The 109,822-nt window shown below is 51.1% G+C and overlaps 1 protein-coding gene across 2 annotated transcripts; it reads right to left on the bottom strand.

Annotated features, from left to right (window-relative positions):
• Positions 1 to 33,870: 33,870 nt before the first annotated feature.
• Positions 33,871 to 85,129, bottom strand: LOC140404074 (neuronal pentraxin-2-like). 2 transcript variants are annotated; one of them, XM_072492449.1, is made up of 5 exons: positions 84,371 to 85,129; positions 44,134 to 44,359; positions 41,545 to 41,789; positions 40,438 to 40,617; positions 33,871 to 36,807 (listed from the first exon to the last, which is right to left on the bottom strand). In XM_072492449.1, the coding sequence occupies exons 1-5, from the start codon at positions 84,965 to 84,967 to the stop codon at positions 36,574 to 36,576; spliced, it is 1,482 nt and encodes a 493-aa protein (XP_072348550.1). In that variant the 5' UTR covers positions 84,968 to 85,129; the 3' UTR covers positions 33,871 to 36,573. The 2 variants fall into 2 exon arrangements, with proteins under 2 accessions (XP_072348550.1, XP_072348551.1); XM_072492450.1 differs by having other exon boundaries at positions 44,134 to 44,281.
• Between the last annotated feature and the right edge of the window lie 24,693 nt (positions 85,130 to 109,822).

Raw genomic sequence — 109,822 nt, 5'->3', positions numbered from 1 at the left:
GATACTTGTGGAGGGGGGGACTTACCAGGGGTAAGCCATGGGGTACGGGCCTCTGGCACGGAGTCTGTCCCTGTTGCTCAGAAGGAAAGGGGGGAGAGGAGCAGAGCATTAGTAATTGGGGACTCGATAGTCAGGGGCACAGATAGGAGATTTTGTGGGAGCGTGAGAGACTCACGTTTGGTATGTTGCCTTCCAGGTGCAAGGGTACGTGATGTCTCGGATCGTGTTTTCCGGCTCCTTAGGGGGGAGTGGGAGCAGCCCCAAGTCGTGGTCCACATTGGCACTAACGACATAGGTAGGAAAGGGGTCAAGGATGTCAGGCAGGCTTTCAGGGAGCTAGGATGGAAGCTCAAAACTAGAACAAACAGAGTTGTTATCTCTGGGTTGTTGCCCGTGCCACGTGATAGTGAGATGAGGAATAGGGAGAGAGAGCAATTAAACACGTGGCTACAGGGATGGTGCAGGCGGGAGGGATTCAGATTTCTGGATAACTGGGGCTCTTTCTGGGGAAGGTGGGACCTCTACAGACAGGATGGTCTACATCTTAACCTGAGGGGCACAAATATCCTGGGGGGGAGATTTGTTAGTGCTCTTTGGGGGGGTTTAAACTAATGCAGCAGGGGCATGGGAACCTGGATTGTAGTTTTAGGGTAAGGGAGAATGAGAGTATAGAGGTCAGGAGCACAGATTTGACGTCGCAGGAGGGGGCCAGTGTTCAGGTAGGTGGTTTGAAGTGTGTCTACTTCAATGCCAGGAGTATACGAAATAAGGTAGGGGAACTGGCAGCATGGGTTGGTACCTGGGACTTCGATGTTGTGGCCATTTCGGAGACATGGATAGAGCAGGGACAGGAATGGATGTTGCAGGTTCCGGGGTTTAGGTGTTTTAGTAAGCTCAGAGAAGAAGGCAAAAGAGGGGGAGGTGTGGCGCTGCTAGTCAAGAGCAGTATTACGGTGGCGGAGAGGATGCTAGATGGGGACTCATCTTCTGAGGTAGTATGGGCTGAGGTTAGAAACATGAAAGGAGAGGTCACCCTGTTGGGAGTCTTCTATAGGCCTCCAAATAGTTCTCGGGATGTAGAGGAAAGGATGACGAGGATGATCCTGGATAAGAGCGAAAGTAACAGGGTAGTTATTATGGGAGACTTTAACTTTCCAAATATTGACTGGAAAAGATATAGTTCGAGTACATTAGATGGGTACTTTTTTGTACAGTGTGTGCAGGAGGGTTTCCTGAAACAATATGTTGACAGGCCAACAAGAGGCGAGGCCACGTTGGGTTTGGTTTTGGGTAATGAACCAGGCCAGGTGTTGGATTTGGAGGTAGGAGAGCACTTTGGGGACAGTGACCACAATTCGGTGACGTTTACGTTAATGATGGAAAGGGATAAGTATACACCGCAGGACAAGAGTTATAGCTGGGGGAAGGGCAATTATGATGCCATTAGACGTGACTTGGGGGGGATAAGGTGGAGAAGTAGGCTGCAAGTGTTGGGCACACTGGATAAGTGGAGCTTGTTCAAGGATCAGCTACTGCGTGTTCTTGATAAGTATGTACCGGTCAGGCAGGGAGGAAGGCGTCGAGCGAGGGAACCGTGGTTTACCAAAGAAGTGGAATCTCTTGTTAAGAGGAAGAAGGAGGCCTATGTGAAGATGAGGTGTGAAGTTTCAGTTGGGGCGATGGATAGTTACAAGGTAGCGAGGAAGAATCTAAAGAGAGAGCTAAGACGAGCAAGGAGGGGACATGAGAAGTATTTGGCAGGTAGGATCAAGGAAAACCCAAAAGCTTTCTATAGGTATGTCAGGAATAAGCGAATGACTAGGGAAAGAGTAGGACCAGTCAAGGACAGGGATGGGAGGTTGTGTGTGGAGGGATGTAGCAGGATACAGAGGGATATAGATAAGCTGCAGAGCTGGGCTGAGAGGTGGCAAATGGAGTTTAATGTAGAGAAGTGTGAGGTGATTCACTTTGGAAGGAATAACAGGAATGCGGAATATTTGGCTAATGGTAAAGTTCTTGGAAGTGTGGATGAGCAGAGGGATCTCGGTGTCCATGTACATAGATCCCTGAAAGTTGCCACCCAGGTTGATAGGGTTGTGAAGAAGGCCTATGGAGTGTTGGCCTTTATTGGTAGAGGGATTGAGTTCCGGAGTCAGGAGGTCATGTTGCAGCTGTACAGAACTCTGGTCCGGCCGCATTTGGAGTATTGCGTCCAGTTCTGGTCACTGCATTATAGGAAGGACGTGGAGACTTTGGAGCGGGTGCAGAGGAGATTTACCAGGATGTTGCCTGGTATGGAGGGAAAATCTTATGAGGAAAGGCTGATGGACTTGAGGTTGTTTTCGTTGGAGAGAAGAAGGTTAAGAGGAGACTTAATAGAGGCATACAAAATGATCAGGGGGTTAGATAGGGTGGACAGTGAGAGCCTTCTCCCGCGGATGGATATGGCTGGCACGAGGGGATATAGCTTTAAACTGAGGGGTAATCGATATAGGACAGAGGTCAGAGGTAGGTTCTTTACGCAAAGAGTAGTGAGGCCGTGGAATGCCCTACCTGCTTCAGTAGTGAACTCGCCAACATTGAGGGCATTTAAAAGTTTATTGGATAAACATATGGATGATAATGGCATAGTGTAGGTTAGATGGCTTTTGTTTTGGTGCAACATCGTGGGCCGAAGGGCCTGTACTGCGCTGTATCGTTCTATGTTCTATGTTCTATGAGGCAGACGCAAGTCAGGGATTTTATTGGTCAGATTTTAATTAGTTTGATTTTTTTTAAATTCATTTACGGGATGTGGGTGTCGCTGGTTAGGCCCAGCGTTTATTGCCCATCCCTAGTTGCCCTTCAGAAGGTGGGGGTGAGCTGCCTTCTTGAGCCGCTGTCGTCCCTGATGTGTAGGTACACCCACTGTGCTGTTAGGGAGGGTCTTCCAGGATTTTGTCGCAGCGACTGCGAATATATTTCCCAGTCAGGGTGGTGAGTGACTTGGACAGGAACCTCCAGCTGTTGGGGTTCCCAGGTATCTGCTGCTCTTGTCCTTCTAGACGGTAGTGGTCGGGGTTTGGAAGGTGCTGCCGAAGGAGCCTTGGCGAGTTCCTGCAGTGCATCTTGTAGACGGTACACCCGGCTGCCGCTGTGCGTCGGTGGTGGAGGGAGTGAATGTTTGTGGAAGGGGAGCAATCAACAGGCTGCTTTGTCCTGGATGGTGTTGAGCTTCTTGAGTGTTGTTGGAGCGGCGCTCATCCAGGCAAGTGGAGAGTTTTCCATCACACTCCTGACTTGTGCCTTGTAGATGGTTGAGAGGCTTTGGGGGGTCAGGAGGTGAGTTACTTGCCGCAGGATTCCTCGCATTTGACCTGCTCTGGTAGCCACAGTATTTATATGGCTGGGTCCAGTTCAGTTTCTGATCAATAGTAACCCCCCAGGATGTTGATTGTGGGGGATTCAGCGATGGTAATGCCATGGCTCCTTGATGCCACACTCGGTCAAATGCTGCACTGATGTGAGGGGTAGTCACTCTCACCTCACCTCTGGCATTCAGCTCTTTTGTCCATGTTTGAACCAAGGCTGCAATGAGGTCAGGAGCTGAGTGACCCTGGCGGAACCCAAACTGAGCGTCCGTGAGCAGGTTATTGCCGAGTTTGGTATCAAGCTCTCTTGCTTCCCGCAATACCTTATTCAAAATGAAAACTATTATTTTATTTTGATATTGGGAGTGTGTTAAAATCCCTATTCACTCATTATTTATATCATAAATTAGTTTGGAAGTCTGGTACTTAGGAAGATCCGAGTGAATGCTTTCCTTGTGCCTCGGCTTTCCAAGAATTCCTGTACTACTTCATGTTTTTCTACAATTCTGTGGTAGGAACATTGGAATAGAAGGTGACAGAACTGGATGCAGAACTGGCTAGGTCATAGAAGGCAGAGAGTAGCAATGGAAGGATGCTTTTCTAATTGGAGGGCTGTGACCAGTGGTGATCCACAGGGATCAGTGCTGGGACCTTTGCTGTTCATATATATATAAATGATTTGGAGCAAAATGTAACTGGTCTGATTAGTAAGTTTGCAGACGACACAAAGGTTGGTGGAATTGCGGATAGCGATGAGGACTGTCAGAGGAGACAGCAGGATTTAGATTGTTTGGAGACTTGGGCGGAGAGATGGCAGATGGAGTTTAATCCGGACAAATGCGAGGTAATGCATTTTGGAAGGTCTAATGCAGGTAGGAAATATACAGCGAATGGTAGAACCCTCAAGTATTGATAGTCAGAGAGATCTAGGTGTACAGGTCCACAGGTCACTGAAAGGGGCAACACAGGTGGAGAAGGTAGACAAGAAGGCAGACGGCATGCTTGCCTTCATTGGCCGGGGCATTGAGTATAAAAATTGGCAAGTCATGTTGCAGCTGTATAGAACCTTAGTTAGGCCACACTTGGAGTATAATGTTCAATTCTGGTCGCCACACTACCAGAAGGATGTGGAGGCTTTAGAGAGGGTGCAGAAGAGATTTACCAGGATGTTGCCTGGTATGGAGGGCATTAGCTATGAGGAGAGGTTGAATAAACTCGGTTTGTTCTCACTGGAACGATGGAAGTTGAGGGGCGACCTGATAGAGGTCTACAAAATTATGAGGGGCATAGACAGAGTGGATCGTCAGAGGCTTTTTCCCAAGGTAGAGGGGTCAATTACTAGGGGGCATAGGTTTAAGGTGCGAGGGGCAAGGTTTAGAGGGGATCTACGAGGCAAGTTTTTGTACACAGAGGGTAGTGGGTGCCTGGAACTCGCTACCGGAGGTGGTGGTGGAAGCAGGGACGATAGTGACGTTTAAGGGGCATCTTGACAAATACATGAATAGGATGGAAATAGAGGGAAACGGACCCAGGAAGTGCAGAAACTTTTAGTTTGGACAGGCAGCATTGTCGGCGCAGGCTTGGAGGGCCGAAGGGCCTGTTCCTGTGCTGTACTTTTCTTTGTTCTTTGTTCTTTGTTTGTGACCATTCTACCCCTTCAGCCTGATCTACTATTCAGATAGATAATGCCTGATTTACATCTTAACTCACAACTACCATGTCCCTTCATGCCCTTATGTGAGGGCCCTTTCTCTTTATTCCCTCATGTCCTCTTTCTTTTGTTTTGCCATTATCATTTTTGATCCATGGAAGATTGATGGACATGTATAATTAAATCAAGCAGCAGAGAGGAGTGAGGAAATCAGAAGTTATCGGTGAGAACACTCTGTAGTTTGAACAGGAGACGTCAGATGTCAGACTAGAGAGAAAGACGGCAGGGCCTTGGTTTGATTGATTGCCTGGTGGCTAATGGATTGGCCAAAAGGCCACACTCTGCCCAGTAACAGATGGTGATTGGATCTTATCCCCGTGGAATGATTTTCAGAGTCCCAAGCAGCTCTGTTTGACTCCTGGAAGGACAGAGACAAGGTCCTGCTCACTCACTCTCCTCCTTGTTTTCTCCAGAATGGCTGTGAGTTTTGTATTCCTGGAACTGCAGAGAACATGAATGAATGGATCTACAGGGAAACCATTCCAGGCTGCAAAAAAGATCAGGGCCTCTCTCTTTCTCTCTCTCTCTCTCGCTCTCTCCAGAAAGGCTGTGAGTGCTGTATTTCTGAAACTACTGAGACCTGAATGAGTCTAGGGTAAAAACGTTGAACTGAAAACAAGGTTTGAAGAGGAAAACATTGGTAGAAACAACCATGTGAAGCAACGACTCTTTTTAATTTCTCACCCTCGCTCCCCTCTGCGTCTGTCTGTCTTCTGTGTTGTGTCGAGGGTGGGGGCTAGTTAGAGTGGGGAATTGGACAACAGTTAACCAGTTATATTTGCTACATATTTCATTATATATCATAGAATTTACAGTGCAGAAGAAGGCCATTTGGCCCATCGAGCCTGCACCGGCCCTTGGAAAGAGCACCCTACTTGAGCCCACGCCTTCACCTTATCCCCGTAATCCAATAATCCCACCTAACCTTTTTTTTGTTTCTGGACACTAAGGGGCAATTTAGCACGGTCAATCCACCTAACCTGCACATCTTTGGGCTGTGGGAGGAAACCGGAGCACCCGGAGGAAATCCACGCAGACACGGGGAGAACGTGCAGACTCCGCACAGACAGTGACCCAAGCCGGGAATCAAACCCAGGTCTCTGGCGCTGTGAAGCAACAGTGCTAACCACTGTGCTACCGTGCCGCCCTTTGTCATTAATAAAAAGTAATTGTGTTTACATTTACAAACCTGGTGACTGTAATTATTGAGCAGCACCCCCACCCCCCATGCCTTCTCCATTCTGATTTAACCAGAAACTTGGCCATTTCCCAAGTGAGTTTCTGCTATTGATTAGGAAGTAGTGTTTATCATGATGAATAATTCCTCTAATCTCAGTATAGTCCTTAAATCGATCCCTGTGCATTGCAGAAGTGGGTGTTGAACGTATGTTCATTTTAACTGCTGTGCATTACCTCTCAATCAAGAGCAGGGAATATATTGATCAGTGCAGCTGGATAATGGGTTTGTGAATGAGAGAGAGAGAGGGGGGTTTTAATTCTGTTCCTGGATGAAATTGGCTAATATGTCAAGTCGAGTATGAATTAAAACAAAATTCACAGAGGAGTCTTGCTAATGAAGAATGATTTCACTGCAACATCTTCACATTTTATTTCGTTGCTGAATTGAATATTTTTAAACCAGGAGTAAGTTTGTTACTGTACTCAGCTCAGGTCTCCATATTGGAACAGGGATATCCTTGGGGCAAAACGGTAGCACTGTGGTTAGCACAATTGCTTCACAGCTCCGGGGTCCCAGGTTCGATTCCGGCTTGGGTCACTGTCTGTGCGGAGTCTGCACATCCTCCCCGTGTCTGCGTGGGTTTCCTCCGGGTGCTCCGGTTTCCTCCCACAGTCCAAAGATGTGCAGGTTAGGTGGATTGGCCATGCTAAATTGCCCCTTAGTGTCCGAAATTGCCCTTAGTGTTGGGTGGGGTTACTGGGTTATGGGGATGGGGTGGAGCTGTGGGTAGGGTGCTCTTTCCAAGATGGGCCGAATGAGAATGAGAGGGCACTGTAAATTCTACCAATCAAGGCCCTGGCGAAGGTGCAAAGAGAATTGTGAGGGTGGCACCAGAAGTGACACAATCTAAAGACTGGGTTACTTTTTTCCAGAAAAGGGAAGACTGAAGGATCGACCTAGAACATAGAACATAGAACAATACAGCGCAGTACAGGCCCTTCGGCCCACGATGTTGCACCGAAACAAAAGCCATCTAACCTACACTATGCCATTATCATCCATATGTTTATCCAATAAACTTTTAAATGCCCTCAATGTTGGCGAGTTCACTACTGTAGCAGGTAGGGCATTCCACGGCCTCACTACTCTTTGCGTAAAGAACCTACCTCTGACCTCTGTCCTATATCTATTTACCCCTCAGTTTAAAGTTATGTCCCCTCGTGCCAGCCATATCCAACCGCGGGAGAAGGCTCTCACTGTCCACCCTATCCAACCCCCTGATCATTTTGTATGCCTCTATTAAGTCTCCTCTTAACCTTCTTCTCTCCAACGAAAACAACCTCAAGTCCATCAGCCTTTCCTCATAAGATTTACCCTCCATACCAGGCAACATCCTGGTAAATCTCCTCTGCACCCGCTCCAAAGCCTCCACGTCCTTCCTATAATGCGGTGACCAGAACTGTACGCAATACTCCAAATGCGGCCGTACCAGAGTTCTGTACAGCTGCAACATGACCTCCCGACTCCGGAACTCAATCCCTCTACCAATAAAGGCCAACACTCCATAGGCCTTCTTCACAACCCTATCAACCTGGGTGGCAACTTTCAGGGATCTATGTACATGGACACCTAGATCCCTCTGCTCATCCACACTTTCAAGAACTTTACCATTAGCCAAATATTCCGCATTCCTGTTATTCCTTCCAAAGTGAATCACCTCACACTTCTCTACATTAAACTCCATTTGCCACCTCTCAGCCCAGCTCTGCAGCTTATCTATATCCCTCTGTAACCTGCTACATCCTTCCACACTATCGACAACACTACCGACTTTAGTATCGTCTGCAAATTTACTCACCTACCCTTCTGCGCCTTCCTCTAGGTCATTGATAAAAATGACAAACAGCAACGGCCCCAGAACAGATCCTTGTGGTACTCCACTTGTGACTGTACTCCATTCTGAACATTTCCCATCAACCACCATCCTCTGTCTTCTTTCAGCTAGCCAATTTCTGATCCACATCTCTAAATCACCCTCAATCCCCAGCCTCCGTATTTTTTGCAATAGCCTACCGTGGGGAACCTTATCAAACGCTTTGCTGAAATCCATATACACCACATCAACTGCTCTACCCTTGTCTACCTGTTCAGTCACCTTCTCAAAGAACTCAATAAGGTTTGTGAGGCATGACCTACCCTTCACAAAGCCATGCTGACTATCCCTGATCATATTATTCCTATCTAGATGATTATAAATCTTGTCTCTTATAATCCCCTCCAAGACTTTACCCACTACAGACGTGAGGCTCACCGGTCTATAGTTGCCGGGGTTGTCTCTGCTCCCCTTTTTGAACAAAGGGACCACATTTGCTGTCCTCCAGTCCTCTGGCACTATTCCTGTAGCCAATGACGACATAAAAATCAAAGCCAAAGGTCCAGCAATCTCTTCCCTGGCCTCCCAGAGAATCCTAGGATAAATCCCATCAGGTCCCGGGGACTTATCTATTTTCAGCCTGTCCAGAATTGCCAACACCTCTTCCCTACGTACCTCAATGCCATCTATTCTATTAGCCTGGGGCTCAGCATTCTCCTCCACAACATTATCTTTTTCCTGAGTGAATACTGACAAAAAATATTCATTTAGTATCTCGCCTATCTCTTCAGACTCCACACACAACTTCCCATCCCTGTCCTTGACTGGTCCTACTCTTTCCCTAGTCATTCGCTTATTCCTGACATACCTATAGAAAGCTTTTGGGTTTTCCTTGATCCTTCCTGCCAAATACTTCTCATGTACCCTCCTTGCTCGTCTTAGCTCTCTCTTTAGATCCTTCCTCGCTACCTTATAACTATCCATCGCCCCAACCGAAACTTCACACTTCATCTTCACATAGGCCTCCTTCTTCCTCTTAACAAGAGATTCCACTTCCTTGGTAAACCACGGTTCCCTCGCTCAACGCCTTCCTCCCTGTCTGACCGGTACATACTTATCAAGAACACGCAGTAGCTGATCCTTGAACAAGCCCCACTTATCCAGTGTGCCCAACACTTGCAGCCTACTTCTCCACCTTATCCCCCCCAAGTCACGTCTAATGGCATCATAATTGCCCTTCCCCCAGCTATAACTCTTGCCCTGCGGTGTATACTTATCCCTTTCCATCATTAACGTAAACGTCACCAAATTGTGGTCACTGTCCCCAAAGTGCTCTCCTACCTCCAAATCCAACACCTGGCCTGGTTCATTACCCAAAACCAAATCCAACGTGGCCTCGCCTCTTGTTGGCCTGTCAACATATTGTTTCAGGAAACCCTCCTGCACACACTGTACAAAAAACGACCCATCTATTGTACTCGAACTATATCTTTTCCAGTCAATATTTGGAAAGTTAAAGTCTCCCATAATAACTACCCTGTTACTTTCGCTCATATCCAGAATCATCTTCGCCATCCTTTCCTCTACATCCCTAGAACTATTAGGAGGCCTATAGAAAACTCCCAACAGGGTGACCTCTCCTTTCCTGTTTCTAACTTCAGCCCATACTACCTCGGAAGAAGAGTCCCCATCTAGCATCCTCTCCGCCACCGTAATACTGCTCTTGACTAGCAGCGCCACACCTCCCCCTCTTTTGCCTCCTTCTCTGAGCTTACTAAAACACCTAAACCCCGGAACCTGCAACATCCATTCCTGTCCCTGCTCTATCCATGTCTCCGAAATGGCCACAACATCGAAGTCCCAGGTACCAACCCATGCTGCCAGTTCCCCTACCTTGTTTCGTATACTCCTGGCATTGAAGTAGACACACTTCAAACCACCTACCTGAACACTGGCCCCCTCCTGCAACGTCAAATCTGTGCTCCTGACCTCTATACTCTCATTCTCCCTTACCCTAAAACTACAATCCAGGTTCCCATGCCCCTGCTGCATTAGTTTAAACCCCCCCAAAGAGCACTAGCAAATCTCCCCCCCAGGATATTTGTGCCCCTCAGGTTCAGATGTAGACCATCCTGTCTGTAGAGGTCCCACCTTCCCCAGAAAGAGCCCCAGTTATCCAGAAATCTGAATCCCTCCCGCCTGCACCATCCCTGTAGCCAGGTGTTTAAATGCTCTCTCTCCCTATTCCTCATCTCACTATCACGTGGCACGGGCAACAACCCAGAGATAACAACTCTGTTTGTTCTAGTTCTGAGCTTCCATCCTAGCTCCCTGAAAGCCTGCCTGACATCCTTGTCCCCTTTCCTACCTATGTCGTTAGTGCCAATGTGGACCACGACTTGGGGCTGCTCCCCCTCCCCCCTAAGGACCCGGAAAACACGATCCGAGACATCACGTACCCTTGCACCTGGGAGGCAACATACCAAACGTGAGTCTCTCACGCTCCCACAAAATCTCCTATCTGTGCCCCTGACTATAGAGTCCCCAATTACTAATGCTCTGCTCCTCTCCCCCCTTTCCTTCTGAGCAACAGGGACAGACTCCGTGCCAGAGGCCCGTACCCCATGGCTTACCCCTGGTAAGTCCCCCCCCCCACAAGTATCCAAAGCGGTATACTTGTTTCTCAGGGGAACAACCGCAGGGGATCCCTGCACTGACTGCTTTTTCCCAGTCCCTCTTACAGTTACCCACCTATCTCCAATCTTTGGTATAACTAATTCCCTGAAGCTGCTATCTATGACCCCCTCTGCCTCCCGAATGATCCGAAGTTCTTCCAACTCCAGTTCCAGTTCCCTAACTCGGTCTTGGAGGAGCTGGAGATGGCAGCACTTCCTGCAGGTAAAATCAGCAGGGACACTAACTGCATCCCTCACCTCAAACATCCTGCAGGAGGAACATTGCACTCCCTTCCCTGCCATTCCTCTTACTCTCTACCAAGATCTGGCTAACAACTAAATTAAATTTTTATAAAAATAATAATAATATAATAAAATATGGTACTTACCTCAGACCAATGGGTTTTATTATTAGGTTAGAGGAGGAGGGCGGGTGGGAGACACTACACGTGTAGTGTCTCGGGTTTCCTCTCCACCAGAATTTATTGGTGAGGGTCTTCCCAGACGTCCGCGGGTCGACTTCCTGATCCCGCCTAAAAAACTAATTTTAAAAAAAAAGAAAAATTCTCAGCTCCTGCTGAAATAGACTAACCAGCCAGCTCCACTCCCGCCGAAATCGACTGGCCTGCCCCTGCAAAGACAAGTGCTTTTAAAGGTTGACTTACCTCCCAGCAGCCACTTCCGCAATGCTCCCGCTGAAACTGACTCACCAGCTGATTCTCCCGCCGAAATCGACTGGCCTGCCCCTGCAAAGACAAGTGCTTTTAAAGGACAGACTTACCTCCCAGCAACCTGATAGAGGTCTCTAAGATTATGCTGGAGTTTGAAAGGGTAGGGAGATCTCCTGGGGCTGGGGGTAGTGTCCCTGACTCTGAGCCAGAAACTCCAGGTTTGGGTCCCACCTCAGGACTTGATGGCCAAGGAAGGTGCATTCATGACATAGAAACATAGAAACTAGGAGCAGGAGGAGGCCATTCGGCCCTTCGAGCCTGCTCCGCCATTCATCATGATCCTGGCTGATCCTCCAACTCAATAGCCTAATCCTGCTTCCCCCCGATATCCTTCGATCCCATCGCCCTAAGTGCTATATCGAGCTGCTTCTTGAAAACATGCAATGTTTTGGACTCAGCTACTTCCTGTGGTAACGGATTCCACAGGCTCTGGGTGAAGGAATTTCTCCTCATCTCTGTCCTAAACAGTCTACCCCATGTCCTCAGACTGTGCCCCCTGGTTCTGGACACACCCACCATCGGGAACATCCTTCCTGCATCTACCCTGTCCAGTCCTGTTAGAATTTTATAGGTTTCTATGAGAAACCTCTCTCATTCTTCAGAACTCCAGCAAATACAATCTTAACCGATTCAATCTTTCCTCATACGTCAGTCCGGCCGTCGCAGAAGTCTATCTGGTAAACCTTTGCTGCACTCCATCTAGAGCAAGAACATCCTTCCTCAGATAATAGAACATAGAACATAGAAAAATACAGCACAGAACAGGCCCTTCGGCCCACGACGTTGTGCCGAACTTTTGACCTAGATTAAGAACAAATGAATCTACACCCCATCATTCTACCGTAATCCATGTACCTATGGTAAGGAGACAAACTGCACACAATCCTCTAGGCGTGACCTCACCAAGGCCCTGTATATTTGCAGCAAGACATCCCTGCCCCTGTACTCGAATCCTCACACTATGAAATCATTTGGCTTCTTGACATGACCGAACAGGTTGAGTGTCAACCTGAAAAATCCTTCCAACACGCCAATGGCTGGCGGTGAGAGCGGAAGGGACTCCTGGTCAGCCATACTTAATGTGGAGTGGCGCCCCTCAAGCTATAAGCTGCCTGGCGACAGACTAGCGACCTGTTCCAGGAATAACTAGCCCTGGAAACAGACAAAAGTCAGCCTTAGTGCATCACTAAGTGCGGGAAGAGAATTGGAATTGATAGTGTCTACCCTATCCTGAAGAAGGCGTTTCCATTTGTGGGTGAGACCAGAACTAGGGGTTGCAATTATAAAACAGTCACTAATAAATCCAATGGAGGATTCTTTACCCAGAGAGTGGTGAGGATGTGGAACTCGCTCCCCCATAAGTAGCTGAGGTGCATTTAAAGTAGATAAACGCGTGAGGCAGAATGAAATAGAATAATACATCAATAGGGTGAGAGGAGTGGGAGGCGGTTAAACACTGCACAGACCTGAGTGTTTATGTGCTGTGCATGCAATTGTATAATTGGGGGAACTGGCTTGAAGGGGTGAGTCAGAAGAGCTATCCGCCCTGTGCCGCTGATCAAGGCTGGCACTTCAACTGTGATGTGGAGATGCCAGCGTTGGACTGGGGTGAGCACAGTACGAAGTCTTACAACACCAGGTTAAAGTCCAACAGGTTTGTTTCGATGTCACTAGCTTTCGGAGCGCTGCTCCTTCCTCAGGTGAATGAAGAGGTCTGTTCCAGAAACACATATATAGACAGATTCAAAAGTGCCAGACAATGCTTGGAAGCGAGCATTAGCAGGTGATTAAATCTTTACAGATCCAGAGATGGGGTAACCCCAGGTTAAAGAGGTGTGAATTGTGTCAAGCCAGGACAGTTGGTAGGATTTCGCAGGCCAGATGGTGGGGGATGAATGTAATGCGACATGAATCCCAGGTCCCGGTTGAGGCCGCACTCATGTGTGGCTATAAGTTTCTGCTCGGCGATTCTGCGTTGTCGCGCGTCCTGAAGGCCGCCTTGGAGAACGCTTACCCGGAGATCAGAGGCTGAATGCCCTTGACTGCTGAAGTGTTCCCCGACGGGAAGGGAACATTCCTGCCTGGTGATTGTTGCGCGATGTCCGTTCATTCGTTGTCGCAGCGTCTGCATGGTCTCGCCAATGTACCACGCTTCGGGACATCCTTTCCTGCAGCGTATGAGGTAGACAACGTTGGCCGAGTCGCACGAGTATGTACCGCGTACCTGGTGGGTGGTGTTCTCACGTGTAATGGTGGTATCCTTGTCGATGATCTGGCACGTCTTGCAGAGATTGCCATGGCAGGGTTGTGTGGCGTCGTGGTCACTGTTCTGAAGACTGGGTAGTTTGCTGCAAACAATGGTTTATTTGAGGTTGCGCGGTTGTTTGAAGGCAAGTAGTGGGGGTGTGGGGATGACCTTGGCAAGATGTTCATCGTCATCAATGATGTGTTGAAGGCTGTGAGTCACTTCAACTGTGAGTACTGTGGTAAACCACTGTGTTCCTATCTTAAGGGTTGTACGGTAGAACCTGCACTACAGGTTCACCTGGGCCCCTGCATGCTAGCTCCGCCCAGGAGCCGGGTTATAAATATGCGTGGCCTCCAGCTCGCAGCCATTTCACCAGCTGCTGTGGGAGGCCACACTTCAGATGCTAATAAAGCCTCAGTTTGAATTCAACTTCGTCTCCAGCCAAATTGATCGTGCCTCAATTTACTAGTATCTGAAGTGTGGCCTCCTACAGCAGCTGACGAAACACTTCCTTTCCAAGTAGAAAGCGATGCATCGGACTTCGCCCTTGCCGCCACCCTCAACCAGGCAGGCAGGCCCGTGACATTCTTTTCCCGCACCCTCCATGCCTCCGAAATCCGGCACTCATCCGTCAAAAAAGAGGCCCAGGCTATCATTGAAGCTGTGTGGCATTAGAGGCATTACCTGGCCGGCAGGAGATTCACTCTCCTCACTGACCAACGGTCGGTAGCCTTCATGTTCAACGACACACAGCGGGGCAAGATCAAAAATGACAAAATCTTGCGGTGGAGAATCGAGTTCTCCACCTATAATTACGAGATTAAGTATCGCCCTGGCAAACTCAACGAGCCCCCAGACGCCCTATCCCGAGGTACATGTGCCAACGCACAGGTAGACCGACTCCGGACCCTGCACGACAGCCTTTGTCACCCAGGGGTCACACGGTTGTACCACTTCATTAAGGCACGATATTTGCCCTACTCCGTCAAGGAAGTAAGGACGATCACCAAGGACTGCCAGGTCTGTGCGGAGTGCAAGCCGCACTTCTACCGGCCGGACCGCGCGCACCTGGTGAAGGCCTCCCGCCCCTTTGAACGCCTCAGCGTGGATTTCAAAGGTCCCCTCCCCTCCTCCGACCGACACACGTATTTCCTCAGTGTGATCGATGAATACTCCCGTTTTCCCTTCGCCATCCCATGCCCCGACATGACGTCTGCCACCGTCATTAAAGCCCTTAATCTATCTTCACTCTGTTCAGCTTCCCCGCCTACATCCACAGTGACAGGGGATCCTCATTCATGAGTGATGAGCTACGCCAGTCCCTGCTCAGCAGGGGTATCGCCTCCAGCAGAACGACGAGCTACAACCCCCGGGGAAACGGACAGGTAGAAAGGGAGAATGGGACAGTACGGAGGGCTATTCAGCTGGCCCTACGGTCCAGAAATCTTCCGGCCTCCCGCTGGCAAGAGGTCCTCCCTGATGCACTACATTCCATTCGCTCATTACTTTGCACTGCTACTAACAGTACACCGCACAAACATCTTTTTGCCTTCCCCAGGAAGTCCACATCCGGGGTATCACTCCCAACTTGGCTCACAGCTCCGGGAACCGTGCTTCTCCGTAAACATGTGCGGCTCCACAAGGCAGACCCTTTGGTGGAAAGGGTGCACCTGCTCCACGCAAACCCACAGTACGCCTACGTGGCGTTCCCCGACGGCCGCCAGGATACCGTCTCCCTCAGGGACCTGGCACCAGCAGGTTCCGCCCCCACAACACCCCAATCGCCCCCGGCGCCACCCTCCCCTCCCCTGCCGCCCCCATCACCCCCCCTAGGACTGTTCGTCCTCCCCGTGCCCACTCCCGTCGCCCCCGGCGTCATCCTCGCCTCCCCCGCCGCCCCCATCACCCCGCCTAGGACTGTCCGTCCTCCCCCTGCCCACCCACGTTGATGAAGAGGATTTTGGCACGCTCCCAGAGTCAACTTCGACCACGACAGCACCAACATCGCCGGCTCCACTTCGTCGATCCCAGAGGACGATCAAGGCGCCGGACCAGCTGAACCTCTGACCGGCCCACCGGATGACAAGTGACATTTTTTTTTCACTGTTCTGTAAATATTAAAGATTGCGAATTGTATATAGTTATCCACCACCCCCGCCGGACTCAATTTTAACAGGGGGTGAATGTGGTAAACCACTGTGTTCCTATGTTACGGGTTGTACGGTAGAACCTGCACTACAGGTTCACCTGGGCCCCTGCATGCTAGCTCCTCCCAGGAGCCAGGTTATAAATATGCGTGGCCTTCAGCTCACAGCCATTTCGTCAGCTGCTGTAGGAGGCCACACTTCCCCCTCGGTCTGGGTCATTAACACTCCAATGTATAAGAGAAACATGACAATGTAAATGTTTAAAAAGGAATTGTAACGTAAAGAGCGATATGTGTGTAATGTTATCAAAATTGAATGGAAGAAGGTTAAGGGAATGTGCAACTCTGATGGAAATCGCTGGCTTTGAAAGCAGGCCAAGGCAGGCCAGCAGCACGGTTCAATTCCCGTAACAGCCTCCCCGAACAGGCGCCGGAATGTGGTGACTAGGGTCTTTTCAAAGTAACTTCATTTGAAGCCTACTTGCGACAATAAGCGATTTTAATTTAATTTCATTTCAAATGTACAGTCAAGACAATTCGAAATGTTCTGTACTGTTTAGTGTAGATTTTATGAATTCAGCATATTTTTTGAAAAAAAAAGAAAGCCTCAGTTTGAATTCAACTTCGTCTCCAGCCAAATTGATCGTGCCTCAGGTACTTTCAGTTCCTTTCTCACACACAGCTGCACAAGGGTTAGCCAATCCACCCGATTACATCATCAACCATGATGCGCTAAGCGTCAAGAACCACAAAATCATGTGAGACTTTAACTCAGGCTTTAATATACTACATGGGAGGCTTACCTGACACAGACGACCCCAGACAGAATGGGGCCGGTCCCAGAAGAGGTTCTTATACTGACTCCCGGGGGAGTGGCTAAGGCGGAGCTCTCCGTGGCCAGGTCGGGTTACCTACCAGTGACCGAACCTCTGCAGAGTTACAGTACAACACACAGTATTACAGGGCCACGTTACGCACAACTATTATATACTATGTACAATGGTAGGGAGGTACAGTGGTGTATCACCACAAACCATTCGGGTTTAACTGTACCAAAGGGCAACAGGAAAAATAAAGGATCTGCCTTAAAATAAACAAACAAAACCTCTCTCTCTGGAACAAGAGAAAATACAGCGACCAACAGCAGGTCTGACAGTCTCGGAGATATCAGCCATGCATAGTTTCATGCTCAAGATAGGAAAGATTTTTTGATAGGGTAAATGAGTAGAATTTGTTTCCACTGATACGGGAGCCAGTAGCAGAGGACACAGATTGAAGATAACTTGCAAAAGACCCAGAGATGAAGAGGCTTTTGCGGCGAGTCGCTGTGATCTGGAAGGTTCTGCCTGAAGGGGCAGTGGAACCTGTCAAAAGGGAGTTGGATAAATAGTTGAAAAGGAAATATATGCGGGGCTAGGGAGAAAGTGGAACTAATTAGATAGTTCTTTCAAAGAGCTAGTCACGATGGGCTGAATAGTCTCCTGCTATCGTGATGAATGCAGGAATGTCAGATGTATTGTATCGTGTGTATTTGGTGCATTTAGGGTTAAAAGCCTGGGTTAGGGTTTGTGTGACAATGCACTCGTGTTTTTAAAAATCCTAGTTTACAAGACAAGCAGACACTGGTTGCAAGGGATAATTAAAGCATCGTGAAAGTTGGACCAATGATTTTTATTTCTATGAAGAAGGTTGCCTGGATCCCAGGCTGATGCTGAGCCTGTGGTGGTATATAGGCACTCAAAGCTAATGTAGACGATAGGGAGAGGCCGGGACATTCAGAGGGAGATATCAGCGATGCTCGAGCAGATCCATAGCCGCTTGGAGGAGTCCCAGAGACGGGGGGGGCGCAGGAGATGTCACCGGCAATGAGTGGCTCCGAGGCCAACACTGCGAGTGTGGCGACCGCGGTGGAGATCCTGGTGCATGGCGGTGACAGCCACGGCCGCAGGTCTCAGCAGAAGGTCCGGCTCGCTGGGGTATGTGACCCAGTACCAGGCCGACCTTGATGAGGTTCGGCAGGGCATGCCCCGCCCTCAGATGGGCATGACCGAGGCGCGGCAGTGCTTGCCCCAGTCGCTGAGGAGCCTCGCTGGGGGCGTCGACAGTATGGTGCAGACCGTGGGGAACCGACAGTGCTGGCAGGGCCAGATGATGCAGCGGCAACCGACCTTAGCTCGTTTTTTCCAGATTCAGAAATCAATTCAATTTCACAAATTGGCCAAGGGGTGATTTCAGCTCACAATCTCTGGATTTCTAGTCCCGTGATATAAGCACCGCACAGTCCAGAATCCACTATCAGGGGAGCGCCATGCAGTGCTCCAATCACAATCATGCAAACCTTGGCGTCAACAAACTGAACAGGTAAATGAGACCTCGGCCATTCAAGGAACTGCATTTCCAAGACTGTTGCCTCATCGGTGTACTCAGTCGGCAGTCTGAACTGGGCATTCAACACCTGCAGCTGAGCTTGAATCACCCATTTAAAGAGCCAGCCACACATCCAGGAGCTTTACACCAAACTGCTTCCTCTTAGTGCCTCATTATTGATGCAGTCTTACAGTGACTCACATTTACAAGTTGTAGGTGAGAGACAAGCAACAGTGAATAAAATTTACAAATGGACTGAGCTACATTTGTACTGTGACACTGGGCGAGATTCTCCGACGCCCGCCGGGTCGGGGAATCGCCGGGGGCTGGCGTGAATCCCGGCACCGGAGATTCGGCGGGGGCGGGAATCGGGCCGCGCCGGTTGGCGGGCCCCCCCCTCGCGATTCTCCGGCCCGTATGGGCCGAAGTCCCGCTGCTACGATGCCTGTCCCGCCGGCGTGGATTGAACCACCTACCTTACCGGCAGGACAAGGCGGTGCGGGCGGGCTCCGGGGTCCTGGGGGGGGGCGCGGGGCGATCTGGCCCCGGGGGGTGCCCCCACGGTGGCCTGGCCCGCGATCGGGGCCCACCGATACATGGGCGGGCCTGTGCCGTGGGGACACTCTTTGCCTTCCGCCTTCGCCACGGTCTCCACCGCGGCGGAGGCGGAAGAGACTCCCTCCACAGCGCATGCGCAGGGATGCCGTGAGCGGCCGCTAACGCTCCCGCGCATGCGCCGCCTGGAGATATCATTTCCGTGCCAGCTGGTGGGGCACCAAAGGCCTTTTACGCCAGCTGGCGGGGCAGAAATTAGTCCGGCGCGGCCTAGCCCCTTATGGTTGGGGCTGGGCCTCCCAAGATGCGGAGGATTCCGCACCTTTGGGGCGGCGCGATGCCTGACTGATTTGCGCCGTTTTTGGCGCTGGTCGGCGGACATCACGCCGATACAGGAGAATTTCACCCACGATGTCGCTTTCACATCATAAGCTTGTCTTTGTGCTCATACACACGAGGGATGTAAGTGATGGAGAATGGAACATGCTGAAACTGGTGCTGAAGTGTCCAATCAAACACTCCCAGGACTGGGACAGCATGGGGTTAGATACAGAGTAAAGCTCCCTCTACACTCGCCCCATCAAACACTCCCAGGACAGGTACAGCACGGGGTTAGATACAGAGTAAAGCTCCCTCTACACTGTCCCCATCAAACACTCCCAGGACAGGTACAGCACGGGGTTAGATACAGAGTAAAGCTCCCTCTACACTGTCCCCATCAAACACTCCCAGGACAGATACAGCACGGGGTTAGATACAGAGTAAAGCTCCCTCTACTCTGTCCCCTTGAAACACTCCCCGGACAGGTACAGCACGGGGTTAGATACAGAGTAAAGCTCCCTCTACACTGTCCCCATCAAACACTCCCAGGACAGGTACAAGCACGGGGTTAGATACAGAGTAAAGCTCCCTCTACACTGTCCCCATCAAACACTCCCAGGACAGGTACAAGCACGGGGTTAGATACAGAGTAAAGCTCCCTCTACACTGTCCCCATCAAACACTCCCAGGACAGGTACAGCACGGGGTTAGATACAGAGTAAAGCTCCCTCTACACTGTCCCCATCAAACACTCCCAGGACAGGTACAAGCACGGGGTTAGATACAGAGTAAAGCTCCCTCTACACTGTCCCCATCAAACACGCCCAGGACAGGTACAGCACGGGGTTAGATACAGAGTAAAGCTCCCTCTACACTGTCCCCATCAAACACTCCCAGGACAGGTACAGCACGGGGTTAGATACAGAGTAAAGCTCCCTCTACACTGTCCCCTTGAAACACTCCCCGGACAGGTACAGCACGGGGTTAGATACAGAGTAAAGCTCCCTCTACACTGTCCCCATCAAACACTCCCAGGACAGGTACAGCACGGGGTTAGATACAGAGTAAAGCTCCCTCTACACTGTCCCCATCAAACACTCCCAGGACAGGTACAGCACGGGGTTAGATACAGAGTAAAGCTCCCTCTACACTGTCCCCATCAAACACTCCCAGGACAGGTACAGCACGGGGTTAGATACAGAGTAAAGCTCCCTCTACACTGTCCCCATCAAACACTCCCAGGACAGATACAGCACGGGGTTAGATACAGAGTAAAGCTCCCTCTACACTGTCCCCTTGAAACACTCCCCGGGCAGGTACAGCACGGGGTTAGATACAGAGTAAAGCTCCCTCTACACTGTCCCCATCAAACACTCCCAGGACAGGTACAGCACGGAGTTAGATACAGAGTAATGCTCCCTCTACCCTGTCCCCATCAAACACTCCCAGGACAGGTACAGCACGGGGTTAGATACAGAGTAAAGCTCCATCTACACTGTGCCCATCAAACACTCCCAGGACAGGTACAGCACGGAGTTAGATACAGAGTAAAGCTCCCTCTGCACTGTGCCCATCAAACACTCCCAGGACAGGTACAGCACGGGGTTAGATACAGAGTAATGCTCCCTCTACACTGTCCCCATCAAACACTCCCAGGACAGGTACAGCACGGGGTTAGATACAGAGTAAAGCTCCCTCTACACTGTGCCCATCAAACACTCCCAGGACAGGTACAGCACGGAGTTAGATACAGAGTAAAGCTCCCTCTACACTGTCCCCATCAAACACTCCCAGGACAGGTACATCAGGGGGTTAAATACAGAGTTAAGCTCCCTCTACACTGTGCCCATCAAACACTCCCAGGACAGGTACAGCACGGGGTTAGATACAGAGTAAAGCTCCCTCTACACTGTCCCCATCAAACACTCCCAGGACAGGTACAGCATGGAGTTTGATACAGAGTAAAGCTCCCTCTACACTGTCCCCATCAAACACTCCCAGGACAGGTACAGCACGGGGTTAGATACTGAGTAAAGCTCCCTCTGCACTGTGCCCATCAAACACTCCCAGGACAGGTACAGCACGGGGTTAGATACAGAGTAATGCTCCCTCTACCCTGTCCCCATCAAACACTCCCAGGACAGGTACAGCACGGGGTTAGATACAGAGTAAAGCTCCCTCTACACTGTGCCCATCAAACACTCCCAGGACAGGTACAGCACGGAGTTAGATACAGAGTAAAGCTCCCTCTACACTGTCCCCATCAAACACTCCCAGGACAGGTACATCAGGGGGTTAAATACAGAGTAAAGCTCCCTCTACACTGTGCCCATCAAACACTCCCAGGACAGGTACAGCACGGGGTTAGATACAGAGTAAAGCTCCCTCTACACTGTCCCCATCAAACACTCCCAGGACAGGTACAGCATGGAGTTTGATACAGAGTAAAGCTCCCTCTACACTGTCCCCATCAAACACTCCCAGGACAGGTACAGCACGGGGTTAGATACAGAGTAAAGCTCCCTCTACACAGTCCCCATCAAACACTCCCAGGACAGGTACAGCACAGGGTTAGATACAGAGTAAAGCTCCCTCTACACTGTCCCCATCAAACACTCCCAGGACAGGTACATCAGGGGGTTAAATACAGAGTAAAGCTCCCTCTACACTGTGCCCATCAAACACTCCCAGGACAGGTACAGCACGGGGTTAGATACAGAGTAAAGCTCCCTCTACACTGTCCCCATCAAACACTCCCAGGACAGGTACAGCACGGGGTTAGATACAGAGTAAAGTTCCCTCTACACTGTCCCCATCAAACACTCCCAGGACAGGTACGGCACGGGTTACGAGGTGAGATACAGAGTAAAGCTCTGCACTGTCCCAACATTGTGTTGTGACTCTCACCTGTGAAGAGTGACCCTGTGTTACACCAGTTTGATATTTCCTACTTACTGCATCAGCTACTCAATGACCTGTCAGTGAGGCTGGGAATTATTACCAAATATCCATTGGGACACAAAATGTGCACTTCTGCTGTGATAGATGGCATTAGGGGGTGCAGCCAGCCAGGTTTCTGATGGGCTTGGACAGGATAAATGTTGGGAGGATGTTTCCACTCGTGGGAGAGAGTAGGACCAGAGGGCATCGTCTTATTAATTGGTGGAGCAGAGTCAAAGGGCTGAATGGCCTCATCCTGTTCCTATTTCTTGTGGTCTTATGATGTAACAGAAGGAATGTGCGATGGAGGAATCGAGGGACTGATAACTAATTTTAAAATTTTTAAAAAAATAAATTTAGATTACCCAATTCTTTTTTCCCAATTAAGGGGCAATTTAGCGTGGCCAATCCACCTACCCTGCACATCTTTGGGTTGTTGCGAAGAGGGACAGGTGAATTCCTACAAGAACACGATTGGCACTGTCCCGTTCTTCTCCAAGTCCCCAAGCAATCATTGCAGCTTGGGCAGAGTTTGTTTTCCAATCAGCGATCCTGATACTCAACGTGGTGCCTGATGGGGCTCTGAATCGTACGCACACGAGATTCCAGCCTCAATTCCTGCTCTTTGCCAGATTAGCTGATCCCAGTTGGGGTGTTATCATTGTTTTCGGAGTTCAGGCAGGGTAAGGCAGGAATATCCAGCCCGCGTTCCAACTTCAGATCGCGAAGCAATGACCCTGTTGTACGTTGATATTGAGTGTGCCTCGACCATCATACAGACCCGGGCTTCATCCCGGAGACTCTGATAGGGGTAGGGCGGGGGCAGGTTTTGGGGGGGTGGGGGGGGGATTTTAATCTAATCAGCTCAGTAACCGGACAAGACCATAAGACTATCAGATGTAGGAGCAGAAGCAGGCCACTCGGCCCATCGAGTCTGCTCCACCATTCAATGCGATCATGACTGATCTGATAATCCTCGATTCCCTCACTGATTAAAAATCTGTCCATCTCGGCCTTGAACATACTTAACGACCCAGTCTCTACAGCTCTCTGCGGTAAAGAATTCCACAGATTCACTACCCTCTGAGAGAAGAGATTCCTCTTCATCTCTGTTTTAAATGGACGACCCCTGACTCTGAGACTCTGTCCTCTGGTCCTAGTCTCTCCCACCAGAGGAAGCACCCTCTCAGCATCGACCCTGTCAAACCCCCTGAGAATCCGATATGCCTCAATAAGGTCGCCTCTCATTCTAAACTCCAATGAGTACAGACCCAACCTACTCACCCTCTCCTCATTAGAAAATCCCTCCACACCCGGGAAAAACCGAGTGAACCTTCTCCAGACTGCCTCCAATGCCGGTACAGGATCAACTGTTGAGATTAATCGAAGTGGATTCTAGTAGAGTGGAGAGAGAAGTTAGAACTAGTTTGTTATAATAGTGTATAGTTATATAGTTAACTGTATTGTACTTTATATCTTTATAGTTAGTTTAGTATTGAATAAAAGGACTCACAGTTTATTATTTTGTTACTCAATAAATAGTTCATCTTTCAACAAGAAGACTATTGGTCATTTTATCATCCTGGTGGATTCAAGAGTAATATATATATTTTAGATGAGCCATTATTTAAAATATAACATTTAGCACGACCAATCCACCTAACTTGTGTCATGATATACACCAGTATACATGGTGCAGATACACACACTGATGGACATACAACGGGACCAATCAACACACACAACACCGCAGCCAATCACCAGTTAGAGCACACTCACTATATAGACAGGGGGCATCAGAGTTCCCGCTCATTCGGGATGCAGCCTCTCGGAAGGACAGAGCTTACAGCTTACAGCACAGATCTTCACCATGTGCTGAGTGCATAGACTAGTTCGGACAGGCATAGGTCTTTAGTTTAATCTAACATCATGTTAACCCACAGTGAAAGTATGTTCAACAGTTTCTAACTTAATAAAATAGTGTTTGCTCCGGTTTCCTCCCACAGTCCAAAGATGTGCAGGTTGGGTGGATTGGCCATGATAAATTGCCCTTAGTGTCCAAAATTGCCCTTAGTGTTGGGTGGGGTTACTGGGTTATGGGGATAGGGTGGAGGTGTTGACCTTGGGTAGGGTGCTCTTTCCAAGAGCCGGTGCAGACTCGATGGGCCGAATGGCCTCCTTCTGCACTGTAAATTCTATGTTCTAACGCAGGGGGGACAGGGTGTTTGAGAGGGAAAGAAACTATTAATAAAATGAAAGGGCAAAGATCTTTGATGCACGGGGTGACTTACAGTCAATGTCTTTCTGAAGTTCAGGCTTTCATTTTGATACTTCTACCTTCTTGGCTTGAGATGGTTTTCTCCGGCAAAATTGTCTACTTTCTCTGCAAACTCAGTATCATTTCAGGTTCACAGCAAAGGATGTGCCAGGGACTCACTGCTTTCAGAACAATAGAGCAGTTCTTTCACTACATCAAGCAGGAGAGAGAGAGAGCGTTCCTATCACTTCCAAGGTCTAAATACTTCTCCCAAGTTCTCTCAGAAAGCATCAGGCAGGAACCAAGCACTAGCTGTTGTCAGGGAGAACACTAACCCTGGCCAACGTACCGGTTACCAGTTAGCCAATCAAATCAACTCGCTCCAAAGCTGGTTCCTAGGATCCACTCGCTGCCAAGGAATCTGGCGTCTTCTTTCCAAAATACAAAACCTGGGAACACAGTGTCCTGGCAAGCAGGCTGTTTCAACAGTCTTCTACTTAAAGGCACACCCTGTATTATGGGTCTACGGACCAAAAATAATAAAATAAAATCAATGGGAACAAAGGAAATAACAGAAAGGGCTCTTACACACCAGATGGCCCTTGTCTGTGACAGACACTAGGGGGTCAACTATGTAGAGCTGTGGGATGATGCATTGTGTAATTAGATGGATAATACTAGAAAGCTGGATGTATGAGATTGGGCATCAGGACTGTGATGTGTTAGCTTGTGTTTCACTGAAAGTAAAATTTTGAGAACTGGCCAGAGACCATGCCTTCAGCGAGAATTCAACCACTTGATGGCACCTCGTGACAACCAAGCATGTGCAATGTAAACGGGTCAGAAAAGCACTCCTTCCAATTAGTGTGTGTTTAAAAGGACAGAAATGCAAAATGGAAATTGCTCAAAAATTATACGGCAATAAAATGAGACCAGACAAATTGGCGAACGAAATTAGTAACCACCTTCCTGTCCTCATTCAAAGCAGCACCATGTGTTACTGTAACAAATGAGGGAAAATTGACATTGTTTCCTCTTCAGCAAATGTTAAACATCCCAAAGGAATCCAAATGGAATCACTAGTCTGAGGATTGTGTGATCAAGCTAACATTAACTACTGCTAAATGGGCTCTTAGATTATTGAAACGAGAATGGAAGCTTTACTTCTCCACTGCTTTGTGGGCTTTCAGTGATAATGACATCCGTTGATCAATAACGTACCGAAACATTGGATTATACTCACACATATATTCCAGCTTTGATGAAGAGTCACACAGACTCGAAACGTTCGCTCCCTTCTCTCTCCACAGACGCTGTCAGACTTGCTGAGATTGTCCAGTATTTTCTGTTTTTGTTTCAGATTCCAGCATCCGCAGTCATTTGCTTTGATCGGATTGTGCATGGGATTCTTCCGCCCGGTCTGTCGCAAGATTGCCACGGGCGGGAGGCAGTCCATGTAAAGATCCAGTGACCTCGGAGGGGGATTTCTGGTCGCTGGGAGGGCGCGGCGGGAGAAGCCCGCCCCAATATCTCTCCAATTGTATCAGGACTCCCGCTGGTCAGTCAGTGGGCAGCACAGACATCCCACAAGCTCTGGGACGTGACTGCGGTACGGTTGGCAGTTGATGAGAGAGCAGGTGACTGGGAAGGACCAGTTGAGCCGCACGTAGACCATACACCCCCCCCCCACACACACCCCGACCGCGCGGCCAATAAGATGGCACTGGTTGTGCTGGTCCGCATCACCGTCCACCCCAATCCCACAGCCCATCTCCTGGCCATCCCCCACTACTCCCCCAGACCTGGCAGAGGCACCCTGGCCAGCAGCACGAATGTCGGCAAAGTAAGGCGGTGCTGGACACCGTCCGTACGCCCTCTCTCTCTCTCTGCAGCCACCATGGCAGGTTCATGACCATTGAGAGGCACACTTGGAACTCGACCCATCGGAGTCTCGTGGGTGGAACCGCGAATGAGATGCGAACACAGTTGCAATTGTGCGCGGTGCAATGATGCCGTTTTGGAGGGTGGAGCACCGCGAATCAACGTCAAACCGCCGCCTGCCGTGGTTTCGGTGTTAGGAGCTATTCTCCGCCCCACCGCCGTTCCCGTTTTCAGCGTTGGCCAACGGTGAATCCCATCCCTTTACTGTGGCTCAAGGTGTAGATTTTCAGAAGTTAGAACCACATTGAAAAGCCCTGGAAAGGTGAGTCTCCACAATGATTGATGTGTGGGGCAAACAATGGCAGGACTCTGGGGAAGGGGCTGTTGAAAGTAGGAGGCCAAACATCTCAGGGAATATGTTCAACCGCAGTTAGTCACCCGATTAAGCAATTGTGAACCAGAGTTTGTTTCAATTATGTTTCTGCCTCATTTTCTGGAAAAACACTGAACAAGGCTTCATTCCTCAGGAGATCGCAGACAGAATCTTCCCCAACTTTCCTGCGCAGTGTTTTATGATCCATCCCCATTTAAAAGCCTCGCTAACTTTCATTTGCAAACTGGGTCCTCAAATGTTTTAGCCAGAAACTGAGTTTTAAACAGGCAAACATATCTGAAGGTGAGAATTCTCCGGCCATATCCTCCGGTGGGATGATTGGGTCCTGCTGATGGCTGCCCCCATGCGGCGGGTTCCCCGGTGGCGGGGGGCGGGGTGCGCACAACTCTATAGAAATCAGAGGGACCAGGAGATCCTGCCGTCGGCCAATGGAGGGCCACTTCTGCAACCAGTAAACACGCCCAAGGATGGTGGTAGAAATGACCACCCAGTGTGTGATCTTTCAATGAGAAATCGGGTTGAATGTGCCCTGGTTCAGCCGAACCTGCCACTTTGCTCAGCGTCTGGACTCAGCATCACTCAGCATCAGTTCACTGATGGACGCCGTAAAGTGCAGCTGGCAGCTGGCAGAGACCACTGTCAATCTTCATTCGTAACCAGTCCAAAGAGGTGCAGGTTAGGTGGACTGGCCATGCTAAATTTGCCCTTGGTGGAGTTATGGGGAAAGGATGGGGGATTGGGCATGGATAGGGTGCTCTATCGGAGGCCCGATGCAGACTCGATGGGTCGAATGACCTCCTTCTGCACTGTAGGGATTCTATGAACCCAGAGGCTGATTCCCTCCCGGTTCTTGGTGTCGGAGCCAGTGAGAAGGAGTGTCTTAACTGCAGGGACAGTGAGCGTGTCTTAACTGCAGGGACAGTGAGCGTGTCTTAACTGCAGGGACAGTGAGCGTGTCTTAACTGCAGGGACAGTGAGCGTGTCTTAACTGCAGGGACAGTGAGCGTGTCTTAACTGCAGGGACAGTGAGCGTGTCAACTGCAGGGACAGTGAGCGTGTCAACTGCAGGGACAGTGAGCGTGTCTTAACTGCAGGGACAGTGAGCGTGTCAACTGCAGGGACAGTGAGCGTGTCTTAACTGCAGGGACAGTGAGCGTGTCAACTGCATGGACAGTGAGCGTGTCTTAACTGCAGGGACAGTGAGCGTGTCTTAACTGCAGGGACAGTGAGCGTGTCTTAACTGCACGGACTGTGGAAGTGTCTTAACTCCACGGACTGTGAGCGTGTCAACTGCACAGACAGTGAGCGTGTCTTAACTGCATGGACAGTGAGCGTGTCTTAACTGCACGGACAGTGAGCGTGTCTTAACTGCACGGACTGTGGAAGTGTCTTAACTCCGCGGACTGTGGAAGTGTCTTAACTGCATGGACAGTAAGCGTGTCTTAACTGCACGGACAGTGAGCGAGTCTTAACTGCACGGACTGTGGAAGTGTCTTAACTGCACTGACTGTGGGAATGTCTTAGCTAGACGGATTGTGGGAGTGTCTTAACTGCACTGACTGTGGGAATGTCTTAACTGGACGGACTGTGGGAGTGTCTTAACTGTACGGACTGTGGAAGTGTCTTAACTGCACTGACTGTGGGAATGTCTTAACTGGACGGACTGTGGGAGTGTCTTAACTGCATTGACTGTGGGAATGTCTTAACTGGACGGACTGTGGGAATGTCTTAACTGGACGGACTGTGGAAGTGTCTTAACTGCACTGACTGTGGGAATGTCTTAACTGGACGGACTGTGGGAGTGTCTTAACTGCATTGACTGTGGGAATGTCTTAACTGGACGGACTGTGGGAGTGTCTTAACTGTACGGACTGTGGAAGTGTCTTAACTGCACTGACTGTGGGAATGTCTTAACTGGACGGACTGTGGGAGTGTCTTAACTGCATTGACTGTGGGAATGTCTTAACTGGACGGACTGTGGGAATGTCTTAACTGGACGGACTGTGGAAGTGTCTTAACTGCACTGACTGTGGGAATGTCTTAACTGGACGGACTGTGGGAGTGTCTTAACTGCATTGACTGTGGGAATGTCTTAACTGGACGGACTGTGGGAGTGTCTTAACTGTACGAACAGTGGGAATGTCTTAACTGCACGGACCATGAGAGTCTCTTAACTACACGGACCTGTGAGTGTCTTAACTGCATGAACTGTGGAGATGCCTTAACTGCACGGACTGTGAGTGTGCCGTAACTGCATGGACTGTGAGAGTGTCTTAACTGCACGGACCGTGAGAGTGTCTTAACTGCACTGACTGTGGGAATGTCTTAACTGGATGGACTGTGGGAGTGTCTTAACTGTACGAACTGTGGGAATGTCTTAACTGCACGGACCGTGAGAGTCTCTTAACTACACGGACCTGTGAGTGTCTTAACTGCACGGACTGTGAGACTGTCTTAACTGCACGGTTTGTGAGAGTGTCCTAACTGGACTGACTGTGGGAATGTCTTAACTGGTCGGACTGTGGGAGTGTCTTAACTGTACGAACTGTGGGAATGTCTTAACTGCATGGACCGTGAGAGTCTCTTAACTACACGGACCTGTGAGTGTCTGAACTGCACGGACTGTGGGACTGTCTTAACTGCACAGACCGTGAAGGTCTTAACTGAACTGTCCTTGTGAGTGTCTTAACTGCACTGACTGTGGAGATGTCTTAACTGCATGGACTGTGAGAGTGTCTTAACTGCACGGATTGTGAGCATGTCTTAACTGCACGGACTGTGAAAGTGTCTTAACTGCATGGACTGTGGAAGTGTCTTAACTGCACTGACTGTGGGAATGTCTTAACTGGATGGACTGTGGAAGTGTCTTAACTGCATTGACTGTGGGAATGTCTTAACTGGATGGACTGTGGGAGTGTCTTAACTGCATTGACTGTGGGAATGTCTTAACTGGACGGACTGTGGGAGTGTCTTAACTGTATGAACTGTGGGAATGTCTTAACTGGACGGACTGTGGGAGTGTCTTAGCTGTATGAACTGTGGGAATGTCTTAACTGCACGGACCGTGAGAGTCTCTTAACTACACGGACCTGTGAGTGTCTTAACTGCACGGACTGTGGAGATGTCTTAACTGCACGGACTGTGAGAGTGCCTTAACTGCATGGGCTGTGAGAGTGTCTTAACTGCAGGGACCGTGAAGGTCTTAACTACACGGACCTGTGAGTGTCTTAACTGCACGGACTGTGAGAGTGCCTTAACTGCATGGACTGTGAGAGTGTCTTAACTGAACGGACCGTGAAGGTCTTAACTGCATGGACCGTGAGAGTCTCTTAACTACACGGACCTGTGAGTGTCTTAACTGCACGGACTGTGGGACTGTCTTAACTGCACAGACCGTGAAGGTCTTAACTGAACGGTCCTTGTGAGTGACTTAACTGCACTGACTGTGGTGATGTCTTAACTGCACGGACTGTGAGAGTGTCTTAACTGCACGGACCGTGAAGGTCTTAACTGCACGGACTGTGAGAGTGTCTTAACTGCACGGATTGTGAGAGTGTCTTAACTGCACGGACCGTGAGAGTGTCTTAACTGCCCGGAGTATGGGAATGTCTTAACTGCACTGACTGGGAGAGTGTCTTAACTGCCCCGGACCGTGAGAGTGTCTTAACTGAACGGACCGTGAGAGTGTCTTAACTGCACTGACTGTGGGAGTGTCTTAACTGCCTTCACTACATGGACCGCAGCATATCAGAAGTCAGCTTACCCACCACCTTCCCTAGGGGCAACAAATTTTGGCCCAGCCATTGACAGCCTAATCCCCCGAATGAATGAGGGATCATCAGTGGAGCAATCTATAGCCACTTGGCAATGATTCACTGTTGGAAGCTGTAGAAGAGCGATATCCAAATTTGCAAATATACAAGACAAACGACAGCTGTATGTTTAGCTCATTTAATGGTTCGAGATGGAACTGAGTCGATATTAAAACACCACAAATGACCTCACTGTATTAAAAGTTCTGAACAAGTTATCATGTAAAAAGGCATCGACAGATCAACAATGGTCAGCATTGTAAAATCTCACACTCTGAGCAGGACACATTGTGAGTGTCTTCACCATTACCATATCACAATTAATGACCGACAGATCAACACATGCTGACAAGACACATTCACAGCTACTTTACTCATGGAGAAAATTCCAGAAACTCACGTATTGTATCATCATTCACAAGCATCAGCCTAAAAACTACTGCCGGTGAGATTAGCAAAATACAGCCGCTTAACACCTTCCACCCCTGACGAGTTATCGTCCTCTTTAACTGGGGAAGTGATATCGCTCGGGGCTTGCCAACTCTCCCGAATTTCCCTGGAATCTCCAGGAATGCTGGTTGGCCTCCCGGACACTCTGTGTGAGCAACACTCAGGAGAAAAATTAGAGAGAGAGAGAGAGATGTTAACAAATGAAACACAGAAAGTGCTGGAAAAGCCCAGCAGGTCCGGCGAGAGAAACAGAGTTGACGTTTCGAGCTGCTCTGACTCTTCTTCAGAACCAAAGAGAGGGAGGCATGTGATGGAAGCTGCCAGACCTGCTGGGATTTTCCAGCACTTCCTGTTTTCATACCAGATTTCCATATCTGTTATTATTGTGCACGTAATTTACTAAGGTGATAACAAGATTGAGAACTTGCATTCCTCTTCTTTCAAAACACTGTGTTTATTGGTGATTAAACATTCTGGAGATGAGGAATATAAAAGGTTGTGGGTGGGAGATCAAGATCTCCAGGAACCATCCAATCAGAGTTGGCGACCTTGCTCATTGAGAGCATCAATATTTGGCTCGTGTCTATGACGGTCAGGCTCTTGATGGTCACAAGATCACAGAATTATTACGGCGCTGAAGGAGGCCCATCCTGTCTGCACCGCTCTCCAAATGAGCATGGTGACTCAGTACCATTCCCCTGCCTTTTCCCCGTACCACTGCATATTGTTTCTATTCTAAGGAATCATTTAATGCCCTCTCGAACGCCTCAGTTGAATCTGCCTCCACCACACTTCGGGCAGCGCATTCCAGACCTGAGCCACTCGCTGGGTGAAAAGGCTTTTTCCTCACATCGCATTTGCTTCGTTTGCAAATCACTGTCAATCTGGGCCCTCTCATTCTTGATCCTTTCACGAGCAGGAACAGTTTCTCCATGTCTACTCTGACCAGCCCACTCATGATTTTGAAAATCTCTATCAAATCTCCTCTTAGCCTTCTTCTCTCCAAGATGAACACTCCCAAGCTCTCCAATCTATCCTCATAACTGAAGTCTCTCACCCCCAGAACCAGTCTTGTGAACCTCTTCTGCACTCTCTCCAGTGGGTTCACATCCTTCCTATAGTGTGACACCCAGAGCTGTTCACAATATTCCAGCTGAGGTCGAACTATGTGTTCAGCATAAACTCCTTGCTGCTGTACTCTCTGCCCCTATTAATAAAGTCCAGAATTCTATCTGCTTTATTAACTGCTCTCTCCGCCTGTCCTGTCACCTTCAATGATCTGCACAGAGATACACCCTCTTCTCCATCTCCCCTTTAAGAATTTTATCCCTTATTTTATATTGTCTCTCCATGTTCTTCTTGCCAAAATTCATCACCTCACACTTCTTGCACACTAAGGGATTGCACTGTACATTACGATTGTACATCCATACCTGAATCTGAGTGGCATAGCCTAAACCTTGTGCCTGATGTTAACCGGCCATCATTAATACTTGCTTGCTGGCGCCAGTAAACAGGACAGTGTTCAAATTAGTCTTTCCTGTCGTGGTGCCTCCTCCGCCAGTTAACGCGTCCGATAACCCTCGTTTGGATCGCGTCTCTGGGACACCGCGGCAGAGCAATAAATTCCGCCAATCCCTAGTCGGTTCGAACCAAACGTGACAGAAATATTTGCAGCTGTTCAACTTTGGCGGCAATCGTGATATCGGCAAAAAATAAAGGCCACAAGAAAAGAAGCCGGTGAAAAATCGCAGTGATAACGAACACCCCGTGCAGTCCTCTATACACCTAACTCTGATTGTAGTGCTGCATCCACACAGGGGATGTGCACCCATTGGTTTGGAATGCCTTGCCCTGCGCACCCTGTTTTATTTTTATTTTTTTAAAAATTTAAGCGCATTTTATTCCAACTTGTATCAAAGTAGGTTACAGTAAATAAACACCCCGGGAAACATTCTTCCCAACAATCAACTATACAGTTTGGACAGATTTTTCTCCTTTTTCAGCCCCCCCCCCCCCCCCCCCCCCCCCCCGCCGCCGCCCCCCCCCCCCCCCCCCCACAACCCCTGCGACGAACAGCTCCTCAAACATGGTCACAAACATCCCCCACCTTTTCTCAAACTCCCCTGCTGAGCCCCTTAGCTCATACTTTATCTTCTCTAACCGCAGGAAGTCGTACAGGTCACCCAACCAAGCCGCTCCCCCCGGTGGCGATGCCGATCGCCACTCCAGCAAAATTCACCGCCGTGCAATCAGAGAGGCGAAGGCCAAGACATCGGCCTTCCTCCTCTCCCTGAGCTCCGGCTTCTCTGAAACCCCAAATATCGCCACCAAAGGGTCCAACTCCACTCCCTCCTCCACTATCCTGGCTAAGACCGCGAACACTCCCGCCCAGAATCTTCCCAATTTTTCACAACCCCAAAACATGTGCGCATGATTCGCTGGCCCCCGCCCACACCTCTCACACTCATCTGCTACCCTCTGAAAGAACCCACTCATTCTCACCCGAGTCATATGCACCCTGTGCACCACCTTAAACTGTATCAGGCTCATCCTTGCACAAGAGGAGGTCCCGTTTACCCTTCGCAGTGCCTCACTCCATACTCCTCAATTGATCTCCATTCCCAACTCCGCTTCCCATTTCTCCTTGATCTTCACCACCCGCTCGCCTCCCTGCTCCCCCAGCCACTTATATATATCCCTAATTCTTCCCTCCCCTTCCACATCCGGAAGCAGCAGTTGCTCCAACAGGGTGTATCCCGGCAGTCTAGGGAACCCCTTCCAGACCTTTCTTGCAAAGTCCCTAACCTGTAGATACATGAACTCACTACCCCTCGGCAGCTCTACCCTCTCCCTTAGCTCCTCCAGACTGGCGAACCCTTCCTCCAAATACACATCCCTCACCTTGACCAGCCCAACCTCCCGCCACCTCCTGTATACACTATCCACACACACACCACCCCCCCCCCCCCCCCCCCCCGGCTCAAACCCATGATTCTCGCACAGCGGCGTTAACACCGACATCCATTCCACCCTAAAATCTTCAGCTGATTCCATATCTTCACCATGGACTGCACCACTGGGCTCCCTGAATACCTACTCGGAACCATTGGCAATGCTGCCATCACCATCGCCCTCAAACTAGACCCCTTACAAGATTCCTCCTCCATCCTAACCCCCTCTACCCCTTCTCCTTCCCACCACCGCCGCACCTTGTCCACATTCGCCGCCCAATAATAATGAAGCAAGTTTGGCAACGCCAACCCCCCCTGCTGCCTCTGTAGCAGGGTCCTCCCCACCCTCAGCACATTCCCCACCCATACAAAGTCCGAGATGATTGTGTCCACTTTCCGAAAAAAGGCCTTTGGTATAAAGATCGGGAGAGCCTGAAAGATAAACAAGAACCTCGGCAGAATATTCATTTTCACCACTTGGACCCTCCCCGCCAACGTTAAGTGCAGTGTATCCCACCTCTTAAGATCCTCCCAGGCCTCCTCCCCCAGCTTCGTTAAGTTCCACTTATGGAGCCCTGTCCATTCCCTCGCTTCCTGAATCCCCAAGTACCTAAACCTATCCCTCGCGACCGTAAATGGCATCCCCCCTAAATTAGCCCACTGTGCCAGCTCATTCAGCGGGAATACCTCGCTTTTCCCTACATTCAGCTTGTATCCCGAGAACCCTCTAAACCTCCCCAACAGGCGGAGGGTTCCTTCCCATACTCTCCAACGGATCCTAAACATACATCAAGAGGTCATCGGCATAGAGCGACACCCGATGCTCCCTCTGTCCCCTCATTATCCCCCGCCACTCTGCCGACCCCCCTAAGAGCCATCGCCAATGGCTCTATGGCCAGCGCAAACAGCAGCGGCGACAGCGGGCACCCCTGCCTCGTAACCCTGTGTAAGTCAAAGCTTTGTGAGCGCATAGAACATAGAACGTTTCAGCGCAGTACAGGCCCTTCGACCCTCGATGTTGCACCGACCTGTGAAAGCAATCTAAAGCCCATCTACACTATTCCTTTATCATCTATCTGTCTATCCAATGACCATTTAAATGCCCTTAGTGTTGGTGAGTCCACTAACGTTGCAGGCAGGGCATTCCACGCCCTTACAAGTTTGAACAAGACCTCCTCACCACACAGGACTTTCAACCGACATTATACACCAGATACATAGAACATAGAACATAGAAAAATACAGCACAGAACAGGCCCTTCGGCCCACGATGTTGTGCCGAACCTTTGTCCTAGATTAATCATAGATTATCATAGAATTTACAGTGCTCATATCATTCGTCCTCACCCTCGCTCTTGGTGCCACATACAGCAACCGCACCCAAGCCACAAATCTCGGCCCAAACCCAAACTGGCCAAAACTTCGAACAAGTACCGCCACTCCACCCGATCAAATGCTTTCTCCGCATCCATGGGCACCACCACCTCCGGTACCAGAGCTCTCAACGGATTCATCACCACATTCAACAGCCGTCTTATATAACTCGCGAGCTGCCCGCCCTTCACGAAGCCTGTTTGATCTTCTGCAACCACCCCCGGGACACAATCCTCCATCCTCCCCGCCAACAACTTAGCCAATACTTTCACATCCATGTTCAATAGTGATATGGGTCAATACGACCCACATTCCACCGGATCCTTCCCTTTTTGGGGATTAGCGTGATTACTGCCTGCGTCATCGTCTCCGGCAACTCCCCCTTCTCCAGCACTTCATTAAACGCCCCCAACAGATGTGGTGCCAGGTCCGCCGCAAATTCCTCATAAAATTCTGCCGGGTACCCGTCCAGCCCAGGGGCCTTCCCCGACTTCATACCCCTGATACTATCCAGCACCTCCCTCAGCCCCAGGGGCTCCTCCAACGCCAGCCTCTTTGCTCCCTCCATCTGGGGAAATTCCAGCTCGTCCAGAAACCGCCCCATGTCCCCCTCCTCTCCTCCTGGTGCACACCCTGTTTTATTGGCTCCAGTTGGGAGTGTTGGGTCGCTAATGTTCCACAGTGTTGGCCGTTTAACATCAAAGTTTTAAATTTATCCTTAAAAGGTCACTGCAATCCCCTGAAACGTGGAGAAGTGAAGCGAAGTGCACACAATGAGAATTGGTACCTTGGTGATTTATTTTTCTACTTTGGCCAAAGAACGAAATGTAAGATTTCCTATGTACAAAATAAATAAAAGTCAGGAAATATCAGAAGAGTTCGGAGAATGAGACCTTCCCAGCATAGCAAGAGGAGGTCTCACCCACCGCACCCACCCAGCACATTGGTCCACTCCGGGACTGGGTGAGCTGCTATAATTACTGGAATGGTATAAGATGCAGTACCGGTGCCTACAGGGGCTCATTTTCCAAACACTCCAGGAATTTGCCATTCGCTGGGAGCAGCTCTCAGGAAATCCACAGGGAGGATATTGAGAGCGGGTCTGTCCTTTGGATTGGGTGAGGTTTTCTCTCAGGATGCGGGCCGAATGGTGGTGATTTCTGTTCACTGAATTGGGGTTGGGCTGTACAGGTGAATTAAGCCACTCAGAGGTCAGTTCACCCAGCCCCCCGTCCGCTTCTACCCAGTTTACTGCCCCCTGTAGGTGCCTGTACCACATTGGAGAAATGTGAAGATTGCTGAAGCTGCTTTGGTTCATGTCTGGCTCGGTGAAGCTCAGACCAGGGACGAAAGGTCAATTCTCCCCCAAGTCTTTGCTTTCGCTGCATCTCTGGAAAGGCCACTTTGTGGCCCCACCGTACAGGTCGATGCTGCTGCCATCCCAGGAGATGACATTGCCCAAAATGCTGGAGGAGCAGTTGGCGATGTTCTGGATCTCGGTTGCACTCAGAATCCGGTCCCAGATGTTGAATTCTGCCATCTCCCCGACAAAGGCTTGTGTAGCGTCGTACCTGCCCCCAGCCACATCCTGCACAGTAGAAAAAAATGGATTGGTGTCAACATCTCGGCCAGTTTGATGTAAAACGTACAGATACAGCCTGGGAGACCCAGAGCCCCCTGAATACAGAGCACAGGCTGCAAATGGCTTTAGCCCATCACATAGGCAGATCCCAAGATCCAGCTCGGTCACATCAGGGGTTGGTCATGGCCAAGGAAGGGATTTTGTCCGTCACATAACGTTAGGAATGAGCACAGGCCATTCGCCCCCTCCAGCCGACTCTATCAATCAACAGTTCAAAATATTTTATTTTTGTTAGGTGCAGGGCAACACGGTGGTGCAGTGGTTAGCACTGCAGACTCACGGCGCCAAGGTCCCAGGTTCGATCCCGGCTCTGGGTCACTGTCCGTGGGGGGTTTGCACATTCTCTCCGTGTTTGCGTGGGTTTCGCCCCCACAACCCAAAGATGTGCCGGGTAGGGGGATTGGCCACACTAAATTGCCACTGAATTGGAAAAATGAATTGGGTACTCTAAATTTATTTTTAAAAATTGTTGGGTGCATAGTGACAGAGCAAGGGAAGGGATGGAAACGGGCAGGATTGATGAGAGAGAAAGAGAGAGAGGGAGGAGGGAGTGGGGGAGAGAGAGAGAAGGAAGGGAGAGAGAGATGGAGGGGAGAGGCAGATAGAGGGGAGAGAGAGGAGGGAAGAGAGAGAAGGATCAAGAGAGAAGGGAGGAGAGAGAGAGAGAAAAGGAAAAGAGAAAGAAGGGGGAGAGGGGGAGACTAAGAGAAGGGGGGATGGAGACAAGGGGGTAGAGAAAGAAGGGGGTATGGAGAGAATGGGGAGATGACAGAAGGGCAGGATGGCGAGAAGGGGAGATGGGAGAGGAAGGGGACAGGGAGAGGAGGGGCAAAGGAGAGAGGGGTTGGGGGAGAGATGGAGAGAGAGAAGGGGACAAGGAGAGAGAGGGGTGAGGGAGAGATAGAGGAAAGAAAAGAGAGCAAGGGAGTTTTTATTAATTTGATTGTTGTGAGGTAAACTCTTTAATACAGAAGACTGAGTTGAAGTTCTCTCTGTAAAACGAAGGTTGATTCTGCAGTTGGTTGATTAAGATGTTTTTCCAATAGTAAATCTTGACTGGGAGGTATTGGTGATCAGAGTGTGGTGTCAGTTAATGCTGAACAAATTGGCTGGGACTGACTGACGAACCAATGTCTTGGCGCAAAATATTCACAGCTGGAGTTTCGGAGTCTCTGTCCTGTTGTAATCGGCACAGATTTACCCATTTCCAGTTGAATAGAGGCAGCTAAACTGAGTTACTGTCCTGGTCAGAAGGTCAACAACAGGCGATAAGAAGGAAAACTGTGGGCCACATGTCACTTGTCCAAAAGAGTTCAGCTCTGCCATCGAAAGACAATAGACTGGTCTATTGGTAGACTGGGAGCAAAGACTTTATGATGAAACAGTTGAGGAACAGTGGAGAACCTTCCAAGTGATTTTTCACAGTGCTCAGCAAAGGTTTATACCAACAAAAAGGAAGGGCGGTAAAAAGAGGGAAAATCGACCGTGGATATCTAAGGAAATAAGGGAGAGTATCAAATTGAAGGAAAAAGCTTACAAAGTGGCAAAGATCAGTGGGAGATGAGAGGACTGGGAAATCTTTAGCGGGCAACAGAAAGCTACTAAAAAAGCTATAAAGAAGAGTAAGATAGATTATGAGAGTAAACTTGCTCAGAATATAAAAACAGATAGTAAAAGTTTCTACAAATATATAAAACAAAAAGGAGTGGCTAAGGTAAATATTGGTCCTTTAGAGGATGAAAACGGAGATTTAATAATGGGAGATGAGGAAATGGCTGAGGAACTGAACAGGTTTTTTGGGTCGGTCTTCACAGTGGAAGATACAAATAACATGCCAGTGACTGATGGAAATGAGGCTATGACAGGTGAGGACCTTGAGATGATTGTTATCACCAAGGAGCTAATGGGGCTAAAGGTAGACAAGTCTCCTGGACCCGATGGAATGCATCCCAGAGTGTTAAAAGAGATGGCTAGGGAAATTGCAAATGCACTAGTGATAATTTACCAAAATTCACTAGACTCTGGGGTGGTCCCGGCGGATTGGAAATTAGCAAACGTGACACCACTGTTTAAAAAAGGAGGTAGGCAGAAAGCGGGTAATTATAGGCCAGTGAGCTTAACTTCGGTAGTAGGGAAGATGCTGGAATCTATCATCAAGGAAGAAATAGCGAGGCATCTGGATTAAAATTGTCCCATTGGGCAGACGCAGCATGGGTTCATAAAGGGCAGGTCGTGCCTAACTAATTTAGTGGAATTTTTTGAGGACATTACCAGTGCGGTAGATAATGGGGAGCCAATGGATGTGGTATATCTGGATTTCCAGAAAGCCTTTTACAAGGTGCCACACAAAAGGTTGCTGCATAAGATAAAGATGCATGGCATTAAGGGGAAAGTAGTAGCATGGATAGAGGATTGGTTAATTAATAGAAAGCAAAGAGTGGGGATTAATGGGTATTTCTCTGGTTGGCAATCAGTAGCTAGTGGTGTCCCTCAGGGATCAGTGTTGGGCCCACAATTGTTCACAATTTACATAGATGATTTGGAGTTGGGGCCAAGGGCAATGTGTCCAAGTTTGCAGACGACACTAAGATAAGTGGTAAAGCAAAAAGTGCAGAGGATACTGGAAGTCTGCAGAGGGATTTGGATAGGCTAAGTGTCTACCACTGGTGGGTGAAAGCAGGCTAGGGTCTGGCGGATGGAATACAATGTTGACAAATGTGAGGTTATCCATTTTGGTAGGAATAACAGCAAAAGGGATTATTATTTAAATGATAAAATATTGAAACATGCTGCTGTGCAGAGAGACCTGGGTGTGCTAGTGCATGAGTCGCAAAAAGTTGGTTTACAGGTGCAATAGGTGATTAAGAAGGCAAATGGAGTTTTGTCCTTCATTGCTAGAGGGATGGAGTTTAAGACTGGGGAGGTTATGCTGCAATTGTATAAGGTGTTAGTGAGGCCACACCTGGAGTATTGTGTTCAGTTTTGGTCTCCTTACTTGAGAAAGGACGTACTGGCACTGGAGGGTGTGCAGAGGAGATTCACTAGGTTAATCCCAGAGCTGAAGGGGTTGGATTACGAGGAGAGGTTGAGTAGACTGGGACTGTACTCGTTGGAATTTAGAAGGATGAGGGGGGATCTTATAGAAACATATAAAATTATGAAGGGAATAGATAGGATAGATGCGGGCAGGTTGTTTCCACTGGCGGGTGAAAGCAGAACTAGGGGGCATAGCCTCAAAATAAGGGGAAGTAAATTTAGGACTGAGTTTAGGAGGAACTTCTTCACCCAAAAGGTTGTGAATCTATGGAATTCCTTGCCCAATGAAGCAGTAGAGACTCCTTCATTAAATGTTTTTGAGATAAAGATAGATAGTTTTTTGAAGAATAAAGGGATTAAGGGTTATGGTGTTCGGGCCGGAAAATGGAGCTGAGTCCACAAAAGATCAGCCATGATCTCATTAAATGGCGGAGCAGGCTCGAGGGGCCAGATGGCCGACTCCTGCTCCTAGTTCTTATGTTCTTATGTTCTTAATTCACGTCTCGGTGCTGGGTTAACAATGGGTTTCCTGGTACCTACCTGCTCCTGGCCAAAGACGAGAGTGCCTCCTGGTTTGATTGGGTGCCATGGAGCCAGGTTATCTCCTGATCCCCTTTGCTTGCCATCCTGGTACACCTCCCAGACCCCATCCCTGGTTGTCCAGGTAATGCACACATGGTGCCATTCGCCACCTTTAACCTCCAACGGGAGACGGGTTACCTACAAACACAACAATTATTGTATCTCCCTTGCTTGTGTACAGAAATCTGCCCAATAAGCAGCCACCGTCCCTAATAAACTGCAATCCCTCCATGGATCAGCCAATATTCCTGAAATATATTGAACTCCCCAATAAACAGCAATATTCTCAGTAAATAATTTCCCCAGAAACGACCATCATCCTTTCTTTTTTTTTCCCTCTCCCTCCCTCCCCGCTACTCTCCCTCCCTCCCCGCTACTCTCCCTCCCTCCCCGCTACTCCCCCCCTCTTCTCTCACTCCCTCCCCCCCTCTTCTCTCTCTCTCCCCCTCCCCTCTTCTCTCTCTCCCCCTCCCCTCTTCTCTCTCTCCCCCTCCCCTCTTCTCTCTCTCCCCCTCCCCTCTTCTCTCTCTCCCCCTCCCCTCTTCTCTCTCTCCCCCTCCCCTCTTCTCTCTCTCCCAGGGTTGGAATTATTCTGAAGCTACAAATTTGAGTCAATTGGAAGGATGATGCTCAGCGTGCGTGACTGGCTGAGTTTCCAGGACCAGCCCTTGCTGCTGCAGAATAAACCCAGCCCCCTTCCTCTCTCTCCCACACGGCATGAGGTGTTACTGGGCACTGCTCAAAGGCCACTCACTGCCCTCCCCAGGCCAGCCCTGCACACTGTCGACCATCATCCTTAATAAACATCAATTTCCCCAATATACACCAATCTAAACATGTGATACTCAAGGTGGATGAAATTAAATGTATCAATGGCCTTCCTCACTGATAATTACCAATGAAAAAGTTAATTTCAGGACCAGGAATCGATCAATGGCTGTTTCTTCTCCCCTAATCAATGTGCTCAGACCAATTATAACATCCTGCGCAATGGCCCAGCCGAGACTGTCTGTCAGCCAGAGATGTTAATTTATGAGCTTCATTACCAAAGAATTCAATACTTACTTTGTCATTGATCAGCAGTTCGATTGGGTTCTTCCCCCACTCAAGTAGAACCATCTCATTTGCTTGCCCAGGGACTGCATACGAGAATGGTGTTCCAATCCCCACTGTCCCTTTAGACTTCACCCACAGGCAGATGGTCAGTGTGTACAGCTCAGGTAGACTCCTCTTCATTCTCGCATACATGTAGTTCGTCCTTACTGGGAATGAGATTTTGTAACCTTCTTGCAATTTATACACTGCCGTCTCTGTCGGGGAGAAATAAAAATGCTTGGTTTTAGCCTTTCCGATCGCTCACCTCGGAGTGAGAAGGTGATGGATCTATGCCCCCAAAGTCCAGGCTGACACCACCCACACAGAGCTGAGGGAGTGCTGCGCTGTCAGAGGTGCCGGCTTTCAAGTGGTTAGCACTGCTGCCTCACAGCACCAGGGACCTGGGTTCAATTCAGCCTTGCGGAGTCTGCACATTGTCCCTGTGTCCATGTGGGTTACCTCCGGATGCTCCGGTTTCCTTCCACAGTCAAAAGGTGTGCGGGTTCGGCGGATGAGTGGCCCGAGGTGGGGTGCTCTTTCAGAGGGTTGGTGCAGACTCGATGGGCCCAATGGCCTCCTCCTGCAGTTTAGGGATTCTATGATTCTATGTTAAACCAAGGCTCCTTCAGCATTCTCGGGTAGGAGCAGAATTTTCCAGCGCAACATTTCAAAGAGCAGCAGAATTTCCCATACTGACCCCTGGCCAATATATTTTTTTAAATTTAAAGTACCCAGTGTCATAATATACACCAGTATATCATGGTGCAGACACACACTGATGGACATGCAGTGGGACCAATCAGCATACACAACACTGCAGCCAATCACCAGTGAGAGCACACGCACTATAAAGACAGGGACAGGAGAGTTCCCGCTCATTCTAGTAGCAGCCAGCTCAGAGCACAGAGCTCACAGCCTGCAACACAGACATTCACCCTGTGCTGAGTGCATCACCTGGTTAGGACTAGGCGAAGGTCTATAGTTAAAGCTGGTATCGTATTTACCCACAGTTCAAGTCTGTTAATATAGTTAACCTTATAATAAAATAGAGTTGCACCACTTCCAGTGTTGGTGACCAGTTTGTGATCCAGAACACCCATCACCCAGTTCATTTATTTTCCAATTAAGGGGCAATTTAGCGCGGCCAATCCACCTACCCTGCACATTTTTGGGTTGTGGGGGTGAGACCCACGCAGACACGGGGAGAATGTACAAACTCCACACGGACAGTGAGCCGGAGCCGGGATCAAATCCAGGTCCTCGGCGCTGTGAGGCAGCAGTGCAAACCACTGCGCCATCCTAGCCAATATTTAAATTCCAACCAGTATCACTAAAATGAACGATCTGATTGTTGTCAGATTACTGTTTGGGGAGATTGTTGCTCACGTATTTCAACCTTGCAATGGGACTGTGAAAATAAGTTTCCCCACTTACAAACCTCCAACTTTCAGGTGTTGAGAGAGGAGCTGCGAGCTTTAACATTGCTTATTAATGCTAAAGAGTAGAATTTTTCCCACTGAGTTCCAAATAAAGCAGCAGATTACAGCCTCACTCCCCCTGTGCCCCATCTCTGTCACCTCGCCCTACAACCCAATAATTGGGGCGACACGGCAGCACAGCGGTTAGCACTGCCTCACAGCACCAGGGGCCCAGGTTCGATTCCGGCTTGGGTCACTGTCTGTGTGGAGTCTGCACTTTCTCCCCGTGTGTGCGTGGGTTTCCTCCGGGTGCTCCGGTTTCTTCCCACTGTCCAAAGGTGTGCAGGTGGATTGACCGTGCTAAATTGCTCCTTAGGGTCCAACGGGTTAGGTGGGGTTACGGGGAAAGGGTGAGGGCTTGGGACGAGGTAGGGTTCTCTTTCAGAGGGCTGGTGCAGACTCGATGGGCCAAATGGCCTCCTCCTGCACTGTAGGGATTCTATGAAACCCTCCGAGATCTTTGTAACTTCCTCCAATTCGAAACACTCCACCATTGGTGGCCAGTCGAGAGAGACCCGAAGCTCTCTCCTGAAACCATTGGGTTGAAGGAAGCGGAGGATCCACGACTGGCCAGAGTTGGGGGAATGCGGGATTTTCAGAGGGTTGTGGGACTGGAGCAGGTTTTAGGGGGAATTTTAATGTTATTTTCTAAAAGCAGGGCAGGCTAGGAAGGATCATGACCCAGGCCAAAGAAAGATTTGTTGGAGGGATACTTGTACTTTTCTCACTCCTAATCCCTGCATTGTTTTAAGCTTTAAGTCCATCTTTTAAAACCTTCAATTCTACACTGTTCCTGGTAGTTTTGTTCATCTCTCCAAGCTCCCCTGCAGCTCAATGACAGCTTTTCCTTGAGCCAGTCAGCTCTGAATAAAGGCAGGCACACAGTGAGCTGGGGTGTAATAAACTGCGTCTTCAACTCCAGCTGGTTTGTAGTCACTGCTGAAGGAGATGGATCTAATCTGCTTCCGTTCAATCCAGAGGGACAAGCCCACCGTGTCTCAATGTGGGCCAGCAGGAACCAGCCCGATTATCTCCCGCATGACACCCTGACCTTTAACCTTTCACCTGTGCTGAGCCTTACCTTTCTCCAGCTTCTCGATGCGCTGGTGAAGGGCCTCCAGCTGTTCTTCCAGGCGATGCCTCTGTCGGTCACCCTTGTTGTGCAGTGAGGATCGCTCCTTCTCCAGTTCAGAGAGTTTGGAGAGTAGCAGAGCTTCCAGTTCCTGGATCTTCAGGTAGATGTGATCCCGGGGTTGGCCAGAGAGAGCAAACGTCGAGGAAGCGTTGCCCCAAGTCAGCAGCTCCCCCTGCTCCCCGGGAGAGAGGGAATAAGGGAGCAATCAGCAGCATTGTAATCACACGCAGGAGGAAGCAATGGTTATTGGTCAGGTGGACATCCCAGGTAACTGCCTGCACACGGGAGCATCAGCAGCCTCCCTGCGGCTCAGTCCACATCACGTTATGGGATCATCTCCTAAACTACTGTAAGCTGACCCTGTGGCTGCCAATTGCAGTCAGGTACGTGTCGGAAGGGGTTATCTGTCGGAGGGTGGGGTATCTGTCGGAGGGTGGGGTATCTGTCGGAGAGCGGGGTATCTGACAGAGAGCGGGATATCTTTCAGAGAGCGGGATATCTGTCGGAGGGGGGTATCTGTCGGAGGGGGGTATCTGTCGGAGGGTGGGGTATCTGTCGGAGGGTGTATCTGTCAGAGGAGGTATCTGTTAGAGGGGGGTATCTGTCGGAGGGTGGGGTATCTGTCGGACAGTGGGGTATCTGTCGGAGGAGGGTATCTGTTGGAGAGGGGTATCTGTCGGAGGGGGGTATCTGTCAGAGAGCAGGATATCTGTCGGAGGCAGTATCTGTCAGAGGTGGTATTCAGTCGGAGGGTGGGGTATCTCTCAGAGAGCGGGTTTTCTGTCAGAAGGGGGTATCTGTCAGAGGGTGGGGTTCTGTGGGAATGTGGGGTATCTGTCGGAGGGGGGTATCTGTCAGAGAGCAGGATATCTGTCGGAGGCAGTATCTGTCAGAGGGGGTATTCAGTCGGAGGGTGGGGTATCTCTCAGAGAGCGGGATATCTGTCGGACGAGGTATCTGTCGGAGGGTGGGGTATCAGCCAGAGAGTGGGGTATCTGTCGGAGAGTGGGGTATCTGTCGGAGAGCGGGGTATCTGTCGGAGAGCGGGGTATCTGTCGGAGGGGGGTATCTGTGGGAGAGCAGGATATCTCTCAGAGAGCGGGATATCTGTCGGACGAGGTATGTGTCGGAGAGTGGGGTATCAGCCGGAGAGTGGGGTATCTGTCGGAGAGTGGGGTATCTGTCGGAGGGTGGGATTTCTGTGGGAGGGTGGGTTTTCTGTCGGAGAGTGGGGTATCTCTCAGAGGGTGGGGTATCAGTTGGAGGGTGGGTTTTCTGTCGGAGGGGGGTATCTGTCGGAGGGTGGGATATCTGTCGGAGAGTGGGGTATCTGTCGGAGGGTGGGGTATCTTTCGGAGAGTGGGATATCTGTCGGAGAGTGGGGTATCTTTCGGAGAGTGGGATATCTGTTGGGGGGGGTTATCTGTCGGAGAGTGGATTTTCTGTCGGAGGGTGGGGTATCTCTCAGAGGGTGGGGTCTCTGTCAGAGGGTGGGTTTTCTGTCGGTGGGGGGTACTTCTCAGAGGGTGGGGTATCTGTCGGAGGGTGGGTTTTCTGTCAGAAGGGGGTATCTGTCAGAGAGGGGTTTCTGTCAGAGAGCGGGGTATCTGCCGGAGGGGGGTATCTGTCGGAGAGTGGGGTATCTGTCGGAGAGTGGGGTATCTGTCGGAGGGTAAGGTATCTGTCGGAGGGTAAGGTATCTGTCGGAGAGTGGGGTATCTGTCGGAGAGTGGGGTATCTGTCGGAGGGGGGTATCTGTCAGAGAGCGGGGTATCTGCCGGAGGGGGGTATCTGTCTGAGAGTGGGGTATCTGTCGGAGAGTGGGGTATCTGTCGGAGGGTAAGGTATCTGTTGGAGGGGGGTATCTGTCGGAGAGTGGGGTATCTGTCGGAGGGGGTATCTGTCAGAGAGTGGTGTATCTGTTGGAGGGGGGCATTTGGCGGAGTGGGGGTATCTGTCGGAGGGTGGGGTATCTTTCGGAGAGTGGGGTATCTGTCGGAGAGCGGGATATCTGTCGGAGAGCGGGATATCTCTCAGAGAGCGGGATTCTGTCGGTTGAGGTATCTGTCGGAGAGTGGGGTATCTGTTGGAGGGGGTTATATGTCGGAGGGTGGGTTTTCTGTCGGAGGGTGGGGTATCTCTCAGAGGGTGGGGTCTCTGTCGGAGGGTGGGTTTTCTGTCGGAGAGTGGGGTAATGTCTTCCGGTCCTAGACTCACCCACAAGAGGAAACAATCCCTCACCTGAAAGACACCTCTGACAGTGCGGCACTCCCTCAGTACTGACCCTCTGACAGAGCGACACTCCCTCAGTACTGACCCTCTGACAGAGCGACATCCCTCAGTACTGACCCTCTGACAGTGCAGCACTCCCTCAGTACTGACCCTCTGACAGTGCAGCACTCCCTCAGTACTGACCCTCTGACAGTGCGGCACTCCCTCAGTACTGACCCCCTGACAGAGCGACACTCCCTCAGTACTGACCCCCTGGCAGTGCGGCACTCCCTCAGTACTGACCCTCTGACAGAGCGACACTCCCTCAGTACTGACCCCCTGACAGTGCAGCACTCCCTCAGTACTGACCCTCTGACAGTGCGGCACTCCCTCAGTACTGACCCTCTGACAGTGCGGCTCTCCCTCAGTACTGACCCTCTGACAGTGCGGCACTCCCTCAGTACTGACCCCCTGGCAGTGCGGCACTCCCTCAGTACTGACCCTCTGACAGAGCGACACTCCCTCAGTACTGACCCCCTGACAGTGCAGCACTCCCTCAGTACTGACCCTCTGACAGTGCGGCACTCCCTCAGTACTGACCCTCTGACAGTGCGGCTCTCCCTCAGTACTGACCTTCTGACAGTGCGGCACTCCCTCAGTACTGACCCTCTGACAGTGCGGCACTCCCTCAGTACTGACCCCCTGACAGAGCGACACTCCCTCAGTACTGACCCCCTGGCAGTGCGGCACTCCCTCAGTACTGACCCTCTGACAGAGCGACACTCCCTCAGTACTGACCCCCTGACAGTGCAGCACTCCCTCAGTACTGACCCTCTGACAGGGCAGCACTCCCTCAGTACTGACCTTCTGACAGTGCGGCACTCCCTCAGTACTGACCCTCTGACAGAGCGGCACTCCCTCAGTACTGACCCTCTGACAGCGCGGCACTCCCTCAGTACTGACCCTCTGACAGTGCAGCACTCCCTCAGTACTGACCTTCTGACAGTGCGGCACTCCCTCAGTACTGACCCTCTGACAGTGCAGCACTCCCACCCCTCTGACAGTGCAGCAATCCCTCAGTACTGACCCTCTGACAGTGCGGCACTCCCTCAGTACTGACCCTCTGACAGTGCAGCACTCCCTCAGTACTGACCCTCTGACAGTGCGGCACTCCCTCAGTACTGACCCTCTGACAGTGCGGCACTCCCTCAGTACTGACCCTCTGACAGTGCGGCACTCCCTCAGTACTGACCCTCTGACAGCGCGGCACTCCCTCAGTACTGACCCTCTGACAGTGCAGCACTCCCTCAGTACTGACCTTCTGACAGTGCAGCACTCCCTCAGCACTGACCCTCTGACAGTGCGGCACTCCCTCAGTACTGACCCTCTGACAGTGCGGCACTCCCTCAGTACTGACCCTCTGACAGCGCGGCACTCCCTCAGTACTGACCCTCTGACAGTGCGGCACTCCCTCAGCACTGACCCTCTGACAGTGCGGCACTCCCTCAGTACTGACCCTCTGACAGTGCAGCAATCCCTCAGTTCTGACCCTCTGACTGTGCGACACTCCTTCAATACTGACCCTCTAACAGCGCAGCACTCCCTCAGTACTGACCCTCTGACAGTGCGGCGCTCCCTCAGTACTGACCCTCTGACTGTGCGACACTCCCTCAGTATGACCCTCTGACTGTGCAGCACTCCCTCAGTACTGACCCTCTGACAGTGCGGAACTCCCTCAGTACTGAACCTCTGACAGTGCGGCACACCCTCAGTACTGACCCTCTGGCAGTGCAGCACTCCCTCAGTACTGACCCTCTGACAGTGCAGCACTCCCTCAGTACTGACCCTCTGACAGTACAGCACTCCCTCAGTACTGAACCTCTGACAGTGTGACACTCCCTCAGTACTGACCCTCTGACTGTGCGACACTCCCTCAGTACTGACCCTCTGACTGTGCGACACTCCCTCAGTACTGACCCTCTGACAGTGCAGCACTCCCTCTGTACTGACCCTCTGACAGTGCGGCACTCCCTCAGTACTGACCCTCTGACAGTGCAGCACTCCCTCAGTACTGACCCTCTGACAGTGCAGCACTCCCTCAGTACTGACCCTCTGATAGTGCAGCACTCCCTCAGTACTGACCCTCTGACAGTGCGGAACTCCCTCAGTACTGAACCTCTGACAGTGTGACACTCCCTCAGTACTGACCCTCTGACTGTGAGACACTCCCTCAGTACTGACCCTCTGACTGTGCGACACTCCCTCAGTACTGACCCTCTGACAGTGCAGCACTCCCTCTGTACTGACCCTCTGACAGTGCGGCACTCCCTCAGTACTGACCCTCTGACAGTGCAGCACTCCCTCAGTACTGACCCTCTCTCAGAGGGTGGGGTATCTGTCGGAGGGTGGGGTATCTGTCAGAGAGTGGGGTATCTGTCGGAGGGTGGGGTATCTGTCAGAGAGCGGGATATCTCTCGGAGGGGGTTATCTGTCAGAGTGGGGTATCTGTCGGAGGGTGGGGTGTCTCTCGGAGAGCGTGTTTTCTGTCAGTAGAGGGTATCTGTCAGAGGAGGGTATCTGTTGGAGAGGGGTATCTGTCAGAGAGCGGGGTATCTGCCGGAGGGGGGTATCTGTCAGAGAGCGGGGTATCTGCCGGAGGGGGGTATCTGTCAGAGAGCGGGGTATCTGCCGGAGGGGGGTATCTGTCAGAGAGCGGGGTATCTGCCGGAGGGGGGTATCTGTCAGAGAGTGCGGTATCTGTCGGAGGGGGGTATCTGTCGGAGGGTGGGGTATCTGTCGGAGGGTGTATCTGTCAGAGGAGGTATCTGTTAGAGGGGGGTATCTGTCGGAGGGTGGGGTATCTGTCGGACAGTGGGGTATCTGTCGGAGGAGGGTATCTGTTGGAGAGGGGTATCTGTCGGAGGGGGGTATCTGTCAGAGAGCAGGATATCTGTCGGAGGCAGTATCTGTCAGAGGGGGTATTCAGTCGGAGGGTGGGGTATCTCTCAGAGAGCGGGTTTTCTGTCAGAAGGGGTTATCTGTCAGAGGGTGGGGTTCTGTGGGAATGTGGGGTATCTGTCGGAGAGTGGGGTATCTGTGGGAGAGCAGGATATCTCTCAGAGAGCGGGATATCTGTCGGACGAGGTATCTGTCGGAGGGTGGGGTATCAGCCAGAGAGTGGGGTATCTGTCGGAGAGTGGGGTATCTGTCGGAGAGCGGGGTATCTGTCGGAGAGCGGGGTATCTGTCGGAGGGGGGTATCTGTGGGAGAGCAGGATATCTCTCAGAGAGCGGGATATCTGTCGGACGAGGTATGTGTCGGAGGGTGGGGTATCAGCCGGAGAGTGGGGTATCTGTCGGAGAGTGGGGTATCTGTCGGAGGGTGGGATATCTGTCGGTCGAGGTATCTGTCGGAGAGTGGGGTATCTGTTGGAGGGTGGATTTTCTGTCGGAGGGTGGATTTTCTGTCGGAGGGTGGGGTACCTCTCAGAGGGTGGGGTATCTGTCAGAGGGTGGGTTTTCTGTCGGAGAGTGGGGTATCTCTCGGAGTGTGGGTTTTCTGTCAGAAGGGGGTATCTGTCAGAGAGGGGTTTCTGTCAGAGAGCGGGGTATCTGCCGGAGGGGGGTATCTGTCGGAGAGTGGGGTATCTGTCGGAGAGTGGGGTATCTGTCGGAGAGTGGGGTATCTGTCGGAGGGTAAGGTATCTGTCGGAGGGGGGTATCTGTCGGAGAGTGGGGTATCTGTCGGAGGGGGTATCTGTCAGAGAGTGGTGTATCTGTTGGAGGGGGGGAATCTGTCAGAGAGCGGGGTATCTGCCGGAGGGGGGTATCTGTCGGAGAGTGGGGTATCTGTCGGAGAGTGGGGTATCTGTCGGAGGGGGGTATCTGTCAGAGAGCTGGGTATCTGCCGGAGGGGGGTATCTGTCAGAGAGCGGGGTATCTGCCGGAGGGGGGTATCTGTCGGAGAGTGGGGTATCTGTCGGAGAGTGGGGTATCTGTCGGAGGGGGGTATCTGTTAGAGAGCGGGGTATCTGCCGGAGGGGGGTATCTGTCGGAGAGTGGGGTATCTGTCGGAGAGTGGGGTATCTGTCGGAGGGTAAGGTATCTGTCGGAGGGGGGTATCTGTCGGAGAGTGGGGTATCTGTCGGAGGGGGTATCTGTCAGAGAGTGGTGTATCTGTTGGAGGGGGGCATTTGGCGGAGTGGGGGTATCTGTCGGAGGGTGGGGTATCTTTCGGAGAGTGGGGTATCTGTCGGAGAGCGGGATATCTGTCGGAGAGCGGGATATCTCTCAGAGAGCGGGATTCTGTCGGTTGAGGTATCTGTCGGAGAGTGGGGTATCTGTTGGAGGGGGTTATATGTCGGAGGGTGGGTTTTCTGTCGGAGGGGGGTATCTCTCAGAGGGTGGGGTATCTGTCGGAGGGTGGGTTTTCTGTCGGAGAGTGGGGTAATGTCTTCCGGTCCTAGACTCACCCACAAGAGGAAACAATCCCTCACCTGAAAGACACCTCTGACAGTGCGGCACTCCCTCAGTACTGACCCTCTGACAGAGCGACATCCCTCAGTACTGACCCTCTGACAGTGCAGCACTCCCTCAGTACTGACCCCCTGACAGAGCGACACTCCCTCAGTACTGACCCCCTGGCAGTGCGGCACTCCCTCAGTACTGACCCTCTGACAGAGCGACACTCCCTCAGTACTGACCCCCTGACAGTGCAGCACTCCCTCAGTACTGACCCTCTGACAGGGCAGCACTCCCTCATTACTGACCTTCTGACAGTGCGGCACTCCCTCAGTACTGACCCTCTGACAGCGCGGCACTCCCTCAGTACTGACCCTCTGACAGTGCAGCACTCCCTCAGTACTGACCTTCTGACAGTGCAGCACTCCCTCAGTACTGACCCTCTGACAGTGCAGCACTCCCTCAGTACTGACCCTCTGATAGTGCAGCACTCCCTCAGTACTGACCCTCTGACAGTGCGGAACTCCCTCAGTACTGAACCTCTGACAGTGTGACACTCCCTCAGTACTGACCCTCTGACTGTGAGACACTCCCTCAGTACTGACCCTCTGACTGTGCGACACTCCCTCAGTACTGACCCTCTGACAGTGCAGCACTCCCTCTGTACTGACCCTCTGACAGTGCGGCACTCCCTCAGTACTGACCCTCTGACAGTGCAGCACTCCCTCAGTACTGACCCTCTCTATGAGGGTGGGGTATCTGTCGGAGGGTGGGGTATCTGTCAGAGAGTGGGGTATCTGTCGGAGGGGGTTATCTGTCAGAGTGGGGTATCTGTCGGAGGGTGGGTTGTCTCTCGGAGAGCGTGTTTTCTGTCAGCAGGGGGTATCTGTCCGAGGAGGGTATCTGTTGGAGAGGGGTATCTGTCAGAGAGCGGGGTATCTGCCGGAGGGGGGTATCTGTCAGAGAGCGGGGTATCTGCCGGAGGGGGGTATCTGTCAGAGAGCGGGGTATCTGCTGGAGGGGGGTATCTGTCAGAGAGCGGGGTATCTGCCGGAGGGGGGTATCTGTCAGAGAGCGGGGTATCTGCCGGAGGGGGGTATCTGTCAGAGAGTGCGGTATCTGTCGGAGGGGGGTATCTGTCGGAGAGTGGGGTATCTGTCGGAGGGGGGTATCTGTCGGAGGGGGGTATCTGTCGAGGGGGGTATCTGTCGGAGGGGGGTATCTGTCGGAGAGTGGGTTATCTGTCGGAGGGGGGTATCTGTCGGAGGGTGGGGTATCTGTCGGAGGGGGGTATTTGTCAGAGGGGGTATCTGTCGGAGTGGGGGTATCTGTCGGAGTGGGGTATCTATCGGAGTGGGGGTATCTGTCGGAGGGTGGGGTGTCTGCCTGAGGGGGGGTATCAGCTGAAGGGGTGGAGCTGTCAGAGGGCGGGGTATCTGTCGGAGGGTGGGGTATCTGTCAGAGTGGGGGTATCTGTCAGAGTGGGGGTATCTGTCGGAGGGTGGGGTATCTGTCAGAGTGGGGGTATCTGTCAGAGTGGGGGTATCTGTCGGAGGGTGGGGTATCTGTCAGAGTGGGGGTATCTGCCGGAGGGTGGGGTATCTGTCGGAGTGGGGGTATCTGCCGGAGGGTGGGGTATCTGTCAGAGTGGGGGTATCTGTCGGAGGGTGGGGTATCTGTCAGAGTGGGGGTATCTGTCAGAGTGGGGGTATCTGTCGGAGGGTGGGGTATCTGTCAGAGTGGGGGTATCTGCCGGAGGGTGGGGTATCTGTCGGAGTGGGGGTATCTGCCGGAGGGGAGTATCTGTCGGAGGGTGGGGTATCTGTCGGAGGGTGGGGTATCTGTCAGAGTGGGGGTATCTGTCGGAGGGGTGGAGCTGTCAGAGGGCGGGGTATGTGCCGGGCGGGGGGGGGCGGTGGATATCTGCTTCATTCTATAACAGCAGAGTCTGGTTCGAGTGTGTGAAATGTTAAGCCTGAACCACAGCAACTGGGAACTGTCTCCTCAGTGAACTGGGCCACGCAGAGCGACAGCGGGAATGTTTCCTGCATCAACTCGACCCCTGGGCACAACAGATGGACTCAGTGGAGCTCTCAACACAAAACTCTGTCCACAGCCTGGCACAGGCCCGTCTGTTTGTATTTTCAGGCCAACCTCACTGCAGCATCATCACTGAAACAAACAAGGCCTGGATGTAGAGAGCTGAAATTACCTCAGTGTCCCAGAGTACTGTATCCCCACTGAAGTACTATTCCGGAACAGAAGTCACTATTGTGATGTGGGAATCATGTCGGCTATAGTCTGTACAGATCCCACAAACCACAACGCAATAAAGAGTCCCGTGATCAGGGGATAAATATCAGCCACAGCACCAGCGTGATCTCCCCGCTCTCCTCGGAAAATTCCCATGGGATCTTTTACATCCACCTGAGAGGCATACGTGTCCTCGGTTTAGACCATAAGAAGTAGGAGCTGAACTGTCTGCTCCGCCATTCGGGAGACCGTGACTGATCTGACACGATGGGCAGCAATTTGTGGATGTTCCCGCTGGCGGGGTCTGTCGGCGGAGACCACTCCTCCTCGGGGCCCCCAGCAGCGAAGGGTGCAGACGTTGGGAGACCCCACTGACAGCGGTGGGCCCACAAAATCCTGCCCCCTTCCACAGCCACAAAATACACCACAGGAGATGCAGAGACTCCCCCACAAGAATCCTCAACTTCACTTTGACAGCAGAGCCCTTGATCCCCTGACTAAATAAAAATCTGTCTTGAACATACTTCTGTCCGGCCCCAGCAGCTCCCCATGACAAAGAGATCCACAGATTCACGACCGTCTCAGACAAGTAATTCCTCCTCATTTCTGTCTGAAATGGAATGGGATTATGGGCGGGATTCTGCGGGAATGGGTGGGGCCGGCCACTCAGGCGGGATGGAGCGGCATGAACCACTCGGGCATCGGGCCGGCCCAAAGGGGCGGAATCCTGCGCACCTTCAGGGGCTAGCCGTAGCCGGGGTGGTTTGCGCCGCGCCGGCCGGCACGGTAGGGGCTTGGCGCCAGGCCAACCGGTGCCAAAGGGTATCCGGCAGCCGGCGTGAATTGGCGCATGCGCATGGGGGTTCATCTCCGCGTCGCCCATCACGGAGGACCACAGTGGCTGACGCGGAGGAATAGACTGTCCCCAAGGCACAGGCACGCCCGCGGGTCGGTGGGCTCCGATCGTGGGCCAAGCCACCGTGGGGGCACATCCCGGGGCCAGGTTCCCCGCGCCCCCCCCCCCCCCGAGGACCCCACAGGCCGCCCGTGCGGCACTCCCTCAGTACTGACCCTCTGACAGTGCAGCACTCCCTCAGTACTGACCCTCTGACAGTGCAGCACTCCCTCAGTACTGACCCACTGACAGTGCGGCACTCCCTCAGTACTGACCCTCTGACAGTGCGGCACTCCCTCAGTACTGACCCTCTGACAGTGCGGCACTCCCTCAGTGCTGACCCTCTGACAGTGCGGCACTCCCTCAGTACTGACCCTCTGACAGTGCAGCACTCCCTCAGTACTGACCCTCTGACAGTGCGGCGCTCCCTCAGTACTGACCCTCTGACAGTGCGGCACTCCCTCAGTACTGACCCTCTGACAGTGCGGCACTCCCTCAGTACTGACCCTCTGACAGTGCGGCACTCCCTCAGTACTGACCCTCTGACAGTGCAGCACTCCCTCAGTACTGACTCTCTGACAGTGCGGCACTCCCTCAGTGCTGACCCTCTGACAGTGCAGCACTCCCTCAGTACTGACCCTCTGACAGTGCAGCACTCCCTCAGTACTGACCCTCTGACAGTGCAGCACTCCCTCAGTACTGACCCTCTGACAGTGCGGCACTCCCTCAGTACTGACCCTCTGACAGTGCAGCACTCCCTCAGTACTGACCCTCCTACAGTGCGGCACTCCCTCAGTACTGACCCTCTGACAGTGCGGCACTCCCTCAGTACTGACTCTCTGACAGTGCAGCACTCCCTCAGTACTGACCCTCTGACATTGCAGCACTCCCTCAGTACTGACCCTCTGACATTGCAGCACTCCCTCAGTACTGACCCTCTGACAGTGCGGCACTCCCTCAGTACTGACCCTCTGACATTGCAGCACTCCCTCAGTACTGACCCTCTGACAGTGCGGTACTCCCTCAGTACTGACCCTCTGACAGTGCGGCACTCCCTCAGTACTGACCCTCTGACAGTGCAGCACTCCCTCAGTACTGACCCTCTGACAGTGCAGCACTCCCTCAGTACTGACCCTCTGACAGTGCAGCACTCCCTCAGTACTGACCCTCTGACAGTGCGGCACTCACTCAGTACTGACCCTCTGGCAGTGCGGCACTCCCTCAGTACTGACCCTCTGACAGTGCAGCACTCCCTCAGTACTGACCCTCTGACAGTGCGGCACTCCCTCAGTACTGACCCTCTGACAGTGCAGCACTCCCTCAGCACTGACCCTCTGACAGTGCACCACTCCCTCAGTACTGTCCCTCTGACAGTGCAGCACTCCCTCAGTACTGACCCTCTGACAGTGCAGCACTCCCTCAGTACTGACTCTCTGACAGTGCGGCACTCCCTCAGTACTGACCCTCTGACACTGCAGCACTCCCTCAGTACTGACCATCTGACAGTGCAGCACTCCCTCAGTACCGACCCTCTGACAGTGCATCACTCCCTCAGTACTGACCCTCTGACAGTGCAGCACTCCCTCAGTACTGACCCTCTGACAGTGCAGCACTCCCTCAGTACTGACCCTCTGACAGTGCAGCACTCCCTCAGCACTGACCCTCTGACAGTGCAGCACTCCCTCAGTACTGACTCTCTGACAGTGCGGCACTCCCTCAGTACTGACCCTCTGACACTGCAGCACTCCCTCAGTACTGACTCTCTGACAGTGCGGCACTCCCTCAGTACTGACCATCTGACAGTGCGGCACTCCCTCAGTACTGACCATCTGACAGTGCAGCACTACCTCAACACTACAGTGGGAGTGTTCAGCAAGGATATGTGCGTAAGCTTCTGGTATAGGGTTTATTGCTCTGTAACTTTACAAAAAATCCTAAGAACGTTATTGAATATCATAGATTCGTCTCTCTGTCTGTTTGTCATTCTATCTCATCCCTCTCTCTCCCAAGGCAGCTTACTGGGGTGACAAGCCCAAAACAGCAAAGCCTGTTCTCTCTGCTATGCTCATGGGCACAGTGGTTAGCACGTTGGCGCCATGGTTAGCACTGCTGCCTCACGGCACCGCGACCCGGGTTCGATCCCGGCTCTGGGTCTCTGCCCGTGTGGAGTTTGCACATTCTCCCCGTGTCTGCGTGGGTTTCGCCCCCACAACCCAAAGATGTGCAGGGCAGGTGGATTGGCCACGCTGAATTGCCCCTTAATTGGAAAAAATGAATTGGGTACTCTAAATTTATTTAACATTTTTAAAAAATATCTGCTATTGTCATGTCTCTAGCACAGGCTCTGAAACAAGACATTGTTAATCATGATTGGGGTGGGCGGAATGCTGACCTCATGACCCATAAATGAACAATCTGCCTGAGTATTAAACGGGATGTCCTCGCAAGTGATGAGGTATAAGATGGCTTCATGGGCTTCCAATGGAACTAGGTGGGATCATCTGGAATATCTGTCCTTTGACAATGGAGAGTTGAATAACTGATTGACACCGAGTACCAGATGTAAGGCGCAAAATTCTCCGAAATCGGCGCGATGTCCGCCGACCGGCGCCAAAAACGGCGCAAATCAGTCCAGCATCGCGCCGCCCCAAAGGTGCGGAATCCTCCGCATCTTGGGGGGGCGAGCCCTAACCTTGAGGAGCTAGGCCCACACCGGACTGATTTCCGCCCTGCCAGCTGGCGGGAAAGGCCTTTGGTGCCCCGCCAGCTGGCGCGGAAATGACATCTCCGGGCGGCGCATGCGCGGGAGCGTTAGCGGCCGCTCACGGCATTCCCGCGCATGCGCAGTGGAGGGGGTCTCTTCCGCCTCCGCCATGGTGGAGACCATGGCGAAGACGGAAGGAAAAGAGTGCCCCCACGGTACAGGCCCGCCCGCGGATCGGTGGGCCCCGATCGCAGGCCAGGCCACCGTGGGGGCACCCCCCGGGGCCAGACTGCCCCGCGCCCCCCGCAGGCCGCCCGCGCTGCCTTGTCCCGCCGGTAAGAGAGGTGGTTTAATCTACGCCGGTGGGACAGGCATTCTAGCAGCGGGACTTCGGCCCATCCGGGCCGGAGAATCGCCGGGGGGGGGGGGGGGGGGGGGGGCTGCCAACCGGCGCGGCACGATTCCCGCCCCTGCCGAATCTCCGGTGCCGGAGAATCTGGCAACCGGTGGGGGTGGGATTCACGCCAGCCCCCGGCAATTCTCCGACCCGGCGGGGGGTCGGAGAATCTCGCCCAAGGGGTGGGATTTTCCGATAAATTAGATGTTATTTTAAAATATCTGAGGACCTTAGCTGAGCCCAATAAATTGCAGATACCAGGGTTGTAAATTTAACAGGGGGCCGGTTTAGCTCAGTGGGCTAGACAGCTGGTTTGTGATGCAGAACAAGGCCAGCAGCTCAGGTTAAATTCCCGTACCGGCTGAGGTTATTCGGGAAGGCCCCGCCTTCTCAACCTTGCCCCTCGCCTGAGGTGTGGTGACCCTCAGGTTAAATCACCACCAGTCAGCTCCCCCCCTCAAAGGGAAAAACAGCCTATGATCACCTGGGACTATGGCGACTTTACCTTTAAATTTAACACAAATAACCTTTTATTGTTTAACAGTAATATATTTAAACTGACAAAAATGTAACCCCTTACCTAATCCCCCTCTTTCCAACTTTCCCCATTATATACACACATACAGACAGACACCACAGAGGGAAGGGGTGGTGGAGAGCGAAGAAAATAAAGATAAAATAAAAGGATAAAAGATCTCCGATGCACTAGGATCACTTCCAGTTATAGTCCTTCAGGGGTTCAAACTTTTTCTTTGATACTTCTTCCTTCTAGGCCTGAGATGGTTTTCTCTGGCAAAGATGTCCACCTTCTCTGTAGATTCAAGATCAATTCAAATATATAATAAGGATATGCCAAGCACCCACTAGGTTTACAACAACAAAACAGTTCTTTACTTAAGCAGAGAGAGAGAGAGAGTGTTCCTTCTTCATTCAAGGTCTAATCACTTCTGACCAGCTCTCTCAGAAGCATCCTACAGGAAAAATAATTGACTGTTATCAGGTAGAACACTATCCCTGGCCAACGCACAGGTTGCCAGCCAGCCAGCCAATCAAACTGATTTCCTCCAAAGCAGTTTTTTAAGATTCACCCAGCACCAACGAGTCTGTTTCTCCTCTCCAAAATACAAATCCTGGAACATACTGTCCTGACGAGCAGGTAGCTTCAGCATGAGTCCTTTGCTTAAAGGCACATTCCGATTATGGGTCCATGGACCAAAAAGTATAAAATAAAATAAATGGGAACACAGGGAAGTCAAGAGGAAGGACTATAACAGTCCTGAAACCAGTCCATATTATTGTATACTTCTCACTGTCTCCACCTATGAAGAGTGCCTCCTGTACATTTCCTTTTTCCCATTTACTTTATTTTGTTTTGGTCGGTGGACCCATAATGGGAATGTGTCTTTAAGCGGAAGGATCAAAGTTGAAACAGCCTGCTTGCCAGGACATTGTGTTCCCAGGCTTCGTGTTTGGGAGAGGAGAGGCCAGACTCTTCAGCACTGGGTGCATCTTAGGAACTGGTTTTGGAGGAAGTCAGTTCTATTGGTTAACTGGCAACCTGTGGGTTGGCCAGTGATAGTATTTGCCAGACAACAGCCAGTGATACTTTTGGAGAGAACTTAGCAGAAGTGTTTAGACCTTGGAAGTAAATAGACCTCTCTCTCTCCTGCTTGATGTAGTGAAAGAACTGCTCTATTGTTCTGAAAGCAGTGAGTCCCTGGCACATCCTTTGCTGTGAACCTGAAATGATGCTGAGTCTGCAGAGAAAGTAGACAACCTTGTCGGAGAAATCCAGCTCAAGCCTAGAAGGAAGAAGTATCAAAACGAAAGTCCGAACATCAGAAAGACTTTGACTGGAAGTCATCCCAGTGCATCCTTTTATTTTATTAATATTTTCTTTCCCTTCCCACTACCCTTTGTGTGTGTGTGTGTGTGTGAGTTAGGAAGAAGGGTTGGTAAAGGGGTATTAGATAGTTACATCTTTGGTCCGTTTAATAACATTGTACATAATAAAAGGTTACTTGTGTTAAAGTTACAAACCAGGGGCGGGATTCTCCACAATCGGCGCGATGTCCGCCGACCGGCACCGAAAACGGCGCAAATCAGTCCGGCATCGCGCCGCCCCAAAGGTGCGGAATTCTCCGCATCTTATGGGACTGAGCCCTCACCTTGAGGGGCTGGGCCCGTGCTGGACTGATTTCCGCCCTGCCAGCTGGCGGGAAAGGCCTTTGGTGCCCCGCCAGCTGGCGCGGAAATGACTTTGCCGTGTGGCGCATGCGCGGGAGCATCAGCAGCCACTCACGGAATCCCCGCGCATGCGCAGTGGAGGGGGTCTCTTCCGCCTCCGCCATAGTGGAGACCAAGGCGAAGGCGGAAGGAAAAGTGTGCCCCCACGGCACAGGCCCGCCCGCGGATCGGTGGGCCCCGATCGCGGGCCAGGCCACCGCGGGGGCACCCCCCCGGGGCCAGATCGCACCGCGCCCCCCCAGGACCCCGGAGCCCGCCCACGCCGCCTTGTCCCGCCGGTAAGAGAGGTGGTTTGATTCTAGCCGGCGGGACAGGCATTCCAGCAGCGGGACTTTGGCCCATCGCGGGCCGGAGAATCGCCGGGGGTGCCCGCCAACCGGCGCGGCGCGATTCCCACCCCCGCCGAATATCTGGTGCCAGAGAATTCGGCAACCGGCGGGGGCGATATTCACGCCAGCCCCCGGCGATTCTCCGACCCGGCGGGGGGTTGGACAAGCCCGCCCCAGATGACTGCAGTTTATTGGCTCAACCAAGGACTCGTGTATTTTAAATAAAATCTAATTTCACCTGTGCTGCCACTCAAGTGGGTCAAGTGGGGCTGGAATTGACCGTGACCTAGCCCAGCATGTCGTGACAATGTGTACCTGTAGCAGTATATCAGAATGTAAGTGTCACAATGTTGCTTACATCAGTGTGTACCAGTTATAGTCTGTACCTGTCAAAGTTTCATCTGTATCAATGTGTACCTGTGTTAATGTGTGCATGATGTGTGCATGATGTGTGCATGATGTGTGCATGGTGTGTGCATGGTGTGTGCATGGTGTGTGCATGGTGTGTGCATGATGTGTGCATGACGTGTGCATGATGTGTGCATGGTGTGTGCATGGTGTGTGCATGGTGTGTGCATGGTGTGTGCATGGTGTGTGCATGATGTGTGCATGGTGTGTGCATGATGTGTGCATGATGTGTGCATGATGTGTGCATGGTGTGTGCATGGTGTGTGCATGATGTGTGCATGATGTGTGCATGATGTGTGCATGATGTGTGCATGATGTGTGCATGATGTGTGCATGGTGTGTGCATGATGTGTGCATGATGTGTGCATGATGTGTGCATGGTCACGCATAGGGTCTGAGGTTTGTTTTTCTCTATTTGGTTGCATGCAGGATTTGCTATATTTAAATATTCTCAAGACTGATGACATCATGTGTTATGAAATCTTTCACTGCAAAGCCATTGGAACAGAGAGCTAGAGGCACGTGAAAAGGAACAGGAACTGGAACGAGAAAGCAGAAGAGAAAGATAGAGAAGAAGATCGAAAGAGTGGGAGAGAGGGAATGTGCAGGGGAGAGGGAGAAAGCAGGGGAGAGTGCTGTTTCGTCGCTCCTTGTCCCAATACTGTTGTCTCCACAAAGACGTGGCTGGGGTTAAACAGGGTAGAATCAAAAGTAGGAATGTGAAAGAGAAGGAAAAACAGTGAAAGAGAGAGAAAAATAAGAGAGTTGGAATCAAAGAGAAAACTGAGAGAAAAGGAGAAAGAGATGGAGACAGCAAAAGACGAATTAAGAGAGGATGGACAGATAAATCTAGATAGTGAAAGAGAGAGACCTGGGGAGATATGAAGGAAGAGAGGGGGTGGTAGAAGTGAAGGAGAGAGAGAGAGAAAGATTGTCAAAGTGGGGGCAATGCCTATCTCACAATGTAATGGTTTAATGGGGATGCTGTAGATGCAGTATACCTGGACTTCCAGAAGACATTTGATAAGGTGCTGCACAAAAGGTTAATACACAAGGTACGATCACATTGGATTAAGGGCAATTTATTAACTTGGGTGGGCGGCACAGTGGTTAGCACTGCTGCCTCACGGCACTGAGGACCCGGATTCGAATCGCGGCCCCAGGTCACTGTCCATGTGGAGTTTGCACATTCTCCCCCTGTCTGCATGGGCCTCACCCCCACAACTCAAAGGTGTGCAGGTTAGGTGGATTGGCCAAGCTAAATTGCCCCTTAATTGGAAGAAAAAAATATTAGGTACTCTAAATTTTAAAAAAAATAATAAATTTATTAGCTTGGATAGAAGCCTGGACAGAAGGTGGAGTGTCAGGCTAAATGGGCCTTTGGGTAGCAAGGTGTGACTAGTGGGCTGCCACAGGGTTCGGTCCTCAGGTTCCAACTGTTTCCAATATGTATTAATGATTTGGATGTAGGGATAGAAGGCACTACAGCCAAATTTGCAGGTGACACAAAAATAGGTGAGACAGTAGGCGAAATTCTCAGGAAACGGCGCGATGTCCGCTGACTGGCGCCCAAAACGGCGCAAATCAGACGGGCATCGCGCCGCCCCAAAGGTGCGGAATGCTCCGCATCTTTGGGGCCGAGCCCCAACATTGAGGGGCTAGGTCGGCGCCGGACGAATTTCCGCCCCGCCAGCTGGTGGAAAAGGCCGTTGGTGCCCCGCCAGCTGGCGCGGAAATGACATCTCCGGGCGGCGCATGCGCGGGAGCGTTAGCGGCCGTTGACGGCATTCCCGCGCATGCGCAGTGGAGGGAGTCTCTTCCGCCTCCGCCATGGTGGAGACCGTGGCAGAGGCGGAAGGGAAAGAGTGCCCCCACGGCACAGGCCCGCCCGCGGATCGGTGGGCCCCGATCGTGGCCAGGCCACCGTGGGGGCACCCCCCCCGGGCCAGATCGCCCCGCACCCCCCCCCCCCAGGACCCCTGAGCCCGCCCGCGCCGCCTTGTCCCGCCGGTAGGCTAGTTGGTTTAATTTACGCCGGCGGGACAGGCATTTTAGCGGCGGGACTTTGGCCCATCCAGGCCGGAGAATCGAGCGGGGGGGGCCCGCCAACCGGCGCGGCGCGATTCCCGCCCCCGCCGAATCTCTGGTGCCGGAGACTTCGGCAACCAGCGGGGGCGGGATTCACGCCAGCCCCCGGCAATTCTCGGACCCGGCGGGGGGTCGGAGAATCTCGCCCAGTAAGTTGCAATGAGGAAATAAGAAATTTACAAATGAATACAGATAGGTGAGGAGAGTGGGCCAAAATTTGTCAGATGGTGTTTAATGTGGATAAGTGTGAGGTTATCCATTTTGGTCGGAGAAATGGAAAGGCAGCTTATTGTCTGAATGGAGAGAAACTTCAGAGTGCTTCAGTGCAGAGGGATCTGGGCGTCCTTGTGCATGAATCACAGAAAACTAGCGTGCGGGTGCAGCAGGTAATAAGGAAGGCAAGTGGAATTTTGGCCTTTACAGCTAAAGAAATAGAGTATAATAAAAGTAGGGAAGTGTTGCTGCAATTGTACAAGACATTGGTGAGACCGCACCTGGAGTATGTGCACAGTTTTGGTCCCCTTATTTGAGGAAGGATGTAGTGGCATTAGAGGCAGTTCAGAGAAAGTTCACTAGGTTGATTCCACACATGAGGGTTTTGTCTTATGAGCAGTTTGTGGAGAACAGGCAGGAAAGTAGAGCTGAGGCCGAGATGGGATCAGCCATGATGCGACTGAATGATGGAGTGGGCTCAAGAGGCTGAATTGGTGTTCCGAGGATTCAGACACTGGACCCATTGTCCCCCACACCTCCCCACCTCCCACCCCCCCCACACTCCCCCCCCACCCCCCACACTCCCCCCCCCCCCCAACCCCCCCCCCCCCCACCCTCACCTGACTCTTGTTCATTCTGAGCTGACATTCCCCCACAGTATCTGCTAATTAATTATCAAACTATATGCCTGCAGGAACAATCCGTGGAGAATTCTTTAATGGAAATTTTGGGCTGCCTTTGTCCGTTTGAAATGATTAATATATCACATGAGTTTCGCCTGAACTTTACAGAGTAAAATCTAATCATGCAGGTCCCGCAGGAAATGTTTAATATAGCATTTGGCTGTTGTGCTGAAGGTGTTCAATATGTGATGGGAACCTGTCAACATTGGTCAGAAGACCCGCCTGAGCAGAGGTTTCGTACTTATGGTCCCGGACTAACAATCCACCAGTTCAGATGTTTGTGAATTCAAAATGAATTTTATATAAAGAGCAATCTCCAAATAAAAAACTGGCCTCGCTGGAAGTGACCATAAAGCTGATCGTTTTTGTCATTTAAAATCTAATTTGTTTGTTAAAAGACAGGAGAAAGACTTGCTTTTATAATCGTGCCTTCCGTGTCTTCAGGGTGGCTCAAAGCGATTCACAGCCAATGAAGTAATAATAATAATCTTTATTGTCACAAGTAGGCTTACATTAACACTGCGATGAAGTTACTGTGAAAAGCCCCTAGTCTCCACACTCCGGCGCCTGTTCGGGTACACTGAGGGAGAATTCAGAATGTCCAATTCACCCAACAGCACGTCTTTCGGGACTTGTGGGAGGAAACCGGAGCGCCCGGAGGAAACCCACGCAGACACGGGGAGAACGTGCAGACTCCGCACAGACAGTGACCCAAGCCGGGAATCGAACCTGGGACCCTGGAGCTGTGAAGCAACAGTGCTAACCACTGTGCGACCGTGCCGCCCAAGTACTTTTTGAAGTGCGGATGGTGCCGTCATGTGGGAAACACAGCAGCCAGTCTGTGCACAGTAAGATCCCGCAAGCTGCGAGAGATAAATATGGTCCCTCGCCACCTTGCCTCCCCCCCAACCCCCTCCCCCCCCCTCCCCAGGACACCAGGGGTAACTCCAATGGTCTTCTACAAAATGGTGCCACCTCACCTTTTTGATCTGTCTGAGGAGGCAGACTGAGTCTTGGGTTTAACACCTTGTTTTCAGTCCTGCACTGGGGGTGTGGGCTGAGACATCTGTGCTCGTGTTCTCCAGTGAAGGGAATCTGCCATCCTACCAGGCTCCACACCTCCATCTGACTGCAGACCCACAGCAATGAAGTTGACTCGTAACTAACCTCATGAAGTGATTTAGGAACATTGTTCATCACCACCTCCTCAGAGTACGTCAACATGGATAACAATGCCAGCCTGAACAACGGCACCCACGTGTAGAGAATGAATAATGCATCTGATTTGACTTCTTCTAACTTAACAGCTGTGATTGTGTGACAGAGTCAGTCTGTGTATGTGGGGTGTTGGCGGGTTAGGGGGAGGCAGGGAGAGACTATACGATAAATCAATACAACTGCAGGTTTGAATAAAACACGCTTCAGCCATCGCAGGTTGAACTCGGGCAACATCACCTAAAAACTCAGCATCAGTTAATACATGTTCATTGACTCCACCTAGCCCTACCTCATCGCCACCTCTTTCAACCCTGCCACGGTCTCTAAATTCTCAGACTCCTTGGGCTGGATTCTCTGCTTTTGAGGCTATGGCCCCACGACGGCGTGGGAACGGTGGCATTTTACGCCCAGAAAAATGGCGTAAAGCGGCCACCGATTACCCGTTTGGCTGGGGCTAGCATGAAGGCAGCATGGGGCACCCTGCTCCAGCTACCGATACGGCCGGAGAATTGCGGAGAAGGTCCGTGGCTGCTACGTGGCGGCGGCCACTCACGGACTCGGCCCAGGAAATAGCACCCCCCCCCCCTTTTCCAGCTCGCGGGCAATGTGCGGGGGGGAGGGACAATTCCCCCCTCCCCCCCACAATACCCCCAACCCCTGAGTCTGCAACCGCCATGCCGAGTTCCCGACGGATGGGACCATGAGAGACCCACGCCATCGGGAGCTTGGCCGGTCGGGGGCGGAGCATCGGAGGGCGGGCCTCAGGCAATGTCCTGAGGCCGTCGCTCGGCGCACTCTCTGAGTACTGGAGGGGGCCGAGCACCGAGAAAGGGGGGCCGCCCTCGATTTGGTCAGGAACTGTGATTCTCCGGCCGATCGCAGAACGAGGTTTTGGCGTCGGCGACCGGAGAATCCAGCATCTTGTCTGACATCCAGGATTGGATGAGCAGAAATTTCCTTCAACTAAATATTGGCAACCAAAGCCATCATCTTCAGCCCCCTTCACTAGTTCCATACCTCTCCCGGGCTGTGGATGGACCAGACTGTTCATTAGCTTGCCGTCAGACTTGAGTCCGAGTTGAGCTCCCGACCACATATCTGCACCATCACAAAGACCGCCTATTTTCTCTTGTGGAACATCACCCAACTCTGTCCCTGATTCAGCTCTTCCAGGCTTCCAAACATGACTATTATGACACAGCATTGGCTGCTTTCCCATCTTTAATCTCCATTAACCTCAGGTCATCCAAGACCCTATTTCACATATCCTAACCCATCCATCCATCACCCCTGTGCTGCCTGACCTACACCAGATCCTGCTTTCAAATCCCTCCATAGCATCAGCCCTTCCCAACTCTTTAACCTTCTCCAGCCCCTCAACCCTCCGCGATATCTGTGCTCCTCCAACTCTGCCCTCTTGAGCAAACCAAATATTCTCTTAAGTATGTTTATTGAGATTTTACATTTTACAAAATAACGCAACAAATTTACAAAGTATTAATAATCGTTATTGTCATGAGTAGGCTTCAATGAAGTTACTGTGAAACTTCCTGTTTCTGTGAAAAGTTACTTTTCTCCCCTGTTCGGGGAGGCTGGTACGGGAATTGAACCCGCGCTGCTGGCCTTGTTCTGCATTACAAGCCAGCTGTTTAGCCCACTGTGCTAAACCAGCCCCTATGGTTCTATGATTGCTCTGTGATTACCCTGGAAAAGATGGTGACCAGTCTTGAGCAGCTGCAGCCCCTGTGGTGTTACGTTTTATCACATTAAAGGGGCTATCTAAATACAATTGTTGTTATTTTTAATAATGATTGCGTTTGGATCAGAGAGTTATTCAGCTCCCAGATTATAAAGATCTAATTTTTCAGATTGCTGTAACCGCATTTTAAACGCCCACAGCTGGAGCTGTGAGCGAAAAGATCAGGAACACTTAATAAATTAACACAACTCACAAAACTCATTAGAACTTAATATTCCCTACAGGAGACACTGACAAGGATTTAGCAACACGTCCACTAAATACTGGTTACTGGGGGCACTGTGTACCTGAGCCACAGATTGAGTGTAAAACCTGACACTCAGGACAGGAATTCTCCTCGATAAATGAGTTTACGGTAATTTGACATAAACCAGACTGAATGTAAAGTGCTTGTTGGGAATGGAGCGGAGGGATCTGCTTCTTGAACCGTCAGTGTCTGTAAGAACTGGAGCTGCATAAATTAATTGCCATATCTATATTAAGCAACGGTATTCGGTGGTATGGCCCACACTACTCCGGGTCCATGGGGCCGATTCTCCAAGCCCCGCGCCGGGTACACCCGAAGGCTCTGCACCAATGCACGCTGCCCTCGGAGTGGCTGTGGGGGAAATGAGACGGTCACACACCTCCTTGTGGAATGTGCCTTTGCAAAGAAGGTCTGGAGAGAGATGCAGTGGTATTTGTCAAGGTTTATCCCAAACAGATCTGTGACACAGGACTCTGTGCTCTACGGACTGTTTCCAGGGACACACACCGAGACAAATATCAACTGCTGCTGGAAGGTCATCAACTCGGTGAAAGACGCTCTTTGGTCTGCCCGAAACTTGCTGATCTTCCAGTGCAAAGAATTGTCCTCGACCGAGTGTTGCAGACTGGCACATTCCAAGGTCCAGGACTACGTGCTGAGGGACGCACTCAAGCTTGGGGCAGCTGCCGCCAAGGCGCAATGGGGAAAGACCACTGTGTAAAGTCTTTCCAGCAAATGTACACCGAGGGGCGCGTAACAGTGTAAAGCCCCTCGGTCTGGGCAACCAACACTCCAATGTATAAAACAAACATGCCACTGTAAATATTTAAGAAGGAATTGTAATGTAAAGAGTGATATGTGTACGACAATATCAAAATTGAATGAAAGAAAGTCAAGGCAACATGTAACCCTGCCGGAAATGTACAGTCAAGACAATTTGAAATGTTTCTGTAATGCTCATGATAAATTTTTATGAATAAAGTATTTTTTTTTGAAAAAAAATAAAAAATCTCTTACATTACAACACTGACTGTAACGCATTTTGGAATGTCCTACGTTTATGAAAGGTGCAATAGAAATACAAGTTCTTTCTTGTCTTTACTTAGGCAGCGAATACTTGATTCTACACGGAACGATTGGAGATATCTGCTACACTGAAATGAACGCCCTTGGTGTTGGCTGTGTGAGTTTGGCAGAGCTCCTCAATTATTTATTCACATGTTTGATGTCTCTAGCAATTGGTTTCAGCCCTTTGCATTCAGATGCAACAATCCTGCCCAGCCTTTTAAAGATCTCACACCAGACAGAGATTTTAATTAACGTGAAAAAACCCAAGGATATAAATTCATCGTGTTGCATATTTATAAATTCATCAGGGTAAGATTGGAAAGCATTGGAGGAACTGCAGCTATGCTGAGAGATTGGGTGAGCTGGGATTGTTCCTCTGAGAACAGAGAAGGCTGAAGGGTGACCTAATTAAGGTGTACAAGATAATATGAGTGACTTTGACAGGGTGGACAGGATAGACTCGTTTCCCCCCAGCTGAGGGGCCAAATACCAGAGATTTAAGATTATTGGTAGGATGAGAGGGGGACATGAGGGGAAACCCGTTTTCACCCAGAGAGTGGTGGGCGTCTGGAATTCACGGCCCAAGTTAATGGTTGAAACTGAAACACTCGACTCATTTAAATAAGTTCCTCGATCTTCCGAAGCGCTGGAACCTGCAAGGCTACGGACCGGGCACTGGGGAGTGGGATTGAAATGAGCGGCACAGACACAATGGGCAAATAGCCTCTTCCTGCATTATAACTTACCTATGGTTCCAAAATATTATATTCATTCTTTCCAGCCCTGGTTATGCCTCTTCCACTTCCGTGATTTTGTTCCCACCTTTCTTCCATCTAATAATCTTTTTTTTAATTGTCACAAGTAGGCTTACATTAACACTGCAATGAAGTTACTGTGAAAAGCCCCTAGTCGCCACATTCCGCCGCCTGTTCGGGTACACGGAGGGAGAATTCAGAATTTGCAGCTGGTACGGGAATTGGGCCCGCGCTGCTGGCCTTGTTCTGCATCACAAACCAGCTGTCTAGCCCACTGGGCTAAACCAATCTTTGCCAATCCCTATCGATAAGGGAGTATGGGCAAGCTATTCAACCATGTGGGCATCACTGACCAGCCCAACCCTGACCTCACCCAACACTCCACGCATGGGTTTTCCACCATGATTCACGGTCCCTCGATCAGGAGCCGGAATCCTGGTTGATTATTCCTGCTTTGGGACCCTAGGTGCAGACTGAGATCAGGGATCTCGGACAGGTAAAGAACGTTACAGGGTCAGTAAGGCCTTGCTATTGGGCTGGTCTGAGCCACTGGTGAAGGGTGACCGTGTGCAGAGAATTCCAGTGCCCCACAATGCTCTCCGAGCTGGATCAGGAGATTGGGCAGAGTGACCATCCACTAAAGCGGGTCTTTGGCACAAAAGGATAAGAAATGGATCAGCTGCCTCTTACATGTTTAAGTATTACTGAGAGGGACCTATGCACTGTAACGCAGTTTGAAATGTTGCCCTGTGGTTAAATCTTTTCACTCACAAAGCAAATGATCAATTTTCTGTTTTTGGTGAGAGTCCAATTCGACCAGCAGTTTGACTCACTGTCGGATACCCAGTGGGAGAGCTCCTGTTCCAGCAGCTTTACTGGAATACTGGGTGTAAAGAATTAAATCGCCATAGTCCCCGAAGACCAGGGGCTGCTCTCCCTTCGAGGGGGGGAGCTGACTGGTGGTGATTTCACCTGAGGGTCACCACACCTCAGGCGAGAGGCAAGGTTGAGAAAGCGGGGCCTTTGGGGATAACCTCAGCCGGAGAAGGCAGTGGTATTGTCAGTGGACTAGTAATCCAGAGAACCAGGGCTCTGGGGACGCGGGTTCAAATCCCACCACTGCAGAGAGTGAAATTTGAATTCCAAAGAAATCTGAATTAAAAGTCCAATGATGATAATGAAACCATTATCCATTTATTGTAAAAACCTATCTGGTTCACAAATGTCCTTCAGGGAAGGAGATCTCCTGGTCCTACGTGGCCTGGCCTACATGTGACTCCAGATCCACAGCAAACTCTTAATCGCCTTCAGTCCAAGGGCAATTAGGGTGGGCAATAAATGCAAATAATGCACGGCACGGTGGTTAACACTGTTGCTTCACAGCGCCAGGGTCCCAGGTTCGATTCCAGGCTTGGGTCACTGTCTGTGCGGAGTCTGCACATTCTCTCTGTGTCTGCGTGGGTTTCCTCCGGGTGCTCCGGTTTCCTCCCACAGTCCAAAGATGTGCAGGTTAGGTGGATTGGCCATGATAAATTGCCCCCAAAAAGGTTATGTTGGGGTTACTGGCTACGGGGAGAGGGTGGAGGTGTGGGCTTAGGTAGGACGCTCTTTTCAAGGGCCGGTGCAGACTCGATGGGCCAAATGGCCTCCTTCTGCACTGTAAATTCTATGATTCTCTGATCTGCCCACTCAACCAAACCATTGAATAACTGTGGAGACCACAGCTACCCTCTTAACTATCAACTACGTGCCGATTTTTGAGGCATCTGTAAGTTTCTCAATCATGCGTCGCGCATTTAAGTCCAAATCATTAAGATATGGAACAAACAGCTAGGGCCCAATACTGAGCCCTGTGGAATGCCATTGGAAACCATTCGCTAAAACAATTTTTAAAAAAAAATTAAATTTAGAGTACCCAATTGTTTTTTTTTCCAATTAAGGGACAATTTAGCGTGGCCAATCCACCTAGTCTGCACATCTGGGTTGTGGGGGTGAGACCCACACAGACACGGGGAGAATGTGCAAACTCCACATGGACAGTGGCCGGGGCCGGGATTGAACCTGGGTCCTCGGCGCCTTGAGGCAGCAGTGCTAACCACTGTGCCACCGTGCCGCCCGGTCAATCATTATCAATCATCGACCAATTTTGGGTCGAGCTAAGCACTTTCCCCTGCGTCCCATGGCGTTCTATTTCTCTGACCAGCCTGCCATGTGGGACCTTGTCAAATGCTTTACTAAAATGCACGTAGACTGTTGTTACGCCACCCTGGGAAAGTGCACGGTCAATCCCAGCCCCACAGGCCCCAGAGTCACAACACAAGTGAATTAGCCAATAATTCTTATACAAATTCCCAAAATCTTTGGCCCTTTGCTGCCCAATAATTACAGGCACCAGGTTTTTAAGTTGAAACATAATTATTGTTCATTATAATGGAATAAAGTTGCAAAATACAGTAATTACAGCTGAATAACAAGCAAGCTAATCTACAACACCCTTTACCTTTCCCACCCTCTACCTGCATGCACAAGACAGACACACACAGAGGGGTGGAAATAACATTACAATATTACAATTGGCCTGATAGATGATCACTGAGGACAGTGTTAATGAAGGTGGAGATCGGTGATGCTATATATGTGGGTTATTGGAGTTGTGTGCAATGTCTCTTTAAGAACCAAGTCACGTGGCGTGTGTGATGTCACCGGCTAACTTGCGGGCTTTTGGAGAGTCCAGCGCCAAACCTTGTACAGTGAAGACCGATTCAGTAAAACCTCTGTTGATCTTGCTTCACACCCATGTGCTTCAGCAATCAAATTCTTTTGTACTGTTAGTCTAAAGGTACAACAGGTGAAGTCAGGAGTCAAGATAGATAGCACCACCGCCCCCCCTCGTTGTGAAGCCCAGGAAATTATAGGAACAGGAGGAGGCCATTCAGCCCCTCAAATCTGTTCCACCATTGAGATAGATCATCGCTGTCTGCATCTTACCAGCGTCATGGGGTTCAGAGAGGGAGGAATGTCAATCAGATATTGAGGGCAGTCGGTAGGAAGCCCACAGCCGGGGAGGTCACAGGTTTCCTGGCGAAAGGTTAGAGGGCGAGATCATGGGCCCACTCCGGAATGGTGCTAAAGCCATCCAGTTGCAGGCTGGGGTGAAGATTACTTTGGCCCTGATGCCATTAATGGAGCCCAAACTGCTATCACAAACTGGACAGTTACAGGATCAGAGAGGGAAGTCAGATAAGGCACCTCCTGTCAAGAAGGAATGGATTAAAAATCCCCCCAATGTGTGACAGGCATGAGGAATTGACTGGGTAAACGAGAGTTTGTTCTAATGAAAGCAAGGTTGAATGCCCAATAAGAAGCATCAACGGGCAAGATTGGAGCCAATTCAATTCAATACTTTTGGCACAACTTTAAATAGTTTCTGTTATTAATTTATCTTAAAGGAGAAATTATCCCACTGGGTTGTCTATTGATCCGTTGGCCAATTGCAACGGGCCTGTCACACACTACATGTCACAACAGGAAAACAAAGGTCAGACACTTGCCTAGATATTCTGAGCTTCGCGTTACCCACCCTCTCTCTCTGAGACCATGGGAGGAGTTGGCAAGGCAGTGAAATGTCCAGAGGTTAAAACCGGTCCTTAAAGATAGACTTTGTGGCCCTTTCGACAGAGGGGAAATTTGCATTTCCAAAGCACCTTTCACAACATCAGGAAGCCTCGGCGTGTACCACAGCCAATCAAGTATAGTCACTGTTGTAAAAGCAGGTGAGGCGGCAGCCGATCGATGCAGAGCAAGATCCCACAGGGAACAGTGTGATAATGACCAGGTAAAATCTGTTTTCAATGATAGTGTTTGAGAGATGAATGCTGAGGAATACTCTCCTACACTGGTGCACATAGTTCAACAACTCATATGAGACACAGTAGCTCCGACAGTGCAGCACTCCCTCAAAACCGGCACTGAGATCATCAGCCTGGATTATACACTCAGGGCCTGGAGCAGGTTTTCATCAACCTGTTGACTCAGAAGCGAGAGTGTTACCCACTGAGCTAACACTCCACAGGCCACAGCCTGCTCAAGCATTGTTATTGCAACACCAGACAATGCTAAACCAGTCAATGTATCTCACAGGAGCCTGAGAGAACCACAGGCTGTGACGGGGAAGCTGAGATGGACCAATTGTTCTTTTCCTGCCTTATTATTGCCAAACGTTTGTATGGAAGCTTTGTCGCATCCTGCCCTGAACTGACTGCAAAGTCTTCATTCTGATCTTTCCATCCCGGTCTATCCTGGGAATAAACTTCATGTTGTGCAGGTTGGATGTCAAAGTTTCAAAATGCTTTTTGCTCTCTGACATTCTCTCTCCGTTTGTTATGAAGTTACAGTCAAACTGTCAGTTCTAATTTTTCTCAGTCTCCACAATAGAATCTAGTCTTTCTCTCCCCCCTTTACAATTCAACCTTATCTGTACTGACTCCATCCGACATTTCCGAGTCTTCATAATCTTCAATGCTTGAAATCCAATCTGAGGTTACTTTTTGAAGTGGTTAGTCTGAATCTAGCTATGTCACACCAACAGAATAAAATGTATGTAATATATTTGATATAGAGTTTCAGAAAAAGAAAGAGGCCAGGTAAGGCAATTTAATTATTAACCTTTAATCTAATTTCAAACTCAGACCTTGGCTCTGCCGTGAGAGCCTGGTGTCCAGTATCTACCGTGAGATGTGTCTGAACAGTTCATTGCTGTCCCCGAAGGCCTGGGACAGAATCAATGCTTCCCCCTCACACTCTCAACCCTCCCACCCACACCCAAGTTTCCAACGATAAAGAAGAATTTGCTGCAGAATTTTAAACAGACCTGGTTCAATCAAATGATACATTTTCACCTAAATACAAGTCACTCAGCCGTAGGGTAAAACTTCGCAAAAAACATTGACCTCGCCCTCAAGTCCTTGGTTAACTTTCTCCACTTCTCAAGAGAGCGACATGACTTTGGAAGGGATTCAGAAGAGATCTGATTGTGAGCGATGCTTAGGAGAAATAACTGTTTGATGAAACAAGGAAGCCTTTTCATTGGGTTGTCCTCTGAAAAGGGACCTCAGGAAACTGACTAGGTGTAAGTGGGGAGTGTGATGCACCAACAACTCAATAAACTGGGACTCATACGTCACAGAAAGAGATGACAACGAGCAGCTCACTGAGGTGATTAAGACACAAAGTGAGATAGGGAGAGTAATCCCGGGCAGTCACTCTGCGACACCCCAACACAAGGTCAAGAGCAAATGTTGGGAAGTACCACATTGAGATCAAAAAGGAGGAGGTGTTGGGCGTCTTGAAAAACATTAAGGTGATAAATCCCCAGGGCCTGATGTGATCTACACCAGAATAATGTGGGAGGCATGGAAGAAATTGCTAGGACCTTGACAGAAATCTCTGTATCCTCACTGGCCACAGCTGAGGTCCCTGAGGACTGGAGAATAGCTAATGTTGTTCCTTTATTTATGAAGGGTAGCAAGGATAATCCGGGAAATTACAGGCCAGTGAGCCTTATGTCAGTGGTAGGGAAATTATTGGAGAGGATTCTTTGAGGCAAGATTTATTCCCATTTGGAAGCAAGTGGATGTATTAGCGAGAGACAGCAATGTTTTGTGAAGGGAAGGTCATGTCTCACTAACTTGATTGACTTTTTCGAGGAACTGACGAAGATGATTGCCGGCAAGATGGATTTAGAACTGGCTCGGACATAGAAGACAGAGGGTAGCAGTGGAAGGGTGCTTTTATGAATGGAGGGCTGTGACTAGTGGTGTTCCACAGGGATCAGTGCTAGGACCTTTGCTATTTGTAGTATATATAGAGGGATATGGACCCAGGAAGTGTAGAAGATTGTAGTTTAGTCGGGCAGCATGGTCGGCACGGGCTTGGAGGGCCGAAGGGCCTGTTCCTGTGCTGTACTTTTCTTTGTTCTTTATATAAATGATTTGGCGTAAAATGTAACTGGTCTATTAGTAAATTTACAGACGACACAAAGGTTGCGAATTGCGGATAGGGATGAGGACTGTCAGAGATATGCATTTTGGAAGGTCTGATACAAGTGGGAAATATATAGTAAATGGCAGAACCCTGAAGAGTATCGACAGGAAGAGGGATCTTGGTGTACAGGTCCACATGTCACTGAAAGTGTCAATGCAGGTGGAGAAGGTAGTCAAGAAGGCATACGGCATGCTTGCCTTCATCGGTCGGGGCATTGAGTATAAAAATTGGCAAGTCATGTTGCAGCTGTATAGAACCTTAGTTAGGCCACACTTGGAATATAATGTTCAATTCTGGTCACCACACTACCAGATGATGTGGAGGCTTTAGAGAGGGTGCAGAAGAGGTTTACCAGGATGTTGCCTGGAATGGAGGGCATTAGCTAGGAGGAGAGGTTGGGTTAACTCAGTTTGTTCTCACTGGAATAACGGAGGTTGAGAGGAAAACTGATAGAGGTCTACAAAACTATGAGAGGCATGAACAAAGTGGATAGTCAGAAGCTTTTTCCCAGGGTGGAAGAGTCAATTACTAGGGGAATAGAATTAAGGTGCGAGGGGCAAAGTTTAGAGGCGATGTACAAGGCACGTTTTTTACACAGAGGGTAGTGGGTGCCTGGAACACGTTGTGGGAGGAGGTGGTGGAAGCAGGGACGATAGTGACATTTAAGGGGCATCTTGACAAATACATGAATAGGATGGGAATAGAGGGATACGGACCCAGGAAGTGTAGAACGTTTTAGGTTAGGCGGGCAATATGGTCGGCACGGGCTTGGAGGGCCGAAGGGCCTGTTCCTGTGCTGTACTTTTCTTTGTTCTTTCCTTTGTTTATTTCACATTGCAGGATGGGGCAAATAAAATGCTGGAATTGGGTTAGCAGGAACGTCCGTTACAGCCAGGACACTGGGCTCATTTAAGACTCATGTGGCCAGTTTGCTCATTGCTGTTTATGGGATCTTGCTGAATGCAAACTGATTGCTGCATTTCCAACATGATGATGGGAATAGATAGGATAGATGTGGGCAGGTTGTTTAAACTGGCGGGTGAAAGCAGAACTAGGGGGCATAGCCTCAAAATAAGGGGAAGTAGATTAAGGACTGAGTTTAGGAGGAACGTCTTCACCCAAAGGGTTGTGAATCTATGGAATTCCTTGCCCAGTGAAGCAGTTGAGGCTCCTTCATTAAATGTTTTTAAGATAAAGATAGATCGTTTTTTGAAGAATAAAGGGATTAAGGGTTATGGTGTTCGGGCCGGAAAGTGGAGCTGAGTCCACAAAAGATCAGCCATGATCTCATTGAATGGTGGAGCAGGCTCGAGGGGCCAGAAAGCCTACTCCTGCTCCTAGTTCTTATGTTCTTATGACAACAGTGACGACACTTCAAAGGTGATTCATTGGTTGTAAAGTACTTTGGGACATTTTGAGGCAATGAAAGGCACTATAAAATGCAAGTCTTTTTTTTAATTATCCCGTCTATACTAATAATTTATTAATCTAAACAGGAGCTAAAAACTCAGGAGCACGGAAATGCTCTGAGTGTGGACTATATGTAACAAGGTTTCACTCTCATAACAAGTACTTATTACACATACAGTCCAGTGGATTATTAATCTTCTGTTAACTGTGGTCGAACACCAGTCATGCCATCAATGAACTGTCCACATTGGTGTGCCTTGAGTTCACACTTGCAAGTGAAAGGTGCAACATCAGAACACCGGTCATGAACCTGATGGCGTGCTGGTTGTAAATGGGGTCCGTCTGGTCAACATTAATCACATTTATCTGAACATTTCATATTCTGGCTAAATGCAAAAGTAGCTTTCTTGTTGCCAACAGTGAATATGACAATTTGTGTGGGTGGAGCAATGTGTTGTAAATCAATAATATTCTAATCTCAGTTTGCAATTTTCTAAAGTAAACACAAATATTTCTCTGCTGTTTTTCCATTAATATTTACTGATTTACATACCACACTGCTGCTTTTATTGTTTTTACTCACCGTTTGATATATTTCAGAAATATAGCTCTGATTTGCATACTCCACCACTATTTTTATTGCCTTCCTCTATCCTGTCTCAGCCCATCTCCTGCTGTACCCTCTCAAACACGCTCTTGTTACCTCCAGGCTTAACTATTCAAATGCTTTTCTGATTGGCCTCATCCATTTCCCATCCTCTGTAAACTTGAGATTCATTCAAAACTTGCTGTCCTATAGTAGCTCCCAGTGTACAGATCCCTGTATTTTGAAAACGATCGCCCTGGTGTTCAAATTGCTCCTGTGTTCACACCCTCCCAATGCCTGTAATCTCCCTCAACCCTACAGCCCTCCAGAATCTCTGTATTCCTCCATATGTGGCACCTTATGCACATTCCTTTCAACCCTTCATTTGAGGCTCTGTCTTCAGCCAGCTAGGCCCTCAGCTTTGGAATTCCCTCCCTAAACCCACTCGACATCTCAACCGCTCCCTCCTACTTTAAGAACAACATAAGAACTAGGGGGGGGAGTGGGCAATTTAGCCCCTAAATCCCACTCCACCATCCAATGCGATCATGGCTGATCTCCTCTCAGCCTCAACTCCACTTTCCTGCCCATTCTCCATAACCCATCATCCCCGCTCTCCATAACCCCCCCGCCCCCCCCGCCCCCCCCCCCCCCCCCCCGCCCCCGCGACGAACAGCTCCTCAAACATGGTCACAAACATCCCCCAGCTTTTCTCAAACTCCCCTGCTGAGCCCCTTAACTCATACTTTATCTTCTCTAACCACAGGAAGTCGTACAGGTCACCCAACCAAGCTGCTACCCCCGGTGGCGATGCCGACCGCCACTCCAGCAAAATTCACCGCCGTGCAATCAGAGAGGCGAAGGCCAAGACATCGGCCTTCCTCCTCTCCATCAGCTCCGGCTCCTCTGAAACCCCAAATATCACCACCAAAGGGTCCGGGTCCACTCCCTCCTCCACTATCCTGGCTAAGACCGCGAACACTCCCGCCCAGAATCTTCCCAATTTTTCACAACCCCAAGACATGTGCGCATGATTCGCTGGCCCCCGCCCACACCTCTCACACTCATCTGCTACCCCCTGAAAGAACCCACTCATTCTCACCCGAGTCATATGCACCTTGTACACCACCTTAAACTGTATCAGGCTCATCCTTGCACATGAGGAGGGCCCGTTTACCCTTCGCAGTGCCTCACTCCATGCTCCACAATTGATCTCCATTCCCAACTCCGCTTCCCATTTCGCCATGATCTTCACCACCCGCTCGCCTCCCTGCTCCCCCAGCCACTTATATATATCCCCAATTCCTCCCTCCCCTTCCACATCCGGAAGCAGCAGTTGCTCCAGCAGGGTGTATCCTGGCAATCTAGGGAACCCCTTCCAGACCTTTTGTGCAAAGTCCCTAACCTGTAGATACCTGAACTCACTCCCCCTCGGCAGCTCTACCCTCTCCCTGAGCTCCTCCAGACTGGCGAACCCTTCCTCCAAATACAAATCCCTCACTTTGACCAGCCCCACTTCCCTCCACCTCCTGTATACACTATCCATCCCCCGGCTCAAACCCATGATTCTCGCACAGCGGCGTTAGCACCGACATCCCTTCCACCCTAAAATCTTCAGCTGATTCCATATCTTCACCGTGGACTGCACCACTGGGCTCCCTGAATACCTACTCGGAGCCATTGGCAATGCTGCCATCACCATCGCCCTCAAACTAGACCCCTTACAAGATTCCTCCTCCATCCTAACCCACTCTACCCCTTCTCCTTCCCACCACCGCCGCACCTTGTCCACATTCGCCACCCAATAATAATGAAGCAAGTTTGGCAACGCCAACCCCCCCTGCTGCCTCTGCCTCTGTAGCAGGGTCCTCCCCACCCTCAGCACATTCCCCGCCCATACAAAGTCCGAGATGATTGTGTCCACTTTCCGAAAAAAGGCCTTTGGTATAAAGATCGGGAGAGCCTGAAAGATAAACAAGAACCTCGGCAGAATATTCATTTTCACCACTTGGACCCTCCCCGCCAACGTTAAGTGCAGTGCATCCCACCTCTTAAGATCCTCCCAGGCCTCCTCCCCCAGCTTCGTTAAGTTCCACTTATGGAGCCCCGTCCATTCCCTCGCTTCCTGAATCCCCAAGTACCTAAACCTATCCCTCGCTACCGTAAATGGCATCCCCCCTAAATTAGCCCGCAGTGCCAGCTCATTCAGCGGGAATACCTCGCTTTTCCCTACATTCAGCTTGTATCCCGAGAACCCTCCAAACCTCCCCAACAGGCCCATAATCCTTCCCATACTCTCCAACGGATCCGAAACATACAGCAGGCGGTCATCGGCATAGAGCGACACCCGATGCTCCCTCTATCCCCTCCTTATCCCCCGCCACTCTGCCGACCCCCTGAGAGCCATCGCCAATGGCTCTATGGCCAGCACAAACAGCAGCGGCGACAGCGGGCACCCCTGCCTCGTAACCCTGTGTAAGTCAAAGCTTTGTGAGCTCATATCATTTGTCCTCACCCTTGCTCTTGGCGCCACATACAGCAACCGCACCCATGCCACAAATCTCGGCCCAAACCCAAACTTTCCCAAAACTTCGAACAAGTACCATCACTCCACCCAATCAAATGCTTTCTCCGCGTCTATGGACACCACCACCTCACTAAAGAAATCCATCAAAGATGCCAAAAGACAGTACCGGACCAAGCTCAAGTCCCAGGTTAGCCACACTGATCCCCGTTGTCTATGGCAAGGTCTGCAAGACATAACGGGCTACAAGATGAAGGCATGTAAAATCATCGGCTTGAACGCATCCCTCCCTGATGAGCTCAACACATTCTATGCCTGCTTTGAGCAAGAGGTCAGCGAGAGCGAGCCCTCCACCCCAGAAGCCACGGATGAACTTGTATCTGAGATCATCACTGCAGACGTCAGAGCAGCCTTCTCGAAGGTCAACCCTCGGAAAGCCACTGGCCCGGATGGGGTACCCGGACGAGCACTCAGGTCTTGTGCGGATCAGCTGGCGGGGGTATTCGCAGACATCTTCAACCTCGCTTTACAACAATCTGAGTTCCCTATCTGCTTCAAGAAGACAACCATCATCCCTGTACCAAAAACAAAGTCAAGCATCGTGCCTTAATGACTATCGTCCAGTGGCTCTGACATCCATCATCATGAAGTGCTTCGAAAGTTTAGTCATGACATGAATCAAATCCAGCCTCCGGATTGCCTTGATCCACTACAGTTCGCCTACAGCAGACGCCATCTCCATGGCCCTGCACTCTACCCTGGAACACCTAGATAACAAAGGCACCTATGTCAGACTCCTATTTATCGACTACAGCTCAGCCTTCAACACCATCATTCCTACGAAACTCATCTCCAAACTCCGTGGCCTTGGCCTCGGCTCCTCCCTCTGTGACTGGATCCTGAACTTTCTAACCTACAGGCCACAATCAGTAAAGATAGGCAACAACACCTCCTCCACAATCATCCTCAACACCGGTGCCCCACAAGGCTGTGTCCTCAGCCCCCTACTATACTCCTTATACACCTATGACTGTGTGGCCAAATTCCCCTCCAATTCGATTTTCAAATTTGCTGATGACACCACCGTAGTGGGTCGGATTTCGAACAATGACGAGACAGAGTACAGGAATGAGATAGAGAATCTGGTGAACTGGTGCGACAACAATAATCTCTCCCTCAATGTCAACAAAACAAAGGAGATTGTCATCGACTTCAGGAATCATAGTGGAGAACATGCCCCTGTCAATATCAATGGGAACGAAGTAGAAAGGGTCGAGAGCTTCACGTTTTTAGGTGTACAGATCACCAACAGCCTGCCCTGGTCCCCCCATGCCGACACTATAGTTAAGAAAGCCCACCAACGACTACTTTCTCAGAAGACTAAGGAAATTTGGCATGTCAGCTACGACCCTCACCGACTTCTACAGATGCACCAGAGAAAGCATTCTTTCTGGTTGTATCACAGCTTGGTATGGAGCCTGCTCTGCCCAAGACCGCAGGAAACTATAAAAAGTCATGAATGTAGCCCAGTCCATCACACAAACCAGCCTCCCATCCATTGACTCTGTCTATAATTCCCGCTGCCTCAGAAAGGCAGCCAGCATAATTAAGGACCCCACGCACCCCGGACATTCTCCCTTCCACCTTCTTCCATCAGGAAAAAGATACAAAGGTTTGAGTTCACGTACCAACCGACTCAAGGACAGTTTCTTCTCTACTGCCATCAGACTTTTGAATGGACCTACCTCGTATTAAGTTGATCTTTTCTCTACACCTTGCTATAACTGTAACATTATATTCTGCAGTCTCTCCTTCCTTCCCTGTGTATGGTGTGCGTTGTCTGTACAGCATGCAAGAAACAACACTTTTCCCTGTATGCTAATACGTGACAATAATAAATCAAATCAAATCATAACCTGTTAGCGCGGCTGCCCCTGCCCAAAGGCACATCCTAATGACCTCCTCCTCCTTCTCCCCCTGCTACTCCTCAGCTCAAAGAAGAAGGCTCCCTGCTGGCCTTACCCTCCCCCACCCAAACAAGGACTTCTCCTGAACTCCAGGTAGCCTTCGCCAAAAGCAAACAAACAGATGTTAAACACAAACAATCCCATAAAACAGGAGGGGGGATGGGAACATCCATCCCCACATAAACCTTTCACTCCTACAAGTCCTTACAATCTCAACATTGAACAGAACCCCCCCCCCCCCCCACCCCCTACAAAAAAGGTGAAAATGCCCCAATCCCTACACCCACTTCAAACATGCTCCCGACCATTATATAGTGCCAGCACCCCGGTTCCCAAGCATTGTCCACTCAGTTCTCCCCCAGTTTATGCTCCTTAATGAAGTCTTCGGCCGCTTCTGGGGTCTCAAAATAATACTCCCGGCCTCCGAACATTATCCATAATTTCGCCGGGTAGATCCCCCCAAACCTGATCTGCCGCCGGTACAGCACAGCCTTGGCCTTGCCGAAACCTGCCCGCCGCTTTGCCAACTCGGCTCCGATGTCCTGATAAATCCCGACGTTATTTCCCTCCCAGTCACAGCTACGCCTCTGCCTGGCCCACCGTAGAATTTTCTCTTTCTCCACAAATTTATGGAGCCTCACGATCACCGCCCGCGGCGGCTCCCCAGCTCTAGGCTTCTGCCTCAGAGACTTATGCGCTCGGGCCACTTCAGGCGCCTTATCCAGCACCCCTTCTGCCACCAGCCCCGCCAGCATCCTCGAGACGTACCTCGTTGCACTCACACCTTCCACTCCTTCAGGCAGGCCCACTATTCGCAGGTTCTGTCTTCTCGAGGTATTTTCCTGCCCTCAACATCTTACAAAGGTCTCATAGGATCCCCACCTCCACCTCCAGAGCCACCACACAATCACTGTGGTCCACAATCACTCCTTTAATCTCCCAAATTTGTGACCCCTGCACCTCCAAACACCTCTCCATCTGCTCCAAAGTACTCTTCAGGGGTGTCACAGCTACTGCAATGGCCTTTGCATGATCCTCACGCATTTCTTTCCTCTGTTTATGGAATGCCTCCTTGATAAAAGTCATTGGTTCCTGTATCTGGGGCTTTCCAGCTTGCCCCTCCCCTGCCTGCATGCTGGAAGAGGCTGTTGTTGCAGCACCAAACTGTTTCAACTTTCCAGCCAAATTTCTCACAGTTTTCTGCCGGGTCTGGTGATCAGGAGACCTACCATTCCAGGTGTAAACTACTCCTCTAACATTCACCGACACCTTTTCATCAAATTTCCACCTGGATCTGTGTGAAAAGAGCCCTTTTCTGTGACTTAAAGCAGGAACAACCCTTTATGTGACCACTCACTCCATGATCACAACCGGAAGTCCCCTCAACCCATTACTAATTAAAAATCTGGCCATCTCCTCCTTAAATTTACTCAATGTCGCAGCATCCTCCGCACGCTGGGATGTGAATTCCACAGATTCATGACCCTTTGAGAGAATTAATTCCTCTTCATCTCTGTTTGAAATCTGCCATCTCTTATCCGAAATCTATGACCTCTTGTTCTAGAATGCCCACAAGAGGAAGCATCCTCTCTACATCTACTTTGTCAATCCCCCTATCGTCTTATACGCCTCAATGGTGACACAGGGGCTGTTTAGCACAGGGCTAAATCGCTGGCTTTGAAAGCAGACCAAGGCAGACCAGCAGCACGGTTCAATTCCTGTAACAGCCTCCCCAAACAGGCGCCGGAATGTAGCGACTAGGGGCTTTTCACAGTAACTTCATTTGAAGCCTACTTGTGACAATAAGCGATTTTAATTTCATTTCATAGATCTCTACTCATTCTTCTGAACCCGAGAGGGTATAGGCCTAAACTGCTCAAGCTCTCTTCACAAGACAAACCCCAGAATCCCTGCTCAAGACCAACATCTTTTGGCCAAATGTCCGAATATCTCCTGTTTTAAAAAAAATAAATTTAGAGTACCCAATTTATTTTCTCCAATTAAGGGGCAATTTAGCTTGGCCAAACCACGTACCCTGCGCATCTTTTGGATTGTAGGGGTGAGACCCATGCAGACACAGGGAGAATGTGCAAACCCCACACAGACAGTGACCCAGGGTCAGGATAGAACCTGGGTCCTCGGCGCCATGAGCCAGCAGTGCTAACCACTGCGCCACCATGCCACCCTCTTATCTCCTGTTTTGGCTCAGTTTTTAATCTGAAGCACCTTGGGACATATTACTACAGTAATGTTGTTCTATCAATGAAAATTATTTTTGTACAAGTATCAAAAAAGACTCACGGAAGCTGAGGATCAGTGGCACCAAGAAGAATGTGTTTGTACTGACAGATGAAAGATATTCAATATTCCCCAGCATCAGTGAGGCGGACAGAACTCTCAGTCCATCACTGTGAGCTATCATTTCATTTGCACCGAGCTTTCCAGTGAAGCAATAAATTGCTGCACAAGTGGAACTGTCGCAACTGGAAATGTAAAACATATTTCACAGGCTGCACCGGTTCTGCTTAGTATTCTGATGGTGTTTTGGGGGGCGTTAGGAAATATCGCTGCGGCGTCTTAATTAAAAATGATTCTCTCTTCATGTCCAGAAAGCAGCGATGAAAGCTGAGAGTTCAGAAACCTGAGTGGGGGGGCAACTCTCACGCAACAGCTGCTATTCCGAATGATTGTCAAAGGTCATTGCAACAGAGAGGGAGGCTTCACTCCAGTCAGCCCTCCTGTCCTAAGGCCATAAGACAAAGGAGCAGAATTAGGCCACTCGGCCCATCGAGTCTGCTCCACCATTCAATCATGGCTGATATTTTCTCATCCCCATTCTCCTGCCTTCTCCCCATAACCCCTGATCCCCTTATTAATCAAGAACTTATCTATCTCTGTCTTAAAGACACTCACACATATACATCCAGTGGGGTGGGGGGGGGGGCAGCTAGATAATGAATGCCGGTGTGAAAGAGTGTGGGGCAAGATCAAGTTAATGGCTCTCTAAGTGCATAGCTGTATGACAGAGCTCGGGCAGTCACGCAGGGCCGAGTGGCCCATTGCTGTGCTATCACGGTCTATGATTGGCAGCAGGTCCCTGATGATTTCCCTTTCCAGGACCTGGGGTGTTAAGCATAGTGCCAGAGCCTGAAGGCAGCCGGCCAAATCCCCCGAGATCGAGCCCCAGGCCGTCCCTATGCGTTTGAATTGCGCCTCTGCAAAGCTGAGAAGCAGATCGCCGTTCTAATGGGGAGCAGTCAGCTTTGGGCTGGGGGCGGAGTGGGGTGGGGAGGGTCAGAATGGAACAGATGGCTCGAGGCAGACAACATGCAGAGAGCAAAGGCAGGAGGAGGTTATCAATGGAAGTCACCAGTGAATATTATTGCGTCCCTCCCCCTGTAAACCCCCAATGTGCCAGAGATGGTTTTATTTTTCAAAGGCTGGGTGGACCAACTGAGAGAATAGGGCTCCTGACGCCAAACAGTCCCAGCTCGGGGTGGGTCCAACAGGTCCTCGATCCATTCCCCACTATTTGGAGTCCAGGGATATTTGAAGAACAATCAAGAATATAGAATCTGTAGTGGAATCTATACCTTCCTGCAATGGAACACCTTTGGTTTGTGAAAAGACTTTTTTTTTTTTTTTGCAACATTGGTAACCTGCCCAGTGACAATCTGTTGCTGCGGGATTATGTGGGTGCAGAGTTAGATGTGATTTACCTCCAGGTTTTCAATGCTGTTCTTTAAGGAGTGTATGGTATTCTCCAGCTGCAACACCGTCTGCTCCGACTCTCCAGTCCCGTCCTCCAGGCTGCTCCTCCCAAGGTCCCACACGTATTCCTCGGGGTGGTTTTGGAAAGAGCCCAGCTCTTGGCCGCTCTCACAGCGGCTGAGCTTGCCCGTCAGCTCTCTGATGGTTTCCTGGTCGTGGAGGATCTGCTCCTCCTGTTGAATGACCATCTGGTGGAGGTGGGCTGCGGTGCTCCTCAGCAGCAGCAGGTCCTCCCTGACCGACGGGGAAGGGCAGTCCTGGGCTAAGGGCAGGCAGAGGAAGCGTCTGGTGGTGCCAAGGTCTGGGGCAGAGCCCAAGGCGGGTGCCTGGCCGAGGTGGGAGGTGGCAGAGGCTTTGCCAGCCGCGGTTGGGTGGGAGCGATCCCCTTCAGCACCGTGGACAGCTCCAGCACCCTGGACAGCTCCAGCGCCGCCAGCCGTGCCGTACAAAGCCGCCTCCTCATCTCCAGCACCAGGGACAGCTCCCGGGGAACCCGGGGCGATGCTTGCAATGATGCAAATGATTGCACCCAGAAAGGCAAGCATCCCTGCCCCCAGCAAGATGGTTAGATACTTCAGGGTGACGGAGTTTCGCAAACACAACCAGAGAAATAATCAGTCACAGGGAAAGAAAAAGGCAGGAACCTGCAGCTTGGGGGCAGCTCCCAGGCACAGATGAGACACTGAGAGAAATCAGAAACAGAATGGCAATCCCTGGCAATCAGATGTCAATCACAGTCCACGTAGACGTCATTTATTCCCAGAAGGGCGTCCCACATTCTTAAAAGGGAATTTTTTAAATGTCTTAAAAGGGCAATGCTCCTCCATTTGGATTACTTGAGCAATACACAATAAACAATGTTTCAGCACAGTTGCTTCACAGCTCCAGGGTCCCGGGTTCGATTCCTGGCTTGGGTCACTGTCTGTGCAGAGTCTGCATCTCCTCCCCGTGTCTGCGTGGGTTTCCTCCGGGTGCTACGGTTTCCCCCCACAGTCCAAACATGTGCAGGTTAGGCTGATTGGCCGTGCAAAAATTGCCCTTAGTGTCCAAAATGTTTAGGTGAGGTTACAGGGATAGGGTGGATGTGTGGGCTTAGTTAGGGTGTTCTTTCCAAGGACCGGTGCAGTCTCGATGGGCCGAATGGCCTTCTTCTGCACTGTAAATTCTATGATTCTATGAAATGCAATTTTAAACAATCAGTCACACTGATCTCCAAGAACATTTAAAATGCCGTAAATGCCTCTGGGAGTAAGGAATAAAAGGATTTACTGATTGGGTAAGATGAGGGTCAAAGGGACCTAGCACAGACCAGTTGGGTTGAATGGCCGCTTTTTCTACTGTAAATCTCATGTAATTCTATGATGATAACCACTGTGTTTCCCTGCTTTACTGCATAATTAAAAATACTTTGGACAATGGAGGAGGCATTGGCCTTATCTGTAACAGTTTACAATGAAGAAAAACCTCAACTGGGTTCACCTCTTGCCCCACCTCCCCTCCAGGGAGGTTGGCAAAGAATTGTGTTTTTCTAAACTGTAAGAAGCACCCACAGATCCTGGTTTGTTAGTTGCTGTTTTAATATTGCTGAGCCGGTCCAACCTCCCATTGATAATTCAAAGTGGAAGATTTTTAAAAAGTAGGTTAAAAAATTAAACTCTCAGTAGGAGAGATTGTTACTGAAGTGAGAGATCTTTGATTCAAGGAAAAGTTGTGTCATTCCAGTTTGTCTCTGTGTCTGCTGCGATTAGAAGAAAGAAAAACATATGTTTATTATCCAGTGTCTGTCAATGGAAGAGATATGTGTGTGTGTGTGTGGGTGTGTATATGGGTGTGTATGTGGGTGTGTATGTAAGTGTGTATAATGGTGTGTATGTGGGTGTGTATGTAGGTGTGTATAATGGTGTGTATGTGGGTGTGTATGTAAGTGTGCAGATGGGGAGATATGTGGGTGTGCATGTGCGTGTGTATGCAGGCGTGTATATGGGTGTGTAGGTGGGTGGGTGTATTTGGGTGTGTATGAGGGTGAATGTGGATGTGTATGTAGGTGTGCATAACGGTGTGTATGTGGGTGTGTAGGTGGGTGTGTATGGGTGTGTGTGGATGAGTGTGTGTGTATATATGGGTATGTATATAGGTGTGTATGTTGGTGTGTGTATGCATTTGTATATATGCGTGTGTGGTGGTGTGAATGTGGGTGTGCATAGGTGTGTATGTGAGGTTGTTTAAGTCTGTAAATGGATATGTTTGTGTGTGTGGGTGGGTGGGTGTATGGGTGTGTATGTCTGTCTACATATGGATGGCTGTGTGGGTGTGTATATAGGTGTGTATGTGGGGGGTATATGGGTTTGTGTGGGTGTGTATGTGGGTGGGTGTGGTACATGGGTGCATGTGGGTGTGTATGTAGGTGTTTGTGGGAGTGTACGTGGGTGTGGGTATTTATGGGTATGTGGGAGTTCAAATGTGGGTGTGTGTTTGTATATGTGGGTGTGTGTGGGCGTGCATGGTTGTGCATGTGGATGGATAGTGGATGAGTGTATGGGTGTATGTGCGTGGGTGTGTGTTGGATTGGATTGGATTGGATTTGTTTATTGTCACGTGTACCGTGGTACAGTGAAAAGTATTTTTCTGCGAGCAGCTCAACAGATCATTAAGTACATGAGAAGAAAAGGGAATAAAAGAAAATACATAATAGGGCAACACAACATATACAATGTAACTACATAAGCACTGGCATCGGATGAAGCATACAGGGTGTAGTGTTAATGAAATCAGTCCATAAGAGGGTCATTTAGGAGTCTGGTGACAGTGGGGAAGAAGCTGTTTTTGAGTCTGTTCGTGCGTGTTTTCAGACTTCTGTATCTCCTGCCCGATGGAAGAAGTTGGAAGAGTGAGTAAGCCGGGTGGGAGGGATCTTTGATTATACTGCCCGCTTTCCCCAGGCAGCGGGAGGTGTAGATGGAGTCAATGGATGGGAGGCAGGTTTGTGTGATGGACTGGGCGGTGTTCACGACTCTCTGAAGTTTCTTGCGGTCCTGGGCCGAGCAGTTGCCATACCAGGCTGTGATGCAGCCTGATAGGATGCTTTCTATGGTGCATCTGTAAAAGTTGGTAAGAGTCAATGTGGACATGCTGAATTTCCTTAGTTTCCTGAGGAAGTATAGGCGCTGTTGTGCTTTCTTGGTGGTAGCGTCGACGTGGGTGGACCAGGACAGATTTTTGGAGATGTGCACCCCTAGGAATTTGAAACTGCTATTCATCTCCACCTCGGCCCCGTTGATGCTGACAGGGGTATGTACAGTACTTTGCTTCCTGAAGTCAATGACCAGCTCTTTAGTTTTGCTGGCATTGAGGGAGAGATTGTTGTCGCTACACCACTCCACTAGGTTCTCTATCTCCCTCCTGTATTCTGACTCATCGTTATTCGAGATCCGGCCCACTATGGTCGTATCGTCAGCAAACTTGTAGATGGAGTTGGAACCAAGTTTTGCCACGCAGTCGTGTGTGTACAGGGAGTAGAATAGGGGGCTAAGTACGCAGCCTTGCGGGGCCCCGGTGTTGAGGTCTATTGTGGAGGAGATGTTGTTGTTCATTCTTACTGATTGTGGTCTGTTGGTCAGAAAATCGAGAATCCAGTTGCAGAGTGGGGAGCCAAGTCCTAGGTTTTGGAGCTTTGATATGAGCTTGGCTGGGATTATGCTGTTGAAGGCGGAGCTGTAGTCAATAAATAGGAGTCTAATGTAGGAGTCCTTGTTTTCGAGATGCTCTAGGGATGAGTGTAGGGCCAGGGAAATGGTGTCTGATGTGGACCGGTTGCAGCGGTATGCGAATTGCAGTGGATCAAGGCATTCTGGGAGTATGGAGGTGATGCGCTTCATGATCAACCTCTCGAAGCACTTCATTACGACTGAAGTCAGGACCACTGGTCGGTAGTCATTGAGGCACGTTGCCTGGTTCTTCTTTGGTACCGGTATGATGGTGGTCTTCTTGAAGCAGGTGGGGACCTCGGAGTGGAGTAGGGACAGGTTAAAGATGTCCATGAATACCTCTGCCAGCTGGTCCGCGCAGGCTCTGAGTGCACGACCAGGGATCCCGCCTGGGCCCGTCGCCTTCCGAGGGTTCACTTTCAGGAAGGCCAATCTGACTTCGGAAGCTGTGATGGTGGGTATGGGTGAATTATGGGCTGCTGGGGCACTCGCCAGTGGATTGTTGGTTGCCTGCTCGAACCGGGCATAGAATGCATTGAGTTCATCGGGGAGGGGTGCGCTGCTGCCAGAGATACTGTTTGGCTTCGCTTTGTAGCCCGTTATATTGTTTAGTCCTTGCCACAACCGCCGAGAGTCTGTCTGTGACTCTAACTTGGTTTGATATTCTCTCTTGGCATTCCTGATGGCTTTGCGGAGGTCGTACCTGGATTTCTTGTATAGGTCAAGGTCGTCTGCCTTGAACGCCTCAGATCTGTCCTTCAGTAGGGAGTCAATCTCACGATTGAGCCATGGTTTCCGGTTGGGGAACGCATGTACTGCTTTCTTTGGCACGCAGTCGTCCACACATTTGCTGATGAAGTCTGTGACGGTGGTGGCATACTCATTTGAGTTGGTCGCTGAGTTCTTAAATATGGACCAGTCCACTGTCTCTAAGCAGTCACGTAAGAGCTCTTCTGTCTCCTCGGACCAGCACTGCACAACCTTCTTAGCTGGATTCTCCCGCTTGAGTTTCTGCTTGTATGCCGGGAGAAGGAGCACCGTCTTATGGTCTGATTTCCCAAAGTGCGGTCGGGGGATGGAATGGTAGGCGCCTTTGATTTTTGAGTAGCAGTGGTCAAGAGTGTTGTCGCCCCTGGTGGGACAGGAGATGTGCTGGTGGAATTTTGGCAGAACACTCTTGAGGTTGGCCTTGTTGAAGTCTCCGGCCACGATGAACAAGGCCTCCGGGTGTTCTGTTTCGTAGTTGTTCGTCCAGCACCTTCCTCACTACTGCCTGGGGTGGGATGTAGACCGCTGTGATAATGGCTGAAGTGAACTCACGTGGAAGATAATATGGGCGGCACTTCACGGTCAGGTATTCCAGGTCTGGGGAGCAGTAGGTCGCCAGAGTCGCCACATCCAAGCACCAGGAGGGGTTGATGAGGAGGCAAACCCCTCCCCCCTTCGCTTTGCCTGATGATGCCGTGCGGTCCGCCCGGTGAATTAAGAAGCCTTCAGGTTGTATGGCACAGTCTGGTGAGGCGGGGGTGAGCCATGTCTCTGTGAAACAGAGCACACAGCAGTCTCTTACTTCCCTCTGAGAGGTAAGTCTGGCGTTAAGTTCATCCAGCTTGTTTTCGATCACTTGGACGTTTGCCAGGAGTCTGCTGGGGAGAGGGGTCTTGAAACCGCATTGCTTCAGTCTAACCTGCAGACCGCTGCGTTTCCCTCGCTTCCCCGGTCGGCGGCTGCTGCTGGATGATCCTGGGATCTGTTGGCAGATGTCAGCTCTTGTGGACGGTAGGTGGTCGCATCTGGCGGGGACCAGGGCGCTGTTTACGTATCTGGGGTCGCGTCTGGCAGGGTCCCGGGCACTGGTTGAGGTAGAGGGGTTGCTAGGGGGGCATGTTTGCGATCCGGATGGGTCCCGGCGTTCTGCGGGCGTGGGAATACCTTGCAGCGCGTTCGGGTCCTCGCGCGGGGTCTTTGCCATTTCGGGGGTCCTGGGTCATGGGCAGGGGCTTCCTGAGGCAGGTTGGGCTGGGTCCCGTGGTCTGTTCCCTCCTTGGGCGCTCCTGGGGTCGGATCTTGAAGTAGGCCCGGTCGAGCCTCCACGTGGATTTTTCTTTCTTCCATCACCAGGTAGGTCGGGTCGCTGGGCGGGCCTCTCCGGGTCGGGTCGCTGGGCGGGTCTCTCGGGGTCGCGTTGGGCCGGGTCTTGCCGTCGGGGGTCAGGTCGGGAGCTCCGGGGACTGGGCAAGGCGATCCGGGGGCTGACATCGGTAGTTAGGCCGGGTTTGGTGCTCCGAGGTCCGGGTCGGCTCCAAATCGAGGTCGGGGCGGGTGTTTGTGGGTGAATGTGTATGCATGCAAAATTGTCAGCAAATGTATGTGACCGCAAGTGTGTTTATGTGTGTGTGGTCTGTATGTATGCGTATTTGTGTGTGCAGATGTGTGTGAATGTGTGAGAATATATTATGTGATTGTATAAGTATGCTTGCGAGTCTGTGACTGTGGATATCTACATACATCACCATGTTCATGTATGTATACTTAGCTGTATCCATATGCAAGTGTATGGTTGGTGTGTGTAGAGGTTTTTGGGTGAGGACAGGAATAGACTCACTTGTGATGTCTTCCAGAGTTGAATATTCTGCTGAAACGCAAGGTCCAGTCTTCCACATGAAAAGGATGGATGGGCAGCACGGTGGCGCAGTGATTAGCACTGCTGCCTCACGGCGCCGAGGTCCCAGGTTCAATCCCGGCTCTGGGTCACTGTCCGTGTGGAGTTTGCACATTCTCCCCGTGTCTGCATTGGTCTCACCCCCACAACCCAAAGATGTGCAGGGTAGGTGGATTGGCCGCGCTAAATTGCCCCTTAATTGGAAAATAATAATTGGGTACACTAAATTTATAAAGAAAAAGAAAAGGATGGATGAGCAGGGATGTGCTTGTGTGTGGATAAAGGGAGGGGAAAAGTGCAAAATATCTTTGTTAGGGGCCAAGGATTCCGATTTTCAAGCCTCTCACCCACGGCAGGTTGTTACATGAAGATATGAGTTCAACGACAAGGAAAATTAGGAGAAAAGGTAAGACGGAATATAACTTAGGAGAGGTTACTGGTCGAGGTGTTAAGATTCAAAACAGAGGTAAAAAAGCCAACATAAGTGTACTTTACCTGAATGCTCGTAGTATTCGGAATAAGGTAAATGAGTTGATGGCGCAAATCATCGTGAATGACTATGATTTAGTGGCCATTACTGAAACATGGTTAAAGGATGGTCACGACTGGGAGTTAAATATCCAAGGGTATCAAACTATTCGGAAGGACAGAGTGGATGGTAAGGGAGGTGGTGTAGCTCTGTTAATTAAGGATAACATCTGGGCAACAGTAAGGGATGACATCGCTGCTCTGGAGGATAAGGTTGAATCCATTTGGGTGGAAATCAGGAATAGTAAGGCGAAAAAGTCACTGATAGGAGTAGTCTAAAGGCCACCAAATAGTAACATTATGGTGGGGCAGGCAATAAACAAAGAAATAACGGATGCATGTAGAAATGGTACAGCAGTTATCATGGGGGATTTTAATCTACATGTCGATTGGTTTAACCAGGTCGGTCAAGGCAGCCTTGAGGAGCAGTTTATAGAATGTATCCGCGATAGTTTCATAGAACAGTATGTAACGGAACCTACGAGGGAACAAGCGGTCCTAGATCTGGTCCTGTATAATGAGACAGGATTGATTCATGATCTCATAGTTAGGGATCCTCTCGGAAGGAGCGATCACAATATAGTGGAATTTAAAATACAGATGGAGGGTGAGAAGGTAAAATCAAACACTAGCGTTTTGTGCTTAATCAAAGGAGATTACAATGGGATAAGAGAAGAACTAGCTAAGGTAGACTGGGAGCAAAGACTTTATGGTGAAACAGTTGAGGAACAGTGGAGAACCTTCCAAGCGATTTTTCACAGTGCTCAGCAAAGGTTTATACCAACAAAAAGGAAGGACGGTAGAAAGAGGGAAAATCGACCGTGGATATCTAAGGAAATAAGGGAGAGTATCAAATTGAATGAAAAAACATACAAAGTAGCAAAGATCAGTGGGAGACTAGAGGACTGGGAAATCTTTAGGGGGCAACAGAAAGCTACTAAAAAAGCTATAAAGAAGAGTAAGATAGATTATGAGAGTAAACTTGCTCAGAATATAAAAACAGATAGTAAAAGTTTCTACAAATATATAAAACAAAAAAGAGTGGCTAAGATAAATATTGGTCCTTTAGAGGATGAAAAGGGAGATTTAATAATGGGAGATGAGGAAATGGCTGAGGAACTGAACAGGTTTTTTGGGTCGGTCTTCACAGTGGAAGACACAAATCACATGCCAGTGACTGATAGAAATGAGGCTATGACAGGTGAGGACCTTGAGAGGATTGTTATCACTAAGGAGGTAGTGATGGGCAAGCTAATGGGGCTAAAGGTAGACAAGTCTCCTGGCCCTGATGGAATGCATCCCAGAGTGCTAAAAGAGATGGCTAGGGAAATTGCAAATGCACTAGTGATAATTTCCCAAAATTCACTCGACTCTGGGGTGGTCCCGGCGGATTGGAAATTAGCAAACGTGACACCACTGTTTAAAAAAGGATGTAGGCAGAAAGCTGGTAATTATAGGCCAGTGAGCTTAACTTCGGTAGTAGGGAGGATGCTGGAATCGATCATCAAGGAAGAAATAGCGAGGTATCTGGATGGAAATTGTCCCATTGGGCAGACGCAGCATGGGTTCATAAAGGGCAGGTCATGTCTAACTAATTTAGTGGAACTTCTTGAGGACATTACCAGTGCGGTAGATAACAGGGAGCCAATGGATGTGGTATATCTGGATTTCCAGAAAGCTTTTGACAAGGTGCCACACAAAAGGTTGCTGCATAAGATAAAGATGCATGGCATTAAGGGGAAAGTAGTAGCATGGATAGAGGATTGGTCAATTAATAGAAAGCAAAGAGTGGGGATTAATGGGTGTTTCTCTGGTTGGCAATCAGTGGTGTCCCTCAGGGATCAGTGTTGGGCCCACAATTGTTCACAATTTACATAGATGATTTGGAGTTGGGGACCAAGGGCAATGTGTCCAAGTTTGCAGACGACACTAAGATGAGTGGTAAAGCAAAAAGTGCAGAGGATACCGGAAGTCTGCAGAGGGATTTGGATAGGCTAAGTGAATGGGCTAGGGTCTGGCAGATGGAATACAATGTTGACAAATGTGAGGTTATCCATTTTGGTAGGAATAACAGCAAAAGAGATTATTATTTAAATGATAAAATATTAAAACATGCTGCTGTACAGAGAGACCTAGGTGTGCTAGTGCATGAGACACAAAAAGTTGGTTTACAGGTGCAACAGGTGATTAAGAAGGTGAATGGAATTTTGTCCTTCATTGCTAGAGGGATGGAGTTTAAGACTAGAGAGTTTATGCTGCAATTGTATAAGGTGAGGCCACACCTGGAGTATTGTGTTCAGTTTTGGTCTCCTTACTTGAGAAAGGACGTACTGGCACTGGAGGGTGTGCAGAGGAGATTCACTAGGTTAATCCCAGAGCTGAAGGGGTTGGATTATGAGGAGAGGTTGAGTAGACTGGGACTGTACTCGTTGGAATTTAGAAGGATGAGGGGGGATCTTAAAGAAATATATAAAATTATGAAGGGAATAGATAGGATAGATGCGGGCAGGTTGTTTCCACTGGCGGGTGAAAGCAAATCTAGGGGGCATAGCCTCAAAATAAGGGGAAGTAGATTTAGGACTAAGCTTAGGAGGAACTTCTTCACCCAAAGGGTTGTGAATCTGTGGAATTCCTTGCCCAGTGAAGCAGTAGAGGCTCCTTCATTAAATGTTTTTAAGATAAAGATAGATAGTTTTTTGAAGAATAAAGGGATTAAGGGTTATGGTTTTCAGGCCGGAAAGTGGAGCTGAGTCCACAAAAGATCAGCCATGATCTCATTGAATGGCGGAGCAGGCTCGAGGGGCCAAGTGGCCTACTCCTGCTCCGAGTTCTTATGTTCTTATCTGCTCACCTCCCTGCTCCCCCAGCCACTTGTATATATCCCCAATTCTTCCCTCCCCTTCCACATCTGGGAGCAGCAGTCACACCAGCAGGGTGTATCTCGGCAACCTAGGGAACCCCCTCTAGACCTTTCACGCAAAGCCCCTAACCTGCGGATACCTGAACTCACTCCCCCTCGGAAGCTCTACCCTCTCACTTAGCTCCTCCGGACTGGCGAACCCTTCCTCCAAATACAGATCCCTCACCTTGACCAGCCCCACTTCCCTCCACCTACTAATCTTTTACTATTGATATGTTTGAAGAGAATGCTGCTATTTGTTTTAGCACAGCCTGCCATCCTTTCCTCATGCTTCCTCTTCCCCTTCCTTATTCCAGCCTTCGCCTCTCTCTTGCATTTGAAATACTCTTCCTGATTTCTATTGTTATTATTTTTCCTGCATGTATCATTGCCTCTTTTTTCTTACTTATTTTTTCCTCAATACCCTTAGTTATCCAGGGTATTCTAGCTTTGGATACTCCGTTTTTATTTCTCATTAGTATGTACCTAGTTTGCACCCTACTCATCTCTCCTTTGAAAGTCTCCCATTTTTCATCCACTATTTTATCCATCAAAATGCGTTTCCAATCAACCTGCACGAGTTCAACTTTTAGACTCCTAAAATTTGCGCTTTTCCAATCTTAATTCATGACTGATTTTTATCAATTTCCGTATTATATTATGATCATTATTTCCCAACGGCTCCCCCATTCTGATGGTCTCCACCTGCCCTGCCTCATTTCTTAGGACTAGATCCAGCACAGCTTCCTTCCTAGTAGGACTGGAAATCTACTGTTCCAGAAAGTTCTCCTTCACACACTGCTGGAATCGCTCCCGTTCCATGCCCCACACTCTACCCTTCTCCCAGTCTACCTTGGGATCATTGAAATCCCCAACTATCACAACCCTACTTGCCTTGCAGGTTTCCATAATCAGCCTACAAATGCTCCCTTGTACATCCTCCACACTACTTGGAGGTCTGGAATAAATGCCCACGAAGGTCACCGCTCCCTTCCTGTTTCTCATCTCCAACCATGTAGATTCAAATTCAGGAACTGCATCTCGTTCAAGAGCTCTGATATTATCTTTGACCAAGATTGCTACACCTCCTCCCTTTGTACCCACCCTGTTCCTACTGAAACCCTTATAACCCAGTATGCTACGTATCCAGTCCTGTTCTGGCTTGAGGCATGTTTCTCCCAATGCTACTATGTCATATCCCCTTAGAGCAATTTCTGCTTCCTGATCCCAAATTTTGTTCACTTACTCCATGCATTTACATACATACAACTTAACCCTGCCCTTATTTCTTTCTTGCCCTTTGAGGGGTGACCATTTTTCTGTTCACTGTCAACACTCAAGCCTTCCCCCACTTTCCTTTTGCCTATTCCCCATCTTCGTTCTTTTGTCTTCACTGGGATTTCAAAACTAGGTCCAGCAGTCAACCAGGAAAACTTTTGTTATGCAGCAAGTGGTAAAGCTTCAGAATGCCCTGCCCGAAAGTGTGGCGGAGGCAAGTTCAGTTGAGGCATTCCAAAGGTAAATGGATTGTTATCGAAATAGGATAACGGGGAGGAGGCAAGGGAATAGCACTCAGTGAGTTGCTCGTTTGGAGAGCTGGTGCAGACACGAGGGGCTGAATGGCCTCCTTCTGCGCTGTAATAATTCTGTAATTCTCTGCTTCTTGAACAGGTGCAGTCTGTGTGGTGTATGTACACCCACATTGCTGTTAGGGAGGTAATTCCAGGATTGTGACCCAGTGGTGATGAAGGAACGGCGAAATCGCTCCAAGTCAGGATGGTGAGGCTCTTGTAGAGCAGCTTGGAAGTGTTGTGTTGTCCAGTGCACCTGCTGCCCTTGGTCTTCTGTGTGTAAAAGTGACGTGAGGTGGGGTATCTCCATGATGATTATTTACTCGGCAGGTCACTCAGTGCGATTAGGCTGATTACTACATTGGGATTGCGCTAGATAATCAGGGCAGTCCACCAGGTATTAATCAGCTGTGATGTGGGGTATGTGTTGGCTTTAAAGTGATTTTGCTGCCATGTTACATCTCCTCGATTCCCAGCGCTGGGGACCTGGGTTCAATTCTGGCCTTGGGTGTCTGTGCGGAGTCTGCACGTTCTCCCCGTGTCTTGCGTGGGTTTCCTCCGGGTGCTCCGGTTTCCTCCCACAGTCCAAAGACGTACAGGTTAGGTGGATCGGCCGCGATAAATTGACCCTTAGGGCGGAATTCTCTCAGCCCTGGGAAGGTCCGGAGAAACCCTGCGAATCGCGCCCTGCCACCCCGAAGCCGGCACGTGATTCTCCGCAGAGCGGAATGGCGCCGGCGTGGTTGGCACGGTGGATGGGCCGAGCGGCCGTCGTAAAAAAGCGGGGTTCCCTCCGGTGCCGTCCCCACCTGCTCTCAGCCAGTGGGAACTCGGCGTGGAAGGATTGGGGGGGTGACCCGTGGGGGGGGGGCGGGGGGGGGGGGGGTCCCGACCCCGGGGGAGCCTCTGATGTGGCCTGGCCCGCGATCGGGGCCCACCGATCTTCCGTGCCAGCCCCTGTAGACCTGCGCCATGTTGCGTCGGGGCCGGCGCGTTGAAGGAAGCCACTGCGCACGTGCAGACACCGTGGCGCCCAGTTGACACCGGGATCGGCAGCTGGAGCGGCGTGAACCGCTCCATCGCCGTGCGGGCCCCCTGCAGGGGCCAGAATTGCTGATCCTGAGGCCGTGTTGACGCTGTCGAGAAACGCAACGCCGTTTCAGACGGCGTCAACACTTGGCCTCAGGATCACAGAATCCCGCTCTCAATCTCCAAAGGTTGGGTGGGGTTACGGGGTTTGGGTGGGCGAGTGGGACTAGGCAGGGTGCTGTTTCAGAAGGTCGGTGCAGACTCGACGGGCCGAATGGTCTCCTTCTGCACTGTAGGGATTCTAGGATTCTATAAAACAAATGAAAATTATTCCCCATTGAAGGGAACATTTTTTGAAACAAGCAACAATACAATCATCAACCCGAAATGTAAACACTATTTCTGTTTCTACAATGTTCCCAGATGTGCTGAGTATTTCCAACATGTCCCACGTCCATTGGAGCAACACCTTGTGCTTTGTTTCCCTTTTAAAATTTAATTTTGGCAACAGGAGGAAAATATCGCTAACAACTTCCCAGCGGCGATAATACCCTCTGCAGATTTTCTCATATTTATTAAATAACTCTGACTTCAGTTTATTTAGATGTGAGCTTTAATGTTGACCTGACATTTTGCGAGCCTTTCATTCATGACTGAGGCAAGTGGAGCCCTTGGACGTGTTTGATCAGCAACTCCAACTTGTTTGTCCATCTGGGATCTACCCAAGCACTACTGAAGTCTTCACTTCCAGCCAAAACTCCCTGCGCACTCACTCGGACCAATCACCAAAGTATTGCATACGCCAACAACAGACCAGGCATAATCTTTCTGAGTACATTAATCATCTGGCCAACATTAGTTTAACTTAGTAACTTTAACAAACAGCGTCCCTGTGAAAATGATTAATGAACCATATATTTACAAAGGCAAGGAAAATAAACCGGTGAAGGGCAGTATGGTCGAGAGCAGGAGAAGTGTCTCATTGGATACCATGTTCAAAGGGCTGGCACAGGCGTGATGGGCAGAATGGCCTCCTTATCGGATTTACAATTCATACTTCTGGGCCTCACTACAGAGACTTATCCTTGGCTGACACTCACAGTTCCAGTCCTGAGGGAGTGCCGCACTGTCAGAGGGTCAGTACTGAGGGAGTGCCGCACTGTCAGAGGGTCAGTACTGAGGGAGTGCCGCACTGTCAGAGGGTCAGTACTGGGGGAGTGCTGCACTGTCAGAGGGTCAGTGCTGAGGGAGTGCTGCACTGTCAGAGGGTCAGTACTGAGGGAGTGCCGCACTGTCAGTGGGTCAGTACTGAGGGAGTGCTGCACTGTCAGAGGGTCAGTACTGAAGGATTGTTGCACTGTCAGAGGGTCAGTACTGAGGGAGTGCTGCACTGTCAGAGGATCGGTACTGAGGGAGTGCTGCACTGTCAGAGGGTCAGTACTGAGGGAGTGCTGCACTGTCAGAGGGTCAGTACTGAGGGAGTGCTGCACTGTCAGAGGGTCAGTACTGAGGAAGTGCTGTACTGTCAGAGAGTCACTACTGAGGGAGTGCCGCACTGTCAGAGGGTCAAAGAACAAAGAACAAAGAAATGTACAGCACAGGAACAGGCCCTTCGGCCCTCCAAGCCCGTGCCGACCATACTGCCCGACTAAACTACAATCTTCTACACTTCCTGGGTCCGTATCCTTCTATTCCCATCCTATTCATATATTTGTCAAGATGCCCCTTAAATGTCCCTATCGTCCCTGCCTCCACTACCTCCTCCGGTAGTGAGTTCCAGGCACCCACTACCCTCTGCGTAAAAAACTTGCCTCGTACATCTACTCTAAACTTTGCCCCTCTCACCTTAAACCTATGCCCCCTAGTAATTGACCCCTCTACCCTGGGGTCAGTACTGAGGGAGTGCCGCACTGTCACAGGGTCAGTACTGAGGGAGTGCTGTACTGTCAGAGGGTCAGTACTGAGGGAGTGCCGCACTGTCAGAGGGCCAGTACTGAGGGAGTGTTGCACTGTCAGAGAGTCAGTACTGAGGGAGTGTTGCACTGTCAGAGGGTCAGTACTGAGGGAGTGCTGTACTGTCAGAGGGTCAGTACTGATGGAGTGCTGCACTGTCAGAGGGTCAGTACTGAGGGAGTGCCGCACTGTCAGTGGGTCAGTACTGAGGGAGTGCTGCACTGTCAGAGGGTCAGTACTGAAGGATTGTTGCACTGTCAGAGGGTCAGTACTGAGGGAGTGCTGTACTGTCAGATGGTCAGTACTGAGGGAGTGCTGCACTGTCAGGGGGTCAGTACTGAGGAAGTGCTGTACTGTCAGAGAGTCACTACTGAGGGTGTGCCGCACTGTCAGAGGGTCAGTACTGAGGGAGTGCCGCACTGTCAGTGGGTCAGTACTGAGGGAGTGCTGCACTGTCAGAGGGTCAGTACTGAAGGATTGTTGCACTGTCAGAGGGTCAGTACTGAGGGAGTGCTGCACTGTCAGAGGATCAGTACTGAGGGAGTGCTGCACTGTCAGTGGGTCAGTACTGAGGGAGTGCTGCACTGTCAGAGGGTCAGTACTGAGGGAGTGCTGCACTGTCAGAGGGTCAGTACTGAGGGAGTGCTGCACTGTCAGAGGGTCAGTACTGAGGAAGTGCTGTACTGTCAGAGAGTCACTACTGAGGGAGTGCCGCTTTGGAAGGTCTAATGCAGGTAGGGAATATACAGTGAATGGTAGAACCCTCAAGAGTATTGAAAGTCAAAGAGACCTAGGAGTACAGGTCCACAGGTCATTGAAAGGGGCAACACAGGTGGAGAAGGTAGTCAAGAAGGCATACGGCATGCTTGCCTTCATTGGCCGGGGCATTGCGTATAAGAATTGGCAAGTCATGTTGCAGCTGTATAGAAACTTAGTTAGGCCACACTTGGAGTATAGTGTTCAATTCTGGTCGCCACACTACCAGAAGGATGTGGAGGCTTTAGAGAGGGTGCAGAAGAGATTTACCAGAATGTTGCCTGGTATGGAGGGCATTAGCTATGAGGAGCGGTTGAATAAACTCGGTTTGTTCTCACTGGAACGAAGGAGGTTGAGGGGAGACCTGATAGAGGTATACAAAATTATGAGGGGCATAGACAGAGTGGATAGTCAGAGGCTTTTCCCCAGGGTAGAGGGGTCAATTACTAGGGGGCATAGGTTTAAGGTGAGAAGGGCAAGGTTTAGAGTAGATGTACGAGGCAAGTTTTTTACGCAGAGGGTAGTGGGTACCTGGAACTCGCTACCGGAGGAGGTAGTGGAAGCAGGGACGATAGGGACATTTAAGGGGCATCTTGACAAATATATGAATAGGATGGGAATAGAAGGATATGGACCCAGGAAGTGTAGAAGATTGTAGTTTAGTCGGGCAGCATGGTCGGCACGGGCTTGGAGGGCCGAAGGGCCTGTTCCTGTGCTGTACATTTCTTTGTTCTTTGTTTGTTGCACTGTCAGAGGGTCAGTACTGAGGGAGTGCCGCACTGTCAGTGGGTCAGTACTGAGGGATTGCTGCACTGTCAGAGGGTCAGTACTGAGGGAGTGCCGCACTGTCAGAGGGTCAGTACTGAGGGAGTGCCGCACTGTCAGAGGGTCAGTACTGAGGGAGTGCTGCACTGTCAGAGGGTCAGTACTGAGGGATTGCTGCACTGTCAGAGGGTCAGTACTGAGGGAGTGCTGCACTGTCAGAGGGTCAGTACTGAGGGAGCGCCGCACTGTCAGAGGGTCAGTACTGAGGGATTGCTGCAATTTCAGAGGGTCAGTGCTGAGGGAGTGCTGTACTGTCAGAGGGTCAGTACTGAGGGAGTGCTGCACTGTCAGAGGGTCAGTACTGAGGGAGTGCTGCACTGTCAGAGAGTCACTACTGAGGGAGTGCCGCACTGTCAGAGGGTCAGTACTGAGGGATTGCTGCACTGTCAGAGGGTCAGTACTGAGGGAGTGCCGCACTGTCAGAGGGTCAGTACTGAGGGAGCGCCGCACTGTCAGAGGGTCAGTACTGAGGGAGTGCCGCACTGTCAGAGGGTCAGTACTGAGGGAGTGCTGCACTGTCAGAGGGTCAGTACTGAGGGAGTGCCGCACTGTCAGAGGGTCAGTACTGAGGGAGTGCCGCACTGTCAGAGGGTCAGTACTGAGGGAGTGCTGCACTGTCAGAGGGTCAGTACTGAGGGAGTGCTGCACTGTCAGAGGGTCAGTACTGAGGGAGTGCTGCACTGTCAGAGGGTCAGTACTGAGGGATTGCTGCACTGTCAGAGGGTCAGTACTGAGGGAGTGCTGCACTGTCAGAGGGTCAGTACTGAGGGAGTGCTCCACTGTCAGAGGGTCAGTACTGAGGGATTGCTGCACTGTCAGAGGGTCAGTACTGAGGGAGTGCCGCACTGTCAGAGGGTCAGTACTGAGGGATTGCTGCAATGTCAGAGGGTCAGTACTGAGGGAGTGCTGCACTGTCAGAGGGTCAGTACTGAGGGAGTGCTGCACTGTCAGAGGGTCAGTACTGAGGGAGAGCTGCACTGTCAGAGGGTCAGTACTGAGGGAGTGCTGCACTGTCAGAGAGTCACTACTGAGGGAGTGCCGCACTGTCAGAGGGTCAGTACTGAGGGATTGCTGCACTGTCAGAGGGTCAGTACTGAGGGAGTGCCGCACTGTCAGAGGGTCAGTACTGAGGGAGTACTGTACTGTCAGATGGTCAGTACTGAGGGAGTGCTGCACTGTCAGGGGGTCAGTACTGAGGAAGTGCTGTACTGTCAGAGAGTCACTACTGAGGGTGTGCCGCACTGTCAGAGGGTCAGTACTGAGGGAGTGCCGCACTGTCAGTGGGTCAGTACTGAGGGAGTGCTGCACTGTCAGAGGGTCAGTACTGAAGGATTGTTGCACTGTCAGAGGGTCAGTACTGAGGGAGTGCTGCACTGTCAGAGGATCAGTACTGAGGGAGTGCTGCACTGTCAGAGGATCAGTACTGAGGGAGTGCCGCACTGTCAGAGGGTCAGAACTGAGGGAGTGCTGCACTGTCAGAGGGTCAGTACTGAGGGAGTGCTGCACTGTCAGAGGGTCAGTACTGAGGGAGTGCCGCACTGTCAGAGGGTCAGTACTGAGGGAGTGCCGCTCTGTCAGAGGGTCAGTACTGAGGGAGTGCCGCACTGTCAGAGGGTCAGTACTGAGGGAGTGCCGCACTGTCAGAGGGTCAGTACTGAGGGAGTGCCGCACTGTCAGAGGGTCAGTACTGAGGGAGTGCCGCACTGTCAGAGGGTCAGTACTGAGGGAGTGCCGCACTGTCAGAGGGTCAGTACTGAGGGAGTGCCGCACGGAGCTATTCTCCGTCCGCGGGATCCTCCGCTTCACGGCATCGCACTCACGCCTGCGGATTTCCTGACGGTGTGGGAGTGCCCACATTGGCCACACCAGAAAACCGGTGCAGGGGGACAGAGAATCCCCCCCACCCCCCCCTTGTCCACTATTTCACAGAAGGGCAAGAGTTCTCTCCAGTGTCCTGCCCAATATCTATGCCATAAACAGCCTGACTGGAGTTGACTGAGGGATCTTGCTGTGTGTAAATTGGCTGCCACGTTTCCTACATTATGGAAAGACACAATTGAATTTGTTTCTGCCTTCCTAGTCGCCAGTGGAGCCTGTAACAGTTCAGTGACACAAGTTGCAGGAGTGCATGATTCTAAGATAGTAATAGATGATTGAACGACTCTATCAGTGCAATATGGAACATAAATCTGATTAAAATCTAAAGTATTATTTGAGGACCGAGATACACGGAAGTCAGTGAAGCCCTGTTAGAAAAACGGTTACTGTATGAGAGAGCGATTTACACTGCAATTGAACTCAGGAAATTGAGCTAATCATAAGTTGGCAACTCAATCTTACGGAATGTTAGATTGAGTGTACGACTGAGGATACCCCAGGGTTTGGTTACAATAGACAAGTGAGGATTCACTAAAGCAGCAGACGCCGAGTGACTTACTTATCTCAAAGTCCCTTAGTTCAGATTTTAAATTGATTTACATTCCTATAGCGCCTTTCACAACCTTGGAAAATTCCAAAGCACCTGACAGTGCCCACAGTACCTTTGGTAGTCACTGTTGTAATAGAAAACACAAGATCCAAACTATGCACAGAAAGCAATGAGATAATGACAAGATTTTATGAATTGACAGTGCCTGAGGGATCAATTTGGGCCAGGACACGGGGGTTAGGCTCCTTGCACATCTAAAAAAAAAATGCCATGAGATATCTAACATTCACCCGGATCGCAGGCGGGTCCTCGTTAACCACTTCCTCCAGAAGACATCACCGCCTCACTGTGCATCACCGCCTCACTGTGCATCACCGCCTCACTGTGCAGCACCGCCTCACTGTGCATCACCGCCTCACTGTGCATCACCGCCTCACTGTGCATCACCGCCTCACTGTGCATCACCGCCTCACTATGCATCACCGCTCACTGTACAGCACCGCTCACGGTGCATCACCGCCTCACTGTGCATCACCGCCTCACTGTGCATCACCGCCTCACTGTGCATCACCGCTCACTGTGCATCACCGCCTCACTGTGCATCACCGCCTCACTGTGCATCACCGCCTCACTGTGCATCACCGCCTCACTGTGCATCACCGGTCACTGTGCATCACCGCCTCACTGTGCATCACCGCCTCACTGTGCATCACCGCCTCACTGTGCATCACCGGTCACTGTGCATCACCGCCTCACTGTGCATCACCGCCTCACTGTGCATCACCGCCTCACTGTGCAGCACCGCCTCACTGTGCGTCACCGCCTCACTGTGCAGCACCGCTCACTGTGCATCACCGCTCACTGTGCATCACCGCTCACTGTGCATCACCGCTTACTGTGCATCACCGCCTCACTGTGCATCACCGCTTCACTGTGCATCACCGCTCACTGTGCAGCACCGCCTCACTGTGCATCACCGCCTCACTGTGCATCACCGCCTCACTGTGCATCACCGCCTCACTGTGCATCACCGCCTCACTGTGCAGCACCGCTCACTGTGCATCACCGCTCACTGTGCATCACCGCTCACTGTGCATCACCGCTTACTGTGCATCACCGCCTCACTGTGCATCACCGCCTCACTGTGCATCACCGCCTCACTGTGCATCACCGCTCACTGTGCATCACCGCCTCACTGTGCATCACCGCTCACTGTGCATCACCGCCTCACTGTGCATCACCGGTCACTGTGCATCACCGCCTCACTGTGCATCACCGCCTCACTGTGCATCACCGCCTCACTGTGCATCACCGGTCACTGTGCATCACCGCCTCACTGTGCATCACCGCCTCACTGTGCATCACCGCCTCACTGTGCAGCACCGCCTCACTGTGCGTCACCGCCTCACTGTGCAGCACCGCTCACTGTGCATCACCGCTCACTGTGCATCACCGCTCACTGTGCATCACCGCTTACTGTGCATCACCGCCTCACTGTGCATCACCGCCTCACTGTGCAGCACCGCCTCACTGTGCATCACCGCCTCACTGTGCATCACCGCCTCACTGTGCAGCACCGCCACACTGTGCAGCACCGACTCACTGTGCATCACCGCTCACTGTGCAGCACCGCCTCACTGTGCATCACTCCTCACTGTGCATCACCGCTCACTGTGCATCACCGCTCACTGTGCATCACCGCTTACTGTGCATCACCGCCTCACTGTGCAGCACCGCCTCACTGTGCATCACCGCCTCACTGTGCAGCACCGCCTCACTGTGCAGCACCGCCTCACTGCGCAGCACCGCTCACTGTGCATCACCGCCTCACTGTGCATCACCGCTCACTGTGCAGCACCGCCTCACTGTGCATCACCGCCTCACTGTGCAGCACCGCCTCACTGTGCATCACCGCCTCACTGTGCATCACCGCCTCACTGTGCAGCACCGCTCACTGTACATCACCGCCTCACTGTGCATCACCGCCTCACTGTGCATCACCGCCTCACTGTGCATCACCGCCTCACTGTGCAGCACCGCCTCACTGTGCATCACCGCCTCACTGTGCATCACTCCTCACTGTGCATCACCGCTCACTGTGCATCACCGCTCACTGTGTATCACCGCCTCACTGTGCAGCACCGCCTCACTGTGCATCACCGCCTCACTGTGCATCACCGCCTCACTGTGCAGCACCGCTCACTGTACATCACCGCCTCACTGTGCATCACCGCCTCACTGTGCATCACCGCCTCACTGTGCAGCACCGCCTCACTGTGCATCACCGCCTCACTGTGCATCACCGCCTCACTGTGCAGCACCGCCTCACTGTGCATCACCGCCTCACTGTGCATCACTCCTCACTGTGCATCACCGCTCACTGTGCATCACCGCTCACTGTGCATCACCGCCTCACTGTGCATCACCGCTCACTGTGCAGCACCGCTCACTGTACATCACCGCTCACTGTGCATCACCGCCTCACTGTGCATCACCGCTCACAGTGCATCACCGCCTCACTGTACATCACCGCCTCACTGTGCATCACCACCTCACTGTGCAGCACCGCCTCACTGTGCAGCACCGCCTCACAGTGCATCACCGCCTCACTGTGCATCACCGCCTCACTGTGCAGCACCGCCTCACTGTGCATCACCGCCTCACTGTGCATCACCGCCTCACTGTGCAGCACCGCCTCACTGTGCATCACCGCTCACTGTGCATCACCGCTCACTGTGCAGCACCGCTCACTGTGCATCACCGCTCACTGTGCATCACCGCTCACTGTGCAGCACCGCCTCACTGTGCATCACCGCCTCACTCTGCATCACCGCTCACTGTGCAGCACCGCCTCACTGTGCATCACCGCTCACTGTGCATCACCGCCTCACTGTGCATCACCGGTCACTGTGCATCACCGCCTCACTGTGCATCACCGCCTCACTGTGCATCACCGCCTCACTGTGCATCACCGGTCACTGTGCATCACCGCCTCACTGTGCATCACCGCCTCACTGTGCATCACCGCCTCACTGTGCAGCACCGCCTCACTGTGCGTCACCGCCTCACTGTGCAGCACCGCTCACTGTGCATCACCGCTCACTGTGCATCACCGCTCACTGTGCATCACCGCTTACTGTGCATCACCGCCTCACTGTGCATCACCGCTTCACTGTGCATCACCGCTCACTGTGCAGCACCGCCTCACTGTGCATCACCGCCTCACTGTGCATCACCGCCTCACTGTGCATCACCGCCTCACTGTGCATCACCGCCTCACTGTGCAGCACCGCTCACTGTGCATCACCGCTCACTGTGCATCACCGCTCACTGTGCATCACCGCTTACTGTGCATCACCGCCTCACTGTGCATCACCGCCTCACTGTGCATCACCGCCTCACTGTGCATCACCGCCTCACTGTGCATCACCGCTCACTGTGCATCACCGCCTCACTGTGCATCACCGCTCACTGTGCATCACCGCCTCACTGTGCATCACCGGTCACTGTGCATCACCGCCTCACTGTGCATCACCGCCTCACTGTGCATCACCGCCTCACTGTGCATCACCGGTCACTGTGCATCACCGCCTCACTGTGCATCACCGCCTCACTGTGCATCACCGCCTCACTGTGCAGCACCGCCTCACTGTGCGTCACCGCCTCACTGTGCAGCACCGCTCACTGTGCATCACCGCTCACTGTGCATCACCGCTCACTGTGCATCACCGCTTACTGTGCATCACCGCCTCACTGTGCATCACCGCCTCACTGTGCAGCACCGCCTCACTGTGCATCACCGCCTCACTGTGCATCACCGCCTCACTGTGCAGCACCGCCACACTGTGCAGCACCGACTCACTGTGCATCACCGCTCACTGTGCAGCACCGCCTCACTGTGCATCACTCCTCACTGTGCATCACCGCTCACTGTGCATCACCGCTCACTGTGCATCACCGCTTACTGTGCATCACCGCCTCACTGTGCAGCACCGCCTCACTGTGCATCACCGCCTCACTGTGCAGCACCGCCTCACTGTGCAGCACCGCCTCACTGCGCAGCACCGCTCACTGTGCATCACCGCCTCACTGTGCATCACCGCTCACTGTGCAGCACCGCCTCACTGTGCATCACCGCCTCACTGTGCAGCACCGCCTCACTGTGCATCACCGCCTCACTGTGCATCACCGCCTCACTGTGCAGCACCGCTCACTGTACATCACCGCCTCACTGTGCATCACCGCCTCACTGTGCATCACCGCCTCACTGTGCATCACCGCCTCACTGTGCAGCACCGCCTCACTGTGCATCACCGCCTCACTGTGCATCACTCCTCACTGTGCATCACCGCTCACTGTGCATCACCGCTCACTGTGCATCACCGCCTCACTGTGCAGCACCGCCTCACTGTGCATCACCGCCTCACTGTGCATCACCGCCTCACTGTGCAGCACCGCTCACTGTACATCACCGCCTCACTGTGCATCACCGCCTCACTGTGCATCACCGCCTCACTGTGCAGCACCGCCTCACTGTGCATCACCGCCTCACTGTGCATCACCGCCTCACTGTGCAGCACCGCCTCACTGTGCATCACCGCCTCACTGTGCATCACTCCTCACTGTGCATCACCGCTCACTGTGCATCACCGCTCACTGTGCATCACCGCCTCACTGTGCATCACCGCTCACTGTGCAGCACCGCTCACTGTACATCACCGCTCACTGTGCATCACCGCCTCACTGTGCATCACCGCTCACAGTGCATCACCGCCTCACTGTACATCACCGCCTCACTGTGCATCACCACCTCACTGTGCAGCACCGCCTCACTGTGCAGCACCGCCTCACAGTGCATCACCGCCTCACTGTGCATCACCGCCTCACTGTGCAGCACCGCCTCACTGTGCATCACCGCCTCACTGTGCATCACCGCCTCACTGTGCAGCACCGCCTCACTGTGCATCACCGCTCACTGTGCATCACCGCTCACTGTGCAGCACCGCTCACTGTGCATCACCGCTCACTGTGCATCACCGCTCACTGTGCAGCACCGCCTCACTGTGCATCACCGCCTCACTCTGCATCACCGCTCACTGTGCAGCACCGCCTCACTGTGCATCACCGCTCACTGTGCATCACCGCCTCACTGTGCATCACCGCTCACTGTGCATCACCGCCTCACTGTGCATCACCGCCTCACTGTGCATCACCGCTCACTGTGCAGCACCGCCTCACTTTGCAGCACCGCTCACTGTGCATCACCGCCTCACTGTGCATCACCGCCTCACTGTGCTTCACCGCTCACTGTGCAGCACCGCCTCACTGTGCAGCACCGCCTCACTGTGCATCACCGCCTCACTGTGCAGCACCGCCCCACTGTGCAGCACCGCCTCACTGTGCAGCACCGCCTCACTGTGCAGCACCGCCTCACTGTGCATCACTGCTCACTGTGCAGCACCGCCTCACTGTGCATCACCGCCTCACTGTGCAGCACCGCCTCACTGTGCATCACCGCCTCACTGTGCATCACCGCCTCACTGTGCATCACCGCTCACTGTGCAGCACCCCCTCACTGTGCAGCACCGCCTCACTGTGCATCACCGCCTCACTGTGCAGCACCGCCTCACTGTGCATCACCGCCTCACTGTGCAGCACCGCTCACTGTGCATCACCACCTCACTGTGCTTCACCGCTCACTGTGCATCACCGTCTCACTGTGCATCACCGCCTCACTGTGCATCACCGCTCACTGTGCAGCACCCCCTCACTGTGCATCACCGCCTCACTGTGCATCACCGCCTCACTGTGCAGCACTGCTCACTGTGCAGCACCGCTCACTGTGCATCACCGCCTCACTGTGCATCACCGCTCACTATGCAGCACCGCCTCACTGTGCATCACCGCTCACTGTGCAGCACCGCCTCACTGTGCAGCACCGCCTCACTGTGCATCACCGCCTCACTGTGCATCACCGCTCACTGTGCATCACCGCCTCACTCTGCTGCACCGCCTCACTGTGCATCACCGCTCACTGTGCAGCACCGCCTCACTGTGCATCACCGCCTCAGTGTGCATCACCGCCTCAGTGTGCATCACCGCCTCACTGTGCAGCACCGCCTCACAGTGCAGCACCGCCTCACTTTGCATTACCGCTCACTGTGCATCACCGCCTCACTGTGCATCACCGCTCACTGTGCACCACCGCTCACTGTGCATCACCGCCTCACTGTGCATCACCGCCTCACTGTGCAGCACCGCTCACTGTGCATCACCGCTCACTGTGCATCACCGCCTCACTGTGCAGCACCGCCTCACTGTGCATCACCGCTCACTGTGCATCACCGCTCACTGTGCAGCACTGCCTCACTGTGCAGCACCGCCTCACTGTGCATCACCGCTCACTGTGCATCACCGCCTCACTGTGCATCACCGCTCACCGTGCAGCACCGCCTCACTGTGCATCACCGCCTCATTGTGCATCACCGCCTCACTGTGCGTCACCGCTCACTGTGCATCACCGCCTCACTGTGCAGCACCGCTCACTGTGCATCACCGCTCACTGTGCAGCACCGCTCACTGTGCATCACCGCCTCACTGTGCATCACCGCTCACTGTGCAGCACCGCCTCACTGTGCATCACCGCCTCACTGTGCAGCACCGCCTCACTGTGCAGCACCGCCTCACTGTGCATCACCGCCTCACTGTGCATCACCGCTCACTGTGCATCACCGCTCACTGTGCAGCGCCGTCTCACTGTGCAGCACCGCCTCACTGTGCATCACCGCTCACTGTGCATCACCGCCTCACTGTGCATCACCGCTCACTGTGCATCACCGCTCACTGTGCATCACCGCTCACTGTGCATCAGCGCTCACTGTGCATCACCGCCTCACTGTGCAGCACCGCCTCACTGTGCATCACCGCTCACTGTGCATCACCGCTCACTGTGCATCACCGCTCACTGTGCATCACCGCCTCACTGTGCAGCACCGCCTCACTGTGCATCACCGCCTCACTGTGCATCACCGCTCACCGTGCAGCA

The sequence above is a fragment of the Scyliorhinus torazame genome, chromosome 29 (assembly GCF_047496885.1).
Source record: "Scyliorhinus torazame isolate Kashiwa2021f chromosome 29, sScyTor2.1, whole genome shotgun sequence".
Taxonomy (NCBI): Eukaryota; Metazoa; Chordata; class Chondrichthyes; order Carcharhiniformes; family Scyliorhinidae; genus Scyliorhinus; species Scyliorhinus torazame.
This window is presented reverse-complemented; position numbering and strand designations above follow the sequence as displayed.

Bases quoted from the DNA above. Each gene is read 5' to 3' on its own strand.
- LOC140404074 (XM_072492449.1), bottom strand. From the start codon at position 84,967: ATGCTTGCCTTTCTGGGTGCAATCATTTGCATCATTGCAAGCATCGCC. The intron at 41,790-44,133 runs GTAAGGCTCAGC...TCTCCCCGACAG, and splicing joins CATCGAGAAGCTGGAGAAAG to AGACGGCAGTGTATAAATTG. The intron at 40,618-41,544 runs GTAAGTATTGAA...TTGTGTTTGTAG, and splicing joins AACTGCTGATCAATGACAAA to GTAACCCGTCTCCCGTTGGA.